Source organism: Mustela nigripes, chromosome 12, assembly GCF_022355385.1.
Source record: "Mustela nigripes isolate SB6536 chromosome 12, MUSNIG.SB6536, whole genome shotgun sequence".
Taxonomy (NCBI): Eukaryota; Metazoa; Chordata; class Mammalia; order Carnivora; family Mustelidae; genus Mustela; species Mustela nigripes.
In genome coordinates, this window is record NC_081568.1 from 97,866,669 (window position 1) to 98,010,847 (window position 144,179).

At 42.5% G+C, this 144,179-nt stretch overlaps 1 protein-coding gene and 1 non-coding gene across 5 annotated transcripts; both read right to left on the reverse strand.

The window, feature by feature from the left end:
• Positions 1-18,405: 18,405 nt before the first annotated feature.
• Positions 18,406-18,512, reverse strand: LOC132028946 (U6 spliceosomal RNA). The gene has a single exon (XR_009407600.1). It is a non-coding gene; the product is annotated as a U6 spliceosomal RNA (small nuclear RNA).
• Positions 18,513-44,763: 26,251 nt separating this feature from the next.
• On the reverse strand, positions 44,764-111,284 carry ZNF366 (zinc finger protein 366). Of its 4 annotated transcripts, none has more exons than XM_059418039.1 (6): positions 111,160-111,284; positions 77,258-77,322; positions 64,423-65,768; positions 60,842-61,033; positions 51,732-51,906; positions 44,764-48,891 (listed from the first exon to the last, which is right to left on the reverse strand). In XM_059418039.1, the coding sequence occupies exons 2-6, from the start codon at positions 77,286-77,288 to the stop codon at positions 48,332-48,334; spliced, it is 2,304 nt and encodes a 767-aa protein (XP_059274022.1). In that variant the 5' UTR covers positions 77,289-77,322; positions 111,160-111,284; the 3' UTR covers positions 44,764-48,331. The 4 variants fall into 4 exon arrangements, with proteins under 4 accessions (XP_059274022.1, XP_059274021.1, XP_059274023.1 ...); XM_059418038.1 differs by lacking the exon at positions 111,160-111,284 and adding an exon at positions 90,710-91,178; XM_059418040.1 differs by lacking the exon at positions 77,258-77,322.
• Positions 111,285-144,179: the final 32,895 nt, after the last annotated feature.

Below are 144,179 nucleotides of genomic sequence, written 5' to 3' on the forward strand. Positions count from 1 at the left end.
CAGGAAAAGAGTTAATAGATTTAGACTACTATTGACAAATTGTCCAATGAAATAAAGTTGACAACGTTAACAAGAACGTTAATGCAATTTTTGCTAATGATGACTCACACTGATGATATGGTAGGAATTCATAAACTGGATCCATTAAAAAAAATCCAATGACAGTTGTTAAATATGGTAAGTCAGATTTTATTTAGGACCACCATGATAGATTTGGGGACCACTTTGATGGAATTCTGATGTCGGCGGGGAGAGAGATTGGATTCAACTTTGAATGCAGCATGGGCACATGGGAATTTATAGCTAAAGAATGAGGTGGGAATCAGTGCAGGGAAGATTACTAAGAGGAAACATCTGGAATCGGGATGTTTGGTTAAATTAACCTAACAGCATTCTTATTGAAGATAGGCTAGGGTGATGGGACATTGCCTAGGGGATGGCCAAGGACCATCAGATATTGAAGGTGGGAGGTTCTGATTAAACTGACTAGGCAGGGTTCTTGTTAAGGCTGGATTTTGATCAGATGGTTCTAGAATAAGGATAAGCAACCTGATCCAAGTTTGGTGAAGAAAGAATCTTTGTCAGTTCCCCAGGCTCTAGGGGCTCTGATGGGTCCCTGAATGAAGCATTCACATTGCAAGCTCTAATGGCCCATCCCCACATGGGGTTTTCAGTCACCTGGACAGGGAGACAGTAGACAAGGAATTAAAGAATATAATAAGTTTTAAAAGGGCACAAATAGGAAACTGTGAAGGAAAATAAGACAGGACCCCTTTGGTAAATCCATCAGGGGAGGCATCTTGAGGAGGTTTTGAGAAGAAGAAAGAGAAGGTGCTGGTCCTAGGAATAAGCAGAGCGATGAGCCCGCTGGATGAGCCCAGGCAGAAGAGAGAGGTGTGGGCACTGCTTTGGCATTGAGGCAGGATGGGCCTGGTATCGTTTCTGGAGCAACTGAGAGCCTGTGTGCTGGTGCGCAGGAGAGACAATGCCGAATGCTAAGGTGGAGAGGGAGCCAGGCCGAACATGTTTCGTTCGACATACACTGGTAAACCAGTGAAGGGCTTGTGGGAATTGGACCAGGTTGGGACTGGACCTGATTTGCATTTTATTTATTAATTTTCCCATATAAATAGAGGTTATAAGTTGTCCATCATAAAAACAAAAACAAAAACAAAAACAAAGAAACCTAAAAAAACAAACTACTAGGATCAGATGGTTTAACAGGCAGATTCTATCGTTCTTTTTTTTTTTTTTTTTTCATTCTTGGTTTTAATTTTTTAGTTTTTTTAAAGTTTTTATTCAGGGGCACCTGGGTGGCTCAGTGCGTTAAAGCCTCTGCCTTCAGCTCAGGTCATAATCTCGAGGGGTCCTGGGATCGAGCCCCGCATCGGGCTCCCTGCTCAGTGGGGAGCCTGCTTCCCCCTCTCTCTCTGCCTGCCTCTCTGCCTACTTGTATCTCTGTCTATCAAATAAATAAATAAAATCTTTTAAAAAATTTTTTATTCAATTTCCAGTTAGTTAACATACAATGTAATATGAGTTTCAGGTGTGCAATATAGTGATTCAACAATCCCGTCCGTACATCACCCAGTGCTCATCATGACAAGGGCACACCACCTCCATCACCTCTTTCCCCGACTCCCCTGCTCACCTCCCTTCTGGTAACCATCAGAGTGTTCTCTAGAGTTAAGTGTCCGTTTCTTGGTTTGCCTCTCTTTCTCTAGTTTTTTTCCCCCTTTGCTCCTTTGTTTTGTTTCTTAAATGCCACATATGAGTGAAATCATATGGTATTTGTCCTTCTCTGACTGACTCGTTTCATTGCATTTTAAAGTGATTGCTTTGCATCATGTGAAGAAAACCAGTTGTCATGGGTCCGGTTGGAGCCATTGTAACAGTGAGTGAGAGATGATGGGGCTTCTGTAAGGTTGATTGGGCCCTGAAAATGGACAAATTAATATATCTCAGAGTTAAATACATGCTTTTTTAAAAAATAATGAGAATTGAGGATTTTCTTTATTTTTTTTTAAAGATTTTTTTTATTTATTTGAGAAAGAGAACAAGAGAGAAAGAGCAATAGCTGGTTGAGGGGCCTCGGGAGAAGCAGATTCCTTACTGAACAGGGAGCCTGATGCGGGGCTCTATCCAGGGACTCTGGGATCATGACCTGAGCTGAAGGCAGTTGCCTAACAAATTGAGCCACCCCGGTGCCCCAAGAATTGAGTATTTTTTTTTAAATAAAGATTTTATTTATTTATTTATTTATTTATTTATTTATTCTTTTTTTAAGATTTTATTTATTTATTTGACAGACAGAGATCAGAGTAGGCAGAGAGGCAGGCAGGGGGTTGGGGGGTCGGGGGAGAAGCAGGCTCCCTGCTGAGCAGAGAGCCCGATGCGGGGCTCCATCCCAGGACCTGAGATCATGACTGGAGCTGAATGCAGAGGCTTTAACCCACTGAGCCACCCAGGCACCCCAAGAATTGAGTATTTTAATGTTGATGTTGCCCCTAAGAAAGGCACTAATGTTATGGGGGAAAAAAATGCCTAACTTCCACGTAAATGCATAGAACTGACACATAATTTTTATGTATTTTTTATTGAATTCTCATGCCTAGGCAGAAGAGAACACCTACACCAGCCATAACCATAGGAGCTTTGAAACAGTGACTGATTCTTCTGCCAGGCAAACTCCTGTTCTCTGTGATTAGCAGAGGCTGAGTCACGCAGGCAACAAGCCTGTTTATATACAGTTGTCCTAAAATAGGCTGGATGGTAGAAGGAGGGGAAAGGTGGAACTCATATTCCCAAGTCGTTCTTACTAATTTCCTTTTGGGTACATTGGGTGCACAGGGATCTATTATCAAAGATGTGTCAGCTTATCTTGGGCGACTGTAGTGAATGGATTCTGTGTGTACATGTGTGTATCTCACTACTTTAATAACCCATACATCACCATAGCTAACTACAAACAAAACAAGCCCACAGAAATTCCATCAGTGAAAAAGTTTTGAGTGACATGGTTTCATTTGGTGACATAAGTACCTCCCTCTGTCATAGCAAACTTTATATGCATCTTCATTGTCTGGCAGCCAATAAGACAGGTTTGACGTAAATAACTTGGTAAACTCACTCTATAGAAGCTATAGTCTATAAGGCAGAATCTGGGCCTGTACTCTGGGTGAAGAATTTATCACATAAAACAGCATTCTTTGATATGAACCTCGTAAGGGAAAGGGAAACCCAGTACTCTGCTTCACCTCAAGCTTTAACCCCATTTCCTTCCAGAGGCTACACGCTGGGGCTTGCTTGGCTGGTTGAAATGTTGGCAGAGGGGGTGAAGGGGGAGTGCTACCTGAGACCAGAACAAAAATCTGGGGTCGGCTCAGCTCAGCTCTCATTTTTCCACAGGGCAAAGCAGTCAATGTGTTTGTTTACTTACTTACTAACAAACACATGACGTTTTGTTAGAGGGGAATGAAAGGAAAATAAGTAATACATAAACTATAGTTTATACATACTTATATATTAATGACTGAACTGTAAGGTAATTTGTTTCACGAGATTTTAAACATATCAATAAGGCTCTAGTCCAGGATATAGAAGATGCTCCCCCCACCAAAATTATTCAAAATTGGTGTTAATTGTTGAGGAAATGCTAGTAAAAGTTTCACAATTTCAGGAGCATGGAAAAAATCAAAATTCTACCTTACAGCCCCTCCTCTCAAAGCAACCACTGTTACATGGGGTTCCCGTCCTTTCGGATTGTTTCCAAGCACACACAGATTTATGTGTAATAGGTAACATAGTACTAACACAAAGCAGAAAGCACAGATCTTTTTTTTTTTTTTCAAGCAGGGATTCTACTAAACATACATTCTGTGAACTGCCTTTTTACTCGCTAGATACTGTACATAAAGAGCTGCCTCGTGCTTTTTAATGGATGCTTATTAGTTTGCCAGTCTCCGATTGGTAAACATTTAGAAAGTTACATTCAGTTAAGAAGTGTTCTGTGTAATGGTAGGATTCTTTCTGTGTGAGGATGGAATGTATTTATGCTATGGGATGATTTTTATCTAAATGCTTATAAACCACCTATGGATATGAACTGAGAACCATTTGAATTTATGGAAAACAGGCCCTGAGGCTTTACAGAATTCATCCAAGGTTGGAGAGCACTGAGTGGTCTGCCTTCTCAGCCTGGGGTCTTTTTTTTTTTGAGCCAGCGAAGCCACTGTCCCGTGGGGGACTGGAAGGGCACCGAGAGGGGGAAGAAGCTTTCAGCAGAGAAAATAATACAAGGAAAGGAGGCAGGAAAGTGACACAACGGGCAAGGGAAGGAGGAAGGACAAAGGGAGTCGGTGACCTTGCCAGCAGCCCTCGAAGAGAAAAGAGAGACCACAGGAGGGACTAAGGAACTGTGTGGAGATCCTTGGAGCCATTTTTTTCAAAGGATATTCTGTTGCCAAAATAAAATTTAAGGGAGAAGCCAGAAAGCATTCACATAGGAAGGACATTGTGAAATTTTGATTAAGTCCTGGCAGATGACTCAAAGAACATTGCTGTGACTCAGATTGGAATAAAAAAGCATGATGCAAGCTTGAGGAGGGGAATGGTTTTCATGAGGTTATTTTGGGGCTCATGCATACCAGTGATGAAGGTTATAAAAACGATGTATGTTGCCTCTAGGCAAAATTGCAGTGGAGCTGCCAACCCTGTCTGGGTCCCCACTCCCTCATCCTCAACTTTCTCCTACCTTGGATGGCATCCTCCCCCTTCTGGTGCCCTGAGTCACTGTGGCAGCTCCCCAATTTCTATAGTGTGGAGGCGAGCTTAGGGGCAGCTATTTAAGAATGCTATAAAGCAAGACAAATAGCAAAGTTTCCAAAAGATGTGTTTATCCACAGTCTACATTATATGAAGAGCAAGTTAATTGGTCATCTCAAACAATATTTCTCTTGCTCTGTAGGAGGTGTTTTGGGGGATTGGAGAAAGTGAAATCCTGCCCAGGCCACACACTTAATCCTTTGTACTGATGGCCATGGTCCTCATGTTCTCTCTGCTTCCTCCTTTTCAAAATCTGCTCTGAGGACCGGTGAGGACGAACTCAGATAAGGCACTTCTGGATTGTAAGCTCAGCTGCTGCAAAGACTGGGTCTATCACATGAGTCAGGGAACAAGACTTAACCCAAAGAGTCCATCTATTTGGGGCGCATGTTAGTTGGTGGAGTATTCTGGAAGAGAAGCTGGTCCTCACAGCCTCCTGATGTTTGTCTACCTCTCCGTCTGCTCCCCAGACAAGGCCAAATGACAGTCCAGGGATTCAGCTGATGCTTTTAGGATAAGGAGAAACTACACTGTCATTGATCAAATAAGTAAAATATTGGGTAGCTTCTCAAGTATATTAAGATATATGAATGAAGATATCTTCATTGTGAGTGAAATGTGCTATTTTAAATACACTGAGCCCTTTTCCTAGGCTCAAGCCTGACAAGGACATGGCTCTGGTGAAGAGTTCTGCAGGGGCTGAATGTTACCCTCAGGGAGTTCATAAGAGGATGTTAAAGTGGAAGTTTTAACCTAGTGGTTGATGTTCCAGGGAATTTTATTCCTCACTGCCCTTCTTAAGGGGAGGAGGCAGATTAGCCAGAGACTGTAGGAAACAGAAACTACTCTAGATATTTTAATCAAAATGAGGTTCATTTCAAGAGATTTGGTGGTCTGAAAGTTTTAGAAGGGCTGGAGGAGCAGACATCAGGCTTGGCCGACAGAGGCTGACATTTAGGGCAGACCCACTGAATGTGCCCCAGGCAAGCTGTCACTCTGGCCACTCTCCAGAGATGCGGAGTCAGGAAGCTAACCCTAGAACTTGAAACCATGACGTCAGGCTCATACCACTGGAGCTGTGATCCAGAGAGAAGAAGACATCTGCCATGGACTGATGCAGCTGCTTCTTAGTGTCCGTGAAGCTAATGAGTGGACCCTGGATCATGGATGCCGAAAAGTACTATGTCTATCTCCGTGGCCTTCTTGGCAGGGAGAAGGTCCCTTCCCCCACCTGCCTGTTCCATTCTGCCTTCTAAGTCTTGTTCAAGTGCCTTTGGTTGACAGACACCGTAACTGCAGGCGAATCTGAACGTGATGATTTTCAATTTTTCAGTGTAGGAAAGTAGAGAAGACAAGAAATTGGAGTCGATGCTAGGGACCATTTCACCATATTTGCTATAGAAGGGAAGACTAGGGTGGCAGTGGCATCAGGGGCGTGACTCCCATTTCCTTTAGGTCCAGGGAGATGAGCTTCAGAGACACCACTTGGAGATCTAGCAATGTGTCCTTGACACTTTGCAGTTTAGGAGGGGGGAGGGGCAGGGAATTCTGACCCCTGTCTGGGGAACCTAAGATTGACAGATGCTCTGACTGCAGGGGCTGAGGTGATTAGAGCTACATTGTGACTGGCCTCTTCTCTCAGAGCTGGGGATTCGAAAGGAAGAAAGTAAAAGGAATCACGAAGGTTTCCAATAGACATACAATGGCCTCCACAGGTGGTATGGAATGACTCCAGTCTGTGCAAGTCGTTGTCTGAAGTGGAGGAGAGGCTGTAGCAGGAGGAGAGTGGAGATGGGCTTTGAATTCTTAGGAGTTAAGCAAAGAGCTGTAAGCATGGAGCAGGAGGAGATTGGAACAACCCTATTAAGAAGGACTCCCAAGAATTGACAGACTTTCGCCCTAAGGGAAGGAATCGGGTTTTATACTCTGCCAGCCCTGCAGGGTGTGCTGAAGGCTCAAATCAGCTTCAGACAAGTACAAATGGTCCTGCTGCCTTGAATCTCCTCTCTCCCTATATTCATGGGTCAGAAACTAAGTACAGGAAGGGGAGGAGGAGGAATTGCAAGATGGTGAAAGTGGAGAAATGGACTGAATTGCATCTCCTCATCTTCAATTCCAATGTTGAAGGCCGAAGCCCTAACCCCCAGCCTAGCTGAATTTAAGACAGGGCCATTAAGGAAGTAACTAAGGTTAAATGAAGCATAAGGATAGAGCCCTGATCCGATAGGATTAATGCCCTTATCAGAAGAGACACCAGAGAAATCTCTCTATCCATCTCATTAGGACACAGCTAGAAGGCAATTGTCTGCAAGCCAGGAAGTCAGTCCTCACAAGGAACTGAAATGGCCAGCTCTTTGATCTTGGACTTCTCCGCCTCCAGAATTATGAGAAATAGATTTCTGTTCTAGAAACTATCTAGTCAACAGTGTTTTGTTGGAGGTAGCCTGAACACACTAACACAGTGAGCAGCCAGCCAAGCCCTTTCTCCATCTAATTGTAACCTACAAGCTAGAGGAAGACTCTCAACTTTAAAATGAGTTTGGAGCTTCAGTAATTATATAGACCTGGGCTTTTTGCTTGTTTAATTGAAACCACAACTTGTTACATATTCCCAGAGTGAACAGAAAATCATGGGGTTGTATTAGATTTTTTTTAGGGACTAGAGAAGAAATAGCCTGAAGACTGAATTTAAGGAGACAGTGAGGACAGAAAAGAAAGCTGTTTGGTGAGTCCATCTTAAGAATTATTCTTGTTCAACATATTGATTATAAATTAGCCTCAAAATCAATACATAATGGTTCATAGTCAAGATAACCTACATATCCTTAAGGAGATGGAATGACTACTGGCCTCTTAGAAAGGACAGTACCTGGCTGAGTGTACCAGTCAGAGTTGGATCAGCTCACCATGGAAACAAAGACAAAGAGAGTGGGCGAGCAGGCTGAGGTGTTGAAACCTATCCAAGTCCAGCACAAGGGATGGGCCTGTTGGCCTAACTGCCTGAAATGCTTCCATTTCCATAGCAAACAGTCCCTCTAGTGGGTGAGAGGGCATCCATCTTTCTAAGTAGAGAGATGCTCCTTAGGGTTGATTAATTACCATTGTTGTGATTCCATCATCACCTTTGGGTAAATCAGCTCACTATGTAACAAGTTGAGAGGAGAGAAAATGCTAGGAGTTGAAGGGAGTGTTGGGGTAAGAAGGAAGAGAGATGGTACAGTGAGGGAAGCCCAAGATTATTTCAGTCTCACAGTTGTATTTCTCATTAAAAATGTACACAGTAGACACACTGGTACTGCTGATTATACTTGGGCTTCCCATGGCTGGGTCCAAGAGCAGGATGTACCGACTTGCTAACACAAGTTTTTGAATCTTCTGGATGACTTGATAATTCATGGTAAATTCATGGATTGTCACTCTGGTTTGTGTATATCAGTCCCAGTGAGTTTGGTTAATGTGAGTCTGTCCCTGCAGGAGGAGTTTTTTCTCAGTGTCTGCCAAATATCAATCAACTGGTCAAGCAATAGATTGATAAAATTTCTAGTTTTAAATCTGATACCCACGTACTAGTAAATTATCAAGATAAATACTTTATTGTGAATCTCTTGGCAGCTAGCTTGCTGTACTTCTGGAAATATGCATTGTCAACTGCTTTTCCATTTTCAAATGTACCAAAGGTTTACATAGACAGAGGGAGAACTCAAGCTTGTGAGCCCTCTAGGAATCCATGCGGATCATGGCATTTAAGCTGGATTTGTTTAATGAATCACAATATAATTTCCTCTACTGTTCATGACTGTTTTGTTGCTGAAAATGTTTTCCAAGCAGTCTTACAACTTCTTACTTTAATTTATTCAAGCATTTGGCATATGATAGGTAAACTGCCTCAGGTGTTCAGCACAGAGACCAGCTATAATCGAGGTGGAAATAACAATTGTGTAAATAGTCTGACAAGGAAATGTACTTTCTTCCCAGGTACTGAAAGCCAGATCAAGGAGAGTATATCCATTAGCCACCCCTAGTCTGGCTTCTTCAGCCACTCTGGCCCTTTTCCCAAGCAGGATAATTCTCATTACTAAAATAGAACAGCTCTAAAGCAAGCAGGCCACATGATGTTTAGATGGGGTGAGGACCCGTGGCAAACATTTCTGACCTTCTACCAATGTGAAACCAGAGTAGGTTAATGTCCTCTTTGCAGGAAGAAACCAAATCTAATGGGTCACAGAGAATCCAGATTTTGATGAGAAAAGTTGACCCTGATAAAAGCAAAAAATGTGGCCTCTTTCACCACTTGTCTGTAAATCGTGTAATTGACTCAACCAAATGAAACCGTTCTTTCAGGCTTAAGAGTCAGCATTTCAGAGAAGTCTGTTTGTTTAATGTTAGATTTTTGAAGATGTTGACTACATTCTCAAAATTTGGTATACCCCCTAAAGGAAATCAACACACTCTTTAAAGTCTAATTGTGGTTTAGACTGCTCAGTTGCCAAGCAAGGGACAATGTAATGTGTTTGGACCCCCTCTCCTATGTGATTTCTAGAATTTTACCAGAAATGAACAAATGCATAGCAAAGTAGGGTGGGTTTATAGGTTTAAAAGTCAATAAAGCTAAAGATAGAAATTAGCAAAGTGGAAATAAAGAACAATTCTCTAATTTACATACCATAAAATTTACCCATTGGGAGTGTTCAATTATTTTTCACCAAATGGCAGTTGTACAACCATTATCATACCCAGTTTTGGAACTTTTCTATTGCCTCAGAAAGTTCTCTTCTGCCCATTTGCAGTAAATCTTCACTCTAGCCCTAAGGCTAAGACACTAACCTAATTTCTGTCTTTATAGATTTCTTATAAATGGAATACAATATGTACTCTTTTGTACATTTAGCTTCTTTCAGTCCGCCTGATGTTTGGCTGTTAGGAACAACACTGTGATGAACATTCTGTACAAATCTCTGTAGATATTTGATTTTTCTATCTCTTGGACAGATGCTTCAGAGTAGGATTGCTAATTTTGTGGTAAGGTTATGTTTAACTTTTTAAGAAGCTACCAAACCATTTCCCAAAGTGGCTTTGCCACTTTACATGCCCATGAGCAAAGTATGAAGGTTATTTCTCTATGTCCCCTCCAACACTTCTTATTGTCTATCTTGATTTTAGCCATTCTGGTGAGCATGAAGAGGTAAGTCATTGTTCTTTTAATTTGCATTTCTCTAATGAGTAATGACATGAACACCTTTTCATATGTTTTTAAATGTTGCTATATTTTCTTTGGTGAAATATTCATTTAAATATTTTGTTTATATTTTATTGGGTTATTTATCTTATTATTGAGTTCTGAGAGTTCTTTATATATTTTGGATATAAGTCTTTTTTTTATAGATATGATTTGCAATTATTTTCTCCTAGTCTGTGACTTGTTTTTTGTTTTCTTGGTAGGGTCTTTTGAGGAACAAAAGTTTTTTAATTTTGATAAAGTCCAATGTACCAGTAGTTTTATTTTGTGGATCATCTTTTGGTGAGATTGGCTTTTTCTTCCTTTTCTTTCTTTCTTAGGGAGGGCATTCTACTATAAACTGCTTCATGGGAACATATATTCTCCTCTGTTCCCTTTGCTATATCCCTAAAGTTGTGCAAGAGTAGTCTACTGTAGGAAAATAACGATAGGGAAAAGTTCTCAGATTGTTACAATCTCTAAAAGATTGTATAAAGAATGGAGAAAAATGAGCCTGCATGAGATGAAGTGGGAATAGAACCTAAAACACAGCATGGAAGCTACAATTAGACAAATGATGCAGTAAACCCAACATTAAATTAATATTCACAATAGGGTGGAAAATAGGAGGGAAGAAGTGGCTACCATTTAACACTATTGCTTCTTTCTGGCAATTATAAAAGGAAAAGCAGAGGCCTCTGGGGGGACCTTGACTCAAGGTGGACCATGGGAGGAGCTGGTGATGGCTTCCTCTCCATCATTCTCTTATCTCTCTTCTGGTGATATAGATTGAGTGAGTTAGGAGAGTGTCAAAGAGAGGAGAGAGAGCAGCACACTCAGCCAATAATATACATAGAAAATAATGACGTGGAAATGTTGGAGTTGGAAAACTCAGTCTTATATCCTGGCTTTGCCCTCAGCTAGCTAAGTCACGTCAGGCCAAATACTTGATCTCAGAGTGTTAGTTTCTTCCCCTGTAAAATGGGAACAATAATTCCACATCACAGAGGGGTGTGAGGATTAAGGGTGTGTGTTGGGGGTGGGGGGGATACTTCTGAATGTGCCTATAGCACAGTAGGACCCCAGCAGACTCTACCACAAGGACCCAGAGAAGTTCTGGGGCAAGGTATACTTAGGTGTGGGAAGTGTGCTGGCATTAGGTCCTGGAAGGTCAGAGAAGAAAACAGCCATTCGAGGCAAAAGTCTACACTCCTGCTATCAACCTACTGAGACACTAAGAACAAGAATTCGGTGTCTTCAGCAATCTGATTCGAGGAGTGGAATATAGAAAAGGCTCGCTGGGAGAAAGAAGCCCTGTAGTTTTTGTTGTTTTTATCTCAAGTTATTAGAGGTATAGCAGATCTTAGACTCTAATTGAAAGATAAATGATACTGGAGAACAAATGGGAGGGGAAGAGATTAGTTGAAATCTAAGCACCGTCATTGAAAAAGAAAAAAAGCAGGAAGAAATTTTCTCATCAGTTAAATGAAAGGGTTGGTGTAGCTAACCTCTGAGACCATTTCTTGTTTATGATTCTATCATGAGGAAAAGCTTTGCAGAGAAGCAAGACTGTACTTACCAGAAGGAGAGTTTCCAGAGAGATTTTAAGGTGGTTGATAAGATAGAGTTGCCCAAAAAATTCCCTAAAGAGGGAAAGGATTTTGAGTAAAACAAGAAAGCAGAAATAAAGAATTTCTACCTTAAGACACATGCCAACGTTTAAAAATTACTATATAGAAAACACTGAGGCCAAATATAATTCCATATGTAGAATCTTTTTTGTATAAAAATTTAGGAAAAGTCGATATTTTGGAATGTGACTCTGGGGATGGGTAACTTTCAGATTGCAATGTTAGACATAGCAATTAAATTTGGAAAGGCCTGGAGATTTGCAAATGGGTTATGTGAATCAGGAAGACAATTGAACGACAGCTCATTTAAAGGGCCTAGACCTGCACCTGGGCTTGAAGGAATACCGTGGCCCACATATGTCACAATTAAATAGATCGACATTGAAAAGAGTATTTCCAGAGACTGGCAATTTGCCCCTAATTCTCTAGGTGGGCAAATCTGGTTGCCAGCACCCAGCCACTTAGACCCACCAGGCAGATTTATTTGTGTCATATATAATGGCTGTGACAGAGTTTTAAAATATATGCTTCAACATTTAAATATGATGTTCTATAAAAATATAACTACTAAAATAACCTAGTCCTCACACCTGTGCTGAAGAGTTCTCATTCTTCCCTCTGTGTCTTTTCTTCACTCTTCACCGCTCTGCTCTCTGTTTGGACTGCGTCACAGGGCCCTTTGCCTCCTAGGTCCCTGCAGGGACCCTGGCAAATACCATACCCCAGTGCTAGGTGTTGGGGAAGAAACCTGATTAAGTTTACCAACCTCAGGAGAATGGGGGTTTTGTGTGGGTGAGTATGCGTGTGTGCATGTGTGTATGTGTTTAACTACAATAGCAGCATATGCTGATTTTGAAAAGTTTCTGTATATATCAAACTACATAGAGGCAAAATTGAGAGGCATCTTTTCCTCTTAAATCAGAAGTTCCTAAAAGTACATCCAAATAACCTATGTAGTTCTATTTCATAATTTTCTACACTGACTCTATTCTTAGCCTTTATACTGTGGTACTCACAGAACTTGGTCTTATGCTCACAGCTGAAACACAAGTGAAGGGAATGCTGACTTTGAACAATACTGTCTCCTCTCTCATTATCTCTATTCTCCTCTTTTCAAGGAATAACCATTTAATTATGACAACCTTGCTAACCATAATCTTACGGTATTTTTTCCTTCTGAACAATGTAAAGGTATTTTTGAGTAAAAGAAATATTTTTTAAATTTCAAAAATAGTACATCACTGGGACGCCTGGGTGGCTCAGTCAGTTAATCATCTGCCTTCTGGGATCAAGTCCCACGTGCATCAGGCTTCCTGCTCAGCCGGGAACGTGCTTCTCCCTCTCCCTCTGCCCCTCCCCCCTCTTTGTGGTCTCTCACTCTCTGTGTGTCAAATAAATAAATAAAATCTTAAAAAAAAATAGTACATCATTATGAACACCTTAAGCAAAAACAAGTAAAAATGTAAATGTGTTCCGTTCCCCTCCTAATCCTTACCCCCAAACCACCTCCATTCCATACTCAGGGATGACCATTGCTTAAACATATTTTGAAAATGCCTGAATAAGCAGAACACATTATCTTAAGATGTTTTTAAGATATGAAAAAAAAAGTCAGAGAAAGAGAATTAGTTTGTATCTTGTTCATACACAAAATGGGCTCAAGGTGAGAACAAAGCCTACAAAGGGGGAAGCAAAAAGACTAAGAGACAAGGCTAAAACAAAACAAAACAAAACAAAAACCCACAACATTCTGGGAGAAAAGTGTACCCCTAGAGAGGAATTCAGTTTGTTGGAGGGAAATGAAGAAGAGATTCAGTTTTACCAAGTTTTAAGAATTGAAACTTCCAGGGAGAAGTAGAGATAGAGTGTGGTTCACAGAGCATGGGAAACAGCTCACTCAAGGGAATGTGGAGGGCTCCAGCCGAAGCATGACAGGGTCCCTCAGGGCTGTCACTAAGATGAACAGAGGAGACAACATCTGATTGCTAGACACTCAGTTTTAAGGCCTTGGGCACAACCCATTTGGCACAGAGGCAAAGGGATGATAGAATGGACAAAAAAGGGCTGGTAATAAGAAAATATTAAGCAGACAACAGTCTGATATTAACGGCCCCATTGGTATATTGACATTTTTAACAGAAAATTTATAATTAGAGAGTGTGGCTAAGAAACTAAAGAGTGAGATTTAGTACCAAGTAGGGTACAAGTGAAAATCTTTCTGTTTTTTGTTTATGGCTATGACTGCTTATAGAGCCCACTGCTGATTCACAACCAGACTTAGAATTTCTTTTTTCTCCCCAAAATAGTCACTATGTTTTTGGGAAATCACTGTGTTGAGATTAGACCCCTAAGGGCATTTTGCGTGAGAAAACGTTTGAAAATAAGATCCCGCACAAGCTTTCAGAGGGCTAATTGTGGGCTTGAGCCCATTTAGGAAAGAGAGAAAAATCCTCCCTAAGGGGAAGTGGGAAGAAAAATGAGGAACAAAACTGCAAGAAAGAGGTAGGCTAGAGATGTTTATGCTTGGTAACTTTGTATTATCGGTTTCTGAGTGTGGTATGAAAAAAAAATTAATAGACAATGATTGAACAGGAAGTTATAAAGTGGAGGGAAATGAATGAATTCTCCAACGTAGGGTTAAACTATGTTTGTTATTATTATTATTATTAAACACTTATTATTCATTGAGCTAGGTTTTTTAGCTATAGGTGTTATTAAGATAAGAGAGTTGTTGTCCAGGAAGACATAAGGCTTGCCTCATTACTTATTTTTTAAAACTGCCTTTGTAGCACTTTTCCCACTAGAGGATGTTGATCATTAGGTTCATATCTGGCTTTGCAAGCCAATTTCCCCTAATTATTGAGTAGATAGATGTCTAACTGTTGAGCCTCAAGACCAGAACGGAGGACTGTAGAGCAAGCATTTCTTCAAGGGAGCAGATCCCAGCCAGTGAGTAGCAGAGGGAGTGTTTAATAGCGTGGCAGTAAATAAAGGAGTAACACTAACTGTTTCTACCTCCAGTCCTCAATAGCTGTCCAAACCCAGAGCCTCAAAATGGCAGTCACTGATTTACCCCTTCGAAATCACATACTTAGCCACACGATTTTAAAAAAGAAAGAAAGTCCTAATTGCATTTAAGTAAGTTGAATATCAAGAACCCCGGATATGGGTAGAATTCCTTTGATCGTAAGGCACAACGTGGTCATGTGCTAATGGGAAAAAAAAAAAATCCACATGCTGAGATCCAGGGAAGCTGATCAGCTGGCCATGGGAAAGGTGAGAACCAAGTCAGCTTTGGACACTGGCTATGTTCTCCCCTCTCCTTTCCTGTTCTCCTCATCCTTTCCCTCCTCCTTCTTTCCCCCCTTTCCCTTCCCCTTCTCCCCTCTTCTTTTCTTGGCAACTTTATTCTTTCCTCTATCTACTCAGCTGACACAAAATTACTTCATCTGGATAGCCCGCCTTCTTTCCCTCAAACCTTCACTTTTGCATATGCTGCGTCTTCACCCTGGACGGTTGTCCCTTCTCTTTGCAGCTTGGTTGGATCCTGTCTGCCTCTTCAGAGTGTTCTCAGGTGCAGCCTTCTCCAAGTAGCTGCCTTTGATCCCCTGAGGCTGGGTAGATGCCCACCTTCCAGGTCCACCCATGCTAACTGTTCTGTCTTATGGCTTTCCACTCTGTATTGTATTTCCCTGACCACTTTGCCTTTCTTCCACTGCACTGAGAGCTCCTTGAAGGCAGAAACTGTCCTTTGTTCCCGTAGAGCTTTACCCTCTGGAAACCTCTGTGAATGGCATGCCCTGGGGTTATGCCGTGCCCCTCTGACCAGAAGCTCTGTAAGTACTCCTTGAATAGATGAATGGGTGGATAAATGTATCTGTTGCTCACACTTCAGGATTATACATCAATTGTTTGTATTCTCCCAGCACCTGGTCTTCCCACTGTTGTCTTCCTCATCATGGCATGCATCAGATTTACTTGTGTTTGGGGTTCAAGCCTAGTAATTTTATAGTGCAATTCAGGACAGGTCTAGAACTACGTAAAATTGTGCTGACACCAATAGAGAAAGACACTGACTCACCTCTTGGATTCCCTGACTCAGAATTCCAGCTGGAAAAAAAGAGCACACGTGTAGGGAGATGGCTCAAGACAAGCGGCTTTATCCACTTCTAGAAGCCAAGGTTTACTTTGGATATCAAATGACTGAACTGGTTGGTACTCCTCTCGAAACTTCCATTCCCAACCAGAGAAATTCATGGTGTGTAAAGAAAATAATGGTTTGTGATTTGTATTTTTGTGATTTTAAGATTATTCCCTGGAGGCACCTCTGTGTTCATTTTCTCACCAGGCTTATAAAAACTCTTGTTTTGCTTCTTTCGCTAGATTGTAGAAATCGGTTTTAATACTTCTGACTTGACTGCAGCAGTCTGCACTACACATTAGCCTTGTCTTTAATCCAAAAATTACAGTTTTAATTTTACAGTTCCTGGCTGCCCTGAGAGTCGTTACTGCCCATAATCAAGGCTCATACTCACCTGTAAAAAGAGGGTATAAAGTTGATTTGAACCCTAAAGTATTTCACAGTCTAGTATGAATAACACTATTCAAGCTCTTTTCCGTAAGCAGCAGATTGTATTGCTGATTTATAGGTGTCATAGTCCCAGTAGGGCTTATCGTGATTTCTTGGGATTTCAACATCAAGAAGAATCATGTTCTGTTTCTAATTAGAAGCAAAAAGAGATAAACTGCATTTTTTTTTTTAAATGAGAAAGTGGGATTTCCCTCCCAAAGCTCATGGGGAAATTTTTGGCTTACTTGATTTTGCTGCCACAACCACGGAGGTCAGAATGTCCTTAAGTATAAGAAACTGTTTCGAACTCTGTGCTTGAGTATTAATTTCTGTCACAGCTAGTTTCAGTGCCCTTGTGTCCATAGTTAGGTTTCACTCTCAAGCATCCTTTACTCAATATAAGTAAGTACCCAAAAAAATCTCCATAGTAGCCTGAGGGACATTCCTTACAGATAAGCATAAGAGGAGTTTCCAAGAAGCAAGTGATGTTCTGGGATGGGAAGGTCAAAGAGAGAAGCAGGTCAGTCTCAATTAAAAATAGCCACTTAAACAGTAAGACTCTAATAGGGGTAAGTGCAAGGAATTTTGCTTTTATGGAGCCATGTAGATGTCTACTAAATATTTTGTTTCATTAATTTCAACTCTACTTTTTGGTTTCTGGGACATTTTGGATTAGGAGAAGCTGAAAGGAGGTAGCTTACAAGTAAATGATTTCCTTCTGCTGTATAAATAACCGAACTGGTGGTGTGTTGGCTGATGGCCATACCCGTTCATGAAGCTCCAAGCCAAGATTTGTTCTTTCCTGGGTTGAGATTTTTCCAGATTTTTTAAGATTTTTTTTCCACATTTAGGAGCAATTGCATTCTTCCCTCATGAAGGCTTGAGCAATCAAAGGAGGAATGGAAAAGGAGGAAGCTTCTCTGTTAACAAGGTCACTAAATATTTCATTCCAGAAAGCCAACTGGCACTTGCTCAGCCATTCAGAGTTGAAAGGCCACAGAACACCTGGATCAGGTGTTTCCTTCCTTATCTTAAGGGTATAGTTGCCGCATACTTGGATAGTATCAAACATGAACTTACCAAGCAGCCTCCCAAATCTCCCTGCAAATCACACATCAGTAATCAGGTGAGGCCAAAAATACTTTTTCTAGGCAAAAACATCTGCCCCACTTTCCAGTCCCTGATGCCTACAATACCACCAGTAAAGATTTTTATTGCTATATTAAAGAACTGGGTTTATAAGCCAGAAGTTTGGGATTGTGTCTTTGGGTTATTGTGGCAGTCACTTAACCTCTTGGATCCCATTTCTCATCTAAGCAATTGGATTAATAATGCTGTCTTTTAGGCTGTGAAGATTAAATGAGATATTAGCTGTTGTCAAATTTTGGTGCATAAGGAAGTTATCTTGTGTTTTGGTTAAAAATGTAGATTTTGGTCTTCCTTCAGAAGATAATGTTCATTTACTTATTTTTATAAATGTAAAGACTTGTATAAGAGTTAGCAATTGTTCTTGTCATCCTGGGCATTCCTGGAATGGTTAACACTTTGAATGGTAATCAGCCTATTACACATCAGGAAAGGGAATGGAGTTAAAGAAATTGATATCCATTGAATATCCAATATGGTGTAGGCCTATTACCCACATTATTTACTTATATGAGATAGGGATTATGATTCCCCCTTTACAGATGAGGAATGGAGGCTGAGAGAGTGAAGATTCTGGTTCAGCCTCAAAGGGCAGGGTTTGTGGGCCTGCCTCCAAAGTCCAGGCTCATCCCACTATAGCAAAATTAATTCACTAATAGATAGATAGATAGATCTAGATAGATCACTAATAGATATGGATCATTTCTTCTAGGATTTTAGAAGAGGAAAGATACAAATAACAGGTCCTCAAAGTGTGACTTCCAGAACAATATGTTTAGCATCATCCTGTGAACTTGTTAGAAATGTGAATGCTTGGGCCCCATTTCACACTTCTGGATCAGAAACTGAGCCTGAGCATGGTTACACAACATGCCCAAGATTACACAAAACTCCAACTAGTCCTCTCCACTCTCTTTTTATGACCTTTGGATAAACTCTCCAATGAATACATTCACTCTTCTTGTAGGTTGAAGAAACTTGGGGGTCACAATTCTTATTGCATCCCAGTCCTGATGATCTTACCCTGGTTTTCCAGCAGCCATTCACGTGTCATCCTTGCGCAGGGGCCATGCTAATCTTCTCTGTATCGTTCCAATTTTAGTATATGTGCTGCCGAAGCGAGCACTCCAGCAGCCATTCACACATCCACCCGACATCATTGGTTCCTTGGGTGCTAGACATGTAAGCATGAAGGGGCTCCCACCTGATGTTATCATCGATGGGTGAAGAAAGAAACAAGCTAATATTTACTGTGCAGGATACTTTCAGAGAGACTAGGTATATCAAACTTTACCTGAGGATGTCAGGAAATGGTTATAATGGCTAACATTTATTGAGCACTTACCACATGCCAGGAACTGCTCTAATTTTTTTTTATACTTATTTAATCATCTCAACAATCCCCTGAGGGAGGGACTATTATTATACCATCTCACTGATGAGAAAACAGTCACAGAGAGGTTATATAACTGCCCCCCAAGGCCCACAGTCAGTGTAAGCTAAGCATTTCCATTATGTTTTTTCTAAAAATTCAGTTTTGTGGGACCTTGACATGCTTTAAAAAAAATAGTTAATTAAATTTTTTAAATGATTTTATTTATTTAATTATTTGAGAGAGACAGAGAGAGCAAGAGCGAAAGAGCAGGCACAAGCAAGCATGGGCAGAGGGAGAGGGAGAGGAAGGCTCCCTACTGAGCAGATAGCCTGACGTGGGGCTTGATCCCAGGACCCTGGGATCATCACCTAAGCAAAGGGCCAACACTTAATGGACTGAACCACTTAGGCACCCCTAACTTATTTATTTTAGAGAGAAAGAGAACATGAGTAGGGGAAGGAGCAGAGGAAGCAGGAGAGAGAATCCCAAGCAGATTCACCATGAAGCATGGAGTCTGATGCTATGTGGGGCTTGATCCCATGACCCCAACCTCATGACCAGAGCTGAAAGCAAGAATCAGATGCTTTACCAATTGAGACACCCTGGCACGCCAACTTTACATGAGTCTGAGGAGCTGTTTGTTACAGCTACTGTTTCAGTATGTGGTAGCTAGGGTATTGTCTACGGGGAAAGAACAAAGTATGAAGTACCCGAGGAAGCTGCTTTGATCTTTAACAGTGTGGTTGGCTCATCCTTGAATGCAATACTGGGCAGAAGAGAGTTAACTTTGTTTAGACATGTCATTTTCAAAACTGATAACTCACCTCATTTAGGTGCTGTTGTGCTTAGATTAACTTTTCACTCCCTGCCCCCCAGCCTTTCCACTGGGAGAAGCCCCATTTTGTCTTTAGTCAGCTGGTTTGCTCTCCAGTGTGTGAGAGTGGTCACATGGGGGACGAATGTAGATGACTCAAATTACCCATCACTGCCACTAGAAAAATATCCCAAACCAAGATCTACAGGCTCTGATTTCCTGGTGTCATTTATCTGAAATGCAGTATCATCTCATTGATCCTATAGAAATCTCCAGAGAGGGGCCTAAGTGTGCAAGATGAACAAGAATCCAAATTTAACATGGGTGAGGACTGTGAGAAAGAGGACCTGAGAGACATTTCAGAAATAGGTTGGTTTGGGGGACACCTGGGTGGCTCAGTTGGTTAAGCAGCTGCCTTTGGCTCAGGTCATGATCCCAGCGTCCTGGGTTCGAGTCCCACATCGGGCTCCTTGCTTGTCAGGAAGCCTGCTTCTCCAGACTCTGCCTCTGCCTGCTATTCTGTCTGCCTGTGCTCGCTCTCTCTGACAAGTAAATAAATAAAATTAAAAAAAAAAAAATAGGTTGGTTTGGAATGGAGTGTGATTAAGCAAAGAAGATAGGTATGGTCTATCCTAGGAGAAGGTTTGAGATCTGTTCTCACAGAGGAACTCAGGGTAGGAGCTGGAAAAGGGAGTCAGGAGAGTATCAGCTTCTTGGGGGCAGTTTTTACTCTCTTGTCTCTTCTCAGGGAACTGGCCTCTGTCATGTGGTTGGGCTCCGAGCCTCTGTGTTTGAACTGCATGACCCTATTCTTTGTTAGGCAAAGTTGATCAGTACAGGGGACCTCTAAGCAAAATGGAGCCAAAAAGATTTCTTTCTGAAGGATTTGGAAGTTTGAACTGAGAAGTACAGGTACCAGGAGTTCCTGGTGTTGAGTGAGAGGAATGGTTGGGAGCTGCCGCTAATGCTAATGACTGGATCTGCCTTGGGTCCTGCAGGCTGGTTGTTCAGCTCTTCCTGGGATTTCCTTATTTGTTTGTTACTTACTTACTGATGTTTAGATTGGATAGGCTTGATTTCTATAATTTGGGATCAGAAGGGCCTAATCTAAGACTTCCAGAAAGCTGGCAAACACCTCTCTAGGCTTCAATGCCATCTTCTCAATTCTGATAGAAGGAAACTAACTTCTTCTAAGTAAGACTGACAGGTTAATCAGCTAGAAATTCAGGCTCCACTGAAGTTTAAGACTACTTAAGAGTGGAAACCAAGGAAAGTGGACTCTCTCTGTCTCTCAGAAATTCGAATTATATCTCAGGGAACAAGATTAAGGACCAACTACGATTAACTCCAGTCAGGAGTTGCTGAGCAGCCCATCAGCTGATGATGGCTAAGGTTTCTAGAACATATTACTGGCTAGTAAGCCAGACTTACTGCATCAGACTATCTAGGACCCAGAAACGCGCATTTTAAATAAGTTCCCTCATCAATTTTTTTGTGATTTTTTTGGTTACTTATATTATTTGTGTGTGTGTGTGCATGTGTGTGTTGTGTGTGTGTGTATACGTATATGTATGTATATTGTTTTATATTATATATTTATGGCACTTAGTTCTTCTTAAACATTTATTCTTAGAATACTAAACAAATTACCACAAACTGGGTAGCTTAAAATGACAGAAATGTATTCTCTCACTGTTCTGAAGCCCCAAGTCCCAAATGCTTGTGTTGGCAGGCGCCCTCTGAAGGCTCTGGGAAAGAATCCTTCTTCGCCTCCTGTAGCTTCCAGTGGTGGCCAGTAATCCTTGGCGTTCCTGGCTTGCCGCTGTGGGAAGCATTTTTCTGAACATTTGTTCTCCTGAATTCTTGAACTTGCAGTCCAGCATTATGCAACTAAAAAAATCCAGCCAGAAATCCCACCGATTCTGCCTTCTGATCCCCCAGTTTAATAGTTGATCTCTCACTGGATGGCAATCATTCATAAGGCCTTTTCTTCTCAGCTTTGTATCCCCAAATCTAGCCCAGTGTGAGGCTTGTAGTAGGTGTTCTGTATGTGTGTGTGTGTGTGTGTGTGTGTGTGTGTGTGTGTGTGTACTTACCGGTAACAGAACGAGTACGTGAGTACTCTCTTGGAAATTAACCACATCAGCACCCTCAGCGTGACATAAACTCAAAAGTAAGACAGGGAGTCATTTTCTCACAGAATAGCATAATACAGTCACCACCCCTGGCAGTATTCTCAGAAATGGAGGAGGCTCCTCTCAGGCTCTGGAATATGCCAGAAGCACTAGAGTTTACTATTCCTCAAGTAGGGCAGCTTCTTCCCTAGGTCTGTGCCCAAACAGATTATCAAAGAAAGCATTATATGAACACATCCAAGACTCAGACTAAAAGACAATGCGGCCTTGAGTAAATAAACGCCTGCAGGATCTGTGGAAAGAGAGGAAGCCATTCATTCACATTCATTTACAGATAACTGAGGCAGAGACAGCACCGTGTCCCTGGCCCCTGGCCCTCCACTCACAATATTAGAGACTCAGGCAAATCAAAGGCAGAGCCTGCCTTTAAGTCCCGTCACTGGACTCTGCTTTGTATTTTATTTCCCCACATTACTGAAGTGATGACAGAAAGCCCCCACGGACCCTGTAAGGGATATGAGGCATTTTGCAACTTTGTTGAGCCCTTGAAATAATTTCCAGACATTTGTTTTCCAAAAAAGACAGACAAAGTCTGCCAAAGTCTGGGTGTCATGTCAGACAAGGTTGTGAGCTACCAAGGAAGGAGGAAGAAGGGTGCTTTCTTTTGTTAGGGTTAAACCAGGTACTGTGTAGGGGATTCAGGTGAACAAGGCTGGACAAAGGGAACTAGAATCAGGACACAGTGGTTGCAGAAGTGTAGGTGCCCCCGAAGAGGAGGAGAGGAAAGAGGACGAGACATCCTTGGCTCTCCTTGTCTGGAGTTTTCATGGCAGTGAGCTCATTTTCTTTTATGATCTAGCTGCTACTCAAAAGTAGTTTTTCCTTCCTTCCATTTTTAAGCTGAGATGTTCAACAGGAAACATCAGGGATCAAGGCCAAGACCAAAAAGTCCCCACACAGACTAGAAGTTCTGGAACATTTCTAGCGTTTACATTGCTTTGTGCTCCTCCTCCTGTCACTCTAGCCTCTCCGCAGTTGGCTGAGACTCCCAGAAGAAGGGCCTACAACTCCTTCCCCTTGCTCTGCCTTGCTCGATCACCATTTCATCCCTCCACCCCAAAGACATTGAACATTTCTGAGAACATAGAAATGGTCCTTTTTACAAAGGAAAAAAAAAAGTCTTAGCTCAGGCATGTCATTCTTTCTACAAATATTTATTGAGTACATATCCTGGCTCGGGTTTTGTTCATCTTGGTGCTGGTAGTGCAGCAGCAAACCAGACACATCCCTGCACTCATGGGGCTTATGACCTGCGGGGAGAGACCATTAAGAAGTGTGGACCAAGGAGGGCAGAATGAGGCAAGACACAAGGAGATGGAGGTGGGATGGAGCTGTGCTATTTTAAATAGGGCAGTCAGAAAAGACCTCTTTGATAAAGGACATTTGAGCAGAAACCAAAAGAAAGTGGGAAAAGGAGCCAGGGGTTGTATGGAGAAAGAACATCCTAGGCAGAGGAAATAGCAAATATCCAAAGGTGGGAGTGAAGGTGGCTTATTCAAGAAGCAACAAGAAGGTCAGGGTGCCTGGGACACGCTGAACACGAAAGGCTTTTGCCAGACATCTACCCAGAGATCGACGTTGCGGCTTGGATTGAGGCTGTAGGGGTAGACATGGTTGAGACATGGTCAGACCCGTGAGATATTGTGAAGGCAGAGCTCTCAAGATGTGCTAATGGATATGAGGGTAGAGGATGAATAGCTTGGAAGCAGTGGAAGGAAATCCAGAGTTTGTTGTAGATGTTTTCGTTTGAGATACCTTTTAGATATTCAAGTAGAAAAGGCAGCTGACTCTAAAGGTCAGTGATTTAGGGGAGATACTAATGTGGGTATCTGAGGTCAGGGAGATGAGGAGTCCTCAGCAGGGGACAGGGAGGAAGAGCCGTCAATGAAGGGGACAAGAGAGGAGAGGGAGGGGTCTGCTGGAGCCAAGTGAGAAGGAGTTGGAAGAGGCCAGAGAATGGAGCAGTTCGGATGTGACAGGTGACACCGATAGTGGTGGCCTTGGTGGAGTGTGGGGAGGCAACTCAAGAGAAAAGAGAGAGGGTGATGCAGAAAAAATAGGCAAAGACTTGCTATCAATGGAAACAGGAGATGAGACAGAAGCTTGAAGCAATATACGGCTAAAGGAGTGTTTGTTCATGATGAGAAGTAGAAGTATTCCTTTTTCTTTCATGTAGCGTTCCTTTAATTCTTAATTACACAAGGAAGACATGTTTACTGTAGCCCCATTAGAAAATATAGAAAGGAAAACAGGAAGAATGAGTGTATCCTACCATGAAGACTTACGACTTCTGTAAACATTTTGGTGTGTAACCTTCTGGACTTTTTTCCATGCTCTGCAAACTATTTAGTGACCTATTTTTTTAAACTTCATAATATAATCTGAATACCTTTTTATGTCAGTGTACATTAACATCATCTTTATTGTCTGCATAACATTATGTTTAATTGAATATACCTAGATTTTCTTAGACAATCTCTTACTAAGTATCTAAATTGTTTTCTTCCTTTAACTACTGGAAATAATTTGTACCTACATCTTTATGTTCCTGTCCAATAATTTCCTGAGAACTGCTAGGTCTACAAGCATCTTTAAAAGATATTTAATATATGGTAGATAATTCTAATGTCCCAACTGTAATGTCCTATATTTTCCAACAGTATAAACAGTAGTGCGATAACATGTTCTCCAAGGCCACTGTAGAATTGAAAATTCAAAACTCCCCAAATTTTTAAATTCAGAAACTAAAGTGAAACTAAAAGTCACAAAGTTTTAATAGTAGGAACCTTGAGGAAAGGAGAAACTTTGATGTATTGGCATAAGGCTTTGAGAATAAAACTTTTATACAAATGAAGATTAAAAAAAATGTGTTCAGATCAGATATTTGAAGATTCTGAGAAAATAAAACTTTGAGCAAAGTTTTGTTAAAAATTATCAAATAAACTCTTATTCTGTGTCTTATCATCATAAAATTCAGTCCTGGATTTATAGGAAACTTCTTTGAGCTGCTAACGGCTATGCTTCTGGTTATATAATCTTATTGCTTATTTGTTTATTTTTGCAGGAAATTTTATTGACTTGTGCTTTTATTAAAAGAAATTGGTTTTTAGTTTTTTCAGCTTGTAACTTTTCCTGTAACTTTTACCTTGTAACTTTTTTTTAAATTTTTTTTTCAATTTATTTATTTTCAGAAAAACAGTATTCATTATTTTTTCACCACACCCAGTGCTCCATGCAACCCGTGCCCTCTATAATACCCACCACCTGGTACCCCAACCTCCCACACCCCCGCCACTTCAAACCCCTCAGATTGTTTTTCAGAGTCCATAGTCTCTCATGATTCACCTCCCCTTCCAATCTACCCCAACTCCCTTCTCCTCTCTAACACCCCTTGTCCTCCATGATATTTGTTATGCTCCACAAAGCTCTCACCTTGTAACTTTTAAGCCACTGAGTATGACTTCAGATGATGGACCTTGTTTTAATAAACCGAGTCAGAATAAAACTTGTTCTGATTCTCCTAGAAATAAGAAATCCTTCCCCCTTTTGTATCACTTAGAAGATTCTAATGTCTGTCATTTCTTTTGGCTTGGACCTGGACCGTGGCTTCTTATAGATGTGTCTCCAAATGTGTGTGTGCATGGTGGGGTGGGGGAGACAAGAAAATCATCTGGTTGTCATTTTCTACTGGTTACCTTCAACGTCACTGTGGCTTTTCTTGCATACCTCTCTTGTGGACTGGCCCCCTGTTTGCTGGGGAGGCCACTTTAGAGGTTTCAGCAGATCTCAGCCCTCACTAGAGATCTGGACAAAAGGTCCCAGCTCTGTTCTGAAAACCAACAGAGTCATTTGGCATCTAGCCTCTGCAGGCATCACATAGGTCCTACAGGTCGAACTCTGCCCCATGATAACCCACAGCCCTACTTCTCTCCTAGTATTCTGGAAACTAAGGAACTCAATAAGAAATAATCTCCTCTTTTATCTGTGTAACATAAAAGGCTTTCTCCATGCTGGATGATACTCAGGCCTTTGACAATAAGGTCTCTTTGGGGCTGTCTTCCTAGTATCTAAAGATTTCCTTCTGTGTGTGTGTGTGTGTGTGTGTGTGTGTGTGTGTGTGTGTAGCATCACTAAGACATGTAAGAAGAGTGTTAACTCCTCTTTGAAAGTACGAATAAAGACCTAAATGCCTAGCCTTTATTTATGTGGAGAAGGGGATAAAAATCCTCTTTTGTTTCTTTCCAAAAGTCTAAAGTAAGGAGGAAAAAACAAACAAAAAGGCAGCAATTAATATAACAATAACTTCTCTTGTTACATATTAATTCATTCCAGATTCAAAATTAGGTCACATCTGGATTCCAAAGCTGAGATAAATATGAACCAAGAGAAAACAGTGGGGGGTGGGGGTGGGAGCATGTATGCTAATAGCAACTACATTCATGGGAAGGGGGAAGCAGAGGCCTATTGCATGTCTAAATGCTCAATAGTCTAGACTCCTAGATACTAAAGAGTAGAAGGAATCATTGAGACTCTAACTTCCCTTTGAATTAAGACATCTGTTTCAGGGTTTCTCTTGCAAATAATGACCTTGCCTCAGACTACATACGTGTGGTGGGAAAGAGCCTGGTTCTTTTGGAGATGGCTCCTTCTATCGCTGGACAATTCTAACAGTTTTTAAACTTCTTCGTTATCTTAAATAAAAAATGTTCTAGGATATCTTGGTGGCTCAGTTGGTTAAGTGTCTGCCTTCGGCTCAGGTCATCATCCCAGAGTCCAGTGTTCCAGTCCCGCATCAGGCTCCCTGCTCAGTAGGGAGCCTGCTTCTCCTTTTCCCTCTGCTGCTCCCTCTGCTTGTGCTCTCTCTCTCTCTGTCAAATAAATAAATAAAATCTTAAAAAAAAAAAAACCACTCTATATTTCTTCCTTTAACCATAGGTCTTTTTGTTTCTTTGTTGTTTTTTGTTTGTTTTTGTTTTTTGAGGGGGTAATATTAAATATTAAATATTTAAATATTTAAATATAATTTAAAGTCAGTTATCATACTCTCCCATCTGGTTCTCTGAGTTCCCCCAGTGTCCACAGCTGGAACTTCTTGTCCCTCATTGCAGGTCAGTCAGGGTGATACACACACATACACATACTACACAAGCATGTATTCCATTTAATACTGGGAACTACCCTATGGGGTAGGTACTATTTTTATCCCCATTTTATAGATGAAGGAATCGAGATCACATGGCTAGCTACTGGCAGAGTTGGGATTTAAATCGAAGCATTCTGGCTCTAGAGTTCACATACTTCATCACTAAGCCAAGTGGTTCCCAAACTTGAGCATGTGTTAGAATCACAGAGGGTCTATTCAAACACAGATTGCTAGATGTTTCTAATTGTTTCAATAAGCCTGGACTCATCCCAAGAATTTGCATTTGTAACTGGTTCCTAGGTTATGTTGGGGCTGGTAGTATGAACCACATTTTGAGAACCACTAGTTGGTGCTAATTAAATCCTTCTCTTGATCCCCACTTTTGAGTTCAGTCTTTTGTTGCCTGCCTGGCATCCCAACTCCTCAGGAACTGGACAACTCTTTCTCAGTCCCAGAGTATGACTAGGCTCCCACTCTGCTCTGAGATAACCCTGATGCTACTTGTTTTCCTGAATCTCTGCCTATTGTCATCTGCAAGGTGTTCCTGTGCTCTTTCTTCTTACACTTTCAGATGCTAGAAATCTCCCCAGTCACAGCCATTTCACAACAGGTTTATCTCATCTGTTTATTCTGCTCTATCCTGTCTGAGTACTGGCCAGGCTGTAGCTGTGAGAGCTATCATCCCTTAAATCGTCTCTGACCTAAAACAATTAATGGAGGTCACATGTTCACAGGTACCATGTCTTCAAACCTGTCACTGTTCAGATGAACCTCTTCCAACCTCTCTCTAGGCCATCTACACTCGCTTGGTGTATGGAGCTCAGAAATAGACGCAGCACTCCGTATGGAATCTGACCCCAATTCACTGCAACCATCACTTCCTTTCTTCCAGACTTTTATATCCTGTTAACACTGCCCATGGTTGCATCAGTTTACCCTTTTAGCACATATTGAATTTTGACCCAAGGCTTCTAAATATTTTTCAAATAAACCATTCTCACACCTATCTTTCCTCCCTTTTATGCTTCTGTAAAATCATTTTCATCTTGACAGAGAACTCTACAGTTACTTATGTTAACTTGTACCTAGTGTGTTTTTATATTTTTCCAGCCAATGGATTTTTTCTTTTTGAAATTAGTCTTTTTATTATTTCTTTCTTATTTTGATGGGAATGCTTCTTCATTAAAAAAAAGTCATAAAATATAGATAAACAAAAAAATATTAAAAATTTTATTATGCCACCCACCCAAAGCTAATCATTATGAATACCTTGGTGCGTATCTTCCTACAACCTTGATGAACATCCTTCTAAAATGTCCACATATTTCTGTACATAAATGATCCAGGGATTATTCTAAGGCTCAATATAAATCCAATATATTTTATATTCCTTCTAGCTCTGCCAGCCACAAAGTGGCTTCTGTGTTTTGTTAATAAAATACTGTATGGGATGGGCAAGAACCGCATCCTGAAGCATAGCCCAAGATCCTACCCTCCAGAAGGCTACTGATTGATTCATCATTCAACATTCATTGGCTAGCAGCTTTCAACCAGTTAGAAGTCCACATGTTAGTACCTTCGTCCAGTTTTCCATCTTATTCTGATAGATTGCATGAGAGGCTTCACCTGTTTAAGTTGTGATGATCATTGTGCCACCTGCAAGTGTGATCCCAGTCTTGTAATTCTGAAGTAACCAGGCTTCACATTAGGTTGACCATTTGTAGTTTCCAAAACCCAGATTATACTACTCTACTTCCTTTCAGAAATACAGTCATTTGTCCACTTCCAATTTTCAGGTATCTTTTCCATTCTTTTCAATTTTCCAAAAATTACTGGCAGCAATTCTATAATTTCTTTGGTTGGGTCTCTCAACACCTTGGGATAGAATTCAGCCAGGTCTGAAGAATGAAGTCCTTAACAGAGGCTTCCTGTTCCCTTACTATCTTGGCTCCTATCTTGGACTTCAATGATCTCTTAACCATGTTTGTTCCACACTTTCAGCTTTGAAATCTTTCACTTTCATAGAGAAGATGGAAGCAAGAGTTGTGAGGAACTTCTCCACTCCCCCCCCCCAACCCCCAGTCACTGTCATCTTTTAGCCTTAGAACATCAGACTCAGTACATTGTTCTGGCTGCTTTGCTCTGGTCATATCCAACAAAAGACCATTTTGATGGCTCTCGATTTTTTTCCATGTGCTTTGATTCATTTTTTTCTCAGCTCAAGCCTTCAAGCTATTAATTTTAGTTCTTTTATACCAACCTTTCTTTTGCCTCTTAGCAATATACTGTTCACTGACCCTGTGTGTGTATGATCTTTCACAATCTGATTTCATTGAAGTGGCCCATTATGCACTCATCTGCTTCCTTACATTCCTTTCTCTTCTCTTTTACACAAAGATCATTTTTGAAAATCCTATTTTCAGATTTATTTTTGTGAAGAGTCGTAAGCCACTTACCCTTAGATAGGCTCTGAGCTGTATCGACATACCCACCTTTTCTTTGAGTTTTTGAGATATCAGATAGATACCTCACTATCCCCCCTGTTCTACTCTGGATTTTCACAAAGATGATATGGAATGTCATATTCAATAAGGAGTATATGGATGTCATATTCAGCACAGTTATTAGGTTATTGGCAGTAGAAACAGACAATGGCTAAATTATACAGAAATGGAATTTATTGAGAGAGTTGAAGCTCAAGACTGATGAGTAGTTTTGGGACCAGCCTTTGAAATAGTTACAACCAAGGCAGCTCCAAAGGTTCATTTAGCAGGAATTATTCTCTCCTTTTGTCAAGCTACTTAAGACCAAAATTCCTAAGAGAGACAGTGCATCTGACTGACGTGTGGGACACCTATCCCTTGGGTAGGGGAGGCGGGGAACACTTCTTAACAGGCCCAGTAAGACTGCCCTCAATGTGGGTATATAACCACTCCACAAGGAACTGGGGTGCAATCTCCTGTAGTGGGATGAATGGAACTCTGAAGAACAACAAATGTCCACTAGCTACTGTTGCCAAAGGTTGACCTCACTTCTACTTTACCAGTAAGTTCTACATTTTTTTTCTTGGAACTCAGCATTGGTCAGTATTGCTTTATTGATCCATCTACCTCTGAAAAAATGTGTTGTTAGCAAGGGGTAGTAGGAATTTATGAGATGTTCTGCTTTTATCAGGAGACTTCCCATAGCTATCTAAATAGTGGAAGTCCCAGGAATATCAGTAATGTCCATGCCAATTTTGACAAAACCTCTAAGATTCTATTTCCCTTGTGCACCCAAATATTTTAGAGAGAAATATTCACAAACAAATCCATTTATCTTCTATTAAGATATTGAATGACTCTAACAATCTGTTTTGAGCTTATCAGACATTGGGAATCATAAATATTGTTCCTGAATCTTTCCCATTATTTCTTCCTGAAAATTATGAGCCATCCCCTCAATAACATTAATAACAACTCGGTGACAGTGTTGAATCTGGACTTCCTGATACTCTATTTCATCTTTCTTATTCATGCTTAGTAAGTACCATTTATAATCTTTGATATTATAGTTTTTCTTGAACTTTCTCTCCCTTCTCATCATTTCAGGAATGTCATTTATTGTCATCCTATTAAATGCATTCCTTCAAGCCTCCATAAGTGGTCCTCAACTTTTGCCAGGAACTTATGCCAGCCATGACCATCTTCCTTTAAAGATAGAATCTGCAACAAGAAGGGATAAAAAATTATTGTGATGTCTACTTCTTTAACTTCCTATCTAGAATCAGAGAATTGAAGATTTCTTCCAATTTTACCATTTGCTCCCCCATTGATTTTGGCTCAGGTCATGATCTCAGAGTCTTGAGACTGAGCCCCACATCAGGCTCCATGCTGAGTGTGAAGCCTGCTTAAGATTCTCTCTCTCCTTCTTCCTCAGCCCCTCCCCTCCAACTCATGTGTGTGCTCTTTCTCTCTATAAAAAAAAAAAAAAAGTAGTAGTAGTAGTAGTAGTTTACATTGGAACCTGTCATTGGGGTACCCTCTTAGTTTCAGTGACATACTAATCTGGAAATTTGAAACTTGCCCATGACTCTGTTTCCTTGCCTTTCAACTGTCTTTAATGAATTCATGAGATCTGACAATGGCCAAGCAAGCAGCCATGGAGAGTGCTCTGGCTCTGGCGCTTACCAGACAAAGTAGTTTCCTGGGATATTTACATGTGAGGGAAGCTGAGGGTAAAATAACATATGAGAGAATGCTAAGAGTCAAACAGGGAAGCCAAGTTCATGGCCCACAGATTCAAGAACAACACAAGAAAAGAAGAGAAGAGGCCAGAAGAAGGAAAGACCAATTTTGCCCTGAGTAGGGCTCGGAGACTGGAGCACTCTCTTTCATATGACCGACTCTCCAGGGTGTGGGTAGGGCAGCCTGGACTGAAGGCACTGGACATACTGAATAAGAGCCACTGGTTTTAAAGACACATCCTTCATTCTCTTAACCTAACAGCAAAGGAAAAATCTAGAGACCTCCTTCTAGAATGTTCCCCTCAGTGAGTAGAAGCTGAAACGTGAAAGGGATGGTTTATCTTACAGTGTACCTAAGCAAGGAGCCACTCCTGAATGTCTTTGTAGGATGAGGATGATCTTGGGGATGAAAACGTTGTTGGTAGAAGGGGCTAGGAGGAAGCTAGATTCAGTTAGATTGTGCATTTATTTTGGGGCACCTCTAAGGTTGATGGAGATAGGAGCTGGTGGCTACGGAAAGCCCAGAGTCCTCAAACCACTTCTTGGCACTATTTCCTTTCACAATCAAATTAGTTTAGTTCACTGATATTGTGAAAGATGCAGAGAACTATGAACAAGATGTTTTGAGGAGGCTGTGATGGTGTGGAGGACAAGACACACAAAGATACTGCCTGATGCCAACAAGTTATAACCAGTAATGCAAAGGAATGCAGTTCATATTTCCAGGCAGTATTCACATTTTCATTCATGCAAACAGGGAAATAATGAAAAGAAAGGTGAAAGAAAAAGATAAAATAAGAATAAGATTGTTTAATCCCATCAAGAAAAAGGGAGCAAAAGAATTCATCACTAAGTTTAAAAGGGATACTTGGGTAATAATGATCATATATTCCATGCCCAGGGTAGACATAATAAAAGAAAATAGACTGCAGCAAGAGGGGACATTGATCTAGCTAATAGAATTTCCTCCCCAGGAGTTGTCTGGAACAGAAGAAATGCCCTTGTTCTGGTAGGGTTTAGTGGTTGCCCCCAACCCTCAGCACTGTTCTCCCTACCTCAGGCATGGTAAGTGCAGCCAGTCTGCCCAACCAGAAGCACCCTGCCCCAGACTCTGCCTGACGTGTTGACTGCAACTGACATAAGGACCACAAACCCATGACAGACCATCAGCCAGGACCAGCAGATCAGCTCCTTCTGGATTCTTGACCTACAGGATAATCACGCTTACTGTTGTTTTAAGCTGCTAAGTTTTTCGGTGATTCATTAGAGTAAATAACCAATTTAACCCCCTGTGGAACAGAAGGGGCAGAGCTAGGTTTTGGGCAGAGAGAACAGTTTGAGTTGTGATCATCTCAGCTGACCTATGAGAGTTTCTGAAGTTCTCATGATCCTTTACAGGGATACTTTAAAAAAAAAAGAAAAAAAGTATTGCAATTTTATGTTTTCTGCCTATTGGGGATCATTTCCTATCATTTCATACATAACTTCCTTATTCTTTTCCACAAGTACATAGTATTCCACTGTGTGGAGAGAGATAACATAATTTATTGAGGCAATCTCTTTTTGGTGGACATTTAGATAGCCTTGCTATTTCAAAACATCCTTAAAGATACCTACGTATACATCCTCTTTGTACACACTCACAAAGGAAAGCACAGAGCTAACCCCTGGAGTTGGGACCGCTGATACACGGGCTTTTCACTCATTGTTCAGCACTGATGTATAGGAGTTGCCAGGCACTTCATGCTTCATCTACCTACATCTGGTTCTTGCCTAAGTGCTGGAACCTTTCTTTTCTGTGAATTGCCTGGAGATCCTGCTGCACTCATCACACAAAGGGCACTTTATGTGAACACGGAGAAAATTCCTGAAAACCTTATGGGTGAGTTCTATCAAGACATTAACAGAGAACTATTTCAACAAGTCCACCACTGTATCTTGCACAGAATTTTAGGTTAATGCTACGTTCTTAAGCCCTTATTGTGATAAGACCCTGGAAGAGAGTCAAAAGAAGTTAAAGACTTGGTCTTTACTCTTCAGAAGTAAATATTCAGCTGAAATATTCCCAGAGGAGCTGAATCCAATCAGCCAGTCTTTCTTCCTCATTGATACAGGTCCAGTTACCAGGGGGAGAAACTGCCCTGAGGTCACTGAAGGTGTGAAGACACTCGGTACTAGTCCTTCCCTCCCTCCCACCACTGCCCTGCCTCCCTTCCTTTTCTCCCCCTCCCTCCCACCCTACTTTTTGTGATAAAATTATGCTATTAAAAACAGAAGGTACTGGCTGAATGACTTGGATTTCCCATTATCTTCATGTAATTCTTTAATCCAGAGTGGGTGTTTTCATTTATTTTATGAAAATGCGCATGTGTATTTCTGCATGTCTAGTATTTCAATGGCTTTCAAACTATTTTGACCATGGCCAACAGTAACAAAACCATTTACCTTACAATTTATCCAATTATCCACCTCTCTGTATATGTCTTTTTTTTTTTTAAAGATTTTATTTATTGGGGCCCCTGGGTGGCTTAGTGGGTTAAAGCCTCTGCCTTCAGCTTGGGTCGTGATCCCAGGGTCCTGGTATAGAGCCCTGCATCAGGCTCTCTGCTCAGCAGGGAGCCTGTTTCCCTCTCTCTCTGCCTGCCTCTCTGCCTATCTCTGTCTGTGAAATAAATAAAAAAATATATTAAAAAAAAGATTTTATTTATTTATTTGACAGACAGAGATCACAAGCAGGCAGAGAGGCAGGCAAAGAGAGAGGAGGAAGCAGGCTCCCCGCCCCGCTGAGTAGAGAGCCTGGTATGGGGCTCAATACCAGGTCCCTGGGATCATAGACCTCAGTCAAAGGCAGAGGGTTTAACCCACTGAGCCACCCAGGCGCCCCTGTATATGTCTTTTTAAGATAGTACCACCCAAAGCATATATAGTAGCCTTATATGCATAGTACTCTAGAATAAGTATTTCCTATTCTAGTCTTTTTTTTTTTGTAAAAATGTTGGTCTTAACCCACTCGATTTCATGAACCATTAATGGGTCGTGACCTGTAGTTTGAAAACCACAGCTGTCTGTGCCACACCACAGGCCTGGGGTAAACTTCAGGTGTTTGCCTTGTATAATAAAAACCTTAAAAGCCAGTGCTGTCCACTTGCTAAATTGTTCTTCCTTTAAAAGTTAAAAGTTATCCTCACTAAATGTACTGGAAGCCGCATAAATCTGAGACTTTCTCAGAAGTTGGCATTAATGTGCTGTAATTTGGTGCCAGCGCTGGGAATATCAGTAAGTGCACCTGGCTCTGTCATTCTGCTTGATTGTCTGTCACAGTTGGGGAGGTACTTTCCCTCCAGATGCCCTTTGATGCAGCTAGCAGGAAGAGAATGCAAATGCTAGTCTGCTCTGGCCAAGAATCCATCTCCCTGTTGCTGATTGGATTACATGGCAGAGAAGCCTGTGTGTCTGTCACTGGGAAGAGTGATGTGTTGTACGGGGAAACCAAGAGGATCGAGTGCAATGAGGAGGCAAGGAAAGGAGTCCAGGTATGGGAGAATTCTCCCTAACCTTATGCCATTCTGCCCAAAGTGGTATTAATGATACCACATTTGTGTTCAAGTCCGTCCAGGAGGATGGGAGAGAGACCAAAAGGGTCGGTAAGCCACCTGTGCATCAAGCCCTTCTCTAGGCACATTTTCATGCGGTCACTGTATAAAGGAGTTAACATGTACTTTGGGCTTGTTTTACTTGAGGCATTTATATGCATTATCCCATTTAAATCTCACAGTTCGCTGAGGTGGGTGTTATGTGGCTCTCAATTTTGCAGAGAAAACTGAAGCTTAGCGGGGGAGAATAATTTCCTCTAGTTTACATTGCCAGGATAAGAGGGAGCCAGGACCTGAGCCCAGATCTGCCTGAGCCCAGAGCTTGTGTGTGTCACCACTGCCCTCCATCATCTCTCTTTGGCAGATAGGAAACTGGCTCAGAAAGGCTGTGTCCAAAGTCACACAGCTAACAGGTAGCAGAGCTGGGATTCACGGAGAGTCCGTACAGACATAATGTCCTTTCCCTGGAACCTCTCAACACTGCTATATCCCAAGACCACGGTGTCCTGCAATAATTTAAGGGGAAATGTGGTTCTTCCAGGAATGTCAGCTTGAATAGGCTAGGACGAAACAATCCCAGGGCTGCTACTGAGAAACAGGGACTCTGGTGTGATCCCCACAAGCTTGCTAGGAGTGGAGGGTAAGGAGAGGGATGTCTCAGATCAATCATCCTGTATCTTCAAACAAAAACAGTAACACTGCAAGATCATGGACATTTCTGAGCTCCCTAAGGATCAGACCTAAATGTCTGAGGGCGTTGAAAATTGTTAACCCAGTAGAAAGACTAGACTCTTAAAATTCCTTCTTAAACATGCATCTTATGAGAGGCCAAGAGAAATGTTATATACTTCATTGCTTAGATAAATAGAAACAAATTTCTGGAGGGCAGGAACCATGCTGCATGGTACTTAGAATACTTAGCCCTCAAGTTCTTCTCCCTTTTTACCTACTAAGTTCCAGAAAAGGAATTTCCAGTGCCAGGGAAGATATTTACAAGTTGGAGGGAGGGGAAAGGGCAAACCCTGCTAATACCACTGTAGGCATTTAAGAAATAGTTGTAATAGGTGTTAATGTTAGTTAATTAACATAAGTAGAATTCTAGAATCATTCTCTCAACAGGAATGTAATTATTCTGCTTATAATTTGGACATTTTTTTCTACAACTGATATATTTTTGTTTATTAAGGTACTCATATCAATAGCCATTATATATAAAGGCCTCACAAGTTTGTTTCTTTTTTAAAAGATTTTATTTATTTATTTGAGAGAGAGTACCAGCCGGGGTAGAGGCAGAGGGAGCGGGAGAAGCAGACTCCCCATTGAGCAGGAAGCCCAATCCTGGGCTCCATCCCAGGACCCTAGGATCATGACCTGAGCCAAAGGCAGACACTTAACCGACTGAGTCACCAAGGGGCCCCCCTCGCAAGTTTATTTAGGATAGTGACTGTGTCTGTAATGTTCATTCTGGTCTCTCTAGAGCCTCTCAGCCCACTGCCTGTCACATAGCAGGTGCTCAATAAACATTTCATTGGATGAGTGGAGCTTTTGATATCCTCCCTCCTTTTTTAGTTGAAATGGGAAAATAATGGTTGGCAAATATTGCAGACATGTTTTTAGCTTAAGAGTAAATGTCAAGGTTTTGGTGAATGAATTCTGAGGCTAAATAGAGGCTTTCATCCCTAAACAACTCATATTAGTACAAAATTTGCCACATTGGTTCCTTCTTTCCAGACACACAAATATCACATAGACGTTTTTTTCCGTTTTGGGGTTGTTTTGGGAAGCTTGCACAGTTTAAAATTGGTGACCTCTGTCAGCAAAATAGACTGTTACCGGCGACTTGAGTCCTGGTGAATGCCTGTTCTCCTCCTGCACCCTCTGCTCCCTGATCGTGAGTCTCTGTCCTCCCGCCCCCCACCCCCTCACGTGGATGATGCGCTTCTCCGGACTGTTTAGAGACAAGTCCCAGGGAAGATGGCCCTCAATCTTTTTGGTGCAAGTGTTACAAGGGCCACCCAAGGGTACAGTCAGCTTGCTTTAGCTGTGAGGGGAACCTGACTATTCAGGGTCAAGGGAAAATAGCATCAGAGGCCCAAAAAGTAAATAGACTGGTAAAACACAGTAAAACAACTAAAGACTTCTTTTCAAAATTCAGGCAGAGTCCTTGCCCTTTGAAGAATAGGAGGTACAAAACAATGGCAAGACAACAGGAATAAAAATCACATAAATTACTGGGCTGTTCCGTTTCTATTTACAAGGGAAAAACTCCAGTTCATCCTTTATTTTCTGTTTATATTCATTAGAAAAACACAAGGAGATGATAAAATTATGTAAAAAAAAAAAACAAAAAAACCCTAACTATGGATCTCAGCACTAACAGCTGAACAGATGAAGGAATTTAAATGTGTTAATCTAAAAATTAAGATCACAATGAGATACCACTTCAGACCCATTAGCATGGCGGTTACGCGAAAAATGGAAAATTTCACGTCTTGAAGAGGATGTAGAGAAATTGGAACCATTGTGCATTGCTGGTGGGAATGTAAAATGATACAGCTACCAGGGAAAACAGCCCGGTGGTTCCTCAAAAAGTTGCACATAGAGTTACCACATGACCCAGCGATTCCACTTTTAGGTATATACTCCAAAGAACTAAAAATAGGGACTCAAACAGATCTTTCTCCACTACTATTCCCGACAGCCTTGTTCACAATAGCCAAAAGGTAGAAGCAATATGACTGACTGTTCATGATAGAACAGGTGAATGGATAAATGGAAATGTGCTCTATGCATTCCATGGAATATTATGCAGGCTTAAAAAGGAAAGCAATTTTGACATCGAGTAAACTAAGCCAGACACAAAGGAGAACTATTATATAATTCCACTTAGATTATTTACAAGGAAAGAACTCCCGTTTCATCCTTTATTTTCTTTTTATATTCATGAAAAAACACAAGATTTTAAAACAAAATATGGATCTCAGCATTAACAGCTGAGCAGATGAAGGAATATAGAGTAGCCACATTCATAGGGCCAGAAAGGAAAATACAGGTTACCAGGGGATGGGGGAGGGAGAGCAGGGAGTAGTAGGTCCAGAGTTTCTGTTTGGGACAATGCAACAGCTCTGGAAATGGAGAGTGGTGACAGTTATATGACATTATAAATGTATCTAAGGCCACTGCAGGGCACACATTTAAAATGGTTTAAATGGTCATGTTTATGTTATGTATATTTTATCACAATAAAAAAGAATATATTATAAAACCTGTGAATATACTAATTACATTGTAATATATAATTATTACATTAGATACATTAATTACATTAATTATGGTGTTGTAAAAACATACCACCATCTGCCACTACCTCCCTAAGAAGAGGGGTTACATAGCCCAGGGGCAGGGTTGTCTTGAATAGCCTTCCTCCACAGGAATGGGAGGAGATGGGAGCTGCTACTGCGTTTCCAAGTCTCCTCAGTAGCTCTTCCACAACACAGGGAGGTGGGGGAAGGAGTTTCTGCATTCACCAGCTGCCCCACTCAGCTCCTCCTTATGGAGCAGGGGTCTGGGGTGGGGAAACCGGCACCCCAGCCTGGCCCCTCATCCAGAGGTCTGCACAGAGCTAAGGACATGGGACTTGCCATTTGGCTTTCAACCTCACTGAGCTGATCTCCCACCACACTGGAGCTGGGTAGATGGGATGGGTGCAGCCATGTCTTTTACTCTCCCTATTGAGTTTCCTTAGGTGTGGTTGAATAAATAATACTTAAATTATTGTAAGCCCTTTCTGGCCCCTCTCCGGAGATTTTTGTATGATTGTCTCTGCTACTTTTAATAGTTTAATAGATGTCTCTCTGGGGTTGAGGTTTCAGTGAGATCCTCACAGGACCATTCTGGAAGCTCCTCCTTCTCTGTAGAGTTTAACCTTCATGGAAAGATGTATATTTCTGAACAGCATCATTTTGTGTAGGTCCCTTTGCAGGATCTTTCTTGTCACCTCATGTATCGATCTCATACCCTTCTTATAGTATCCCAAGAAGAAGCAGAGATAGCAGTCACATCCAATCTCTGGTTGGCCTAAAAACTTGGAGAGGATGTGGTGGTGGGCAAGCCCTTTGCTCAGGGAGTTAACAGTCCAAATAAGGCAAATGATTTGATTAGATAAACCTGAGATCAAAAGTGAAGTGTCGCCTCTGGAAGGTAAGGGGATTAGCATCCTGGAGGCCTGCAGAGCTTTCAGAAAGAAGTAAGATGAGCCCTTTGAGATCCACAAAATCATCTGTGTCTCCATAGGGGCTTAGAGTGACTTCTGAGGGGATTAGACCCTTTCGGTGGTGCCTACTTCCTAGAGATGCAGCATTATTCTCAATGATGTTTATGAAAAGTCCCCTGACAGGCTGGCATTGTAATGATCTCTTTCTAAGTCTCTGCCTAACCTTGCTTTGATTTTTGCTTTTTCTTCCTTTAAAGACTCTACTATCACTGGGGATTTCATATTCCTTTTATTTTCAGCTGGTTTTTCAGAAGAGGCAGTTGACTCAATGCTCTGGGTCTATAGTCTTGCAAAACCATGGCTGAGGATTTTAAACATTAGCCTGATTTGAGAAGCAAAGCTATTTTCTTCACTCGGCTTGTGACAGGTTGGAGGGGAAGCTGTCCTTCAACAAAGGCGAATGACACAGCTATCATTGCAAGTCCAGAATGATTAATAGATTTTACCTCAGCCATCCCCTCTTCTGACAGAAGTTGGAGAACAGTTTCGTTATTACTACTTTCTGGAAGAAGAAACAAAATTATTTGCCAGTTTGCTTGAAATGATGAATTGCTGAATTTAGAGAAGTATCTTTATAATCCTTTTAGATGTCTCTTAGTGCATCTCTTCAGTTTCCTTCCAAAGATCAGTTGTTTATTAAGATGTACCCAGTTTGCAATTCCTATTGCAAACATCGGTTTAAAATGATTCTTCAGGTGGGATGCCAGAAACTTTAATGACCCCCTTCGCAATGCTTCTCTGTATTCTCAGGCTTGTCCTTCCAAGCTCCCTCCTGTCCCCCCTTCTCTACCCAAGGGCATTCTGAATAACAAAGATTTCTGGCTGGACAATGTTTGGGTCAAGTTCAGAGAGTGTTCTTGTGTTTCTTTCATCATCTAATGAGGATGGGGGGCAGGGTGTGCTGTGGTCAGGAGAAGCACGTCATAGGGAGGAAGGGCAAACTGAGATCTTTGGATTCAAAGACTGGGGCTCCTTCACTTTCTCTTACATAAAAATTGTATTCATCCCACACTTCCTACTGCAAATCACTCTGGTACGACGTGACAATGTGGCAGATACACAAGGACTTTTCCCACATCGCACTACAAACGCAGCCCCCCTCTCTGGGGAGCCTAAGAGAAACTTTTGGGCTTCCACTTCCCTTCCATTTGTTTGAAGGATCAAGAGAACACAGTTCCATTTTCAACAAAAATTAAAAAGGAAAATCATGAAAAGAACCAGCCTCCTCTTTTTTTTTTCTCTCTTAATATATTGTTGCATCCAGGGAAGAGGAAGCAGTGAGCACCACTGATACTGGGTCCCCTGGGACCCTATAAGGGTCACTCCCCAGCTCTCAAATGAACGTGTCTTCCTCCACTTGCACAGCAAGTTTGTAATGGGCTTGGAAGTTACTTTTGGCTCAGCTCTGCTGTGCAAAACTATGAAATGCCGCAGCATTTCATGATTCAGGCTGTGTTCACACCTGGGTTTTCACAAGGAAGACAGTTTTCAGTTTGAAGGCTTTGTGGAGATTTGAAAAAACCATTAGCCATGCTCCTGCCAACCTCCATAGTCCTTGCTAGGAACTGTGCATTCCTTAAGGATAGGAACCAATTCCTTCCACATGTTTTTATGTTTTACTTTTTCTTCAGGTGTTGACTGTGGTGCTGTGGGCCAATTCAGTTGGGGACTTAAAATATGACAACATCTCATTTGTCCTGCATTGTTGCTGAAGACTATGTGCGCTGGATAAAAATTTCCTGATGACGGTACTCTTGCCCTTTGAAGAGCTTCAAAGGAAAATGTTATTTGGAGGGCATCTAGTTAATAAACAGGCAAGTTCATTGTTATTAACATGCCTTATTTTACTGGCTGCATCAGAGATGTCCTCAGGGCCTACAGAGACCAAAAGGACTTTTTGCAGCCTCACTTACCGTCTTGGAGTTCTAGCGTCTTTCCTTAGTTCTCGGATTTCTGACCGTGTGCTCATTTGTCCTCACTTCCACCATTCCTTCCCAGGCTCTGCGTCTGAAAAGCTTCACTGATTTCTTTGGTCCTGACTATTTATTTCATCAGAACTGTAACCCAGAGCAAACCCCAAGAAACCAGATGGGCTTAATTCTACCTACATTACTTGGTAAGTATGCTGTCCTGCCAACTGAGTGAAGAGAATGGGTTTTAGGATAGCTCTGAGACTCTGATTCATCCTTTCTATCATTATGTGAGGAGATGGACTTTGTAGTAAGTGGCATTTTATTTTGTATTTAGAAAAATATACATTTTTGTTATTATGACAATTAGTCTTCAATAGAACAAATCAATTCGACCCCCAAAAGAGCTTTTGAACCATTCACTTATAACTCTTCCTTGCTACCTCCTTAATCAAGGCCGATGTTACCTCTCACAGGCTATTAAAACTGCTTCTTAGTCGTCTCCCAACATCATCCTGGCTTCCTTCTAATCTGTCCTCCACACTACAGCCAGAATGAGCTTTAGAACATGTGAATCTCATCATTTCAGCCCCCTTGCTCAGTGCCTTTGCATGCCAGCCTCTCCTTACATCACTCTCTTGTTCCTGCTGTGTGCGACCACAGTGTCTTCTCTCCTTGGCCATGTTCCCTATACCATTGCCCTTTGCACATGCTGTCTGCTCTGTCTGGAATGCCCTTCCCCTGGCTTTCCCCATGGATGGCTCCTTATATTCTTTTTATTTTTTTTTCAAATATTTTATTTATTTGACAGAGAGACAGAGATCACAAGTAGGCAGAGAGGCAGGCAGAGAGAGAGGGAGAAGTAGGCTCCCCGCTGAGCAGAGAGCCCCATGTGGGACTTGATCCCAGGACCCTGAGATCATGACCTGAGCCAAAGGCAGGGGCTTAACCCACTGAGCCACCCAGGCACCCCAGCCTCCTTATATTCTAAAGTTCCCAAATTAAATGTCACTTTTTCAGACCACTCTAATTAAAGTAGGTATTCACTATTATTTAGGGTAGATGGACATAAGCAAATGAACAGAAGAATGAAAATCTGCATCACATGTTAACATTCACCAGGTAGCATGCACTATGGAGGAGACATTAAAAAACCAGACAGACAATGACATTGCTAGTTGAATTCAACCCTTATCAACAACCACCCCAGTGCTAAAATAAACAACCCCCCCCACCACATATGAATGAAGTAGCCACAGTGATAGATATGGAGGCTACACATGCACCTAACAACATAAAGTACATTTACCAAGTCTGATCTAACCCTTATCACTACTGAATATCCAACATGCCAGCCACAAAAACTGATGCTGATCTTCCAATATGGCACCATTGTTCAGGAAGATCAATTTATCAATTAGTGAGACATTAACTGTATTGAGGCCTTTCCATCTTGAAGAGTCAGTGTTTTTTTTCATCATAGGAACAGACCCATACTTCCAAAGGAAGAGACAGGAATCTGCCCCCCACCACCACCCCGGTCAATACTGATAGTAACACACTATTAGATTTCTCATTCCTGTAACTCTGGGTTCTGCAGGGTTAGAAATTCTCATCCTCAAAAAGGAATACCCTTTCACCTGTGGATTTAGCAAGGGTAACTTTGCATTAGAAGCTACAGCTGCCGTCTAGGCATTTTTTGTTCCTTGTTTCCGGGGACCAGCAAACAAGGAATGGAGTCACCATTCTGGCAGAGGTAATCAACCCAATCATCAGGAGGGAGAAGGCTGTGATTACAAAATGCGTCATGGAGGAATACATATGGAACCCAGGTCACCCAATTGGGTTTCTTTTGGTACTTCCTTTCCTACTTGTGACTACAAATGAACAAGAACAGCAACCTCATTCTGAAAAGGCCGTATGTCTTCATCCAATTGGACTGCTATAACACAATATCACAGACTAGGTAGTTTAAGCAATAAACACTTATTTCTCAGAGTTCTGGAGGTTGGGAATTGTAAGATCAAAGTGTTGACAGGTTCTGTATCTGGTTAAGGATCAGCTTTGTGGTTTGTCTTCATGCCATGTCTTCAAGTGGTAGAGAAAGAGAGAACTCTTGGTTTCCTCCTCTTCTTGTAAGGGCACTAATCCCATCAGGAGCAGTTTCCAAGTTTATGACTTCTTCTAAATCTAATGATTTCCCAAAGGCTTACCTCCAAATACCATCATACCAGCGATCAGGGCTTCAACATATAAATTGGGGGTGGGAGGACACAAACTTGTAATCTATAGCAACTTGGTGGTCAAGGCTCAGACCCCTTGGGAATGAGACTCTGGGTCACACTAATTAAAAAGCCACTGAAACTAGTGGAGGTGGTATCTGATGGTGACAATGATCCAGACAGGTAATGGAGGAAGAAGGAGTATCAGCTGTGTCTCCTAGACTAATGACAACAGTGAGGGCTAAAGTTTATCCTACTCATCTTCCTCTTCTAAGTTTTCCTTCAGAAAGAGAGGCCCACTCGTATCCCTGAGGAGATATTCCATGAATGCACATGGATGAGTGTACTGGAGTAATGCCAGGGGTAGACTGTAGTAGACACAGGGATGGGGCAAGCAGTGTGTCTCCAAGGAAGGGCTTGTATGGAGCTGTCAGTCAGTAGATAGCCTCTAGCCACTGGCTCCTTCAGGGTCTGTCCCTGCTACAGAGTCACACTGTCTGAGGCTGTGCCCTTTCCAGGGTAGCCCATACCTCATAACTGAGCAAGAAGGCTGTGCAAAGCCCTGAGCATCTCTACCCAACATGGCACAACTCTGATGGCCAATCATGGCTGTGAGCCATCTGCTCTGTTGAGTGAGCCTTTGTCAGGCCTGTATCACAGCTCGTCCTCTCTCTTTACTCAGCCTTCTCTCCTCCCCTTTGTTTTCACCAGGGCTAATCCCTGGTAAACATCTTGCACCCAGATTTGTCTCATCATCTACTTCCAAAGAAACCAACCCGGTACATGCTTTGGAGGCAATTTGTTTGAAGCAACTTCTTTCACTCTGCTGAACCTCCATTTCTTCATCAGTAAAATGGAAATAACAACATTTGTCTCTTAGGGTTGTGTGAGGTTTGAATAAAATCAAGTGTGTGATCACCTGGCACCATGCATGGCATAGAACAGTGTATGATGTTTAAAAGTGAAGCACTCTCAGAATTGGGGACTTTCCTTGCCAACACAGCTTTGTGGGCTGAGAAGAAGAGCTGAGTGTTCTGTCTTCTGGCCACTTTGCTGGAGACAGTTAATGGTGAATTCTTACACAGCATGCACCATGAGCCAGGCACTTTTCAGGTGTCTTGCACAATTGACTCAGTTAACCTACAAACAACTTGGTGAGTAAGGTTCCTAATCCCATTTTACAGGTGAAGAAACAGGCACAGAGAGGTTCACAAACTGGTCAAAGATTGCAAGTAGGAGAGCTGGACTTTGGACCCAGGAAGCTGACACCAGAATTGGTGCTCATGTCCAGTATGGTACATGGCCTCTTGGTTCAACTTTATCCTACAAAGAACTTAACACAGAGGAAGGCCATCTTGTTGCTCACTTCCTACTTCCTCATAACACCCTTCCAGAACTAGTTTTTCTGAATGGGAAAGAAAAAGAGGATGAAGAAGGTGTCATCCCTCCTGCGGATTATCTGAGGCTCATGAATCCTTTCTGAAGCCTTGAGACAGGGAGACTCCAAAATCTGTATATCCCTGGGGTTGAAGCTCCAAAAGGAACCACCCTGGCAAAAGGGATAAGGGCAGGAGTGAGACACTGATAATCGTAGCTTCCTTGCAAAATTTCAGGTATGTGCAAATAATTGACTCAGCCTTTTCAACATGTCTTTATTTGCTTAAATTAACAAAATATAGGTTACATGCTATTTTCAGGTAAACTGCTTTTTCACTGAAGCAGAAAGCGATATTCACAACTTGGGGTACTACATACTTGGAATTTTAGTATTTAAATAGCAAGCCAGAGTTCTGTACAAAATCAACATTTGGTGTAATGTTGTCCAAATATGTGAAGGATTTTTAAATGTTAGCTCTGTTACATTTTGTTCTAGCAAAGCAAAGATCAAGATTCAAAATGCAATGTTAATATTTTATTAAATGCCTTTCGGGCTTAATAAATACAGTATGCACATTGGACTTTCTCACGCAGCTACTCATATACAAATATTCCAGTTCCCCTTGTGGGGTTATGAATGATCAGCCTCAGTCTAATGGCCAATGGGGAGTCAAAATTTTTTTTTTTAAAGAAAGAATGGAAGGAATTAGAAGGCAAAAACAGGGAGGTAATCATAGGCCTGAAGAAAAAGGATAAAAGAAAAATACGCCACTTGGCTAGTCAGTTGGCTGTTTCAGAGTGACAGCGGTCAAAATCCTGGAGAGTGTTCGGTAGTGACCTATTTTCAGAGTGTCACAAGAAGGTGAATGTTATGCTGCTCTAGCCCTTAGAGAGCTGATAGCCTTGGATGGTTTTACCCTGAATTCTCTCGGGGTGATCCCCATGTGCTGTCCTTCAGGTTTGCATTATTATTCATTAGCCCAGTAGGCAAGGTTGGCCAACCCTTCCCTTCGCTCTGCACTTGTGCATGGGTGTTCATAGAATTCAGCACCCCAACTGGGATACTTTTGAGAGCTGAGGTGATGCTCTTAGTAATTATCCTGGGGCAGAGTTATAAACCAGGGTCGGTCCAGGCAAATCAGGATTTTGGCCACTCAATATTATACAAAACCAAGATTTAGCCTTAATTCTTACAAAGTCAGTGTATATTTACCATCGGGCTAGATCTAATTAAGTCTCTCATACCCAGAGTCAAGAACTAAAAACAGGCTTTATAATATACTTCCTCACACTTTTTAAATTACTTTTCTTAGACATCTTTTTTCTCCCTCAAAATGAAATTTTACTTGGAAGGCTAACATGAGAAACAGATGAAATGTGAGCCACTTTGAGTGCAATGGGTATGGGCGCTGAGAGTTTCTCCTTCTCCCCTAGCAGCTTTGGAGGGGCCTAAGAGAGACCTCTGGCTCCTCGATCCACAGTTTGGAAACCACCATTCTAGACCATACTCTCTCCATCTCAACATAAACTTGATCCTCGAACATTCTCACATGATTCATTTGGTTGGAGAAGACTAGAGTTTGGTAATCTAGATTTCCTGGTTCTGGCAAGGCATACCCAGAGCACCATGGAAGTCTGTCTTCAATTACTATAGGCTACTGAGAGAATGAACTTGTGACAGGACCCTGAGAGTTGGAGGCCTCACAGATGTTGCCAGCCTCCTGCATGATTTTACCAGAGGCACTAATGAGCTATATTAATAATGAACAGAAGGCAAGCCATGCCTCTGAGGACTTGGTACATTTTCCCGGCACAGAATTAGGTTTGTACCCACAGAAACCCACACTATTCCCTTCAGCATCCCTTTGTGGGAGCCTGATCTCAGGAGATGAGTGGGTAGGAAACCCAAACAGCTTTGGCACTTTGCGGTGGTGGTGAGGTTGAAAAGAAAGAGTTTTAGGCAAGGGGGCAAGGGAAATGTGTCAGGGATTGACAAAGCGCTCAGTGAGGGCAGGGGTGGGGGGTGGGGATGATTAGAAGTGGATGAGGCTCAGGGGGAACCTTGGCCAAGAGAAAAAGCTGGCATCCAGCCATCAGAGATGGGCCGGGTCTTCTCAAGGAATGTACTGGAACTTTAGGAGGAGAGAAAGCAACACAAGAAACAGTACCTAGCTCTATCAGTAAGAGTTGAAACTACTAACCAAGAGGCAGTTTTTACTTAGACACAGTACCAGAGGGTTACTGCTTATGGTCAGTCTGCGATGTCCCTTGACCCCTGCTTTACTTGGCAGCCGTGCCTAAGGAAAGCCTACAGCTGGGTTCGACCCACCCAGGACAGTCATCGCCACCTACTAGAATCATGATTCAAGCATCTAGGGAGAGATAACGAGTCACTGTAGGCTGGCTATGTATTTTTAAACATATTAGGTGACCATAAACATCACAGGCATCATCTTCTAATAAAAAGAGTGTGTGTTTCTACAGAGTGTGTATGTGTGTGTGTGTGTGTGCGCGCGCACGTGCACGTACGCGCATGCACACATACGTGTGTCTGTGTCCTTGTGAGGCTCTTCCAGATCAGGTAAGAAGCCCTAAGCTAGCAGTATGATTTCAAGGTCTCCTGCTCTGTATTTTAATGAGTCTGAAGCCAGAAATACATATTTATGGAGTCCAAAGGAGGGGTCTTGGGAACCACCCTATTAGCCCAGTCAGTCTTTCTCCATCTTCCTGCACAGAAGAATCATTTGGGGAAGACTTTTAGAAAAGACCATAGCTGGGGATCCAGTCTAGGCCAAACTAAATCAGAATCTCAGAGGTTGAGGCCTCAGCATTGATATATATATTTGAAGTTCCCCTAGATGATTCTAACGTGCTGGCAGCATTGAGAACACAATCCAGCATCTCCCTTAGCAGTAATGAGCTGATGGCTATTCTGACAGTCTAAATAAGCAGCAGTTAGATGGCCAGGCTTCCTCCCCACACCCCTAGTTCAGTGCTGAGGAGAAATCCACTGCTCCTAAGGCGACAACTTCTGCAGTTACTTTATGGGGCCTAGGGCCTCAGAGCAAGATCTCCAGGAGGGAGCTCTACTCAGGACACAAGAGGTTAGCCTGCAGGTGCTGACCACTTTGGGGGCCCCTGAAAATATGCTCCAAATGCCACATCTAATGAGCTGATGCCAAATGAGGCAGACCCAGGCAGGAATCTAAGTACTGCTGGTTTTCCATTAGCTAAAGTTTGTATTTTCTTGAACTTTCTCTCTTATATCTGCACCAATTACTTGAGAATATCCTCTTCAATACCTCACTCTCCTTGTCGTCTCTGGTATGTTGGCTTATTTAATAAAGGTGATTTTCATATATACAACTACTAACATTTTTATCTATCTAGAAAAAGATTATTACTTCCACACATTCAACTAAATCATCATTAATAAGGTAACATATCAAGCACCATATTTTTGCAACTAAAAGGAAATTTACCATGTATTGCATATTAGTCAAAGGAAAAGAGAATTTCTGAAAAGCACCTCAGCATCAGCTTGCAATTAGGTATCTAGAATATGGACAGTCTATTATAGAGGAGTTGTATAAAATAGCACTGAAGAGGACCCTGCATGGCTGTTAGAAACCAAGGGCCCAGGGAAAGACCTGAGAAGCATTTACATGACTGAGGATAAACCCCCAAGTCATGTAGTCTTGAGCCATTTGTAAAGATTTGCACCATTCGCTGGTCTCCAGCAAATGACAGCTCATGCAGAAAGTTATATTTGAGCTGCCTAGTTCTCATTTTCCAAATGCAATTTTAAAACTGTCCACTTAGATACCTAAAAGCACTGCTTGTTTTTCCATTTTCCTCTCCAGTAATTCTTTTAAACTCTCATCTCGGTGTTTGAAGTACAAGTAATCAGAAAAGGAGGGCCCCCGCCGGGCACTCTGCAGAGCCCTGAGGCGGAGACACTCTTCTCTCCCAGCCAATTCTCTCTCCTGGCTGCCCTCTGCCCCGAGGCTGTCCTTGCTCCTCTCCTGGTGCTCTCCTTTTGGCTTGTCCTCCTCAGCCTCGGCCTCCTCCTCTTCCTCCTCCTCCTCGCAGGTGTCCTTGAGTGCCCTGGGAGCCTGCTCGGGCTGCACGGGTAGATTGTGGGGAGTGCAGGGCTGCCTGCTCTGGGGGGCCAGACCTGGGCTGTTTCCTCCCACCTCACAGCTGGTGTCCTCCTCCTCTTCCTCATGGCAGGAGCTGCCCCGGGCGCTCTCCCCATCTGACTGGAACACTGGCCCCTTCAGCCCACGCTTCTGGGAAAGGTCAAAGGGCTCCTCCTGCTCCAGACTCCTGAGTACTCCTGCCGTCTGGGCCAGGGCAATTCTCCCCCTTCCAAAACCTGTAATAAAAAGTAATATTCAGGCCCCAGGAAAAGCTGTGAAAATAGGTCATTGGATGGTACCCAGGGCCATTTAGTATAGTTTGATTTTACATTTTAAAAACAAATTCCCAGGGGCGCCTGGGAGGCTCTGTCGGTTAAGCATCCCATTCTTGATTTCAGCTCAGGTCATGAGTTCAAGCCGCACACTGGGCTCCATACTGGGTGTGGAGCCTACTTAAAAAAATTAAACTAGATTAAAATAAAATAAAAATAAATAAAAGTAAATTCCCAGTAAGACTGTGGACAGATGGGCCTTGTTACAGATGTAGTTTACATCAGTATAATTCCTTTAAGGTAAATTGGGCGACACGTGCCAAAAGCTTAAAATAAGCATAGCTTGACTTAGCAATTATACCATTGAGGACTGAAACTATGAAAATAGTCAGACAGGTGCACAAAATGCATAAGGATGTTCATCACCACATTTGCTGGAAGGATTTATGTCAAAATCTCAAACATTAGGTGATTCTGACATATTTTTCTTTTCACTTCTAATACATTTCTCATTATTTTCCATGAGCATATATTTTGCCATGAGAAAAAGATAAAATTGTAAGAAAGATATTATCATCTTGAAAAATATATATATACCATTTGGGGCCAAGGAGGCCACTCCATAACCAGGCCCCTGAGCAGAAATAGGATAGAGAGGGCACAGAGAGATCCAAAGCCCCTGTGTCCAACCACGAGTATCCCTGCTGTTGGGCACAGCCCTGTGAAAGGCTCTCACTCTGAGTTTCATTTTGAGGGCCCTGCAGGGAGGGATTTTTCAGGAGCCAACAAACACATGGTAAGGCTCCGCCTGGTTTGATCTTGAAGGTCTCTGCTCCTGATAAGCCAGCAGCCAGGCCCTGAGGAGGAGGTGGGGACAATCAGGCGTCCAGGGTGGGGGCACAGAAAGGAGACAGAAGTCCAACTCAGCCTGCCTTATGATATTGTCAGGCAATGGAGATGTCTATAGCTTTGATCATATAAGGGGCACAGGGAGGATCTTTTTAATCTGACTCATGATTTTTGAGCCATTTCAAACACTAGAGTGAAAAAGTGCTAACACCTTTTGTAGATGAAAACATTAAAATTGTTGAAAGTCTGTTAACTTTCAAAGCATCTCTCTGATATATAGTGATGCTCTTTATTTTTCCAAAAGAATGACAGAGTCGTTAGGTGCCTTTTAGGATTTAAGACCCCAATTGGGGTAAGATACAGTGACCAAGTTAGGCTCTCAAATGGAGGACTGTCTCCTGATTGCTTTCTGTCCCCAGCCCCAGTGATTGAACAAACTTCACCTTCTGGAAAAATCCAGGCCTATGTTGGAAATTGGCTCAGACAGCTAGAGATGCAAAGAATAATTCAGGAGAAAACCAGTTTGGAGAAAGAAAACAGCTTTTGTTTTTTAACCAGAATTTTTTCAGGGTTTTTTGCATAAACTCTAGCCTTTGTTTTGCGATGGCCACAGCTCCCTGTCAGCCAGGAGCAGGGTGAGCTCAGTGGGTGCCATGAAAACCAGAAAAACTATAATCGTTCTGTTTCATGCTGTGGGTATATATGAATATCATATTTATGAATACGTGTGCCTATTTGACCACCTCTGAGAAGGGGAAGGAGAAACAGCTAACATGAATGGATCACCCCACGTGTTCACCTAGTGTAGGGAGCACCGGCTTCATTCAGAAATTTGGCAGTTGGAATCCCAGTTCTGCCTTCAGACTTTGGTGTTGGACATCGAACGCTTTATAGTGCCTCTTGGTCTTGGTCTCTTCATATAAAACGGGACTAACACAGGCTAGTCTGTGAAATTGTGGGCACAAACAGTCTGTGCTGTCATCACAGCTGTATCAGAAAACAGCAGGTCAGGTCATAGGATTTCATAGGTTACATCACTGTGTGTCTGCTCTCCCGTACATGGACCTTCCAGGGAGCAAAGATGGTCTCACTTCCCCAGTCTCTTCATCAGCACGTAGTGTGCTGTTTGGAATAGAAGTGCATTTCTTGCCTGTCTGTTGAAGGACCTGTTGATTAAGGAACTAGAGAGCAACCTGCTGAATTTAGCAGATCGGGAACATAGACTCTTCAAGGCTAAAGGCCTGGGAGTGAGAAAATGAAAGAGGTAAGACTGTTTTATCAGTTCAGTGAGGCCTCAGTGTGGGAGGCGGTGGTGCTTGCTCTGCATATGGGCCAGTTAGCCCCACCAAGCAGGAAAACTGTCCCTGGGTGCCTCTGGTTGTGAACGCAGGAGACCTAGCCTGCTACACACACATTTCTGCCAACGAGGAGCTTACAGACCTGTTTCTTAGAAAGGAAAGAAAAATCACATGTTCTTTAACTGCAGAGTGATGAAAAGGACCCACTAAAGGCTTTAGGGTTGTAAAGGTCTGTGTTCAAATGTTGACTCTGCCCCTTTTGAGTTGAGCAGCTTTGCGAAAATCATGAAGCCTCCCAACTGTAAAATGGGGGTAATAGAAGTTCCTCTCACCCTGAGTTGTTGAAAGATTGAAGGAGCCAAGACACCTGATGTGGTGTCAAGAGCCAAAACTAATAACAGTACTGACTGGCATCATTCTGATATTCCAATCTCTCCTCTATAATTCACTTCTACATATTACCTTCAGATAGTGGCACTGTATTTGTTATAGTCATATTGTAAGCCTCTTCCTTCTCTGCTGTGTCTTGAAAATTATGATCCCTTTTCAACAATAGGAATAGCCCCCCAAAATAAAGCCCCCCTAAAACCAAATTCAGCTCCCTTTTGTTATCCACTGGTCTCAGCAGCCTTGGGTGCTTCCTGGAGGAGAGATTACCTTGAGAATGGAGGCCCCGCTCCATGACCCCATGCTTGACTTTCATGTGGCGTGTCAGGTTCCCCTTTAGGGTGAATTTGCTCGGACAGTAAAGACACTTGAAGGGTTTGCTGTCGGAATGCAGGTGCATGTGACCCATGAGGTTGTGCATCCGGTTGAATTCCTTTCCACACAGCTGTCAGAAACAATGATGAGGGGAAGACAGGTCAGTTGTGGCAGTAGACCCTGCCAGATAATCCCATACCCGGGCCTGAGTAAGGATGAACGTGCTTTGACTTTGTGGGGGATCCTGGCATTTGAAGTGACCTCCAAGTGAAAGGTCCCCAGTGACATCAGGGAGGGCGTGGATGGTGCCTAGGCTCAGAGGGGAAGCCGGTAGGGACGGACTCCTGAGATTGTGTCCCTATTACATTAAACATAAGGCAAAACTCGCAAACCTATTATAGCTTCATTTTGATGTAAGCTGTAGAAAAGTAGAAGGCCTGATCTGAAAAGCAAATCTCCAAGTATGCTTCACTTTAAGAGTAAGTATATGATTGCTTGTTTAATGCTTATGGAGCATTATAGCATGGAAGATACTGTCCCAAGTCCACTGTAGAGTATCACATCTAATTCCCACATCAGTCCCCTGAGTTGGGTACTGTTATCACTCCCATTTTGCAGACAGACAAACTGAGGGATGAAGGCACTTTGGCCAAGGCACACAGCTAATGGGTGCTGGAGCTGGGAACATGAACTAAGGCCACTAGCCACCAGAGGCCATATGGTCAAACACCACACCGTCCTGTGTCCCCTCAACATAACTTTTTTGTTAGACTGTATCGTGCAATGTCTTTCTAATTTTTTAATTGGCTTCTTGTGGGGACGGGTGTCAAAATTAGAAGAAACAAATAGAGACCTAAAGGAAGGAATGCGTCTTGTCTGTGCGGAGAGATTTGAAATACTGAAAATATTATCTCAGCTATACAAAAAGTAAATGTGTTTTATTTGTTCCTTTCTTTTTGTCCTTTTGTCATTTCTTTTTCCAGCAAAGTGCAGATATGTGTTGGGTTAGAACGGTGGTTCTCCAACTTCTTTTGTAAGAAGGGTTTGGAGAATCCGGCCCTTCCTTGGCTGTGCTGAGAAAAAGAGAAAGAAGGTTTTCTGTCTGTGCTAAGGCCAGAGTTAAGGGAGCAATGTTTCCCTTCCCTCTCCAACCTCGGAGGCCCATGTTGTGAGGGCACTGAGATGAGGGGAGAGATGGCTTGGAGAGAGGTCTTGGGGTACAGTGTCCCCTGAGCTGACCCCAGTTTTCCTTTCTCATGGAGAGATATTTTCAGGGACAGTATTGTGGATTCTGAATGGCCTAGGAAGTAAGAGTTAAGCTGGCCCTGCAAAATGGGTAGACCTAACAGTGACCTTGGGAGGCCAACCGAAAAGAATGCTGGGTGGTAAGAGACAGCCAGCTGGGATGACAACTCTGTCGCAGACAATCCTCGCATAGATAATAACTAATTGGTTCTGTATTTGTAAATGATTCATATTTGGGGGTTTTAAGTACTTTTTTCCCTTTTAACATCCTTACTGGCAAGAATGAATTTGACATACTGGTGTCCCACGCTCGGTATTCAGTGCATCTGCACACCACATTCATGGGGAAAAGGTGACCCAAGAGGGAAACAGCTGGGAGTGTTGGTCTCATTTTAATGTCCCGGGGAGAAGCCCTACATGTGGGATGGACACTTGCTTTCTTTTATTCTTAGTAGAGACGATCTGGTAAGATGAATCAATCTGTGACTCAGCTTGGCACGTGTGTGGAAGTTCTGGTACAGTACTGTTTATTAGCTTAGCTTAGTTTATCTAGTTCTCCCTCCTGGCTAGGGAGGAAAGCAAGCTTTAAGTCTAGAGATTCTGTATTAGGAATTTCCACTCATGAATCTTTTTAGAAAAAAGTTTATCTCCCTTGGTTTGTGGGATGGTTCCTGATTATTTGGGGTGAGGTTGCAGCAAAAGATCTGAAAACAGCACAAGCCCTGGGTGGTTAAGCATAAGACACATAGGAGGAAATGAGCAGGAGGCTGCAAGATTAGACTACTCTACTAGTCCAAGCTTGAATGGGTCTCATGCTAGTTTAATCCAGACAAAATTGAAGAGATGGGTGCCTTCTGGACTTGGCTCCTATAAAGGGGAGATTCTGCATTTAGTTACTATCTCTAGTTGCTAAGGTATTAGAAGCTGGACTTGTCTGAAAGGGTTTTTATAAAGGAGATGGAATTTTAGCCTAACCTTGAGGAATGTATAGGGTGCTGTTTGTTTTTGTGTTCATACAGAATAAAATCTCTTCATTATTTTCAGGGACTTTATTCAGCCTTAAACTACAGGCAACACAGTGATCACCGTTGTGATAATGACCAACTATTTGTTGTTGCCACAGCTACTGTGACTTGAAGGTCAGAGGAATAATGCAGTTCATCTACTCTGAGGTCCCACTTCCCTTCCCATTCCCCAACCCAACCCACTCCCACCCCAACACACAGAGGTATGCACACACCAGAATGGCTACTGATAAGTAATTTCCACATTCTTTCTTAGCTTTAAACAAGCCATGTTTTATGATCCTTTAACATAGCACAATGTGTTTCTACCATAATGCTTTTCTGACTCAATTCATTCACTCCTAAACATCGTGGGACATTTTTAGTGGTACAACAGTATATCAGGACATTAAAGTGATATTGTCCCCTGAACTCAAAGCATATGGTTTTGGGGAAGATCCACAGTGGGGGATGGGATGACTGGTCAGCTTTATTATCTGAGAGTGACTGGTAGAGGAGACTTATTTCTGTGCTGTTGGTAAAGTTAACCATTTACATACAGAGTTACCCTTCATGGTTTATGGTAGTCTTTCAGGCCCACCAATGGAAAGCTTTTGCAGGGTTGAAGGAGGGTGTCTCAACTCATAAAGATGTCTGGGACACTAAAGGAGCTCTAGGCTATTTTCTGAAATGCAAGGGGTACCTTCCTTTTCTTTGTGGTCAGCCTCAGGATCAAGCACAGAGTTATCCACACAATAACACTTAATAAATACCTAAGTATTTAGTTGCAGGAAGAAGCAAACAAGTCAGGAAAGTATCACTACCCCATGCAAAAATTCCAAAAAGCAGCCATCACCAAATCTCTTCCTTTCTCCCACTAAAATGCGTATAAGCCCTATACACACTAGTTCACAAACCAGAATCCCTAGTGGGAGAAGGATAGATAGGGATGAGTACTCAGGACCTGAGATACTAGACACTATTCACACCTCTGTGGTAGAAACCCTTAGCTTCTTCCTTTCAACTTCTGACCCTTCCACAAAACCCTTTGGTCCTTGTCCAGAATATCTGGCCTCTTTTTCTTTCTCAGAAGACCATCCTCACATGACAATAGATGATTGTAGAAGGTACTTTATGTCTGTGAAATTCAGAGTCCCCTTATTCCCTGTTAGTGAAAAGAGGCCAGAGAAAATGAACTGGGTGAATTGAAGATGGCACCCTTGGGTGGGGTTTGAGATGTGAGCTCCAAGAAGAGTCATTACAGTAGAGAAGGGGAAGTAGACGGGAAGAAAGAAGAAGAGTCGGGGAGGATCACCAAAATGCTAGTTTCTTCTCCTGGGAAATGCAGTCAGTCTATGTCTAGGCCCCTTATAATCATGAGATATGTGGCTAAGAGCTTACCCACGTCAAGACTTGCTGAATCATCTCCTGCCAAGGTCTGTGGGGGATTAAATTAGGGCGGCTGTCAGGAAGCTCCTGGAATGGTGAAGTCTCAGATTTCATGGTGCAGGTGGTCATTTCAATGGGTCTGTCCCTCCTGAACCCTCAGTTGCTCTAATGAAGGGTATTCATGTGCCTCTGATCTCAAATCTCAGCTTTTTCATCAAAGACCCACTTTTATGCTTACTTTTTAAATGGAGGGGGACCTCAACATTTAATAGAAAATTGGAACAAATGTTTTGAACTGTCCTTTAAAAGTGGGTTGCATGAATCATTAGGTTCGGAAATAGCAGAGCAGAGAGGTGATAGTGAGACCACAGAAGGAGAGAGAACTTGCTCCATTTTCTCTTCTGTAAAATGTCAATGACCATAATGGTTTCTTATGAAGATTGTTGTAAGGATCAAATGAGATAATTCATGTAAAGGGCTTGCTAAACAGTAAATATTAGCATCATTAACATGTACATAGTAGCCTCTCACATTCTGGAAATCGAGAGATCTTTAGAGAGAAGAGTGTTTTTTGTTGGTTGTTTTTTTTTTTTTTTAAGATTTTATTTATTTGACAGACAGAGATTACAAGTGGGCAGAGAGGCAGGCAGAGAGAGGAGGAAGCAGGCTCCCCGCTGAGCAGAGAGCCTGATGTGGGGCTCGATCCCAGGACCCTGGGATCATGACCTGAGCGGAAGGCGGAGGCTTTAGCCACCCAGGTGCCCCAAGAAGAGTGTTTTTTAAACTAATTATTTGGAGGAAATATTAACAGGAGGATGAAGTAAGGAGTCCTTTGAGTAAATAGTCGCCAGGTCACTTGAGGCATACAGAAATGGAAGGAGCTATGTCTGACACTGCACTGAGAAATGTGGTTGGAAAGAGAAGATTCATCCTGAATTGCAGCCTTTGGGAGAGCCCTTTCTGTGGCTCCCCAATCCTCAGCCCTTTTAATAACTGGCTGATGCCCAGCTCACTTATTCAGATTTTGGCCTCCTCATACCCCTTCCCTCCCTGTCCAGGGCCTGGAGGCACCTCAGGCCACTTCCCGTGAGCTGCAGTGACAATGTGGACAGCCAGCGACACCAAGAAGCCGGCTGCGTGCAGAGACGAGGTGATGGCAGCAGGCTGCCCTGGGCCAAAGGCCCACAGAGCCAAGAAGAGGCACACCACTTCGTGCCAACCAGCTACTCTGAGCCTGAGGACTGAGATGCACCAGGAAGCCTGTGTTTTCCTATTCTAAGAGAAAAGGTCAAAGAGCCGAAGCCTGCAGCCGAGGAGAATGGCCTCTGCTCAGCTGCCCTTCCCTTACATTCTTCTCTCTCTCTCTCTTTTAATAAGAAGGGTGTTCCTTTCCTCAAAGGGAGAGAGAGGGAGGGAGGGAGAGAGAGACTGTAAACTGTCCAAAAGGACCGTGAGAAAACAGGAAGCTTTGAAAAGTACAAGAGAAAGCAAGATGAAATCTATTTGCAGGCGGGCCCCTGGGGACATGTGAGGCATTGTGAAGCAGGCAGTTCATACAGCTATATCCTTCCTTCTGCTGAGGAGGGCTGTGCTGCCAAAAGGCTGCTATCTGGTCACTGCCTTAACCCTCTCCATGCCAGTCTGAGAGCCCTGACCCAAAGTTCTGGGCCCCTAAATGCCCCCCACTGGTTTGTCCCCCACAGGGCCTCCAAGAGCTGGAACGGGAAGCAGAGCCATGGTGGCAAAGGCAGTGGGGACCCTTTCCAAGGAGACCTCCTCCTCTTCTATCAACTCTGCCCTCCACCTTCAGGCCTCTGCCTCAGATGAGGCTGCAGATGACCTGGTGACTCATAACTTAGGCAGCTCCCGGCTTCACCCATCTCAGAGGAGAATTTGTCCCGGAAACTCTGGATGGCTGCTTTTCCTGGACAGGTTTCCCAAAGACGGCAGCTGGTTCTTTGCTATTATGGAGTGTGGCTGCTACAAGGATAGCATCCCGATCAACCCCTGCGTGCTTACGCAGAATCTGGGAAGCATATTTGTGAAACATGGCTCAAGTCTACAGGCGCAGGTCTTTGGAACTACTCCAGCTGGCTCCAAGAAGCAGGGAGTCCAAAAGTGAAGCCAATAGCAAAAGAGCCCAGAAGGGCAGTAATTTTTTTTTTTTTTTAAGGAAAAAAAAAAAGAAATATAGAATGGAAAATCTTTCCTCTCCTCTGATTTTCCATCCCATTGTTAATGCTTAATCCCACAGTGAGCGAATGTTTCGCTTGCTGTGGACAGCTGTGTCCACTGAGCATGGGGCCAGAGAGAGCCAGGCCAGGTTACAACAGGGGCTGGACTTCTAGGTTAGCCAGGATTTTTAGTGGTGAGAAACCCAAGAGAGTAGAATCTGTTACTTAAACAATCTCCCCTTTTTACAAGGTTTTGGGTCAAAGAGACAAAGCTAATTCTTGGAGCATGATTGGAGCAAGGTCTGCCTCTTTTTCCAGCCATGCCAATCATGAAAAGGGACTATCTCCTCCTTGTTACCCATGAGAAACATTGGGTTTCGTTTTCTGGGTCTCTTCTCCAACATCACTATGCAGTCAGCCAGCCACCCATCTCTGACTGGCTGTGAATTTTGTAGTGATGAGCACATGGCCCTCCAGCACGTGGCAGACACCATCTTGAGATGACCCAGTCCTCCAGTGGGATCTGGAGCTAGTTTACAAACACACAGAGCCCTGTCACATACTCTAGAAACTCAGACATGTGCTGAAATTCCTTTGAAATGAAGAAAGGTGATGACACAAAGAGGATACCAACCAGGGGAGCACTTGGCAGGAACATGGGACAGGGAGATGGGGAAAGGGAGATGCTTCTGACACTTTCCTGGAGGTAGAAGGCTCTTCAGTGAGGTGACTGACACCTGTTCTTGTTTCAGAGATGTCTAAGAATGGAGAAGAGCCAACTGATTGACAAAATACCCTTCAACAACAACTTATTTTTTCTACAGATAGATACACTCTCCTAGGCAGCCTCCTGACCCATAGTTTGGTCTCCTGGGAAAACCAGGATGGTTTCTGCAGATGACTCATCTCATTCCCACAACAGGCCCATCTGCCACTGAAGAATATAAACTGTACATCATCTCAGAGCTGGTATTTCATCCTGCAGGACTCTTTTGTGGAAGCTGGTGGTATAAGTATGCATCCAGAGCCTAATGCACGCTCAAGGAGAGGTCACACTGAGTTTCTAAACCATGGAGTGGAACTTCAGGTGCCTGTTGAGCCCTGTATGGTGCACCATCACTGGGGTGGATGGAGGATGAGGGGAGGCATAAAGCATTGAGCAGGACTAGCTCACTGATCATTGGGCCCAGTTTGCACTACCATGTGCAATCTTCTGTACACTGGTACCAGAGAGAACCTTCTAAACCCTCAGATACCACCTGGTTCAAGAAATCCTCCAGGCCCCTCTGAGGCCCTTGAGGTAGGCACACAGAACTGCCTCTGCATCCGCAGGTCAAACCCAGCCTGTAAGCCCTTTTCCTGTTGCTGCTGTGCTCCCTGACATATCCCTGGTCTCAGAGAGATTTTTCCACCTGGTTTAACCACTACTGCTGGACCTGAATTGATGAGGTAGAAGTGGGAGTTGGTTGGACTAAACACGTATGGAAGGGACAGCAAGCATGACTCCCTTCATGTTTTAACAAGGTACATGTTTGGCCACCGGTTGATAAGATAGAAAACCCAGTTCGTGCTTAAAACCCAAGAGTAAACTCAGTGTAACGCATGCGGAGTGACCGACAGCCTGTTTGCACCCCCACTGTAGGAGACAGCAAACCCCTAGCAGGCAGGAACAGCTCCGTTAAAAGCAAGGGCTCAAGTGGGAAGTGGGAGGGAAATCAAGGTATCTAATGAGCGCAAAGAGGTGGGTGGAATCCCCAGGCTCATGCTGTCAGGGCTGGCTCCATGGACATGTGACCAATGCAGTCACACAGGCCCCAACTCAGAAGAGTCCTGAGTTTACCACCTTGAAATTCTTCATAATGTTTGAACAAGGGCCCTCACATTTTCATTTTGCCCCAGGCACTATGAATTATGTAGCCCCGTCTGCAGGCAGCTTCCTCCCCCTTGAGCTCAGATCACTCAAGATGGACATAAATTGACTTTCAAACCACTGGGAACTTGAAGGAAAAGAGGGGAAACACAAGTGGGTGGCAGGAAAGGGCTGGAGGGAGAAACCTCCCTCCCCCACCTCCAGAGAATGCTCATACAGGTCTAGGGAAGCTCTGGTTCCTGACCCCTCTCACCCTGTCCAGGAGCGGCCAACACAGGAAAGCCGTTTGCTTCGCAGGGGGTTCCTTCAAGGGGGGGGGGGCAGGGGACATGCTACAGAGGGATTAAAGCAGGAACAGCCCTTTGGATGGATGGAGCATATCATGGGGACCCCATCAGACATACAGTGGCTAAGAAGAAAAACTTCATTTCAAACAGAGAGGCTCCAACTGAAGTTGTGATTCCCCTTTCCTTCCCCCTCCGCTCTCTCTTCACCATGGGGATGACACGTGTCTGTACATTCCTTGAATTAAACTACCCAATCCTCAGCAAAATTCCTTCTCACTCTGGAGGTGGAGAAGGGGAAGAGTGAGGGGATGGGAAGAGTGGGGAAGAGTCTGGAAAACCCAAGCATTTCTAAGTAATACCAGTCATTGTCTTGAGTTTTACAAATCTCCAGCTCCCATGTGATAAAATAAAAATCCAACAAGTTAACGTGATACAGACATTTTAATGAAGGTGCTCAGTCCTTGCCCTCCATGGTCTTAGGAACAAATGGGAAACACTTTAGATGACTACTCTCACCTTGACCCAAACAAGTATTTCTAAGGTCATCAGAGGGGCTAACCTCAGAATCTCATTCATCTTGCCTGGGAGACCTGCCCTCAAATTACACGGCTCAGTCCAAGTGACAGGAGGGCAAGAGAGGAGCTATGAGAAGGGAGGGGCAGTGCTAGAAGCCTCTCTGACTCCTTTCTCTATTCTACTCATTGGCTTGTAAGAAGAGGACTATACCCAACTGTTCCTTTCTGGAATGGGAACTCTCTGCATCACCTTCGCCCTCTAACAACCTCATTCCCCAAATGGGCCTTCCGTCCTCAGATCTCCCTTACTAGCTCCCTCCTCCCCCTGCACAGTCTGATTCCACAGTGAGACAAACAGGGCAGGCTTCTCAGGGACCAGCTAAGGCCTGGTGTGAGCATAGGTGGTGCAAGGAGGAGCAGAGCAGCAGATGGGCCTGGGGCTGGCCACAGACCTACTCTGAGCCTGGGTGACCCCACTGATGAAGCAAGTAGAACGTTTCCCAGAGATTCTCCCCCCAGGGCATTAGCATAACCTTCTGAGTCCTCCCCCTCCCGTATCCCTCCTGGGGCCCACTGCCCACCTTGCATTTGAAAGGCTTTACATCAGAGTGGACGATCATGTGTGCCTTGAGGGTCTGTTTCTGCACAAAACTCTTGTAGCAGAGGTGACACTGGTAGGCGCGAATGTTGGTGTGGATCAGCACGTGTCTCTTCATGTTGGCCAACAGAGTGAACTCCCGCCCGCAAATTCCACATTTGTGCTCCTTCACGCCCTGGAGGGAAGCAAGATTCCAAACATGCTGTGGTTAGCAGGTAACTCGCTTTCTTTCGTCACAATCTTTGCCTTCATTTTTCTCTTTGCCACACAAGTCCATGAAAAGCTTGGTGACAGATGCAGAGTCCCAAATGGTGTGGCATTAGCCTTGTGAATTGCTGTTTTCTTGAAAAGTGTTGCTTACGTACTCTTTTTTTGTTTTCTGAAAACCAGGAACTAAGCCAGAACTTTAGAGGAAAAGAAAGCTACAACTCTTGTTCCTGCTGGGACAGGGGTTAATTCTACAGTAACAGTTCTGGGCATTCATAGGATTTTGGTAAGAGCACTATGGAATGATATGTGAAATGAGTCTATAATCCATCTTTCCTGATAATGGAAAAATAAAATCTCCTCAAGTGATAACGTCATTTCTCATATGAAAACCAATGTTTCCTTGCCTTCTCATTAATGGACTTGAAAACCCCAGAAGAACAATTCATATGCACACTTGAATAAATTACAATTGGATAATCACCTCTTGAAATAGTCTCCTGGGCTCCTACAGGTCATAGTGACCTCTACGTGATTTGGCTATGGAGCCTCAGCTCAGCTAGCTTCTGTCCTATAGAGAAATTTAGCAGAGGACAGCTTTCTGAATTAGAAAACAGGACAGAAGGAGACTTTCTACTTTCCTTGCTGTTTATGGAGAAGTGTTTGAATACTTAAGCATCAATGCCCTCAGTTGAAAGCACTCCCAGGGACTCATAGCTTATATTATCTATTCCTGACTCACAGTGCTTTCCTGATAAGACATTTGCAAGCCATCTTAACACAAAAGGAAAACTTAGAGAATGATGGCGTTAAAACCAAGGTTGTTACAGGATTATAACAAGTTATTTAGCTAATAACTGTACCTTATAAAACACATATTATCTGGTATCCTTAGTGACCTGGGGAGAGAGGATTTCCAAGTTTAGCTCTGAGGCTCTTTGCCTATATGTCCATTTCTTTAATGTGGGCCATGATAAGAAAATAGCCCTCAGTTCTGGTGAGCCCATGGCATGCAAGGGTGAGTCCAGGTCTCTGCCCAGTCATGTATTGGCTGTGTAACTTCAGACAAGTTTCGTGGCCTTTCCTGGTGATGGCTTTCCCTCATCTCAAGATGTGGTGGTGGGTCATGAGAATCAGGGACTCTTACCAGCTGGAATACTCTTGAGTCTAGATGAGTAGGTGATGAGTAGGTGAGTATGAATCTATGGTAAGGAAGAGACCTAAATTTTAATGGCCTCCTAAGAAGATGAATTTTAACAATGTGTTGCGTATTCAAGCCATGAGTTTAAAATCTTAAAATTAATAAAAATTATGTTCTTGATGGGTTTTAAACATTTCTTCAGCATCTTTCTTCTCAAGATTCTATTATCCTGCAACCAAGGAGAAGAATCTACTTATCACTGGTTTTGGAATTCTCTAAAGAGAATTCAGTGTCCCAAGTAAAATTCACAGGTAGGCTGGCCTACAACTCCAGTGAATGGAAGGCTGGACACAACTTGGGGAACAAAGGAAGTGACTGTGTCACTAAGAGGATCAGTGATAGCACAGGAAGAGAGCCTGTGGGAGTTGTCAGAAGTGAGGGAGGGAAATGAGGAGAAGGGGGACACTTGACAGAGCGTTCAAGAGCTGGACTCCCGGATTCTGGGTGACTGTTCCATGCTTCAGTGCCTTCATCTGCAAGTCTGGAGCAAAGATACCCACAGGTAGGGGTGCCTGGGTGGCTCAGTGGGTTAAAGCCTCTGCCTTCCCCTCAGGTCATGATCCCAGGGTCCTGGAATCGAGCCCCACATCAGGCTCTCTGCTCAGCAGGGAACCTGCTTCCCCCCACCCTCTGCCTACCTCTCTGCCTACTTGTGATCTCTGTCAAATAAATAAAATAAAATCTTAAAAAAAAAAAAAAAAGATACCCACTGGTAGCTCTTAGAGTTGTTGACCAGGATCAAATGAGAAATAAAGCACCTGTGCCACAGCAAGTGTTCAATAAATACTACCTCTCATTGTTTGCTGACACTGTGGATTAAAATGTGTTTAGCTTCCTAATTCAAATGAGACATTTCAGATACCAGGCTGTTTTGTCCATTTTTACTTCATTTTCTACTATCTTACAGATTTTTTTTGTGTTCCAAAATGCATCTTTGGCTCCTTTTCATATATGTAGGAGCCCCTGAAATCAGCATATGGTCCTCTTTGTGGCTGAATCTCAGCACAGTTTCTTTGTTGATGGCTCCTGCATTAGGCAGGTGCCTCCTGTCCGGAAGGTGCCTTTGATAGGGCAGAAGCTGTTGGTATACTACCCACAAGGCAGCCACCCATTTCACTTCTGCTGCAGAGCCAAAACATGCCCATGTTGTGTCCTAGCCTGCAAATGAAACTCATTATGGCAGAGTAGAGATACTATCTTGGCTGGGCAAAGTCCTCCACTGACCTTTCTGAATTAAAGAGTGCTTTAGAAACGCTGGCTTACTAGAAGTCTCTTCTGCCAATAAACCACTTGAGGTCAAAAGTGTGAGGGTAGAGGTCAGTGGGGCAAAGTTCCTCTCTGGGAAGCTCGAAGCCAACCCAAGTCAGCTTAGCAGGGTAAGATTTCTGGGACACAACTGGGGCCTGGCCTTAGTTCATCCTGCCTGACTCCAGAGCTCTGCTTGCAGTCTAGGCTGAGCTTAGATCCCTAGGCCTGTATTTCCCCCTTAAAGACCTGAGCCCAGGGACGATGAAACCAAAGCAAACAGAAGGATGCTATCTCATGTCTCCCACAAAAGACACCACAGGGCACTGCAGGCAACCAGCTGGGGACTCTGCTACGGGAAGCACAGGCCTTGCTGGACCCAGAGCCATATGCATATATGAAGCAGTTCTCACAGCGAAGGGAGAAACAACCCAAAATGCAGCCACTGCTCCAGCAGCAAAGGACCAAGAGAAGTATTTAGAAGAAGGCTCTGATGAGTATATCCCAGGCACAGAGCTGGTTTTGGGTAAATAAGCCTAAGAACACACTCGTGCTAGTGCCCTGGATGAGGTTTCCAGACACCTAATTTTAGGGTTTGGAGGAGGCTAAGAAGCAACAGCACAAGGACCTGTTCTTTCCTTCCGCCTTCCTCACCCTCCTTTCCAAACTGGCCACATTATTTATTTCGAGGCCCATCTTAGACTCTAGAAGGCTGGATGGGAAAGGACTTGCTTGCTGGTGTCTCAACCAAGGGGAGGAAAAGGTGAGGACTCAGGGAAGCAGCCCCTTGCCCCTCCAGTACTAAGCGGAGGGCAGCGAGGGGCCCCTGGCCCCCTCCACCCCTCCCCTACCCGGGGCTCTGAGCTGGCTCCCCAAGTGCCCGCCCCCGGGGCCCGCGGAGCCCACAGTACCTTGTGGGTGAGCGAGTGCTGCTTGAGGTGGTGGGGCTGCACGAACTCCATGCCGCACTCGGAGCAGATATAGGGCCGGATGTCCTTGTGCTTCATCATGTGGTTCTGCAGCTGGCTCGGGTACTGGAAGGTCTTGTCACACTCAGAGCAGCTGTACTGGATGGGGCCGCGGTGCGTGGTGAGGTGCCTCTTGAGCTGGGCCAACGTAGGGAAGTCGAGGCCGCACTCGACGCAGATGTTGTCGCGCCCGCTGGCGTGCTTGGCCTCGTGGGCCTTGAGCTCGCTGGGGTAGGCGAAGCCGCGGCCGCACACGCGGCAGTTGTGCGGCTTCACTTCGCTGTGCTGCATCATGTGGCGCTTCAGGTGGCTGGTCTGCGTGAAGGCCTTGTGGCACACCTGGCACTTGTGGGGCCGTGTGCCCTGGTGGGTGAGCATGTGGGTGTGCAGGTGGCTGAGCTGCTTGAAGAGCTTCCCGCAGCGCGTGCACGCGTGCGGCTTGATCCCGCTGTGGCCCAGGATGTGGGTGACCAGGTTGTACTTGGAGGTGTAGGACTTCTCGCAGGTGGGGCACTGCCAGCGCTTCTGCGCCCCGCCCACGTCCACGTAGTAGCTGTCGTCGATGCGCACGTTCACGTCCACTCGCTCCACTTTCTGCTTGGTCTCCTCGCTCTCCGGAGGTTCGGCTTTGCGCGGCAGCAGCGCTTCCGGGGGCTGCTTGGGCAGGAAGGTGTGCCGGCCGAAGGGGAAGGGGGAGGCCGAGGGCATGAAGAAGGGGAACATGAGCCCCGGGGGCACCTTGGGGTAGTAGGGGTAGGGTGTGGGCAGGAACGGGGCAGGGGCCGGCTGGGGCCACACGGCGCTGGGCTTCACGGGCTCCTGCTTGACGGGCTTGCCCCCCAAGTGTTCCAGGGTGCGGTAGAATTGGAAGCCCACGTTGCACAGGTCGATCATTTGCGAGTCATACTTGGGGCGCGGGGGTTGCGGAAAGAGCAGAGGGAGGCTCGGAGGGCCTTGGTTTTTGCTCTCCTCAGAGTGGAGGGAGAGAGGGGCTTCTTCCGCGGGGTGGTTGTACGGCATCTTAGTGGGCATGCTCTTCCGTTTCCGGGACCCTCCTCCTTCAAAGACCCCCGGGAATCCGTCTAGGTGTCCCGGAGGAGGCTCATACCGAAATTGGGAAAAAGGCCCCCGGAGAGCTTCTGGGAAGGGGTGCCTTTGGGGAGCTTTCCCTCGGGAAACCACTGGCTGCAGGCAGTGGGGAAAGGAGGGGGCTCTCTTCACACCCAAACTGAAGTGCACATCCTCATCTTTGATCATCTTCATTTCCTTCTGCATCCTTGGCAATTTTCCTTTAAAGAGAAAGAAACTTACTGTTTAAAAAAAGAGTCCCTTTTTTCCCCTGAAGGGTTCTGGCTATGTATCAGTACTAATTTATGAAGAGTGATGCTTGTTTACTACTGACCCTCACTTATCCTAGGGCTGTTTGAAGTATGATTTTTTTTCCCCCCTTACAGACCCATTTCCTGGATAGCCCGGGCCCCCTGGATTGGGACCCTAGAGGTTCAGTCTAAATCCACAGCCACAGAATCCTAGCTGGGGTTTGGCGGGGAGGGTGTGAGAGTACACTGAACTGGGAAGAAACCTGAGAGTTCAACCAGCCATGGTGCCCACTTAAGATGAAGTTACACACACACACACACAAAATGAGGGTAGCAAGACCCAGACAGATGAAGTGGCATGCTGAAGCCCACAGCTGGTCAGGGCAGGAGTCGGAACTGGGACCCATTCTGATAGCCTGGATGGAACTGTCATCTGTTAGTGGTGACTTATATTTGTCTTTGGGGTTGTTTGTGTTCTGAAGGAACCAATTTCCCCTACCCCTCTCTGTCTTGGGGGTCTTGGCTTCTGGAGGGTGGGGAGTACTCAGGTCCACACAGGTGAAGAGATTTGCCTGCTTAACTGGGCTCTCAGATTTTCTGAGTTACCCACTCCAAGCAAGGTGTGCTGCCGGGGTATATCAAGTGGATGAGGTCAGTGGGATCCAGAGAAGCCTATAAGCCCATGTCACAGAGTCCCCTTGGCAACTTTTGCATTTTCATCTTCCACCTGGAGCAACCTCAGGTGCAAATTTCCAAGATTGGGGCATCTCTAAAACTGTGCTTGCCTCTCCTCCTTTCACACAGGTGTCCGGGTAAAGGCTGACTTTCAGTGATTCCTGAGGTGCGTGACATTTCGTTGCTGAGCCGGTTACTGACTGCATCCTGGTGACTGCATCAGGTATGTGGGGGAGAGCCTGTGAGCTGGAGTGTAAACCAAGGACTCTGCTTCCTTTCACGTGTCTCCTTGCCATTTTTCTACACTCCGCATGTGGATAGTGGTAGAAAGAACCAAGTGGTCCTGACTCCACGTTTCCAGGGAGGCCCTTTGTACTGAAGTCCTCTGAGTTTGAATAGAATACCTAGGGCCCTGGCCCTGTGAGAATGGCTACATGCTGAGCAATGTAGGGTGAGGGTCCCAGGGGTGAGGGAACCAACAGCTTCTACTGATTTTCTTCAGTCCTTGATGGACCAAATGTAGATTAACAAGGACCTAGATAGTCCCCAAATTGCACATGTGTCTTCATGGGAGGATTGGAAACTGAAGCACAATTAAAACAAAATGGGTCTTTTTACATTGGATTACCAATTCCATATACAGATGAACCAACTGAGAGAAAAAATAGGTATTTGTATTATATGAATATTTGGGCATTACTTAAAACTGTTACATAAAATCATCAGAAAATGAAAAAATAATGGCATTAATCTTTGCTTTGTATTTATGTGGTGGTTTGTCTTCTTTCCATGGGTTTGGAAGTTAGTAATTAAGAGCAAGAGTTTGCTTATTTAGCACTGACCAGAATTTATTAGCTTTTTGTGTGTGTATTTTCTTGTTAAGCAGGTATTAGATAATGCATGGCTAATGAGGTCTGGTATCTCTATACCAGTGTTATATCTTCTACTAGAAAGCTACTTACATGGAAATGGATGTTACCCCTAATTTTGAAATAGAAGGTGTTTTGGTATATACATATTATTTTTGCCTTTGTTTAGTATCTTTGTTTTTAGTTGTGATATAGTCTACTAATTGAGTCACTTTACTGTATTAGAAGTGACATTTTTAATACAATACTAATTTCAAAAGCATACTTGTTTTCAGTGTTTGCATTTTATCACCATCACCCTAGTAAGGCAAAAAAACATTGTTGAACAGAGATATTGTGTTTTTAAACATCAACAGAGTTGTTGTCCCCAAAGGCAGAGATTTTCTGTATATGCATTTTAGTTTCCTCCCTATTTTAATATGATTACAATTTTCTCCTGTTTCTGACTTGTGTGTATACATAACCTATCCCTAAAACAGTAGTGTGCCTATTCTGGAATAAAATCATTAATTCAGGAGCTTTAAAAAGGCATTGAGATCCATCCACAGGCATTTTCCCAGAACTTTAAAACAGCAGTCCCCTCTGCATAAAGATCTTAAGGGATACTAGCAGTCCCTACAGAGGTCAAGGAGAACTGGATCTGCTTCCTCTCAGCCCTCTTGAGAGAGAAATCAGCCATAGCTGCTGCTAGTTATTAATATCCCTGTCTTCTGGGCACAGGGTGCTAAGGAGAAGCCCTAAGGGGTAAAAAGAAAACCACAAAAAGCAAACTCATTGGGGGTGGGGAATGTTGAAGGGAAGAACAGGGAAAGGATGTTTTCTCCAGGAGGTAATTTATCTTGAAATCAGTTGACTTACAACTCTGGCCTCTACAAAAATATTAACAAACTCCTAGAAATCCTCAGTGTGGACCACCCACAGACTCCCCTCTATTTCTAAAAATAAGTCCACAGGCATCCATGGCAGATAGGGATTCCCATTCAGGTGGCAAGAATGGATTCCCATTCAGGCGGCAAGAGAGATCTGAGTGACACAGTCATCTTGGTCAAAGGCAGACGACTGGGGAACTGCAGGCCCTCCCCTGGCCAGTAACCCATGGCTTCCCCCAGAAAACTGGCCTGTCGTAAGACCATTCCCCATTAGGATGAGCAAGACCATATGTAAAAAAGAAGAACTGAAATTGTAAAATAGCCACCTGTGGAATAGTTTGGAGCTTTGCTTTGGAGGCTGAGGATCTAGATTTGAATTCTTTGTGTTAGCAGCTATGAGGAACTGAGCAAGTTAACTTTGGGGCTTGGTTTCCTTGGGAGTTGGGATATCCCCACTAGGTTGTTGGAAACTTAAAATAGAGCATGTATGTGAAAGTGTGTTAAACACTAGATGGCATGGTACTCTCGAGGGGTAAGAAAGAGTAGACAGGAGGGGAGGTTTGCTGTTGTGATCGGTAGACTGATGCTGACTGACAGCATCTCTCTTTTCCATGCTGAAGCTCTTGGTCAGCCTCTGGGTCTCTGCTTTGCAGGTCAGAACATAGACTGGACTCATTAACCCTGAGTTGATCTTGTCACAGCCGTAGATGTGAACCACACTACAACAGGCCAGTGGGTGAGGTCAGGACACGGGTATTCATTCAGTGTGGGGATTAAACTTCTGGTTTGAGACTACTCCCCCATCCCTTCTCTCTGACTGTCTTTCCTATTATGGTGATGGCAACTTACTGTTAAATGATTTGTTCAATAAATACTTATACATGTATACATTGTACATCTCTTAAGAGAAATGAAAGTCTCTTTCATTTGCAGATGTAATCTTGCAGTTTTCTGTAAATTGAACTTTTTTTCAAAATAAAAAGTGAAATTATGCATTGTACATCTCTTAAGGGATAAAAAAAAAAAAAGAGAACAGATGGGTTTGGTGAGTGGGGACCAAAGGGATATGGTGGCTTGTAAGGTCTTCAGCCAATCTGTGGGAAGCTGAAGGATTGCCCCTAGTCTAATATCAGAGGTCACCTTCCCAGAGACAGGAGGATCTGTTTGTCAAACCCCAAGTCTCAGATACTTAGGACAGTGCTGAGCCAACAGTGGCCAACTGACTCTCACAATTCCTGCTAGGAACTGGGTCTGTTTTGTTCACCCGGCAAGTGCCGGACGCCAAGGAAATGCTCAAGAAATTGCTGTGGGTTGAGAGAAGGGAGGAAAGCTCTTGTTTTTAGTCTCCATATGGAACTTTTCAATGTATAATTTTATCTTTATTTAGCCTGCAGATGACTTTTTGAGCCATCCCTAATCAGAGCATGAACACACTCATAAGCTCTCAGATAATTATTGTGGGAGGAACTTGAAATATACATCTTGTGTGTGCTATTTCTTACCCTCCTCAGTTTCCAAGGGCTGCCTTCCCTGACCTGATCCTCAAATCAGGGTAAGCCCTACATCCTGGCTATTTCCAGGATGCAAAGTATATGGAAGCTAATGCTGGGGAGCCATCCTCAAAGTGCTTTATAAGGGTCTGCAACCCAGTTGGAAAACAGATGCCCAAAAAGGCCAACAGGCAAGAGTGACTAGAAAGACAGACCTTTGGGGGTGCCTGGGTGGCTCAGTCAGTTATGCATCTGCCTCTTAATCTCAGCTCAGGCCTTGATCTCAGGGGTGTGAGTCAAGCCCTGTAAGGAGCCTACTTTAAAAAGGTTGGGGGAGGCGTGGATCAAGAATGTGAAACCTAGACCAAGACTAAGTAGTCACCCTGTGCTCTTCCATCTAAAGAAGATATTTGGAAGGGTAGTAGCAGTCCACATTTTGTGCTGTGAAGTGAGTGTGGAGGTTTAGAATAATCACAAATTTTCATTGCTACTGTCCAAGAATGTCTCTGACTTTCTTCCTTGTATACTCAAATCACCAAGGCAAATGGACTATAAATCAGGAAGCGAATAATTTCAGGAGGAAAATACTGGGTTGATCTGTGTTAGAAGAATCTGGAACTTAAGATGTCTTTGTTCATGGGTATTATCCACAAGAGTTAGGGATGAGGAAATGGGGAATGAAAAGATTTTAAAAACAAAAATAAAATCTCCTTCTGAACCATAAGGACCAATTAGAAATGCAAGGCCTACGATGAAACCACATTTAGTTTGGGAAAAAAAAAATTCTTCTAATAATGCCCTTTAATCAGGAATTCACCTACTGCACTAAAATATAAATATTCCCCAGATAAAATTACTGGTATTTTGTGGTTCTCACTCGAATCTAAGGTCATTCCAGTAAATGGTATCAGAAGAGTCATGGTGAGTCAGCATGCCAGAGGCAGATCTGCTTACCTTAACTCCATAACACTGATTTTTGTTCATCTTGAAATTTATGAAAAAATATTCTCTCACATTCTTTACTCCTTGGAGCTTTCCACATTTCATTGGAAAATGTTACATCTTGCTTTTGGAGGCACTGGCTTCCTTTTTGATTTGAGAGAGTGGCACTTTCTTATGTGGTCTACTTGGAGCGCTGCTCTCAACAAAGATGGATGCAGGGAGGAGGTGGGCATTGAGGAGACATTTAAGATAAAGCACCAGTGCTAAGAGAAGCAAAGGGTAGGGTGTTGAGGGGGAAGGAATCAGGAAGGCAGGATGAGAGATATATGGATTCTGTTCATGCAAGAAAGTTTTGTAACATTCCTCCAAAGTGAGATGTTATTGGATCACCTGGTTCTTTGTGATTTTGATAACAAAAGAACTTCAAACCTTAGAATTAAACATTGTAATGATGGAACACTATTGTCTTAAGATATATGTAGTTGTATTGCTGAGTTCTTCATCTGTGTATATTTGGCAAATAAGAATTCAGTCTTGTATTCCTGTAATTGGCAGGAATAGAAGGGTCTCTATGCAGCTGGCAAATAAGGCAATATGTTCCAAAGAAAGGAATTGTCTGCCTTGTCACACCCTGGATTAGTGGTATACCTAAAAAGAGGTAACCAGCTACCTCTGCTAACTACCTGCTAGCAAGATCCCAGGTAGGGTCCTTCTGGATGGCCTTGTGGCCCTTATTTAATTTATAAACCCAAATTTATAAACCCAAAATTAATTTATAAACCCAATTAATAAATTAATTAAACCCAATTAATAAAACATAATTAACTTATAAACCCAAAAGGAGGTAACCAGCTACCTACTTGCTAGCTACCTGCTAGCAAGATCCCAGGTAGGGCCCTTTTGGATGGCCTTGTGCCCCTTATTTAATTTATAAACCCAAATTCCTCCCATTTTGTTGTAAAGTAATCTGTCAGCCTACAGCCTGGTGGTCAGAAGATATTAATTGGTCATGAGACCTATTTACATGTAAAACAGTTAATTGAACTCACATAATTTATTTTCTTAGGTTTCTAGAAATCACCAGGACATTACATGGTTAAAGTCGTTTAGTTTTTCATTGTTTAGATTGTCCATGCTGAGTATGCATATATACCATATATATTGACATGTACACCAAAAAGGTCTTATTAAAACAGTGACAAATTTAGCTATTAACGTGCATAAATTAAGTAGATGTGGAAAAAAATAAATAAAGAGATGTGGGTCTCATTTAGGAAAGTGCTAATGCCTAGGTCAAGTTTCTGGAAAGCAGGAGTGAATATAACGACTTGGGCCCTGGAACAGCTGCTAGGGTGTTGGGGTTATCTCTGCCCTCGTGACCCATTTAAAGGAAGGAAATGAATTGGAGATGTGACTTAGCAGTTTTCTTTCCCAACCCTCAGAGCTAACATATTTCTTGTGGATGGAGCTGTAACTGGAATGTTAAAATTTTTTCCTCCTTTCTTTTGGGGGAATTATCCTTAGAATATATGTCAACGTTTTTTTGTTTGTTTTTTGGTTTTATGTTTGTAGATGAAGTACATTTGATACAGCCCCTTCTAGCTAAGCAAATATAAACATGCATATTATAAAGCTTAGTTTTGTCTATCTCTGGGAATGACAACATATTGTTAGGTAGGCCTTAGAATAGGTAGCTAATGCCAGAAAATATGACCCTCTGGCAAGCAAGGGTGGTAAGAATTAACCCATAATAAATGAGGCTAGCCATCTGTGGAAGGAACCTATCTTAACAGCATAACTCAAGGCTGTATTTTTGGGAGAGGGGTGTGAAGAACTGTTTTGTATCTTAATTCTGGTGGTGGTTACACAACTCTATTTGTCAGAGCTCCTAGAACTCAAATGAATTTTACAGTATGTAAATTAAAAATAAGTTTAAAAATATAAAAGAAACATACCCCAAAATGCTACTCTGCACATTAGTATAAAAAAAGTAACGGAGGATATTTGGAAAATACTAGTCAGGGCTAGCAGACTTCACCCTCTAATCAAGTCTTATCTTTGGAATGTATCCAATAATATGCATATGATTTATGAAGAGGGGAACTCAGTTACAAGTATTTGGTGATCTTAAATATTGATCTTTCCAAAGAGGAGACTTTGAATGTGGCAGATATATCAGCTTGTTTGTTTGTTTGTTTTGTTCTGTATGTTTTCTGAACATACCGAAATGTATATGTTATGGAGGCAGGCATGGTGCTTTAAATTACACTTCAAGGTCTAATTTTTGGCCCCAATTGCATATTCAGTAAATAATTACTTCTCCAACATTTTTGAAATGTTTGTCTACCATCAGTGGACAGGATCATTCTGGTCATTAGGGAAGATATTTCTCCCCCTTGTAAATCAATAGATTGGTATTGACATGCAGGTCCAAAGATAACTCTTGTGAATGAATCATTTCCTCTAAGAGTGATTAATGGAGTGATTTTATGAAATGGAACACATGAATGTCCAAACCCACAGACCCAATCCTGAGTCACGGCAGCCCCATCAGATGCTGCTATCCCATAAAGTCTACCTGAGCAGTCATCTGCCATCTGTCTTTTATACCTTACACTGGATATGAGCCAGACTGTCCCAAGATTGTACAGGACAGGAGGCAGAGAGAACCTCACCTACTGGAGGCTTTATGGAGATGGACAGGTGAAACTCTCCTTTCTATCAAAGCTGGAAGAAAATGCATCACTTCTCTGACGTTTATCACATTTGTCTGTCTGACTCATTGAATACTAGTTCCTGTGTTGCTAGTCACCTTCCCTGTGGGTAGGTATCTTATATTTCTAACAATCTAGTTAGAAAGTCAGAAACTTGCCTGGTGTGTTAACTGTTGTTGGGATCCAGTAAATGTGTAGAAATTGATTTAATAAGTCCCACGTTTTAGCTTGTTCTTGTTCCCTGGTCCCTATTCTTACCTGAAAGAAAGAATAACTGGTTGACCTGCCCTGTCCCAGTTCATCCTAGGCCAACTTCACATCAATACACTGCCAAGAACAACTCTGGTGAGGAAGGTGGTTTAGCTAAGGTATAGCAATGGCTAGGGTTTTGCTTTTCAGAAAGCATGGCCCTCTTTGCTTGCTGTGGGTACAGGATCCTTAGCCAGCGTAGGCCGTATTCCTTTGACCCAAAAGGTGGAATTCCAGTCCTGTTATACTGAAATAATTTGAGTGAATGTGGGAAGGCTCTGGAAACGCCCAGTGATCAAATGCCACCGAGCCTCTAAGGGAATGTGTCACCCTAGAGCAGAACATGCCCACGTTCTAGCAAACAATATCCCAACAAGGCAGGCCACCACAATTTCTCTCAGTCACTCCATAATTGTGAGTTCCCCCATGATCTGCTGGGCAAATGTCCATTAGTTTTGTGGAAATGCCCACCCTAATGGATCTTCAGTCTAACACTCTCCCCGCTGCACTATCTCGGCTGCCTGCCCACCCTAATGGGCAAAAGGATCTGTGACCTCACCCTTTCTTTTTATTTTTATGTAGAGAAAAATTCCTGCTCTATTTCTATCTTCTGACACATGATCACTTTTTATCCTGGATACCAGTTTTCACCTCATACTTTTTAGTTTAAGGTCTTCTGTTTCCTGTTGATTTTTCTACTGATTCTGCTCACTAAAAGCATTCTTGGAAAATACATAAATGTATTTATTTCCTCATGTACTTGTACCCCCAGCCTGTCTCTGGAAGGAAATACAAGAATCTAGTAAGACTGGTTGCCTCTGAGGAGGTAGACTATATGGCTAGTGGAGGAAGGCTTGGGAGTCCAGCACTCAAGTTACCCATTCAGGATGGACTGTTGCCGTCATAGTCTATAGACATGGAAAAGTGCCCTGTGGGTGTCGAGTTCTCTGGGTGGAAAGGAAACTTTTAATTGTGTACCCTTTCAACTTATACTTTAGCAAACTGTGACTGACTTAGCTGCTCAAATACTTGCACTAAAAAAGAAAAATTCACATTGGCTTTCAAACAGCAAACATTTGAGTGGTTAAGAACTCTCTGGAAGCATTTCTTTGGACTTCTCAAGTTTTCTGCCCAAGGTCTTTTGATGCCCCTGGCAAAGTTAATCCTAGTTTAGACTTTGGGCTTGCAGCTTTGGGACCCAGGGAAGTTAAGTGTAAGCAACCGCAAAGAGTCAGACATGGAGAAACCTCCCCAAAGGCATTCACTCGGGAAATTTCTTCAAGTGCTTTTGCTGTGCCTGCACTGTGTGGGAGCCAGAGGATAATGTCTAATTTGCCAAAAGCTAACTTCAAGGAATTCATGGTCTGGGAGAAGAAACTGACAAACAGATGTGGAGAAAAAAATTCTAGGAGCTACAGTAGAGAATTCTTGAACTGGCAGGTTGATTTGCTGGATATGAGGGAACGAGAAGCAGAATGGCATTTCTTTGACATAAAATAATTTCTTTCAAGATATTCCTTTATTTTTTTATCATTAAAACTTCCATTAGAATAACAAAAAAACAGATGGAAGAGTATCTGTGAATGTGAGAGAAATGAAATTGCCCTTTCCCCCAACTAGTGCTCTAGTCTCCACTAGCAATGTATCCTGTAGAACAGAGGAAGACTTTGGTGACTTGAAAATTGGGCTGACCTTTGATGAACTTCATTAAGAAAACCGGGAGTATATAAGACAAAAATACATTCAACCTTGGAAGTTCAGATTAAATGAGTTTGATATGAAGATTCACAGTAATTACAGAATCACACAAGGCAAATATGACTAATCCAGTTTCTTCAAGCTACCCATCCCTGAGTTTATCCTGGCTCCTTCCCCAGTGCTGAGAAGGAACTTTGGGATGCTAAGGATGAGACCCTTGGATTATCAGGTCCTCTTCCAGGGCACTAAGGTAATTAGGGTGCTTAAAATCTTCTTCCAGGGCAAAAGTCCAAGCCTATTTATGACACTGTACAATCATAAAATGGCAAAGCGCAAGCCTGCTCCAGCCCTCAGACAGAATTAGTCCCTCCTTCCTCTCAGCTCCCACAGTCGGTGCCCACACCCGTCACACCGATTCCTCCCTGAGCACTGCAACAACCTGCTTGCCCACGTCACTGGGATCCCCTTGAGGGCTGGACTGATGCCTAAACTTCTCTGAGTCTTCACGGCCTTGTAAAATGACTGGTACTTACCAACAGTTTTAAGTGAGACATTTTCAAATTGCAGTAACTTTCTCGTCATAAAATAATCTTACTCTGTTCATTAGCACTAACTAGTAGATAAAACTACAAAAAAAGTCTGTGGAGTTCTTTCCTTGTGCTCTTTTCTTTCTACTTCCCATCTAACAAATAGACAATGCTTTTCTGTTGTTGTTTAGGATTAGTCATCAAAAGGAACATAATTGGGGCGCCTGGGTGGCTCAGTGGGTTAAGCCGCTGCCTTCGGCTCAGGTCATGATCTCAGGGTCTTGGGATCGAGTCCCGAATCTGGCTCTCTGCTCAGCGGGGAGCCTGCTTCCCTCTCTCTCTCCCTGCCTGCCTCTCCATCTACTTGTGATTTCTCTCTGTTGAATAAATAAATAAAATCTTTAAAAAAAAAAAAAAGGAACATAATTTATTTTCAGATGTGGTTCATCTTGCTAATTAAGTGTTGTGCTTAGAGAATTGCCCTGAAAAGCAATGCTCACATTCCCAAGAAGGAGCACATTCATATCGGAATCCATAACTTCGAATCTAACTGGTCTCTTTTCCATACCTCAAGTGCTTATGACATTAAAATGTGATAATACTCCAAGATTCATAATCACCTCCACGTGTCTCATTCTAGCATTCTTCTTTGACAGTTTCTCCCTTTAATATGTTCTCTCCCATAAATCCCCAATACTAACTTTATGTAAAAGATAAGGAAGAAAAGGAAGGAGGGAGGGCACCAAGAAGTCAGCTTGCCAACACCTTTCACATTGGCCATGCATTGTTGGGTGGTTGCTAGAAAATCTTGTTCACTGTTTCTTAGAAATGGCTGTTAGCCTCTCTCTTTGTTTCCATTCCCAGAGCAAGGACTGTAGTCTGGTTGCCCACTTCACTCCTAGGTTTCCTTCAACAGTTTCCATCCACTCTTCCAGACCATTTTTCTCCTTTTTTAAAGATTTTTTTTTAAAGATTTCTTGAATACCAGAGTCAAATTAATCTCCTAAAAATTTGGCCCTTTTTCTTTTTTTTTAAACTCTTAAATACAATTTGTATTTTTTTTTTATTATGCTAGTCACCATACAGTACATCCTTAGTTTCTGATGCAGTGTCCCATGATTCATTGTTTGCGTATAACACCCAGTGCTCCATGCAGTACGTGCCCCCCTTAATACCCATCACTGGGCCAACCCATCCTCTATCCCCTTCCTCTCTAAGACCCTCAGTTTGTTTTCTGGAGTCTGTAATCTCTCATGGTTCATCTCCCGGTCTGACTTCCTTCCCTTCGTTTTTCCTTTCCTTCTCCTAATGTCCTCCATGCTGCCGGATACCCAACTTTGGCATCAACATGGACGGGACTGGACGAGATGATGCTGAGTGAAATAAGTCAAGCAGAGAAAGTCAGTTATCATATGGTTTCACTTACTTGTGGAACATAAGGAATAGCTTGAGGACATCAGGAAAACTCGTCTCTTTTTCTAAGACAGCTCTCTGTTAAGGAACCAACAACAATAGTGTATAGATATTGCTATACATAGTTTGTAGAGCTTGCTAATTGCTGCTCCTATATCCATTCCTCCTTCTACCTTTAGGATTTGAACCTAGATTTTGCTTGTGGTGACTATGTGCCCAGCCGAAGTGCTAGCCTTTTCAGCATCCCTTGAGGTAGGGGTTGTCTGGTGCCACAGTTCTGGCCAATGAGATGTAAGCAGCGGGGGGCTAGGGATTTCTGAGAAAGCTCTTGCATTCCTAACACAGAAACCACCTGCTTTATCTTTTCCTTTTTTAATTCTTTCTTTCTGGAATGTGGATATGAGGTTGGAAGTGCAGCAGTCATATCACAACCATGAAACAAAGTTAATGACAACGTATAGTAGAGGGGAAGAGAGCAGTTGCCAGTATGAAACTTCAGTGATCCTCTTGGTGCTGGTCTTCTGGTTTTTTGGCAAAACAAATCCTTTACTTCATTAGGAAAATGTATGCAGTGTTCTGTGTCTACAACTAAACAAAATCCTTACCTGTTACACAGGGCAATGTAAACTTTACTCCCTGACATTCAAAGCAAATGTGAACTCCTCTCCCTGACTTTCAGGTCCTTTAAAACAGATCCAACTGATTTCTTCTTCTCACGAAAACCCTCTCAGCACCAAGGAGCAAACTGATTTCTATCTCCCGGCTTTTGTTTAGACTGGTCAGCCTCCCAGGAATATTCTTTCCATTGATCAATCCCATAGTTCCAGGCTTCCTCCCAGAAACTTTTCCACCCTAACCCTTATGCCCAGTTTTCTTTTCCTCCTTTCTTTCTCTTTCTTTCTTTTTTTTCTTTTTTAAGTTTTAAAAATTAATTTGAGAGAGAGTGCCTGTGAGAGGAGGGGTGTGGGGCAAGGGGAGGAGAGAGAGAATCTCAGGCAGACTCCAGTGAGCGTGGAACCCACTCAGACTCTATCTCAGGACCCTGAGATCATAACCTGAGCCAAAAACAAGAATCAGATGCTTAACCCTCTGAGCCACCCAGGTGGCCCTTCCTTCTTTCAAATCTTATTGTATCACCCCACTGAACCCTGGGTTAAATACAGTGTTTGTTTGGGATTTTGGGGGGGTGTTTTGTTTTTTGGTTTTTTTTTTGTTTGTTTGTTTCTTTTTTTTCTTTACTTCACTCTGGTTCCTTCACACATAGGTTTTGTTTTCCCATAAGCTCCTTTCAGCCTGAGATTCATACCCGTCTGTCTCCCATTGTGCCTTGCATGGTACTAATTGCCATGAAGTTACTTGGTAGAGAACTGTTGCCTGGTTAAGATTCTTACTATGCACTGCTATAGCTGCTTTTTGAAATACATTTGTTTGTGGCTTTATGAGGACATGTGAATTTAGGTTGTATTTCCATCTAGGAAGAGATACCTGCATTCCCATGTTTACAGCAGCATTATTCACAATAGCCAAGAGGTGGAAACAACCCAAATGTCTGTCAATGGATGAATAAATCAAGAAAAGTGTATGTACTGGAATAGTATTCAGCCTTAAAAAGGAAGGAATCCTGGCATTTGTGACAGTATGAATGGAGCTGGAGGGCATTCTACTAAGTGAAATAAACTAGACAGAGAAAGATAAATATTGCATGGCATCCCTTATATGTGGAATCTAAAAAAAAGTCGAATCCCCTAGAAACAGAATGTTGAGAAGTAGGTGCCAGAGGCATGGGTGTGGGGGAAATGGAGGCTGGTAAAAGGGTATATAATTTCAGTTATATGATGAAAAATCTGAGGATCAAATGTAAAACATGGTGACTCTAGTTGATAACACCATACTATATACTTGAAATTTGTTAAAAGGGTAGAACTTAAAAGTCCTCTCCCCTCCAACAAAAACGTGGTAAATATGTGGGGTGATGCATGTGTTACTTAACTAGTTGGAGGGGATCCTTTCACAATGTATAGGCGTATCGAGTCATCACGTTGTTTAAAGATCTTACAATTTTATTTGCCAGTTATACCTCAGAAAAGCTGGGGGGAAAATGAGGAATTCTCTTCAAAGATACGTCCTCCAAATACCTTAAAACATCAGCGGAAGTGTGTCTTATTGAATAGCAATCTCTAGTCAAGAAATTGCAATGACTTTTTTATTTCATATATTAATCTTTTTAAAAAAATTTAATTAGCAAAACAAAAATGATGGGGAACATGAAATAATCATCTCTTTTGGGAAAGACCTTGGAGAAAATGCCCACAGGACCCATTTATAAGTGTCTTCGAGTTGCTTTGGGGCACTCTGAGGAGTCTCAGTGTTGCTTGGTAGAAACTCCACAAGGCAGTCTTGATAGAAAAGGACAGAGTCCAAGCTTATGAGCAGTGATGCCCAGGCTTGCAGGACTCAAAGGATACCTTGGGGACCTCAGGGGCTCAGGAGTTATTGCCAGGTTACCTCCACAAATTGACCTCTGATGTATATGTTGCCCACCTCAGGCAAGGCAACATGGGGGTGAGGAGAGAAGGGATTCTCCTGCAAAGAAGTATATGACACAGTGCCTTTCCTCCAGGAGCTTGCCACCTAGCTGAGGAAACGAGCTGGAGATTGTAGGATCACAGACTGTCTGAGTTGGGGGGTACCTAAAAGGTCTAAAATGTCAGCCACGTTATAAGTCTCTTAACCGTTCATAAAGGTGTTTAGACAGAGCTGATACTGTCTAGCTTAGTAGTGAACTGAATGAGATAATATATCTTGTAGAGTGCCAGCACATAGTAAATGTCATTCAGTCTGTTTTTAATATTATCATTATTACAAGTCAGCAAATTATGTTCGGTAAGGATGCTGGTGATAAGATACCACCCAATTAATAGTGGGTGAAAGGGAAAGAGGGAGGGGGCATGCTGGCATACTGAGGAGAAGGCACGCCCTGTGGGGCTGCTTCTGGTTACAGTGATTGATCTGGGCTGTCCAGTGAGGGTCTCGCATGGTGCATCAGTCTATGGAAACTTGCCTCAGGAGATACAGGGACACTAACTGTCACTTCCTGAACAAGAAGTAGGCGTCTAACCACAACCCTGTCACTACCCCGAGAGCTAACAGAGCTTACCACAAGCAAAGCAGCAGAGTAGGACCCCACAGGGATGATGCCCTGACCATTTTAAAGTTGCATCATCTCCCATCCTCCAACTCTTGCACGGTGCCATGCTTTATTTTCCTAGTGGCAGTCAGAAGAAGTCTTTGCCATTCATTTATTTGTTCTCTGTCTTACTCCACTAGACCATAGGCTCCGTGAGACCAGGTCTTTGCCTGTTCTATTCACAGTTGTACCCACCGAGAAGAGTACCCTGCACATAGTTGGTTAGTATATGGGAATCACTTGAGAACTTTTAAATGCACAGAACCCACCCACCCCCATGCTTGAACACAATGTCATGCCTAGACCCCTCTCCAGATCTAACTTATATCAGGATCTGGGGGTGGGAACCAGGCATTAGTCTATTTTAAGAGCTTTATAGGGGATTCTCACAGCTATCCAAGATTAAGAACTACTGCAGGGAGGCATGCCATAAAGCTGTGTTATCTATCAATGTCAGAAACTCTATGATAAGGGAAAGGTGATGGGGCCTAGGGTGGCAGAAGAAGGATTCTGATGGAAGAAGCTCTGTGACATGCAGTCATCCTTCCCTATCTTCCACACAATCAGGCTACTAGGGGTGGGATACAGGGGTGATGAGATTCTTCTCTGTGACAAGGCTGAATTGATGAGGCACAGCTCAGGCAATAGCCATTGTGGGGTCCAAGTAATCCACAAAGGGAAGCATCCTGGGTGGGTCATGCTGTACCTGGTGCTCGTGGGTTACCACCCATGGATCATTTGAGGGCATGTGAGTCTCAAACTAGAGAACATTCCCCACCTTTTTTCTCCTCCCAAGCCCCAACCTACCCCAACCTGCTTAGCCACCTGCTGGGAAGCTGGGCTGCAGATCTGGTCCCTCATAGGGATGGCTCGTCTTGGCTCTTCTAACCTGCAAAACTTGACAATGCGGAAGAGAGTACAAGAAGGTTTTCTCCCTGCATGACTGATACTTGTGAAAGGTTGAGCTGTGGGATTTTTTCTTTCTCACTTCTCTCTTGGAAATCACCTCCATATGCTCATTGGACTGTAGGATAAGACTTCTTCTTTACATTGAGAAAGCATTTCCCATTATATTTAGGAAGCAAAGTGAGTTGCTGTTTTTTCAGCTTCCTTAGTGGCTTTTAATGCCATTTGTCAAGCTTGATTGTCTTTGATAAAAGAAAATCTTTTCATTTTCAGTGAGTGACTAAAGGCAAGGTCTTCCCTGTACATTGGTTGATTATTCACATCTTTTAGAATATCTTGCTCGTGTTTGTAGAAAGAAATAGCTGATACTACTGACATTAAATTCCATCAAAAGGCCTCATCCAGGTCCCCCCTCCCCCATATAGGATATGCAGACTATCAGAAAATATTCAATGACACTAATCCAAATGTCTATATTAAGTGTGAAGGAAAGGTAGAGTGTGCATTTAATATCCCAGAAGCTGAGCTATTGGCACTGAAATGGCTGCTTTTAAGAAAGCTACTGCGGCAAGAAGAGGTGACTATTTTAGGTGCTGTTGATATATGCAGTGGGCCTAGGGGCTTTGCAACTGAAGTTGAACAAACAGGTTTTTGTCCCTGGGTCAGGATGCTTTACTCAAGGGACTTTGCTAACAATCAGTGGTATTATTAGTAAAATAGTAACTATCATTAACCAAGGACTCAGCACATGCAAGGCTTTGACATGGATTATCTCGTTCAATCACTATTATTACTATCCCTATTTTACAGAAGAGGAATTTAAGGCACAATAAGTGTAAATTATTTAAGGTCACATAGCCTGAAAGTAGCAGCTCTTAGCCAGGAATTGATAAACTTTTACTTCGAGGGTCAAAGAGCAAATAATCTTGGCTTTGTGAAGCCTACAGTCTCTGTTGCAACTATTCAGCCCTGTCCTTGTAATGAAAGCAGCCATCATAGCCACATCAACAAACGGGAGTGGGGCCAGTGTTCCAATAAGACTTTGTATACAAAAACAGGTGATGGGCTAAACTTGGCCTGGGGGCTGCAGTTTGCCAACTCCTACTCTTAACCATGACACTGAGCTCTCTCTTGGGGGCTGTTGCTGAACTCTTGTTCTAACAACCCTCTTTCAAGATCCTTTACATTTACATATGCGCTATTGCAAACGCTAATCAAGCCAACTTATACAATGACCTACTGGGCAAATAATTGAGCTTTTTGATGAACCATAATCCTCAATGCCAGAAGCAGTGAAAGTGTTAAGATAGGGGAGGACTTTTAGCTGAGCAGGGTTATAAACCACACGTGGACTCTTCAGAGGAAAGCCCCCAAGTGCATCTTAGCTCTCAGGAGACTGGAAGCTGGCACAGTAGAGGAGACGTTAGGTTCTTGTGGCACCCACTCTCTGCCAGGCACAGTGCAGGGGCTCTTCATGCTCTGCCTTTCCTGAGAGGGTCTTTATATATTACTCCTTCCATGCAAGTTTCAAGGTGGCCCTCAAAACCACACAGCCCCAACAAGACAGAAGACTGAAGGAGATGGAGCATTATGTAACTTCATCCTCACATCAATCCTGCCAGACCATTATTCTGTTCCAGAGATGAGAACTAGAAGCGCAGAGGGAAGCCACTTGCCTGAGGCCAAAGAGCAAATAACTGGCTGAGTTGGCATTTCCTCCTAGATGTGCCCCCTCTCTTTGCCTGTACACCCGCTGGCCACGCTGCTCATTTATAGCAGACCACATACCTCACCTTGCTTCAGAACTCAATCACACACTCACATAAGTTTGGAAAGTCAGTTATATTTGGTATTCTATTTACTTCTAGTCTGTAGAAGAGGAAGAGGAAACCTCGGCGTGCCCTACCTGCTTCACATACTTGTTGCCATAAGCCAATAAGGTCGAGCATCTAAAGGATACTTGCAAAGGGCGGAACGCTCGTTGGATGTGCAGCAGTGGCATCTGTCAGGGACCTGGTCATAGCCATGGTGAGGCCGGTCCCTTCACCTCCTCACCACATTGCTGGCCACTGAAAGTATTCCCCTGCACCCAGGGGACCCTGGCCACGGAATCATTCAGATTGCTCAAGTCTGGGAAGGAATTAGCCCCTAAAAAAATCCCCTGAAATCAACCCAAAGCTCAGGAACTAGGAAAAGGTTACAGAAGTAGTCATCCAGTTTCTGGTCACATAAGTGATTCTTTGGAGCACACATGACACATGAGTGTCATTGCTGTCCCTCCTCACCCTGCATTCACCCTACTTCTACTCCTTTATTTTCGCAATGACTTTTTTCTCCTCAGGATGAGGGTAAATCCAACCATATCTTCCAGACTGATCCCCTGCCCAGTTGTTTCAAGAACATGGTAGGGAAGGATTGTACCAGCTTCATTCAAAGCCTGAAGCTCCAGCTCACAGGGAAGAGGGCTTTCATGTGCCTTATAACTGTAACCTTTTAAAGCCCTTGGTAAAAAAACAAAAAACAAAAACAAAAACAAAAAAACAAAAAACAAAAAACAAAACCAGACCAACCTAGAAAAGTTTGAATAGTTTAATTATATAAGGAAAAAAAAATCCAGTATGTCAAAAATCACATAAAATTGGTGCACCTGGATGACTCAGGTCATGATTCTAGAATCCTGGGATCAAGCCCTGCATCAGGCTCCCTGCTCAGCGGGGAGCCTGCTTCTCCCTCTCCCCACCCTACCACCCGTACTCTCTCTCAAATAAATAAAATCTTATTTAAAAAATTAAAAATGCAATAGCAGACTGGAAAAATAATTGCAGCATATGACAGAGAAACAGTATCATTTGATATCTAAGAGCCTCCACAGATCAGTCAGAAATATGACTACTTAAAGTAGAAAATTGGGCAAAAGCCATCAAAAGGGAATGCACATGAACAGTTCAAAAGACAGATCTAAAAAAAAATTTTTTTTGGGCTACTTTCAAGTAACACTAGACCTCCAATTCTCATGGAATTGCCAGTAATGGAATTGTTTTGACAAAACATACAGGATCATATCTGCCATTCATAAGTTGTGTGTATGTGTGCACAGGTGTGTAATCTCTGTGTAAGCCACACCTGCCTGAGGCAGTTGAGATGACAGAATAGAGAATAGTACCAGAGACAAGGATTGGACTGAGTTTCAGATTTAAAATTTATGAAAACACCATATATAAATACAACTAAGATTTCAAGACTGAGAATTTGGACAAAGGGAGAAAGAAAAAGGTGTATATTTAGGGAGGAAGATGGAAGCAGCCTCACAACTCCTGTTTTGCAACGATATCTGGAATGAAGTGTACAAGGCCCTAGTCTCATCTAAGGCTGCAGTCACACAGGAAGAAAATCCATTCATTAAACTGAATCATCCTAATGTAAATGGCATTTCATGAGGAGTGACAACAACCAAAGTATGAAGGACATTTTCCAAATCACTGTAAAATTGTGAAGAAATAGCTGAATCTAAACTGAGCAAGAACTGTGCAACAAATTGATGAGGTGGTGAAGAAAAAGCCAGTTAAGATACTGGCAGGCTTACTCTGAGAGTCTGAATGCTACAAGACTGAATCTGGAAGATTCTGGCTAAAGACTATTTCCTTGGAAGGGTTAGCCAAAGAAAGAATCCTTTGATGGGCTTTGCCATAGGTTGTTGTCTGGTTTTTTGGAGCTTTCTGACTTTGAGTGGTTAGGAGTAACTTTGGTTTTAGTTAATCAGTCTGTCTCTGTCTCTCTCCCCTTCTCCCTCACTCTCCATTACCAGCAACAGGCAGGCTGATTCTGTTAGATTATTAACCTTCTCTGGCTTTCTAATGAAAAGGGTACATTTGATAGATAGCATCATTTAATGGAGTATTTGGGAAATAATTCCTTCAAGTTTTCATCTCCATTCATGCTGATTGAAGAAATGCAAGAAATGCTGGAGCTAACTTAACATGGAACTCTTTGGCTGAGTGAATATGTAGTGAGTAAATAACAAAACAACTTTCTGCTTACCATCTGGTAAGAGATAACTCATGTGAATTCCATTTAATAACACAATAGGAGTAAATTCGATCTAGAGTTTAGGGAATTGCCTATAATTTCTGAAACCTTTGTTTTGTTTTGTTTTTTTTAGAATAAAAGACTATTTTGTAGGGATCGATGGAAAATTCAGTGTGACTGGAGACTGCCTCTGCCTGAGAACTTTTTTTTTCTTTTTCTTTTTCTTTTTTTTAAGAGAGGGAGGGGGAGAGAGAATATCTGAAGCTAGGGTCTATGCCCAGCACAGAGCCTGACAGGGGTGGTCCATGTCACTACCCTGAGATCATGATGAGCTAAAATCAAGAGCCAGATGCTCAAACAACTGAGCCACCCAGGTACCCCTCTGCCTGGGGGCTTTTGAGGGAGAATCAAGCAAGCCACCTTCAGGAGTGTTAGTTGGTAGGTCCTATTCTAAAGAAGAAGTATAGGAAATTTTTTATTTCCTACATCTCTCTTTTTTTTTTTTAAGATTTTATTTATTTGACAGAGAGAGATCACAAGTGGGCAGAGAGGCAGAGAGAGAGAGAGAGAGAGAGAGGAAGCAGGCTCCCTGCAGAGCAGAGAGTCCGATGTGGGACTCGATCCCAGTACCCTGAGATCATGACCCGAGTCAAAGGCAGAGGCTCAACCCACTGAGCCACCCAGGTGCCCCGGTAGGTCCTATTCTAGAAGAAATGAGCCCTGGGCCAATTCACATCTTGTGAACTTCATGAGAAGAAAGAATATATGGGATATTTACATATGTGGACAGTCTCAGTCTGACAGGTGAGTCAGCTCTCTGGGTGCTGTCTCACTTGCGGGCAAATGACAGGCATAATTTAAGGCCCACAGAACATTGTTGATAGCAGAAGAATAAGAAGAAAGTCATGGGAGCAGTTGAGTTAAGCTCACTATTGACCAAGATGAATTAAGAGACAAAATGTGTTAACACCACAATTAGATGAAGGTGAGTAACTCTACACGATATATTTTTAATGATCTTTATATAATATGAATTCATTACCATCATAAAATTTAATACTGACATGCTTAAAGAAGAACAGGAAACTGTTACTATTTTGATTTGTTTCTTGAAAGTCTTTTATATGAATGAATGTTTTCTTTTCCAACACTATTTACTGTACATCTCTATGCAGTATACAAATAACACTGCAGTAGATAACTTTATACATAAATCCTGTTTGACTACCATTTCCTTAGATTAGCGTCTCTAGAAATAGAATTACCGAGTCAAAGGATATGAATTTTCAGGCTTCAGTACATATTGCTAAATTGATTTCCAGAAAGTTCACTTAAATTTATACAAAAACTACTCATTTCCTTCAAAGCATCTTTTCACCTGCTGTAGATCCTTTCATTTTCTACCTGAAATTAAATAAAATGCTAAACTTGACCCAACATTTTTATAATAGAAATGAAAAATAATTCCAGGTTTATTGAGAGAATTATTTTGTGATATTGTGGTAACTTATACCAAGATGGTTCTCAAGTTGCAAAAAAACAAAAACAACCTTTCATACCCGTTATTACATTTAGTTCCCACAAAAACCCCATGAGATGAAGAGAATTCATCTATGTAGAATGTTTCAATCATGGGAGAAGATTTCAGGCATCATCTTGTTCAGATTATATTAATGTTTCCATGTGATAGAGGCAAAGGGAGAATATGAGTCTTAAAGTTCTAGAGCCCAAGTGTCTATAATCTCAGTTCATATATGACTTCCTACTGGATGACCTTGACTATCTACTGGCTCCTGTAAGCCTTTGTCATTCCCAACTTCCTCCCTTCCTGTACTTTTTTGTCAATCTGTTGGGAAGTATACCACTCAGTCTCTCCCTGTATTAGGGATTTGGGAGTAACCGGAAATCTAGACTCAGACTCCTAAGCAGAGAGAGAGAGCAATCTGGAAATGAGCATTTATCTGTGATGTGTATGATGACTTAAAAAAGAAGCGTATGGATGAAAATGAGCCAGTGGAGTTGAGGTAGTCAGGTCTGAACTTGGAGTAAACTTGATGAACCAAATTGGTCAAGGGAAGCTTCATAAAAACAAGTCTAGGGCTCCAGGCTTGACATATTTCACCACCAGATTGTTCTGACCGTGAGGACTGCGGAATGCCAGAGTGTGCTTACCCAGGGGGAATCATGTCCATGAATAAGTCCTACCTGCTCATGTGACTTAGGCAGCAGTGAATTCTGTCAACAGATAGGACAAAGCTTCAGTGAAAACTGTCAAGTCTTCTTTTACCCCAAAGACTTGGATACTCTTTGCAGATTATCATCTGGTTAATGCACTACAGGACTGTAATAAATTGCTTAGAAGTTAAAACACCATTCTGCTGATGTTTGGCTCTCCAGCAGTCTACCATGGCCTCTGGTCAACAGTTGCCTTATTTTATTTAGAAACATCTCAGTAGTATTTCCATTTTGGGGGGTGTGAAATTTTAATTCAAAGAAACCATTTCTTAAAATGCTTGACATTTAAGAAAATCTGGCACAGTACTGCTCCACTGAAGCCAAGTATCCCATGTGTGGAGAGTAGCATGGCTGAGCATCTTACGGGTGCCAAATTTTCCTTAAAATTAACATTTGTGCCATATGTTGGTACCCTAAACTCAATACTCCTTTGGCTGATGAAAATGCAAAAGGAAAACATTCTCAGACTGAGTCCTGTTCTCTTCCTTTGTATATCATTTTATGTAGACATTAGCAGTGATATTCCTTTGGGCGTGAAAATGAGCACCTGCTCTGTGGTTCTTGGTGAGAGGTCAAGCACCCAAAGGCTTGGAGGCAGGAAGATCCAAGCTTAGCAGTCAAGGGTGCCTGAAGGCAGCATATCTGCAAGGTAGTCCTATGTTCTCAGTTTATTTTTCAGCTCCTCACACTGTCTTGGGCAAGAACTTGGAAGTAGACTCTAGCTTCCTCATCTCCCATCACGATGTTCAAGAGGGCTGAGTGGACAGGAGGTAGCCAGAAATCTTGCGTGGAATTTAGAGAGAGTGTTACACCAGAACTTTACAAAATGCCCAGGCATTTTTGTAACAAGTGACCCATACTCATACATCCCCCTTTGTGGGTCTTAGGTGTTATGTCTTCTGGCCTCTGAGGCTCCATGTCCTCTGAGTTCCTTCCTCTGCTCCTACCTATCCCTGTCACATGCAGCCTCCATGAAGCCAGGAAGAGGTGATAGTCTTTATGCCCATGGGCCAAGCATCTGTACCATTCTGGGTTTGCAATGTCCTTTGTCTATATGATTTATCACTATGCTCCCTGAGCCCCTATGTGGCTGAGGCAGAGTCTGGAGCTCTCCTTGACACAGAAGACACAGGCTTTGCTTATCAATGTTGATCCTAAATCTGTACCAAAGTGTAGGATGAACCGGTGAAGTCTTGTTACCACCAAAAATATCAGAGATTTAAACTACGATGAGGATTCGGGGCCCTTAAACATATGGCTTTATTCCATTGCAGTATTAAATAAGAATCATGTATTCTCGGTGCTTAGGTAAGCTTTTGCATCTGTACTATGAGGCATACACAGTATTTAAGGGGAATGTTTGAAAATCTTACCTCAAGTAGGACCTCAGAAAGTCTGGAAATTTTTAGGAAAAGAAAAAGTACACTATAAAAGTAGAGAGTATAGTACAATGAATCCCATGTGAATCTCACACCAAATTTCAGTTACAACAAATCTTATTTCATCTAAACCCCACCTTCTCCCCTGCCTCCTAATTAAGATGATTTTGAAGTAGATCCATGACAACATATTATTTCCTCTATAAATATATTTTAGGAGGTGTCTCTTAAACATAAGGATTTTTTCTTAAAATACAGCCACAGTGCTATATATAATATCTAAAACATCATAAGTTTCCTTAATCATTAAATATCCAGTTAGTATTCATATTTCCTAAGAAAATCCAACTTTTTTTTGCCTTAGAATGAAAACTATTATTGGAGTTTTGTCTGCTTACTATTGAACTAGCTCATTTCCCACCTTCAGCTATCATAGAAGAATTTAGAAGTTTGGAAGTAAAGATTTCTGTGGGAAATGAGAATTAGAATAAAGAGGAGGAAAAACTATTTGGACTTCCTTCACAGGGAGTCAGTGATTGTTAAGACCAGAAAGGCTGATACATACTATCCAGTCCCACTGTGGTTCCTTTCTGTACACTGAGGCATGGAAAAGAAAACCAGCTTCCTTGAATTCATATAGTTAGTTAATTGCAAATTATTTGATTTTGAAATTGAAGAAGCTCTACTTAAAATATTACTTGCCTTTAAAAAAAATATTTTATTTATTTATATGACACACACACATGCACATACACATACACAACACCCAAGTAGGGAGAGAGGCAAGCAGACGGCAGAGGGAGAGTCAGGCTCCTCGCTGAGCAAGGAGCCCATCGTGGGGCTCGATCCCAGGACCCTGGGATTCTGACCAGAGCTGAAGGCAGACGCTTAACCGACTGAGCCACCCAGGTTCCCCTACTTGCCTTTTTAAATTACTGTAGAAGGACTTATATTTTCAGTGTTTTGTATGTGGTTTTAAGATCTGTGTGGCCTCTTCGGTGGTTTAGAGCTATGTGGTCCAGTTCAGTACTCACCAGCCATGTGTGATGTGGCTTTTGAGCACATGAAATATGGCTAATACAAATATAGACATGCTATATGTGTAGAAGCACACTGGATTTTAAAAATTTAGTTAAAAAAAAAAAAAAGTACCTCACTAGTGATTATTCTGTTGGTTACCTGTCTCAGTATTTTTTTTTTTTTAATTTACTGGGTTAAATAAAATAGGTTATTTAAATTAATTTCATCTGGGTTTTTTCTCTTTAAATATAGCTACTCATAAATACAAGATCACATTTGGGGCTTGTATCATATTATGTTTCTTTTGGACAATGCTGGCTTAGAGACCTTGTTGTTGGTGCAGGACTATATTAATTCATTATACAAGCAGGCCAGGACAGGGCTAGGGACAATCATCTGTCTCATCCTCTCTTTCTGGTAAGCCTAGACACTAAATCATCCTACGGTAAACACTTTTTAAAAAAATATTTAAAGAAAAATAGATTTTCCAGCTTGCCTTAGGGCTTGGTCTAATATAAGTAGGTGACTTCTACAAATAGGAGAGTCTTACCCCCACTGGTACAGGTATTTGAAACAAAGAACTGGGAACATGCCTCTTGGCCCAACCAAACCCTGGTCTACTTTCTAAATAGCTCTCAGATCTTGATCTTTCTTCTCATCAGGACCTCCCAGCTCTCTCCCAGGTCCACAGGAGCACCAAGCACTGACTCACCTGAGCTGCTGCATTTGTCTCGTACTTGGCCTTCCGCATCACTCTCACTCCACTCAGCAAGCACGTAGCACCATCATTCCCCTACTTGAAGGCTTCCAGCTATTTCCCATTGATTTCAGGCTGAGGATCAAAATCTGAACATGGCCCACAAGCCCAACAGTCTGACCCTGTCCATTTCTCCAGCTTCATTTTGCTCACGTTCCCCAAGCTCTCTGCATTTTACTCACTTTGACCTTCTCTCAGTTCCTCATCCATACTGTGCTCCCCCTCCCTCCAGAACCACTGTGCATTCCATTCCCATGGCCTGGGACACTCTTCCCCTCCCTCTGCCATCTTTGTCTGGTTGGCACGTGTCTATTCAGATCCCAGTAAAGCGTTCTTTCTTTAGCGCTTCCTGACCAGGGCAGATAAACCTTTTTTTTTTTTTTAAGATGTTATTTATTCCTTTGACAGAGAGAGACAGCGGGAGAGGGAACACAAGCAGGGGGAGTGTTAGAGGGAGAAGCAGGTTGCCTGTGGAGCAGGCAGCCCAATGCAGGGCTTGATCAGAGGACCCCAGGATCATGTTCTGAGCGGAAGGCAGATGCCTAATAACTGAGCCACCCAGATGACCCCAGATAAACTAATTTTGACACCTAGTGTACATTAGAGTGGTCATTTTACATTTACATGTGTGTGATTATTCACTTAACATCTGACCCTCTTTGTAAACTGTTTGCTCTGTAAGGGCAGTCACCCCGTTCACATTTACTGCTATATCCCAACACAATGCTTATAGCACATAAATAGGCCCTCAATTAACGTGAAGGAAAAAAAAAACAAAAGGCAAGGGGGTTGAACCAAGAATTCTGCCTCTTCTTCCTTTACTGGAAGGGAAGAAGGCACACCATCCATAACCATTCCTTCACAGCTCACTGACAAAGTCCTGGACAGACCTCCTGAGTGCCCAAGTATATGGATTACCAAATACTGTGGGTTCTGTTTTCAATGTCCATGCAGATTCCAGCCGTTTCTCACCACCTGGACTGCCCCTACCATGGCCCTTGCCAAACAGCCTTCTTCCAGGAACTTTGGCTTAAATATAATTTAAAGATTTAAAAATAAATCTTGGTTAAGATTTATTTATTTATTTTTAGAGAGAAAGGGCAGGGGAAGGGGCAGAAAGAGAGAGAAATCCCAGGGACCTGGGATTGAGTCCCACATCCAGCTCCCTGCTCAGCAGGGAATCTGCTTCTCTCCTTCCCCTCAGCCTCTCCCCCTTGCTACTGCTCTCCCTCTCTCTCTTTCAAATAAGTAAATAAAATCTTAAAAAAAAAAAAAAAAAAGAAAGAAAGAAAGAGGAAGAGGAGGGATGGGGATAAGGGAGAAGAGGACCTTGAAACAAACGGTCTCTGGGAACAAAGAGAAGCCAGCACAGGCAAGGCAGCAAGTTACAAATATGGCTTTTAAAAAAGCACATGGGGAGAACTGAAAACTAATTTATTAAGTCAGTTGCTAAAGAATAACATTTGTATGGATTATATTTCCTTATCCATTAAAAAAAAAGCGAAGTGCCTTGTCTGAAGCACAGCTAGCGAGAGTCTTAGCAATTATTTAACCTTGCTGGTTTCTGAGCCATAAAACATGAACTCAAGTGCTGCTCAGCCTAACAGCATATGCAGTTTGCAGAACTCTTTGAAGACTGAAGTTGAAGTATTCCGTATTATTAAATAAAATGCCTATTTGGGAAGGGAACTCTCCATTAGCGTTGTGTGTGCCTAAACGAGTAGTCAACACCTGGTAGAGTTGGAAGTCAAAAGTTTTTTGACATAAGGGACCCTGGCACTGGTCACTTAAAATAGAAAATAAAAGAACAAAGAAGCAAGCCCAGGTGGTGACAAATGGCAGGCAGCAGTAAGGCATTGGCTTGGTTCAGAGAGAGATTCCTGAGCTAAAGAAGGCCTCATTTACTGGAATGGAAAAATATAGGGCCAGGAAATTGCTCAGAGGTCTTCTGTCTCTTCCTGTGCACATGGAGACACACCGTGCTACTGTTTTGGATCCGAATCTCAGTTTTGGAAATAGCCTGAGTTGTGTCCTTGGAAAATGAGAGGGTTGTGTGGTGTATTTGTATGTGATGAAGGAGGGGGAGGAGCAGAGGATGTTGGGAGGAGACATTTAGATGCTCTCTGGAACCAGACCTTTTCCTTGGGCCTCACAGACAGTTACCAGAACGATGCTGGGAAAGTGGGCAGATGATCCTGCCTGAGGGAACCTCCAAGATTCCTGAATCAGCTCCCAAGGTAGGGCCAAGTCAGCCTGCTGACAACAAAGGCCCCTGCTGCACGTTCTCACTAGCTGGCTGATTTCAAGGCTGCCTATTTCTCAGCATGGGTGGGTTCTTGGTTTTTCATTCAGCAAACATGCATCAACCGATTCCAGCAGACAGTTTTAGGCACTGGGGGTATTTCAGGAAACAAAAGACGAACATCTCTGTGCTTATGGAGCTTGTGTTCTAGTGGATGGAAATGGACACTGAATAAAATCTGTAAGTTGTGTTAAAAGGTATGGAGAATTTCAAAGCAGGAAAAGAGAGTGAACGGGGAGTACAAGGGCTGGGGGGTGGGGACACAGGGTTAGGATAGCCTCAGTGAAAAGGTGGTACCGCACAAAAACTCGAATGAAGCAAAAGAGAGATCCATGTAGATATCTGGGGAAGAGCTCTCCAGGCAGAAAGAGAAGCAAGTGCGAGGTCCGGAGGTGGGAGACTGCTTTCTGTGTGTGGGAAACAGCCAGACGCCAGGGGGCTTGGAGTAGAGTAAGCAATGGAGGGTGTGGTAGGGTATGTGGGGAGGGGGATAACTGCCTCATGGATAACCTTGGAAACCCCTGGCTTTTGCTCTTCTTCTTCTTTTTAAAAATTCATTTATTTATTTGAAAGAGAGAGAACCCAGAGGGGAGGGAGAAGGAGAAGCAGATTTTCCACTGAGCAGGGAGCCCGATATGGGACTCAATCTCAGGACTCTGGGATCCTGACCTGAACTGAAGGCAGACACTTAACCGACTGAGCTACCCAGGCAACCCCCTCCACTTCCTCTTTGTTTTCACCTTTATCCTCTCCTGGTTTTGGGGGGTACTCTAGTTGCCAAGGGAAACCCCACATATCCTCAACCTAAGAGTAATCCTTATCCCTATGGGGGGGGGGGGCATTTTCAGGTGATAGGCATATTGTTATTTGTGGATAGGGAAGGCTTGAGGTCAGATTCCTAGGGAGTGGTGAAAGTCAAGAATAAGTATTTTTCTGGCATATCAATTTTATGCAGTGGTGAGTGATTTAAAACATTTTACATGCAGACAAATGTGGGTATGTTAGGGAGCAGAATGCAAACATACACGCACGTACCCAGGACTGGTTAAAATCTGAAACTGCACCTGTGGCACACCACTTAGGATTTCTTTTCCCTTCCATTAGGGGTACTTAGATTAGAAAATTCTGAGAAGAACTAACATAGCCTTTCTGCTGGGCTCCAGGGAGTTGAAATATTGGGAATGATTTTCTAAGGGCTGGTAGAATTAGTCTTATTATTTTGTTTCTTTGAATAAGATTTTTTTTTTCTAGAGATTATCTTGAAAATAATAGAGGGAATCTGGGACATCCTTTCCCTTGGACCTTGAACATCCACCAGGCCAACAGCCTTACCAGACTAAGGGCACAGTGACCATTTTCTCATATACAGCAAATAAAAGCAATAAGCAAGGAAAGCTGTTGTACTTGAAACTCTGATTAAAAACAAAAATCTGGCATGTGTTCAGAGATGAAACTTCTATTACATAATGATTTCATGCCAAGCGTGTTAAAGACTTTACAGAGAGTAGAAATTGGTACAATAAAGAAAATAAATGTGCTGAGTCACATTAACTTTGACTCTAACCTATTCATACCCAGGTGCCTGTGCACACCTCCTTCTTAAGCCCCAAGGACACTTTATTTGAAGAGAAGATATGATGCCACGTATGTGACAATGTGCTCACAGAACGTACCTGCCATAGGAGAGTAGAGAGCCCAGGAGACCAAGTCACAAGACCTGGCTTGGAGTTCCAACTCCACTACCCACTCACTCTCATAAGCATCCATTTTCTCAGCTATAATAACACGTTATCCACCAAATGTTTCTAGCTTTCCTTCTGCACATATAGTTGGATTGCATTCCTCTGTTCCCTTTATAGGTAGGCATGGCCTTGAGACTTGCTTTCGCCAATAAAATGTGAGCATATGTGACATGTGTCATTTCCTTGTGGAATCTTTGCAAAGTAGTTCATGGTTTTGCATAATCTTCTATCCCCCTGCCATAGCAACCTGAAATATTTCCAATAATAGCTATTCTGTTAGCCTTAAGCCTAAAGTTAAGATGACCTGGAATGAAGCTACAGTTGGAGCCATGTAGCGGAAGCAAGATAAAAATCTTTCTTTTTCTTCTTTCCTTTTTCCTTCTTTCTTTCTTTCTTTTTTTATAGCCATGGAAATTTGAAAGTTGTTTGTCTTTAAAGTCTAAGTGAGTATGCCCTGACTAATATACTCCTTCATGGATCTAGAAAAAGATTCGAACGTGATACGTGATAGGTAGTACGCTTGGCACAGAGCTGGTGCTAAGTAAACGCTAGTTCTTTCCGCCTTCACCACATTTTTCTGCTTTGTGATCCTTCTCAGCCCTTCCTTATCAGTCCTGAGCTATGCTACTCTGTAGAGTGATTTTCCATTAAGAAAGAACGAAAATGAACTTAAGACTAAACCATTCCCTAAAGTGAGAGAGACCAAGTGGATTAGAGTGGGGAATTCCCAGCATGGGAAGAGAACCTCCTGTCTGAAATGTATAAAGGAGAAGGGAGCTAAGGGTCTTACCAAAGAAATCAGCCAGAAAGTAGAAGCTGTGAACTCTGGAAATATCCAACCACAGATATGCTCTGCCCCTGCAGCACTGTGCTGTGATTCTGGAGCCAGAATCAGGGCACACATGTGTCCTGGGATTCCAGTTCTGACTCCCCTTTACCAGGTTATCTGTTCCGGAGTGAGGTAGAGTCCTTGAGCTACATGGTACCAGCTTTCTGGGCGTGTCAGCGAGAATGATGAAACTGGTCAGACCTCAAGCTTTAGCGTTTTCCTCATTGGCCTCTTAAGGGGCCTCTCCCTCCCTGTAACCCATCCAGACTGTAGCTTCATGGGTCTGAGAAGGCAAGCCAGCCAGGGCCACTGCTGCTGGCTGGGCCAAAGCCAGATCACTTTGAGTTAATCACGTCACAATGCGTTCATTGAGGCCATCGACCTAATACCTTTTTTGGGTGTTTAAATCCACTGGAAAAGAAAAAAGGTTTCTACCTAAAATTACTCTAGAAAACCATGTCCTTGACCTTTACTAAAATGGTAAATAGTAACTGATCAAGTTAGAAGGCATTTATAAGGACTGTGTGCCTCCAAATAGTTGAAAATATGGAAAGTAAGGGAAGGAGAGAGGATTAGAATATAGATGAGACAGAGCTATAAAAGGCCTCCAGAAATTAGAATTAGAGTCAAGCTGGACAACTATCTTTCAGAGCCTCCAGTGGGAGAAGAGAGATGCAGAAAATAGGACAGGTGACAAAGGAAAACAAAGATTTGTATTAAGCGTCTATGGAGGGACAGGTACTGAGCTGGGTATGGAGGGACAGTGGCAAGAAGATAGCCAAAGCCCTGACCTTCTCAAAGGGAATAGACATTATTGCTATTTTGGGTGGGTTCATTGCCGAACTTTACCATCCCGGCCCATCCCAAACACGAGAGGCCATGGGTGGTCCCTACTAGTTCTGATAACCAAAAGGTGTCCTATCTCCTTTCAAATGTCCCAATGGGGGGACTGGACTGCCTCCAGCTGAGAACTCCTGAACTTGAGTAATGGTTGTTGCTCCAGGGGACAGAACCAAGCACTCAAAGATGCATAAGGGATCCCAGTGAGGGTGGGTGGATCAGTCAGTTAAGTGTCCAACTCTTGATTTCAGCTCAGGACATGATTTCAGGGTTGTGAAATAGAGCCACACTGTGGGCTCCGCACTGGGCTTACTGGGATTACTAACTAAGATTCTCTCTCTTCCTCTGCCCCTCCCCACCCCCTCTAAAAAAAGAAAAGGAAAAAGAGAGAGAGAGAGAGCTATGTCAGCCAGCACTGAAACTCAGAGCAACCCATCTTTTAAAGTCTAGCAACAGGTGTTTTACCTCTACCTTCAGTCAACACTTCCCTTTGCCAACACCAAAACAAAAACAAAAACCCTCTTTCTGTTAGGCTCCAAGATTATTTATGTAAAGAAGCATAGATGTCCATGGGACAATCTGGAAGTGAAATTTTAAGCTAGATAAACACTGAGCCTGCTATGAAAGTTCATTCTAACTTCCTTTGACCCTCTTGTAACTGTGGTCCTCAGCATTTTGGTTTGTGGTAAGAAGGCATTGCTTCTCTCCTATCTAGAAGGTCTACTAGTCTTGTTTCCTCTTACAGTCTTTCAAGAGGAATATAGCCTGCACTTGGGTTCCAAGGTTGGCTCTTTCTGCCCGATCCCTTCCACACATGTCTTGGGGCATCTAAATTCGAGAGACTTGTGAAGTCTGAGGAACCAGGCTGGCTGGCTGGAGCTCCCTGAAGCAAAAATCCCTCAATAGGTCATCTGCGCAAAAGCCGCTGTCCTGGGATGAAGGAAATATAGATGAGGAATCACGTATCTAGAATTGCCCTCTCTTCCAGTTTCACATTTTCAGTTACTCATTGTTCATTCCAAAAATGTCTAAGTCCCAACTATGTGTCAAAAACAGTGGCAAGTGGTGCCTAACACAACCATAATATTTGCTGAGTGTTTGCTGTGTGTCAAGAATGCATGAAAGACGTCACATGCGTTAGCTCATGTGACTCTCCCAGCATGGTGTGAGGCAGGTACTGTTCTTTTCTCCATTTTACCAATGAGGAAACTAGGACACAAACAGGTTAAGCAAATTGCCCAAGGTCACACAGATAGAAAGGAAAGGAACCAGGACTTTTTTTTTTTTAATATTATTTATTTATTTGTCAGAGAGAGAATGTGAGCGAGCACAAGCAGGGGTAGTGGCAGGCAGAGGGAGAAGCAGGCTCCCCACAGAGCAGGGAGCCCAATGCGGGACTCGATCCCAGGACCCTGGGATCATGACCTGAGCTGAAGGCAACTGCTTAACCGACTGAACCACCAGGCGTCCCAGGGTTTGATTTTGTTTTATTTTTAAGACAGCTGTTAGATGAAGAACTTAAACAGTAATGACACATACTTCCAAACACTTTCTAGACTTATTTCAAATACACGAATTGGTTCTAGGTAGTAGTTTAAGAATGGAAAACTCATTGCCACCAGAGACCTAAATTATTCCAAGTACCTCCCTGCATTTTATTGGCGAATCCCGGTTTTGGTCTCCTGCAGTGATTCCCAGGCATCTCAGCATGAGGATTCTCATTGCAAATCATAAAAATAAACTCATTTTCCAAATCCCTAATAAGTTAGGAAAAAAATGAAATAACCCAAAGCTCTTCGAGTTCAGTAACCTCTTCAAATTAATTTATATTTTATTAATTATCCTAATATAATTAGATTGGAAAAGCAGAGTTATATACACACTCACAACATTGTTTAGTCTGCATGCAAATATTAAGCCTTGACATCTAATACAGATTCCTTGCCTCCTTCAGTCCCCAGACACCCTGGAGAGCCACAGAGCTGTAGCACTCCAGCCAGGTGTTCCTCTTCCCTGAGCCTCAGTTTTCCCATCTCTAAGTGGGAATAATAAGAGCATTCCCAGAGGATCTGAGAGAACTAATGTGAGGCCAGCAGGAATTTGGAGGGCTCTTGTTCTGGAAGAGACCAAAATGCTTAAAAACAGTCCCTAACCAATATGGTTCCGATGTAGTTAAGCAGAACAGATGCACATGAGCTGGGCAACCCCCTTAAGTAAATTATGCCTTCTGGAGCCTAGTTCTAGAATGTGACATGGTAATGTATGAGGCAGGGAGTGTACACAAAAGGGGTTCACGATCACCTTATAAACAGGAGACCTTTAGTTCACTTGAAAGCTATCAGTTTGTTGTGAGGTTCTGGCCACTATCTGTGGCTGAGACAAAGTTACAGGGACCCCACGTTGTCTGGGTTTAGATACCGCCCTTGCTGTGCGGCACTGAGACTGAAGTTGGGGACCATGAGCCTCTGTACATCACGGTGATGGAAGACGTTTGGTTTGATTTGCTTGGAAGCCGCAACTCACATTTACTGAATGGCTACCATGGCGAGGAGGTTATGTGATGGCCCTGATATTAATATTTGATGATCTTCTGGTCCAAGTGTAATTAAGGCACTTTTATCATGCATATGGAAACTTGCTCTCTAACTTATGAGGCTCGACCTCGCAGCCTGATGTCAGTCTCTTTGCAGCTTGCCTTTATCACATGGATATAATCGACTCCAGGGATGTAACCTTAGATGTTTCCCTCAGTGATACTGGCTTGGGGGCAGCAGAAATGGCTCCAGTATCTCCATTTGGGTTCTTGGATTTAAAAAAAAACAAGCCATTCCATCACCCCCGGACTCCCAGCTCATGACATTAGTGAGTACATGCAGCTTGATTACCTTCCCTCCACTGCCAGGAAAGTGGGTCCCATGAGCAGGGGAATTCAGATTAATAATTAGAAGGGCTAATATTTATTGAATATTACCATTAGGCAGGCACTGTACTAAGCAATTACATGAATTATCACTGTTACTCTCCACAGTAAATCTTAAGAGGGGGGAGCTGTTTTGTATCTGCCATACAGATGAAGAAATTGGAACTATCCATGTGTTTATTACCACACTGCTGGCAAGCAAGAGGGCTGGGACTTGATTTCAAGCAGTCGCCCTCCAACATGAGTTGTGAGCATTCCTCTGTATTGACTTGTCACTTCTTCCCCACATATGTGCTTGCTGGGATGCCTTGTCACCCTGGTTAATAACCATATTTTCCATGTTGCCAAGACTATGGGGACCTGATACACTGAGACGCACCTGAGCAAGAAAGAACAAAGCCTTGGGTCGTGGCTTTCTGTGTGATAGTCCGTGACATGCTGGCAGTGGGAAGACAGTGGGAATGTAGACAGATGTGAGATGATCATCCTTAAAGAAATTCTCCAAGTACAGAACTTGAAAAGTCAGAAGCATCCTCAGAGAGCAGCTGGTCCAATCCCTTCATCTTACAGATAAGGAACTAGAGGCTCAGACAGTTGCCTACAGTCATGGAGCTGGTGTGGGACTCACAGCTCCCCCCTCTCTCTCCCTCTTCCTCTCTCTTCTCATTTGTTTTGATTGATTACAAAAGGATATTCAGTGAAAATGTTTCCTTTACACTCCTTCCCCCACCCCAGCCATCACACTCGCCTGCCCAAAGGCAAATTCTTTTTTAAAAATTATAATTAATTAATTAGTTAACTGATTTATTTAAGGTTAATTAAGATATACTGTATCATTAGTTTCAGCGGTAAAGGTCAGTGATTCATCAGTTGCCTTTAACACCTAGTGCTCATTACTTCAAGTGCCCTCCTTCATGCCCATCCCCAGTTACCCCATTCTTCTACCCTGCCCCCCTCCCCTCCAGCAACCCTCAGTCTCTTTCCTAGAGTTCAGAGCCTCTCCCTCTCTGTTTTCCTCTTATTTTATTTTTCCTTCCCTTCCCCTATATTCATCTGTTTTGTTCCCAAGGGCAAATTGTATTAGCAGGAGGATTGTATCTTTTTAGAGATATTCTCTGCATACCAAAAATATACTTTTGTTTTTTTTTTTACATAAAAGTGGTAGCATTATGTATACTGGCAGGTGTACAGGTTAGAGGTTGCTCCATTATTACAATGTATAGAACTTCCTCACATTTTCTTTCGCAAATTTGACAGTTTTATTGAGGTATAATTTACATAATATAAAATGCATACATTTCTAAGTGTCAGTGTGATGAGTTTTAGAAAATTTATATAGTTGTACAATCATTACCAAACCCCACTTTTGGAATAATTTCATTACTTCCAGAAAGTTCCATGATGTTCATTTGCAGTCACTTCCAGCTTCCACTTCTAGCCCCTGTCAGCCACTCAGCTACTTTCTCCTCTTTCTAGATTTTTGGGTTTTTCAAAATTTCAAATAAATGAAATCATTCAATGTTTGTTCTACATCTGGCTCCTTAAATTCTATTGCGTCTGGTTTCTTTTCCTTAGCAAGCAGTTTTTGACATTCACCACGTCATTGCACAAAGCAGTAGTCCCTTTTTATGGCTGGGAGGTACCCCACTACATCTACCACCTTTTGTTTCTCTACTCACCAACTGATTGACCTTTGAATTGTTTCCAGTTTGGGTCAAATGAATAAGGATGCTGTGAACATTTGTGTGTGAGTCTTTTATATGGACATGTGATTTCTTTATTAGTGGGTAGTTGCCCAGAAGTAGAATTGCTGGGTTGCATGGTAAGTATAGATTTAACTATTTGAGAAACTGCCAAACTGTTTCCCCAACTAGCAGTACCCTGTCACATTCCCACCTGTCTTAACCCACAGTGGATAAGAGTCTACTTTCTGCACATCCTCAAGAACATTTGGTATTTTTAGTCTTTTTGGTTCGAGACATTTTACTGGATATGTAATTATAGCTCATTATGGTTCTAATTTGCATTTTCTTTATTGCTATTACATATCTTTTCATGTGTTTATTTGCTCTTTATGTATCTTCTGGGGTTAAGTATCTATTCAAAATATTCACCCAGCTTTTAATTGGGTTGTTTGTCCTATTCTTGAGTTAAGTGTTCTTTATATATTCTGGAAACAAGGGCTTTATCAGCTCTATTTTCTTCTCACTTGTTTTATTTTTCTAATGGTGTCTTTTTTTAAAAAATAGCAAAAGTTTGTGATTTTGACAAAGTCCAATTTATCAATTTTTTCATGTATTGTTTGTGCATTTTATGTCATAACTAAGAAATCACTGACTAACCATGGTTACAAAGATTTTCTCCTACATTTCCTTTAAAAATTTTTTATAATCTTAACTCTTACATTTAAGTCTATGATCTACTCTTAGTTAATGTATGTGTGTGGTTTGAAGTAAGAGCCTAAGGTCAGGCTTTCTTTTGCATATAGATATGCAGTTTTTCCAGTGCCATTTGTTTCAAAGATTGTCTTTCCTTCATTGCATTACCTTTACACCTTTGTCACAGTTGAGTGTATACCTAGAATCCATTCCTGGACTTTATTCTATTCATTCATTTTTAGGGCCGCATAATACTCCATTCTAGAGCCATACTGGGCTTAATTTAATCAGTCCCTTATTAATGCACAGTTATGCTTCTTAAACTCCTTTCTCCCTATTTCAAATAATGCTGTGGCAAATATGTTGCATTGTAGGAATGTCTTTTTGCATCTTATATGTATATTGTAGAGTTAATTCCAAGAGAAGTCAGTTTTACATTTTGATAGACATTACCAAATTGCTCCCTACAGTAAGTTTTGCTAGCTCACTATTGCATCAGATGCATGACAATACTCTCCAAATCCCCAGAAACAAATATGCTGATAAATGTTTCATCTTTTGTTTCATCAAGCAGGTAAAAAATAGTATCTCCTAGTTTTAATTTATATATTCTTATTAGGAAGTAGGATAAGTATCTTTCGTAAATTTTAGAGCCGACTATATTTCATTTTCTGTGAAATGTAGTTCATGTCATTTGCCCCTTTCTTGTGATATTAAGTTCCTTGTGATACACATTGTAAGTTTCCCCCAGTTTTGTGTTTGTCTTTCGATCTTATTAACTGAGTTTTAGCCCTATAGAAGCCCTTTATTTTAAGTGATAAAATGTATAATAAATGTTAAAGCTTCTTGGTAAAACCAGATATTCCCTACTCTGAGATTCAAAAAATGAATCTCTCATTTTTTCTTATTTTTAATGTTCCAATTTTTGATTCAGCATTCCCCTCTGATAACATAATGCTGTTTTTGTCATATACTAAATTTCCATATGCATTTGGGCATACTGATCTGCCATCTATTCATGTGTTAATAAGCATACTCAGTCCTCTATTCTCTGACTACTTCTGTCCTGTGTTCCTTGTATCTTCAAAATGACAATTAGTGAATGAAAACTTTTAAGAATTGTTTGTATTAACACTTGGTCCTTTCTCAACTTCTCTCCTGCTGTTACTAGCTAACAAAATTCAAACTCTTTCTAATACTCCTATTAGGAAAATATAATTGGGATAGTAGGTCTGTTTGGAAGTCTAGGGGATTAATAATGAGATAACTACATTTTTGAGTCAAATAAATAAATTGGTACTAATCTGTGGTTTCCTTCTAGAACAATGATTTGGGATAGGCTATGTGTCTCTCTGTGTGTATGTTTATACACATGTGTGTAATCCTCTGTACCATAAGCAGAAGAAGTAGCACTTTGTTAAGTAAACCAAACCCCCCATCTCCCCACCCCAAAATCCATAGTGGTCGAGAAAACAAGTCTGTCACTTTATGTTCTAATCATTCTGCAATGGGATGTGCTCATGGTTCAAGGTCCTTCCCAGCTTCATGGATTAATATGTAATGCCAAAATTCCTCCCCTAGAAGGATCAGAAGGAACACAAAGGAGCCAATGTAAGCCATTGTAAAGAGTGGGGGGTCTGCGCCCTTAGAGGTTGTAAAGACACACTAGATAGGATTTCCTTCTTCAAAATGACACAGTACTAGGCTATACCATGTCCCCAAACTGGGCTTTCCACTCCTCTCCAGCATGGCTACTCAAACCTGGGGCCTGGGCTATAGTCAGGAGATAAGAACTCTCCCCCCTGGGGACCTAGACAGAGCCAGAGATGGGTCATTGTGCTGAGTTTGGACTGGGTGGCAGGAACACTGCGGACGAAGTCGGAGGAAACACTGACTTGCTTACTGCATTACTAGATGTCTCCTGAGCATCAGAAAAGATGGTGCTCCAAATAGTCCCTCCTTACCCACCTCTCTGAAAAAAACCTGGTAGAAGGAGAGATTCTGCACATACCTAGGAGTAACTGTGTGGAACTTTTTGAATGTTGCTCACCCTAAAAGTTCAAGGTCTAGTATTTCAGGAAGCCCGTCTTGATAGATTAAGCATTGTTCTCATTAACACCTTAAAATTGTTCTCATTAGCACCTGGATATATATATTTAGTATATCATATGTATTTCTATATTTTTATTATATGTATATATTTAGTAAAAAAAATATATACACACACACACACACACACACACATATATGATAATGCTGGAAGATCTCTTTCTTTCTTTCTTGACTGAAAAAATCCTCCAGTGGAGGGGGCATTTACTGGGGGTGGGAGGATCCACTGTGCTGTGGGGAAGAAAGCTGCCTGAACTAGAAAAACAGCCAGAAACAAAGTGGTGGTGTACTGCGGTGGGTGTTCCATAAAACAGAGCTGAAAACGTGAAGTTCTCCGTCTCCCTGCACTTCCTGTGGAAGAAGGCCAGAGGGCCTTGATTAAGGGGGAGAAGCCACCATCTCCATCCAGGCAGAGGCCTGGACGAAGCAAACCAGAGGCTATTCCGGTCCTCTCCCTCACTCTCTTCCGGCCCTGCTTCCTTTCCCCACCCCTCCAACAATACCCCCTCTTGATTTCTGTTCCAAGACAGAACGGTGAGTCCCCATGAAAAGGAAACTTGAAGGATTCTTTCCATGAAGTTTTCTAACTGGGCAGAGTGAGGTGTGTGTGTTGGCATCTGCTCCTTGGCAGGGATGCTGGAGACCCCAGAGGCCCCCATCCTTTTCCCTGAGGCAGACTCAAGGCAGGTAGCAGGGTTTCTTGTCCCCATTCTCCAGCAGTCAATGGAAGAAGCTGGTAGAACACCTCTTCTTCCTGGAAGCACTCTGAGCTTACTCTCTCTGGTATGGTTTCTTTAAAAAAAATTTTTTTCAAGCTGCTGAAAAGCTGCCTTTCTTTGGGGGCTGATGTCACCCCAACTACTCCTCATGGGACTTCCTTATCCTGAGCTAGTAGCTTATGGAATAGGCAGACCGTTGGCCCCCTTCCCAGCTTCATTAGATTTGGGGAAGGCCTAGAAATCTGTGCCAGGTGATTCTGATGTTTGGTGCTCAGAACCCACTTGAAAAACAATACCCCAGACCTATCTCTTTGAGATTATCAGGGTCCCTTGATGTGGAGCTGACCTGCTTGGTGTGACCATAAAAATCATGCCTAATGTAGCCGAGAGTTGCATAGACTCAAGACTTGTCCAATAACCACTGTAATCACTCTCCAGGAAGGAGTTCTGTTGTCTCAATAAAGTCAAGGTTAACAAATGGCTTTTGTAACTCTTTTGAACAGGGACCTACATTCTGAAATCACTCCATATACAATAGGCCAAACCCCTAATGTAGTGCTGCTCAAACTTGAATGTGTATCTTAATCCCATGGAGGTCATGTTAAGATACTGATTCAGATTCAAGAGGTCTGGGATGGAGCTGGGGGTTGTGCTTTAACAGACTCCCAGGCGATGCCATGCTATTGATGAGGAGCATGACCTTCAGGGAAACTTAATTTTTTAAAAATATTATTAGCTGCAGATAACTTTTTCTCCTTGATGAGAAACCCGACACAAGCAATGTCAATTTAGTGACCTTGAGTAAATCACTTACTTTCTCTAATTTATCTGTTAAACAAGGTGGTTGTCTTTCCTCATTTCTGAATTGAGAGCAACAAAGCACTAACTTCTTAGAATGGGAAGGTGAGGTGAAATGATGTATATACAGTTCTTAGCAGGCTCCAAACTTGGAAATGACTCCTCTCTAAATGTTGCCGTTGGTGGTAGGGGGTGACGGTGGTGCTCATTCTGCCATTTTAACCTGTGGCCATCATAGAATGAGGTCTAAGTGAGGCCGTAACATTACAGAAAAATAGCATGGGTCAAAATTGCCTTTGTGTGCTCTGGTCCTTGGCTTTATCAGTGTGAACAGAAAGAGATTTTTCAGTTCCTACTGCAAATGACAGAAACCTTAGACCTCATGAGCCCCTTGTTGTTGTTATACTTATATTTACACTTTAAATTGGCCAAAAAAGTACAGATATGTCTCTATCCTGTGTTGGTCCATTTGATCATCTCTACTGCCTGCTTATATAAAGGAAAGGGTATTGTGCACCCCAAGGAGATCACATTTCCCTTCCTGAATTCACCCCTTCATGTTTGTGTAAACTCAGCCCGAGTGACATCCCTTTACTTGAATTTACAACCCTGCCTATAAAAAAAACAGAGAGCCCTGAGCATTTCCTACAAGGCTAATTCTGGCCCCCAGCTCTTCCAGCCAAGGAAAAACAAACCATCTCTCTCTCTCTTTCTTTCTCCAAAAACAATTTGCTAACCCATCATCTGCCCAGAAAACAAATGGAAAATAAAATGCGACCGACAGTCTTCTTTGTGGATCTGAGAAATGTTGATCTCCCACGAGCGAGTAGGTGGGGTCCTTGCTGAGATGACACCTTAATACACATAAGTATAGCAGCGCCACATACATAATGGTGGAACAAGCCATAATTGCAGTCAGTTGAGGCCGGGAAGAAATATGTCAGGCTGGCAGTTTGCCATCGCCTAGACCCTAAAAAAGTTTGGTGAACTTTTTTTACTTACTAGCCACTGCATTTGGCTTTATGTAAACATAGCATATTTCACTCTATAGCCCATTTAAGTATTAAGTTATCTATTCAACAAATATTTATTGTGCAGCTGTTAGATGCCGTGTGTTTTTCTAGGCCCTGAGCACATCGCAGTGAACAGGTGAGGTCCCTATACTCATGATGTCTATTTTCTGGTGAACTCCTATCTTACACGTATCTCCTGATGAAGACATGTTCTTATTCCTTTATCTGAATGTCTTTGTTTTTCCCCCAAAGTATTTGTTATTGAATGGTCAAAAGTGAGCAGCCATTATTAGGCTAGCTGCTTCTAAGAGTGCTGTTGTGTCTCTCCTGTCTCTCTGTTCCTATCAGATGGAGACCTGCATCCCTTGCTACTCCACTTTATTAGGTATAAACTTAGAAAAAAATTGAGTGATGTAGGTAGAAACAAAATCAAGAAAATCAGAACAATTTCTTCTTTAAGTTGCAGGTTTTCCTTATAATTAAAGCAGATTTAACATGGCTTGCATGTGCTGGTTTTTCAAACACCAGTATCATTCTTTTGCCTTTCCATGTCACCACTAACTTAGGGACGAGGATCTGATGTCTGAAATAAGCTCGGCAAGCACACACTTTCAAAACGCAAAAACAAATCAAAAAGTCTATGAGATTGAAACTAAGAATAATTTTTAAAACTTGAATAGAAAAATTTAGTGTCTGTTTTTCTTGACTAAATATACAATGCATGCTCACTGTAAGAGGAAAATATTATAGAAATGCATAAATCAAAAAATGCTATGCATGCAATATTATAGTATTTATACACCTAAGCAATTGCTCTCTTTGTGATTTATATATGGTTATAGAACTCTGATTAGTCTCAACAGATTGTTTGGCTAGCATATTTCTTACTTTATAAGACTAACAGCTTCTAGAATTACAATTGATCAATTGAAAACTAATTTCTGGAAAAAATATGTGATGCCAAATAGGAATCCCACTTAAAAGGAATTCCACTTAAAAGATACATTTTTATTTAATGTCAGTGCAATCCTGAAGAAAACAGAACAAGACACTTACCATTTGTTTAGAAAATCATAGGATGTTGGTATCATATCTCACAGATCACCCACTGCAGTGGGCAGGGAAGAAGAGTGTAAACAAGCACCCCGGTAAATTCTGATGCACACTGAACCCACACAGACCACCCTGAGAATCACCGATTTTGTTTGATTCCATCATTTTGGAGACAAGAAAACTGAGGTCCAAGCAAGTAAAGAAACCTTCCAGGTCCCACATACAGGGAATGGTGGAGGTCAGACGAGAACAGAACCCAAGTGCTGTGACTCCTAGTTTGCTCCTTGTTCCATTACTGAAGTCACATTTGAAGGTACCTTTTGCGCAGTATGTAGAACACCCCAACCTCAGGTGGCTCTCCAAAGATTAAGTTGTTCAAACAAGTCTTTACTGTATCAGAAATCCAACAAAAGAATCTTAAAGTTTCGCGTTATAAGTGACAGATTTCTGGTCGTTGCTGTGGTTGTACGTTTTCTTTGGGAAAGTAGAGAGGGAGGTTTAACCAAGACCTAAGCTCAAGTATCTTTATTACTTGGCAAATTAATCAGCATGTATGTATTAAAGTTTAAAGTGAGAGAAAAACAGCAGTTGGATGAACCACACCCCCCACCCACCTCCAGCCACCGACGCACACTAGGGTGATAATGGTGTTCTTATTATCCACGTGAAGTTAAGTAGCTCTTTACGAAAATGTTTAGGGAGAGAGATCACCAAGGGTGCCGCCCTCAGTAGGGAGACAACATGTCATTTCAAGTCCTTTCTCTGTGGCTGAGTCATGGTACTGCCACGATGGTCTCCAAAAAAACGTGTCTCCAGCCCTCCATGGCCAGGGAAAAGGTCACCAACCACACAGAGATCAACGGTTTAGGGAAGTAGGTGAAAAGGAGAATAGAACATCTACAGTATAATTGCAGTCTCTTCTAACACTCATCTAAGCTGAAAACTTTTATTCCAGGGCAACCTTTCCCCTGCATCAAGCTCTGCTGAACAAAGCCGGCATTTTAATGGGGTTAAATCTGGTGTTTCTGCCATGAGCGGAAATGAACATCAAAACATTCAGCTCTGTCTTCCTTTATCTTACAAGAATTTGGGGTTCAAGATACCTTCACTAAATGTGGGCCCAACTCTAAAGCTGCGAAGAGGAATTTTGTTCTGATAGATCCTTGTCACAGTATTGACCAAAGATAATGACGACAGATTATGGAAGAAGTGTTCTATTCACCACATCTTCAAAAATACAGTACCCTTAAGTAATATATGAAAATTTAAAAAATTACAGGTGGTATTGATTGACCCGCTACTTGCCCGCTCCTTGCCATGCGTTGTCCATAATTGCCACGGTTGATTGCATTACATACATAATCTTATTTAATCCTCACAAGTCTATTACATGGATGCAAGTTTATACTTAAGGAAACTGAGGCTTAGGGGGGTGAACAACCTGTCCTAAGTCCGGTCCATAGTCAGCAAGTGACAAAGCTGGAATTCAAACCCAAATTTGTAGGACAACAAAGTCCGTGCTTTTGAGGCTCTAATTTGATTCACATTGCAGCACGAAAACCTACAGGACACATCCTAACATAATTTAACACTTATTTGACAAATTTGTAATTAGATGCACAGTTTTGACCCAAATAAATTAACAAAATCTTCTTTGCATCAAATTCTGAATCATTCTGAGCAGGAGTTCCCCTGATGATATCACAAAAGAGCCTCCGATGACCCCAAAGAAGAATCACACAGTGGAAGTTTCCATAAGCACCAACTCCCTGGAGTTGAGTGGAGACAGATTGGTAGCAACTAGACTAAATGGCTTTTCTCTTTATGTAGATGAAATTTTCCCCCAACATCAAACTAATATTCTCATTGCACTGGATTAACAACTTAAATGGAAATAATCCATATTTTTTCTTCTAAAGAAGAGAACATATCCCGAGCTCCTTAACCTCAGGCCACAGTGAAGATGCATGCTAGAAGTGTGGCTGTTTTCTGCGCCTTTGGCATCATACCCACATTTTACCTTGCTTGTCTTCAGACAGGGTGACCCTGCCATCATTTTTTGTCATACTGTATTGCATCTGATGCTTTTATTCAATAACCAAACTGCAGAACATTCTATGTTGTTCTAATTAAGCACAAAATTAAGTATGTTATCAAGAAAAAATGAAACCGAAAGAAGCGAGTCGAGATCACAACACAGAGTCTTCTCCTGGGGTCACAGTTGCTGACAAAAGGTGCAAAATGCCCAAGTCGGTATGTCCTGGCTAGCCTTTGACCCCAAAGATCTATGAAATGGGGTGGTGGCTGGAAGCCCCTTTCAAGTGTTATTAGAATAATTTTGCATCCCGAAGCAGGCAAACGCTAATCAAGCTTGTTTTACATTGCTCATTTTACAGTGCTCATAAGGAAAGCCTCTTGAAAAAAGGAGAAGAAAAAAGAAATCTCACTAATGGAACAAAACGTCCATTACAGCTTGGTGGCAGCACATTTTCTGAGTCTCATTAAGATGATGGCTCAGTTCTGAGTAAAGATTAATTACTGGGCTGTAGTTCATGTGCAGTCTGGCCAAATTAATCTGTAAATGAGAGACTGGTTGTTTTTAGTGTACTCTTCACTTTCTAGGTTCTTTCCCTAAGTTTTATAGAAATGAATATTCCAAAAACTGCATGATCTTTGTCTTTCATCCACTCAACACCTCTCTGAATTAAATGGCTAATATTAGTAATTATACAAAGTCTTTCCGAGTGACCTTGCTGGCCTATTTTTGACAGTGTGCTCTTGACTCCCTCATGGCTTGCCATGATGAGTTCTTGGTAACATTATCCTTTCTGACAAGTTTAAGTGAAGCAAGTTAGACTTTTCAAAACTAGCTGTCTGCATAAGCTTGACCAGTTTGCTCTGTTCTATCTGGTGCTTGGAAAACCAGGAGCTGGGTGAGTATTTTTCGATCGCGTCTGTAGCTTAGTTTTTTGCTCCTCCTGTCAGAAAAGATCAATCTTAATCCTATTCTAGCCACATGTTGTTTTCCAAAACTAAAGCTATATGCCCCCCAAATCTTTGCCTTCTTTCCTGTGGCAGGTGATATCTTCCATTGACAGGGGTAATACATTTACGCTCAGTCCACATGTGGGAACTGAACACATAAGCATGTGGTACAATTCAAAGTGACATTCGTTTCTTTTTCCTCCAGCCTCAGTGATGCAGAATAACAGTTATAACTTAACATTCTTTTGGGGGGAAGAGTGTTCTTGAATGGAAAGAAAAGAACAAGAGAAGGCCACCCTCAATCCAGACAACAAGTAACAAAAGCCCTAGCGCAAACCACAGCTTAGCAGACCCCCTCAAAAGTTTCCCAGGACATAGCACTGAGGAACACTGAACCCTCCAGTAAGACACATCACACACTCCAGTGGCTCCAAGCTAGCCCAGCCACGCTATCTGTACCCAAAATCAGGTCTAAAACACTGTCCTCCTTAGCCCCAGTGCAATTTTATTTCCAGTTCTGCCGGCCTCAGCTCTGCAAAGCATCTGTATCCTCTTAAAAAATATATATATATAAGCTTAAATTCTGGGCCATCCATCAGTCATACCTTTTGATTAAGGATTATACCCAGCAAGGCATTTTCTGTTGGAGGTGCCCACAGCAGTATCCATCCCAAGGACATTGAAATGGAAGTAGAAATGATTGCATGGGTAACTTACCAGCTCCTGAGTCTGAATGGCTGCAGCAGCCCCCGTGCTTTACCTGATCCCTTGCTCTCTCTGTCTCTCTCCCTCTCTCTCTCCCTCTTTCTCTTGTGTACAGATTGCAGGGAACTTAAAGAACTCGCAGGGACAATGTTTCAAATGACTTAAGAAAGAGAACAGGAACAATACTTCGTTCTCTTTTTCTCAGATGAGTACCTTCGGGAAGAAGGAAGGAAGGGAGGGGAGAGGGAGGAAGTCAACAACCCTTTGCTTTCCTGAAAAAAAATAAGGAAACAGAAGATAGACATCTCATTTTCTCTTAAACAAAATGTTGGAAGGGGCAAAAAAAAAAAAAAAAAAATCTTTGAAAAAAAGGAATTCCTCAAATATACCCCCCCTACCTCACCCCGCCCCCTCAACCCCGAGAGGTTTAAAGAGATGAAAAGCCTTACTGGCCTGTCCTGTCCAAACAAATGGTGTTCCAGAAAGGCAGGCTCTCCTGAGCTTGTAGCCTCTGCTATCTGGTTTGCAGAACTGACACAGCCAAAAGGGAACAAATCATTTCACGTTGCCTCTGAGCAAAGGCACTGTTGGTCGGTTGTGTTACCCGAGGCGAATCTGCAGCCGGTGAGGCTGGGCAGGGTGCTGGTCAGTCAGGACATCTGGCTCTTCTTGGGCTCTTTAAAACACCACATTGCTACCATTTTGTAGCCCAACTGCAGATCCTTAGACATCTTCCAGGAACAGAGCAGATTCATGTACTAGTTCCTGAGAGCTCTCTGCAGCCAACACCAAGGCAAGCTTCCATGTTTGTTGATATGTTCAAAAAGAAAACAAAACAAAACCAAAAAGCCACCCACCCATACTGCCACTGGACATAGTTAGCTCATGTTGGACTTTGTCACCTCTGGAAAAACTGAAAGGCAATTTCTCATTTGTTTTCAAAACACAGTGAAGCAGCCTAGGTCTTGGATAAGCCGGCCAGTTGTTGAAAAGGGAAGGGGAGGCTGACTAGAAGGAGTGAGGACATGGAGGGAATATCCTTTAACAAGCAAGAGGTGCGTGGTAGTTCAGTGGGTCAGCGTGAGCTCCGGTTAGAGGAGGGGCGCTCTGATTGTGTTGTGTATCTTGTACCTTTCATTCATCTGGTTAAGACCATTTTCACCGCAAACGGGAACCGGCAGTTATGTGGACCTTCGTGGCAGCAGAAGAAAAACCAGCTTCAAAGAACTTCCTCATTTCACTCAGTTGTGAAAAAATAGGGTGGAGAGTCACACCTGATCACAAGGACCAATTAAGGTGAATTCAGGGAAAGGGGGATTGCGATTCAGTGTCTCCGACTTTTATTGGGTTCAGTGGTGAATAGGGTTACTCTTTTACAATTTTCTTCCCCCATTAATTTATCTGTGTATCTATCCATCCATCCTTCCATCTATCTGCATATGTGTGTTACTCAGTAGGTTTATTCGAACCAGAACTATCTTCTACCTTGTATTGCCCATGGCACCCCTCCTGGCACAACACAGGGATTTCTGGCCTGGGTCCCCCAGCCCCATCCGCACAGGAGAAAACTCATACCCAGAGAAGAGTCTGTCCCACTTGCCCGAGGTCACGCACATCAGGGGCAAAACCCAAAACGCTCCTCTGTCTCCTGAGTCAGCTCCAGGGCCCTGGGCCCCCTGCTGGCCTTCCTCTGCACCCTGCCTTTGCAGAAAGGGGAAAGAAAATCACAGAGAGAGTCTGAGAAGGCAGAAGAGAAGCGTGAGAGCATGGAGCGGAGAAGGGATAGGTGCGGGGATTTTTTACAGGACTGGCAGCCTTGGGGGCAGACGCTGGAGCGCTTGTGAGCGTCAGGAAGCCCCGTGCTGGGATGTGCACGGAAGTAGGTGGGGGTGAGGTGAGGGTGAGTGGGGAGAAGTAGGCAGAGGCTGGGCTGGGTTTCTGTGGCATCGCTCAGCAGAGGCAGTGAGGGCACTTGGAGGAACAAGGAGGAACAAGGCTGCAGAGCCCTGGCAGGAGTGAAGATGTGTCTGATCACCTGAAGAGCCAGGGACAGCAACAGGCCCCTTTTCCTTATTGTTCTTCCTCCTGTGGTCTCAGGCAAGGCCAGGGCTGAGCCCCAGGAGCCCAGTCAGAGGCCAGAGGATTTCCCTTTCAAGTCTGCAGAATGTGGGAACTGTCACGTTGAGGCCTGTTGTTTTCTGCAGGCCAGCTGACCCGCCCAGAGACAGGCTGGCCTGGCCGGGGCCATGTGCCATCCCAGCCGCGCGGCCTTGCTGTAACGGAGCGGTGTCCGGTCCAGACCCGCCACATCACCTCTGGAAAACCTGGAAGGCCGTGTCTTGTGTTTTCAAAATGTCTGAATATGCCTGCCGCAGTTTCCGAAAAAGAATTCTCAGTCTTGCCCGTGCCAAGCCCATCCACGCACAGGCCTCGTTGTAACCCAGCCTGGGAGGCTCACATTTCGGAAAGGCTTCTCCCTCCTTCCCTGCCCTGCCAGGCACATCAAGAGTCCTCCTGTGGTACTTGGAACATCTCCCACCATGTGTCTAGAAGCTGAAACTCCCGAGTCTCCCCCGTATCAGGTCTCACAGGAGAAATTTCTAACCAGGCAGCTCAAGCTGGTGAAGCTTCCTGCCCCGCTGTCTCACAGCTTCTTGGGGTTTTGACTGAAAGTGAAGGGAATGGATACGCGAACCCCAGACAACTGAGGGAACACATGTGTAGAAATGGAATATGGCTCGGTCACACACCTCTCAGGTAAGCCCCACATGGCACTGGTTACTGTGGAGAATGTTTGAGTAGAAAGAGGACTGCAAGACCCTGTGACGGGATCAGAGGACAAGAAGAAAAACCAAGATGTAAAATTCAGTGAGGCCAAGGCAGTGACCCAGGACTCAGAACCAGCACAACAGAAACACGAGCTCTACGCAAAATGGCTTCACAATTGGCAAGCATCCTCTTTCGTACGTCTCCAAGCTTCTGGTTATCCGGAACTCTGAGACTATCTATTGACCCCAGGACTAACTTGACCCCAATCATGGAAGGTGAGGAAATGAAGGGTGGACTGAAATATAGCATATGGTCAGAACAGTGCACAAAAAATAAGTACATGTTACTAAACTTTCACAGAATGAACATATCTGAGTAACAGAAATGGAAGGAAATCTCCCCCCCCTCCCCGACCCCTGCCCTTTGGTGTTCCAGCCACTACCTTCCTTCAGGGATCACATGGTCCTGACATCTCACGCTGGTATAGATGGGAATTACCTGGTTTTGAATTTGCATAACAGATGATATCAGATTGTAGTTCTGTTTTGGGTTCCCCTCCCCCAATATTTGTGACTTTCACCCCTATTTTAGAGTGCAGGTGTGGCTCATTCGTTCATATTTTTAGAGAGTATTTTATTTTGTGACAGTACCGCAGTTAATACATCCACTCTACTGCAGATGGACATTGGGTTGTTTCTAGTTTGGTACCATTACAAGTGGGCTGCCAGGAATTCCTGTCCTTGCCAGGTGTCTTTTAAAATGTCCGATACATGAATCACCTCCCTCTAGGACAATTGTCCATACGCGATTCACATCGTTTTTGCTTGATTTTGTTTTGTTTTCTTTTGTTGTTTGTTTGGTTTTGGTTTTTGGCATTTGCTCCCTCTCACATGAGATGCATGGCATAGTTTTTTTATGGGTTTTTTTTTTTTTGGTTTTTGTTTTTAAATTCAAATGAATTCAGTTTAAGGAGTGATGCCCTTGGAGATAACTGGCAGAGTTCCTGAGCAGCTCTGGAAGGGCTTGCGGAGCTGGAGCTCTGACTTCCTCCTGCAGCCTGAAGATGCTGCTCTGAGTCAGGCTCCATTGACTCACCCTCTCCCTTCCACATTCCCCATCTCGGCTTTTTACGGACATGCTAAGTTTCATCCTATCAGTGCATAGAAGAGAGGGCTTAGTCCTGGGCCTGAAACTGCCTTCACGCTTCCTTTTATCTTTGATTCATTCTCTTCATCTTGCCAAGCCCCAACATCCTCCAAATCTCAAGTCTCAAAACATGAGACCATTCATTCCTTTCGTTCTTTTTAGTTTTTTTTTCTGCATATAAAAATGATACGAAGGATTTATTTAAACAAGTTATTGACGTTAAAGTCTTTTTTATGCTTCTAGTTTCTTCATTTGACAAAGCGGAGATAATAACACAATACCTAGTTTTCATAGTATTAGGAGCAAAGAAGAGGAATAGTTAATATCTTTCACATACTCACCAAGCACCAGGCCCCGTTCTAATAAACACACTACATGCCATAACGCAGCTATCACACTGCCCTATGAAGTAGGTGCCCTTACTGTCTTTTCCCTTGTCTTTTTTGATAGATGAGGAAACAGGCATGGAGAAGTTCTCCCCCAACATCACATGATGAGTAAGATTTCAAACCCAGGGAATTCAGACCTTGAACCCCAATTCTAACTTGCCCTGCCCTCTAACCAAACACTTCTTATCACATCGTGAATGGCCCTTCAGACTGGAGAGTAACATGCTTTATGACATAAAAGGTAAAAATGCATGGCACAGAGGCTCTTTATGCAATCATTTGGTGAGTGTGTCTTATAGACCAGAAAACCCTGTGCTAGATGTGGTTCATGTGCTTCTGGATTTCACAGCCTGGCAGAGGAGAGACCCAGAAAAAAACTGAACGGGTTGTACCTGAATGTGTAAATAATTACAGTTGTGGTCAGTCCTCTGAAGAAGAAGTAGAGGAGTTAAGAGCGCTTGAAGTCTGGTACTAAATCTGGACAAATGGTCAGGGAAGGTCCTCATAAGAAAATGACATGTAGGGGCGCCTGGGTGGCTCAGTGGGTTAAGCCTCTGTTTTTGGCTCAGGTCATGATCCCAGGGTCCTGGGATCGAGCCCCACATCAGGCTCTCTGCTCAGCAGGGAGTCTGCTTCCCCCTCTCTTTCTGCTTGCCTTCGCCTACTTGTGGTATCTGTAATATAAATAAAATCTTAAAAAGAAAAGAAAAGAAAATGACATGTAAACTGAGACCTGAAGATTGAGCAGGTGTGTGCCAGACAGAGATGGGGCGGCAGCTTACACAGGGGGCAGCCCGATAGATCTGAGTTTGGATTTGGGACCTGATGCTAAGATGGATGAGAAATCATTGGCGATTTTACAGAGAGGAATGACATCATCAGACTTGTATTTCAGAAAGCCTATTGTGGTCCCTGTGCAAGGGATGGATTTTAGAAGGGCAAGAGTGGGAGAAAATGATCAGTTGTGAAGTCTCATCTAAATGTGACCGTGCCATCAAGAGCCTATCCAGAGATGTCGTTGGGCTTGGCAATGCCCGGAGAGGTCATGGGATGATAAGATGTGAGAGCTATGCTGATATATTGTATGACAAGAGGATGTTGGAAAATGAATATTGACAGTACCTGGCACACAGACAGCTGACTTATGAAAGATTCATACTCCTGAAGGGCAACACATTCTACCATGTCCCCACCCTTATCCTCAATTTCTGGGAACCTCCAAAGCTGAGTACCTACCTGCCTTGCTCCAGCCCAGCCTCCTGGTCTGCTTGTCTTGCTGTCACTGGCCTAAGAGGAATCCCCATGCCTCAATTTCTTAACATTCACCCAAAAAAGGTCCTTCTCCTCTAGCATATACCCAGTGCTGTCACTGAAAACTTGTGGCTTCAGACGGGGCCCAGAGGGAATGAGTTTGAGGGATGGAGTAGAAGAACTCAGTGTCCGAACTGCTAGGGTTGGGGAAAATGTGTTCTAGGTATTCCATGTTAGAATCCGGGCTGACATTTTCTAAGGAAGTCTGTTATAGGTGACAGATTGGTAGCATTAGGATTTATTTCCAGCGTATAATGGGTCTTACGGTCTGGCCTGTGGACTAAACACCAAGGAACATGTGCTGTCTATGGGAAAGTGCATTCTGAGCTCCAGAAGTCTGATGCAAGCAAATGGGCATTGTTAATTTAAGGAATGGCAGTAGTTGTGTTAAAAGAAACTGTGGGTTCATTATTTTGCTAGAGATAGGCACGCCTTCTCCTCCAGTATTCATTTCCACAATTCCGTAAAGCTCATCCTTTCAGCTTTCCTCCAGAGGGAACACAGAGGCCTTTTTCTCCACATACAGGTTCTCTCCAGGCATCCTAAAATTGTACGTGGCTGTGGCACTCAAGGGACAAGAAATAGCTCTCTTTATATTTATAAATTGAGTTAAATATGATAAAGCTGGCTTAACAATTCTATATCAATTTTCATGGCTCTCAGGCCCTTCTTTAGGTTGTAACTTCCACAGTCCTAGGAAAAGCACTGAAACTTGATATATGTTGGCTGATTCATTCCCCTCAGTGGTGGCTGATTGTGCTTGGGGCTCTAGGTCCTCAGGACCAAATTCTGTGCAGGAACAGCAACCAAATACTCCAAGACCGTATTGACTAATGCCCAGATCTCTGGTTACCCTTGTCATCTCTACAGCCCTACATTACCCTTGTCATCTCTACAGCCCTGCATAGGTAAGATCCAAGGGTTGCTGCTATTCTATGAAAACCTACACCCTGACTCATTTCCTGATCTTCTGGGACCCAGCTCATACTGGTGGTCAGGCTTTTCTCTCCCTCAATGCCATTGCCATACTTTTCAGCCTCCTTGGACCTAGACCAGTGATAAACCCAAATATTAAATGAACCACAGATCAGTGCCTCCTGCATAATACAAGAGGGTGTGGTAAGGAGCATGGCAAATTGAAGGGTCCATGTCCCATCTAAAGTGTTTTGTGACCATGTGAGAACATAGGCCTAATGGGACTGGATCATCTTATTTTAAAAAATAAAAAAATCTAAATTTTGATGTGGAATCTCTTAGTTTTAAGATTTTAGAACTGAAAACATTGTTTTTAAAAGATAGTAAGGGATTATTAATTTGAGGGGGTGATAATGTAATGGTGGTTTTGTTTTTAAAGTTTATAGGGAAGTATTAGCAGATGAAACTGCTGATTTGTTTTAAGATTCTACAAAAAAAAAATTTTATATGAGAAAGGAACCTAAATTTGATGGTCTTTTTTTTTTTAGACTTTTTTTTTTTTTTTTAAAGATTTTATTTATTTATTTGACAGAGAGAGGTTACAAGTAGGCAGAGAGGCAGGCAGAGAGAGAGAGAGAGGAGGAAGCAGGCTCCCTGCTGAGCAGAGAGCCCGATGCAGGACTCGATCCCAGGACCCTGAGATCATGACCTGAGCCGAAGGCAGCGGCTTAACCCACTGAGCCACCCAGGCGCCCCTTGATGGTCTTAAAATACGTCTATGATATGCCTCTTTTTAAGAGAAGATGGAGCCCAATTTTCCACCCTTGGAGATCTAATCACTTGGACTTAGTGATTTGTTTCTAAAAACAGAATAAGGCAGATGTACTGGGGAAGGACTTAGAAGACCCATCATAAAAGGCATTAAGGTTTCCTCTCCATTCACTCTCTTAGAGTGCTCTCTCTGGGAAAAGCAGTCTAGCTGCTGTGTTGTAAGGACACTTAAGTAACCTGTGAAAAGGGGCACACAAAGAGAAACTGAGGCCTCCTCTAACAACCCCATGCATGCCCCATTCTGACAGTGACTCATCCAGCCCAGTCAAGCCTTCTGATGTCCCATTCTGATGGCAGACTCATGAGAGCTCCTGAGCCAAATCACCTGGCTAAGTTCTTCCTGATGCCCAGCCCATAGAATCTGTGAAATAATTAATATTTGTGCTTTTGAAGCCACTAGGTTTGGGGGAAATTTGTTACACCCTGAAAGGTAATAAATACATTAACACCGGAAGGGCCATTAGTTTACTTTTGGCCTTAAATTTTCAAACCCCAAATCCCAGGTGGGAATATTTGCTGATGGCAATCACGAAACTCAACAAGGCTATTAGCTGCCACATCCATGTCCACCCCATCACCAAACAAAGGGGGTTGGCTTTAAAGTATTCATACTTTTCTGCATTCTGCCTGGAATACTGGAGAGTGACCCCTGAGGTGGATATAACGGACTGTAAGTGTTCAGCTGGCTATCTGTACCATTGATTTGTTTCTTTATTTCTCTCCTACATTTGTCAGTGAGCGGAGATGATGCTGTCTGGGGAAAATCTTTTTTTAGGTGTGTTTCTTATTTTTTAAAATAGATTTCAAATTGCCAGGAGTTGGAAGATCAGCAGCTAATTTGTTAGGTAATGGCAAAATCTGCGCTTAAGGCTCTGAGTGTTTGATGAATATCAGTTAAGGCTTTGAAAGCTAGATATGGAAAATATTTTATTGGGGGGGAATATTTTATTAAAAAAAAAAAAGAATTAACAGAACCAGTTTACCAAAACCAGAATCTCATTAGAGACGAGTACAAACAACAGATTATAAATTTGGGGGGAACCCAAACTTTCTGAGTTCTTTGTTGTATCTCTAGCGTCTAGAAGTTACCTGGAACATAGAAATCGCTCCATATACATTTGTTGAATGAATGAATGAGATCAAAGAGAAAGGCTCCATTGAAGGGGCCATTAGGCATTCTCCTCCACCCTTCCTTCCCCCATCCCCTCTCAAATGTCATCGTCCCCAACACAGGAGGAAGCTAAGATTTCTTGAGAAAATCTTAGGTCCAGGAGCATTTCGGTGGCTCAGTTGGTTAAGTGTCTGCCTGAGGCTCAGGTTATGATCCCAGGGTGCTAGGATTGAGTTCTGCATCAGGATCTCTGCTCAGCAGGGAATCTGCTTCTTCCTCACCTTCTACTCCTCCCTACCCTGCCCCCCAACACTTAGTGCCTTTGTTCTCTCTTGGTCTCTCTCTTAAATAAGTAAAATCTTCTAAAAAAATGTAGTATTTATAAATAAATAAATAAGGTAAATAAATAAATAAATGCAAGGACCAGGAAGAACCCCTTTGGGATTAGATATGAGGAGATCTGGTTCCCCATCCTTCCACTTACTGGCCACAAGGCCTGGCAGTAGGCTTCACTGCTCTTCTTTGGTTCTGATTTCTTCACTCATTCTCTTTTTTAAAGATTTTATTTATTTCAAAGAGAGTACACAAGCGGGGGGAGGGAGAGGGAGAGAGAATTTCTCAAGCTACATCGACCTGGTGCTGAGCCTACTGAGTGAGAAGCCCGACACAGGCTCTGTAACAGGACCCAAAATCCTGACCCAAGTGGAAACCAAGAGTCCAATGCTCAACCAACTGAGCCACCCAGGAGCCCTGGTCCTGATTTGTTCTTCTGCAAAATGAGATAGAAGCTTCCAGGCTTAATTCCAGAAGTGTCATGGGTTTTTCCAGGCTTCCCCTTCTTTTAACACTCACCCCAAAGGAGGCAAGTCACCACTTGTGAGGCGCTTTGGAGCTGACAAACCAGAGGCCTCAGAGTGATGTGAGCAGAGGTGCACAGCTAGCAGATGACTTGATACGACTGACATTCAAAGCAGCTGTCAGTTAATAGAAGGCAGCCTGCACAAAGGAGCCAGCCAAAAATAATGAGGGAGGTGAAAAGAAAAGGAAAGAGAAGAGAAGAGAAGAGAAGAGAGGAGAGAATGAACATGCAAGGCAAGGCTTGGGGTCACTTGTGTTTCCTCTGGTCTCACCTCCTCCCTGTCCTCCTCCACCCAGTCCTCAAACAACCCCCTTCTGCCTCCTCCAAAAGAAAAGTTAAAAGCTTTCTTTTGGAAAAGGGTAGTTTGCTTAGACTGCTGCTGTTTACCTTTGGTAGGACAGCCATTGGTGGTGAGTTCAAACACAGGAAAATGCCTCTGCTCACAGGAAGGGCTGCAGACAGGCCTGGAAGACTTGCTGCGATGCTGGGAGTTTGCACCTTTTCCATCGGTGTGCAGCCGTGGGACCCGACACTGGGCACTTACCTCCACATCAGGCAACCAAACTGTACCGATTGCTTGGACTGCTCTACTCCTCCCTTCCCTGAGGAATATTGATCCTAAAGCATAAAGATAGTGAGGGAATCATGGGTGGGTGGAGAAGGAAGGGGGAACAAAAAGAGGAAAAGAGGTTTATATCACAAATAAGCTATAACCTCATTTCTAGTCTAGCGTGGAAAATATAATTACAAGCAACAAACTTTGGGTTTACATTTGGGAGTTTTATGTATTTGTTTTCAGTCATTAAAATCATCCTCCATGAACTAAAGACACCACATCTGCCAAAAAGAGTTAAGAACCCTTCCCTGGAAAACTGATCTGTCTACAGCTACCTCTAGAACTCTGTGATGTATTCATGAAAGGGAAGGGAAAGAATGATCTGCCTTCTTATTTTTTAAAACACTTGTTCATGAGACCTACCCACCCTGAGAAGGGTTAGATTACAGTGTGAGGGAAGAAAATCACACCAAGGAAACAAATGCAGGCAAATAATCAAAACCTTCTGGGACTTCCCCATGTCCCCCAAATTTCTTTCCTCTAATTCTACTTCAGAAATTCCCCTGGCTCCACGAAGCACTAGACTTTCTGGTCAGGCCATTCGCAAGCTTACCATGAGGATCTCACTTCTCTCTTTCCCTGATTTTAGAATTATTTGTGTCAAAATCTCTCTGCCTTCAATGAGCCTGTATCATCCTATTTCCCAGGGGAGACTTGCCCAACCAAAAGGGAAATAAAGAGCTGTTAATATCCTCTCCAGCTGGCCACCTCTGTTTTATCTGACACTCCTTGTCAGTGAACTCCTGGCATAACTGTTCTGCTACGTAGTGAAAAGCAGCAATGTTTCCAGTGTAAAATTTTCCCAGTACTCCAAGCTCACTAAACTTTGGTTGCCATATTTTACTTGATGCGGAATGAGTTTGTAGAAGTCCTTTGGTCTTTTTTCTTCAAGTTTTTCTCATCAAATTTTATTTTTAGCAGTTTGACACTCATGCCTATGCTTGTATGTGTGTTTAAATCTATTTTGTGTGGGTTTTCTCTCCTTTCCAAATCTGTAAATTTAAATATTTCTCCTAATTGTGATGTTTTTCATTTATTCTTTTTTCAAATAGTCTTTGCTGCCCCCTCTTTTCTCCTTCAGTGACTCCAATTGCACATATATTAGACCTTTTGATATTGTCCACAGGTCTCTGGGGATTTGCTCTTTTTTTTTTTTTTTAATCTCTCTTCTCTCTGTTCTTCGCTTCTACCATTGTTTGAACTATTTTAAAGTACACTGATTTTTGTTCTGTTCTATTTTACTGTTAAGCCCAACCAGTAGATTCTTTTTGATGTTGTAATTTTCAGTTCTAGAATTTTCATTTGGTTCTTTTTTTCAAAAATATCACTTTTTAGACTTTCTTCCTGATCTATTACTATGCTTATATGTGAAAAAGCTATATGAAGAATGGTGGGATAGTTTTCTTAGTCCTATTTTATAACCCAGGAACGTAGAAGTTAAACATATATCAAGATTGGAGAGGCAGCCATAAATAGAGCCAAGGTATATAATATATAGTATATAAAATGGTGGAGGAAGATGGATAAAAGAACAATGGAAATTGAGAAGTGTGGGAATGAGGTAGAGTTTATAGTTCCAAGCAGGATGTCTGGGGAAGGCCTCAGTGAGAAGGTGAGAACAGAGAAAACATCTGAAAGAGGCAAGGGAAGGGGTAGAGGCTTTTATTCAGTGGGAAAAGCAAGTGTTCTTAGTAGGATATATTATGTATGTATGTTATATATGATCCCTGGATCTTCCATTATGTTTTTACAAGTTTGTGGGCCATCAGTTTGTCATACTAACATCCAAAGGCTAGAAGTAGTCATGACTTAAAAATGTCTTATGATCTATTTTTTATCATACCAGATAAGGTTCTTTGAAAGGATGGATTTGATGAGTGCTCAATAACAATATTGGTTCTGTTAGATAAATTACATTCTTGGCATATGCAAAGTACTTTCTAGGGACTAACAAATTGATAAACATAAAGTAGAAATAAAGGACTATGAAAAATTTCCTTTCCTCTGATGACTAAATTCTAACATCTAGTCCCAGTAACTGATGACTGGGAAATTTGGACCAAGCCTCCACTAAAAAAAACCTAAAGAATTTTGAGATGAAATATGAAAAACATCTTAAAGGCCTCAAAATGTCAACAAGGTAGTGAGGAGTTTAAAAGCCAAAATCCAGAAGAGGAGAACTCATGGAATAGGACTGATTTTCAAATCTTTGATTTTGCCTTCTGGGCTTTTGCCAATCCTAAAGAACTAGCTGTAAAACTGAACTGTACTTCTGATAAATTCCTGGTGTGGGGGATAATAGGAAAGACCTGCAATCCACCAGAGGTGGGGATTCTAGTCAATCACCTTCTCTTTAAACTGAGATCCCAAAGAGTTGCAGCTTCCGGTAAGGTGAATCATGAATAAACCAATCCCTGCACACAGTTTCATTCTCCCTTTCTGTCAGGTGGATGGTCCAGGGAACCTTGAACATTGAACTTGGTTTGAGCTGGAGCTAGACTGATAGCACCCCAGGTGTCTGGCAAAGACAAATGAAAATCCTTTTTGAAGATGTTATCATGCTAAGTCTCAGATTATTCTTGCAGATAATTTTTAAAATACAGGGCCCAGCACACTTTCAAAAATCATGTCATTATGGGGAAATAAAACACAATGAGCAGGAAACAGAAGAAACGACAACTCAAATAGGCCCATAAGCATTGGCAATAATGTCTGTTGGAATTATTAACCATAAAATATAAAACAACCTTCCTTTGTTTAAAGAAGAGAGAGCTAAAGTCTTGTTGGAAGACCCCATGTTTGAAGAAGAGGGAGAGCGAAAAGTACTATCTTAAGATATAATAGCTGAGAATATTTAGAGCTAATGAAAGACATCTTTCCATAGATTCAAGAAGTCTAAAAGAGTCTGCCCAGTATATTAATGCAGCATTCCCATGCACATTATAGTAAAACCATAGGAAGCCAAAAAAAACCCTGAACTCTCTATATACCATATATTTAAAGCGGCCATAGGGGAAAGGATATATTGTCTTCAAAGACAAAGTTAAATTGACAGCTGACTTCTAAGATCGATAATGGACGTCGGAAGACAGTAAAATGATATTGTCAACATGCTGAAAGAAAATAAGTGTCTACTTAGAATTCTGTTCCCAGTAAATGTATATGTGTGTGTATGTGTGTGTATATGTATGTATGTATATGTATATGTATATGTATGTATATGTATCTATGTATATGTATATCTTCATTCAAAGATGAATGAAGACTTATTTCAAATGAGAGAGTTTGGGAAATTCTAAAAGATGTATATCAGGATAAAGTAAAATGATCCAGATGGCAAGTCTGAGATGCAAGAAAAAAACATCAACAACAACAACAATAGAAGTGTCTTGTGGAATTTAAAAATTAGATAAAATTTAAAACACTGTCAATATTAGCAAAGTTTGGATGTGGGTTTAAGTGTTCTTATGTTTCCAAATTGTATAAGCCAATAATAAAGATCAGTGTTAATATTAGATTTGAGTAAGTTTAACAATGCAAGGTTAAAGATATAATAAATGGCAAAAAAAAAAAATAAAGTTTTTAAACTAACCTCTGAAAGAAGAAATAATTAATGTAAATCTTCCAAAATGGTAAAGGGGAAAAAACAGTAATAAACAATCTTAGTCCATCCAAAAGTAGTCAGAAAACAAAAGAAGAAGAATTATTGAAGAGGTAGGATATGTTGAAATTGTGAAATTAAAATGCTAATATGTCAGTAATTACATCAAATGAAATGGACCAAGGTTACTGTTTCTTGACAAATACACATGGGAGGACTGTGAGGAATGGGAGAGTGCACTGGGCTCAGGGTAGAAGGCCTGAATTCAGGTGCTAGTTTAGTCATCAGCTAATTATAGAATTCTGAGCAATTCTCTGGATTGAGTCCCCTCAGGAAGTGAGAATATTAGTTTGGATAAAGAATGAGCTTCATTCAGTTCTTATAGACATAGACACTGCTCTCATGACCTCTTTTCTTAGGTCCCAGGTCTTAAGACAGCCTCTTTTTGCTAAGGGCTTGTCACTTTCCTGGAAGGAAGCGACGCCCTCTGCTGAGATAAAATTGAATTCTCTTAAGCCTCTGTCAGCTACTGGGCAAGATATTTGAGGTGGCATATGGGTGGGAATGGCATATGTTTGGGGTAGAGAGGTCTTAGTTAAAGGTGAAATGAGTGCCCCTTTAAATGACTGTTCACTCCCTTGCCAAAATCTACAATGATCATTTACTTGAGTGAGCAAATGAAAAATGCAACTCACGGGTCTCTAAAGGAGAGGGGGCTGAACTTCAAAGCTATTCATATTTATCCTTACCATAAGAAATATAGATTTATCAACACTTAATAAATCTAATGACACATGCCCTCCCTTAGTCCATATGCAAGATGGTTACAGTTCAACAGGGCTGGAGTTACCCTGAGAGAAAGCTGGGTGAAGTGGGTGACTCTTCCAACATCATTCCTTCATTGGCTTGCAGTGTAATGCAACCTAATGTAGCCTGTATGTTGCCAGCTAATAATCTCGACATTTGGCTTAAGAGGATTCCTGCCAAAAAGAATTACAAGTTGAGTAAAATATTAATAGTGTGAACTGAAGCAAAGAACAAGAAAACAGCACAGCTGAAATTTTTCCTATTTCTTCAACCATATTACAAAGTTAAAATAATGATAATGTAATCAGATCTTCAAAGAAGCCTGATAGAAATACTAAACACTATCAAGAAAGCTTTTGGAAATACAGATTTATACCCTATGTCATTAGTGAAAATCTCAAGTAATAGCAACTGACATCAGCTCATGGTAGAATGGACCATCATAATTAGCAGAAAACCTTGAAGTATGTTTTACTCCATTTTTTCCATCTTTTAAAAATTTCTTTTGTATATGTTTTATAATGAATGAATATTTCTTGTGTGTGTAATTAGTAAACAAATAATTAGACAAACAGACATTTAGAGTTGTATGTTCAAATAGTGGGGCAGGAGTGGAGGGAGAGGAGACAGGAGGGGGGATTATATAGACAAAGGAATGGAGGCCTCAGGCCTAGATAAAAACCAGACCCCTGGGATTGATCCTTTTTTTATGAATCAATATTTATTTTATATGATACATGAATTTAAATATATGTGTATTAAATTAACAAATAGAAATTGGCTTTTTAAATTAACATACAATGTATTATTTGTCCCAGGGGTACAGGTCTGTGAATCGTCAGGCTTACACACTTCACAGCACTCACCATAGCACATACCATCCCCAATGTCCATCACCCAGCCACCCTATCCCTACCCACCCCCCAGCAACCCTCAGTTTGTTTCCTCAGACTAAGAGTCTCTTATGATTTGTCTCCCTCCCTGGTCCCATCTTGTTTCATTTTTTCCTCTCTAACCCCCACAACTCCCTGCCCTGACTCTCAAATTCCTCATATCAGAGAGATCACATGATAATTGTCTTCCCCTGATTGACTTATTTCACTTAGCGTAATACCCTTTAGTTCCATCCACGTCATTGCAAATAGCAAGATTTCAGGGGATTTTTTGATGGCTGCACAGTATTCCATTGTATACATATACCACATCTTCTTTATCCATTCATCTGTTGATGGACAACTTGGCTCTTTCCATTGTTTAGCTATTGTGGACATTGCTGCTATTAACATTGGGGTGTGTGTGCCCCTTCGGATCACTACATTTGTATCTTTAGGGTAAATACCCAGTAGTGTGATTGCTGGGTCATAGGGTAGCTCCATTTTCAACTTTTTGAGGAACCTCCATGCTGTTTTCCAGAGTGGCTGTACCCTGGGATTGATCTTAAGAGAGACATGAATCCTTGGGCTCTCTGGGAGCTGAGTGGCCTTGGGTTCCTGGACTACAAGGGCTGAGCCCTGTGGTGTGGTAGCTCTGAAGGCAGACGGAGGCTCCAGTTCCAGTCTGGAGATCTCTTAGGTGGGACATTTGTAGCCATCGCTGGGATTTCAGCCCCAGCACCCAGGTTGGAATTATTGTCCCAGCACCCTGTCTCACTCAGAGAACCTGGTCCACCATGATACACACAGTTCATTTGGTCCCCATTTCCAAAGGACCTCTGACAGGACCTAGTTTCCACAGGCCCCACGACTCCAACTTTCCAAACATTTGCTGTTTCTGATTTTAAGAAGAGATTTTTTTTTCCCTCTGGTTTCTGAATAGGTATGATTTTCTGGTTTATGATAAGAAATATGTATATTTGGTTTTACATTGTTTCTGACACAATTTCTAAAGCCCTTGGAATTTCCTCTGTGATGAGAGGTGAAAAGGTGTCCTTTGTTGATGAGGTGACTTTGGGACAGTACCTGAGGATGGGAGCTGGTCACCAAAGGAGCTAACCATATGATCAGAGCCTTAGAACTTTCAGTCCCACTCCTACCCCCAGAAAGGAGAGAGGGGCTGGAGGCTGAATCAGTAGCCAAAGAACAATGATTTAATCAACCATGCATCTGGAATAAAGCCTCCATGAAAACCCAGAAGACTTGCAGGTTGGTGAACTCGAGATACAGGGAGAAGGATGCACCCAGAGAGGGCATGGTAGCCCTGCCCTCTTTCTCCACACCTTACCCCGCGCTGCTTTTCCATCTGGCTGTTCCTGAGTTGTATCCTTTGATCTCAACTGGTAATCTAGTGAGTACACTAGTTTCCTGAGTTCTGTGAACTACTCGAAGAAATTAACAAAACCTGAGGTGGTGGGAGTCGCGGGAATGTCTGATCTATAGTAGCTTGGTCAGAAGTATAGGGGACAAGGTGGATTTACTTGCGACTGGTGTCTGAAATGGAACGGGATTGGGGGAGGGGCGGTCTTGTGGGACTCAGTCCTTACCCTGTGGAAACTGATGTTATCTATTTTCAGGTAAATTGTGTCAGAGCTGAGTTGAACTATAGGGCACCCAGCTAGCTGTTGTCCCAAGAGTTGCTTGGTGGTGTATGGATACACCCCCCAATACACACACACACACACACACACACACACACATTGGAACTGGGTCTGAAACTCTTCAGTATGATATCTATTTTTTAATGTTTTATATTCCATTTGTCTCACCATTTCTCTGTGTTTGTATTAGAGTAGAGAAAGACTCTTGTGATTACTTTACTGTCTCATCTCACAATCTTTGGACATTCATTTGAAAGATGGGCCAGCTGAAGCCCAGACAGGTTAGAAGAACTTTGCAGATCCCAGAGCAAGGTATTATGAAAGCCAAGTGCCTTGGTTAGCAGTCCTCTCTCCACTGCACCACGTTGAGCTATGGGATTTTATTTGCTTTGTCTTTTTATGTAAAATGATTGATTAGGCTTCAGTAGCCTGGGGATAGAAACATAACAACATCTCATTTGTATTTAGGACTAAAGCAGCTCAGTTGGGAGTGTGGAACGTGTAGTGGCCCTGTGCCCTCTCCCTGAATTGTCCAAGAACTTCGGGGGTTATTTGGTCCGCAAGAGCCATTTCTGCAGTTGTGGTGCTGGTTCTTCTATCTCTCCAGATTACTTCAGGCTGTTCAGTCTCCAATTATGTCACCAGTGAGTGACTCAGCATGGACTTTGTGACCCAGTTCTGGCCAGTTAATCCTGAGAGCAAGGGGAGAGGTGGGAGAGGAGAGACTTCTGGGAAAGAATTTTCACTCTTAATAAGAAAAATAGGTCAGGAATCCTCCTCTTTGTTTCTTCCGGACATTGAAAATGTCTGAATGTGACTTTCAGGACTTCTACCTATATATAGAGAGAGAGAGAGAGAACTTGAGCTGAGCCAGATGAGAGTAGAATGGAGATATGAGAAGGAATGAATCCTGATGATGTCAATAACCATCATTAAAAACCTAGCATTTCTCTGCCTCTTTGTTATCTCTACAAGATAATACATTTCTTTATTATTTATTTCACTTTAAGCTGAGGTTTCTGTTTCCTGAACACTGAAGCATTCCAACTGATAAAACCTGTTTTCTAAATGGCTCCAGCAGTGAGAATGGGGTCATCTAGAGTAGCGTTGTCCAATAAAAATACAATGTAAGCCACAAATGTGGGCTACATATGCCATTTAACAATTTTTAGTTGCTACATTAAAATGAAATTAATTTTAATAATGTATTTTTAACCTACTTTATGCAAGGTATTATCATTTTGACATGTAGGTAACATAAAAATTAAGATATTTTATAATATCTCAACACAAAATATAACACAAAACTGTAAGAAAAATTTTTTAAATTGGACTTCCTCAAAATTAAAACTTTACGTTCTCTGGAAAATATCATTAAGAAAATGAAAAGACAAGTCACTGTCTGGGAGAAAGTTTTCATGATACATATATTTGATGAAGGACCAGAATATATAAAAAAAAAACTCCTACAACTCAATAAGAAGACAAGTAATCAATTAAAAGTAGGCAGATAAGAACAGTCACTTCAGAAAAAAAGACTTATGAATGACGAAGAAGCACTTGAGAAGAGTCTCCTCATCACTGATCATCAGAAAAAGCAAATTAAAATCACAATGAGATATAACTACAAAGCCTTTAGAATGGCTAAAGGGAAGAAGACTGAAGATACTATGTATTGGTAAGATTATGAGGCAACCAAACTTCTGACCCATTGTTGGTGAGCACATTTTATTATATGGAAATTGTATCCCAGTGAAGCTTTTAAAAAAGAGGTAAGCCAATGATGTTTCAGAGTAATGGCAAATGATTTAAAGCAAAAGAAAAAGAAAAAAATTTCAAAGGAGTGGTTACTGCTAATATTTCAAAAGGCACTATCTAAACCTTCGCTGTATTTATTTATTCATTTAATCTTGGAAAAGAGCCTATGAGGTAGGTAATTAAACGCATAATTATATGTCCATTTTCAAGATGAGCAAACTGAAGCTTACAGAGAGTTAGTAGTCAGTGCAGGGCTAATGGCAGTATCTAAACTCTTAAGCATTTAGTAAAAGTAACTAAAATTAAAACGAGATGAAAGGTGATAAAAGACGACGGCAAAGCTGAGGTTTGAGGAGTGGCAGCAGTGGCTTCCAAGTATGGGTGACAATTCTGGTTTGGGCTCTACAGCTGCTGTGTATCCTCTTCACATATTTTCACTTACAAAAGGGAATAAAATATCTCCTAAAAGATTTATGGTCAAGACCAAATAAATTAACATATGTAAAGTACCTGGCACACAGCATACACGAAGATATATTCATTTTTTTCCTTCTTCCTAATGGAAAGCAATGTATTTCATATTCTGATAGAAAGTTAACCCCCAGGTTATATTACAGTCTTGAGTCCAGAACAAACTTGAGATTCCCCTTCGGTCTTGATTTTGAGTATTCTATAGATGTCCTCATTTACATTCATACCCCACTCCCAAACAAAACCCCATCTCCATATAAACTGTTCCAAACATGAGAACTGTAGATTCTGATTAAACCTTGATGTTTGAGAGTAATCAAAACTTGCTCACATCATTTCAGGGTCTAGGTACAAATATAGGAAGAATCTGGGTTTGGTTAATCAGAAGACCCGCCCTTTGAGCACAGAGGTGACTAGAAGTTACAAGGAACCAAGTAGAAAGCAGGTTAAGTGGATTCTGCAAAAATTTAAACTGAACCCAGTGCTCTTCCCCTAATGCACTTCTAGTTCTGGTTCTGCCAGGTGTAGCTCTGTAAATCTCTGATTTGCTCTGTCTGTCCCATCCCTCTAGATCTGGTTGTCATGTCCTTTGTATGCCTTGAGATAAGGACAAAGGCCATTTCCCCTCTAAGAGGATCCAGCAATTAGGTGAACATATACGAAGGCAAAAGAAAACCAGCCTTTAGTTCATGTCTCCATTTCTCCAGATTTTAAAAAACAAAATGGGGTGTGGAATTACACCTGATAGCAGGAAACCGCTAAAATGAGTCAGGAGTAGGAGACATTCTGATCCAGTCCCTAAGGGTGTGTGTGTGTGTGTGTGTGTGTGTGTGTGTGTGTGTGACAGAGAGAGAAAGAGACAGAGAGATAGAGTGAGAGAATGAGAAGGCAAAGAGACTGTTACTCAGTAGGTTTATTCGAGCCAGAACTATCTTCTACCTTGTATTGCCCATGGCACCCCTCCTGGCACAACACAGGGATTTCTGACCTGGGTCCCCCAGCCCCATCCGCACAGGAGAAAACTCATACCCAGAGAAGAGTCTGTCCCACTTGCCCGAGGTCACGCACATCAGGGGCAAAACCCAAAACGCTCCTCTGTCTCCTGAGTCAGCTCCAGGGCCCTGGGCCCCCTGCTGGCCTTCCTCTGCACCCTGCCTTTGCAGAAAGGGGAAAGAAAATCACAGAGAGAGTCTGAGAAGGCAGAAGAGAAGCGTGAGAGCATGGAGCGGAGAAGGGATAGGTGCGGGGATTTTTTACAGGACTGGCAGCCTTGGGGGCAGACGCTGGAGCGCTTGTGAGCGTCAGGAAGCCCCGTGCTGGGATGTGCACGGAAGTAGGTGGGGGTGAGGTGAGGGTGAGTGGGGAGAAGTAGGCAGAGGCTGGGCTGGGTTTCTGTGGCATCGCTCAGCAGAGGCAGTGAGGGCACTTGGAGGAACAAGGAGGAACAAGGCTGCAGAGCCCTGGCAGGAGTGAAGATGTGTCTGATCACCTGAAGAGCCAGGGACAGCAACAGGCCCCTTTTCCTTATTGTTCTTCCTCCTGTGGTCTCAGGCAAGGCCAGGGCTGAGCCCCAGGAGCCCAGTCAGAGGCCAGAGGATTTCCCTTTCAAGTCTGCAGAATGTGGGAACTGTCACGTTGAGGCCTGTTGTTTTCTGCAGGCCAGCTGACCCGCCCAGAGACAGGCTGGCCTGGCCGGGGCCATGTGCCATCCCAGCCGCGCGGCCTTGCTGTAACGGAGCGGTGTCCGGTCCAGACCCGCCACATCACCTCTGGAAAACCTGGAAGGCCGTGTCTTGTGTTTTCAAAATGTCTGAATATGCCTGCCGCAGTTTCCGAAAAAGAATTCTCAGTCTTGCCCGTGCCAAGCCCATCCACGCACAGGCCTCGTTGTAACCCAGCCTGGGAGGCTCACATTTCGGAAAGGCTTCTCCCTCCTTCCCTGCCCTGCCAGGCACATCAAGAGTCCTCCTGTGGTACTTGGAACATCTCCCACCATGTGTCTAGAAGCTGAAACTCCCGAGTCTCCCCCGTATCAGGTCTCACAGGAGAAATTTCTAACCAGGCAGCTCAAGCTGGTGAAGCTTCCTGCCCCGCTGTCTCACAGCTTCTTGGGGTTTTGACTGAAAGTGAAGGGAATGGATACGCGAACCCCAGACAACTGAGGGAACACATGTGTAGAAATGGAATGCAACCATGCCTCTGAACCAGCAGATTTATTCCAAATTTTATGGGATTCATAGCTTAAATCAGAGCCAGAGGCTTGAAAGCTCTTGTGTTGGTATGAGAAGGAAAAGGGCCCTGGTTTGCTACTGACAGAGTAGAAGCCACAACAGTGGAACTCTGAATGCGCACCCCAGTGTCCTAAACTATGCAAAACAGCCCCCCACCAACCAAGCATCCCTATTCCTATTTCATGTTTTAGGTCTAGTTATCCAAACCAGCAAGGCCGTCATTCAGCCCAGGACTAAAGTTAGACTCCTGTTGTTTTTTGGTTTTTTTTTGTTTCAAAATTGTATTTAAGTGTAACATATGTCCACACAACTGCACACATTACTACAATCAGCTTTATATACACCCAGGTCCTGAGACAGAGCATGATCAACCCCCAGAACCCCTTCATGTCCCCCTAGTCTCTGCCTCCCTACTCAGGTATAACCATGACCCTGACTGATTCTAACTATGACAGTCTGTTTTGCCTATTTCTGAACTTGCTTAAAAAATAGAATTATATGGTACATACTCTTTTATGTCATTTTTGTTACTCAAACTTAGGTTTGTGAGAACCACCATGTAACATATAGTTGTGAGTTGTTGACTTTTGCACTTGTTCTTGGAATGTCTTCTGTTGTTTAAACATGCAGAATTCATATATTTCTTCTACTGAAGAGGGTATTCGGGTGGTTTGGTTTGTGACCATGTGCATAGCATTGCTGTGAACATTCTATCACATACCATATCATATTTTATTGTTTTTTTTTAAAGATTTCTATATATTTGAGAGAGAGGGAGAGGGAAAGGGTGAGAAGCAGACTCCTCACTGATGTGGAGCCCAATACAGGGCTCAGTCCCAGGAACCCAGGATCATGACCTGAGCTGAACATGACACCTAACTGACTGAGCCACCCAGGTACCCCGACCATATCATACTTTAAAATTTTGATGCAGGACTGCCCATCGTTGCTATGATCCTTATTACCAGGAAGATGGTTCACTCCTAAGATTCACAACATTTTTTTGAGTTATGCTACCCTACTTTTATTTCATTAGGCACCCACTTCCTCCCAAAATGATATATGGCATAGATGTTTCTTAAATAGAATTAACCTGGTTTAAGGATATGGCAGTGTCATCAGCATGTTCTCACTTCTGTGTGCCCTTAGCAACTTGTCCTGCACAAAGTAAATAATTACAACATTTATTCAATTGCAGCAAATTGTTTGGACCAACCTCCGCCATGCACGCCCTCCACAATTTCCATCTCTCTTCATCTTCTCAAAGCAAAATACCATCACTCTCTTAATAGCAGTTGTATTCTTTCTTTTGTTCTGCTGCCCCGGGGGAAAGTTTTTTGGGAAAACACATCCATAATCACACATTTCTAAGCTGGCATCTAAAAGTTTTATCAATTTAAAGAAATTAAAAAAAAATGGAATCTCTGCCATATTTTAAATTGTGTAATACTTTAAAATTTTTTTTAACTTTGAAACTACAAGGTTAGCTCATACAGTTTATAGAAAATGTCCCCCATGTTCCATGTTTCACAAAGCTGTCCTCTTGAAAATCAATTAGCAAAATGAGACTTACTTTCATTCAGATGTGGCTTTTCGTTTTTTTTCTTTTTAACATTTCAAATAAGCCTGTTAATACTTATTCCTTGGCAAACATTACATCTAAATTTAAATTCTTAGCTACATGGATGGGTGGATGGACGAATGAATGGACTCTCACTATGACCTATTCCCCTAAGTGAAGCTCTTTGATATTTCCTCCCAGCACTTTCTTTGCTTTGCTTTCATGTGACTCTCAGAAGGGATGCATTTTTGGATTGTTTGTTTGGTGTCCAGAAGTCTTTTACAATCCAGAGTAGTAGTACTCCACAGTAAGATCTAGCACGGGTGAGAGGTCTGTTTTTCTATCTTGTTAAGGTGAGAGCAGAGAAAGGAGATAGGGAAAGCTATGCTCCGAACCATTTGCTGCTCCACACTTTCTTTCTAAAACCATATGGAGGAGAAAGTGGTATTTTAAAGATGTTAGGTCACTTTATTTTCTCATGCTATTAAATAGACCAACCTATGACACTTAGTTTCACATTTATTCAGGCACAAAAGGCCCATGGAATGCAGAAATTAGACAAAGGATAGGTTTTCCAGTCTATCAAGAAAACGGACTATAAGAGGTTTCCTGCTAGGATCTTTGCTTACCTGGTATTTGGAATGTTTATAATTCTCCCTCTGAATTACTCTACTTTGCTTGTTTATACTGTGTCCAAGTGTTTTCGAGATAGTATTAGAATCAACACTATCATCAGTTCTTAATTATCTAACAGTATTCTGTTCATTACTTGAGGTCAATTTTTAATTTGGGTTGACTTACTCTTGAAATTTAGCACAACAAACATCTTGGCTCATTTGCCCCCCACAGCTCCACTAGTCTTTGAGCTCATGGAATGCAAGCTAATTTAAAAATAAGCAGGGGACTCCAAAGGCAAGATTTTGCTGCCAATTAATAATAATAATAATGCATTAAGAACCAACTGGTATTACTCTGACATCTGGTTCCCCCTATTTTCCACAACATCTGCAAACCTGAAAACATTCTCCAAAGCCTCTGGGAGTGACCACTCTGGAAAGATTCAAACCTCGAAGGTTACAGAAGACACAAAACAACCAGTTCTTCCCACAGACAATGGAACATGCCCAGGAGAGCAGAGCAGGACCTCTAAAGTCATAAATGTCCGCCATGGAGAATTAGGTGCAAGAAAAACAGAAGAAGTAGAGAGAAGTTATGAAAAATGAGAAGTGGCAAAAAAAAAAAAAAAAAAAAGAGAGAGAGAGAGAGAGAGAGAAGCCAGAGTGAAGCCTAGACATGAAGATGATTCAGGAAGAAACAGAGCCCCCACCAGAGAGGAGAAGGGACTTACAGAAACCCAAAAGACAATCAAGGAAAAGTAGCTGCAGCCTAAAGAGCAGAGCAGACTTGAAGCCTTCAGCATTGGTTCTTGCTTCCCCAAACACCTCAGTCTTCTCAGGGCCTCTGCACAGTATTCAGTAGAATCCCTGTTGTACTTCCATTTTGGGAGCTTTAAGGTACGAAGACCCAACTCAGGGCCCTAGGGGAAAAAGAAGTTTCTGAAAAAATCCATGTTATCAGAACACAATTTAGAACTGGAAAACCATCAGGAAGTAAGATGGCTTAAGCAATTAGCTCTTCCCTCCTCTTTCTGGATCACAGGATCCCCACAGACCCTGCTTCTCTCTGCATACTGACTGCTTAGCCTTCCCTCAGTGAGCCCTTTATCTGCTTCATCATAATTACTGCTTCCTCCTAGACTTGCTTATGTATAAGCCATTAGGGAGATTTCAGTTCCAACTTTTATGTCTTTTAGCTTACCAAGGATCAGCCATGTTTGTTCCCATGTCAGTTTATACCAGGAGTGCCTTAATTATAATTCTATAATTTAATTAATTCATAGGTAAACTCCATGCATATGAATAGAAAAAAATTAGTGTTTCTACAAAAACTAATTTGAATGCCTTGAAAAGAGTCATAAATTTGAATTTCATATATACAAAAACCTCACAATCAAAATAGGTGTGATAAAGACAGGTCTAAAAGACCAGGGAAAAATTACCTAAAAAAATCTAGAAGTATTCTGCACTCAGCTTGCTTAAAAATTGTCTTGAAGTTTTGATTCCCTTGTAAGAAATCAAAACTGGAAGTGGTATAGGGCTCTCTATGAGTGTGATTGATTCCAGAAAGACAATACAGGACTTCAGTGAGCCAGTTACAATCAAATCCAAGGTCTTAGTCTTACATGAAAAGATGGCAAATGAATGTACTCTTGCTTTATATATTAATCTACATATATCTATAAAATTAAAATAAATCTTTAGTGGAATCATTTTTAAAAATTTTTTCTTCAGTTGCTACCCACCATCAGAACAGTCAGATTGAGTAGGAGGATTTCTGCTGCAATTTTCATCGATTCTGGCCCTCACCATTCAGTGACTTGCTTTAGCATGAAGTACCTAATAGGCACTAATGAACCCTTGTTCCTGAACAAGCTCAAAGAAGGTAAACAGGCCAAGCAGTAATAGCCTAAATCCTGCCCCCAAATTATCTCTCTGGCCCAATATTCCTCAAGCAGTGAGCCAACTGTAAGCAATAATGAACTCAACCCCATTCCAGGAAATAAAATAATGTGGTATCTTGTTTTAAATTCACTGTTAAAGGATTTGGCATACTTTTAAAAAACATCCCCCCAAAAAACAAGGAACCTACCCTAAACACTCCACTATCTCTGGAGGTGGGGTGAGCATGAAAATGGGGTGAGCAATGCAAAATAGAGATCATGCTTTTTTTTTTTTTTAAATCCCACCAGCCAGGGCAGTGGGTAAAAGCACAGCTCGGCAACTACCTAATACTAAATCTGTTAACTCTTTTGTAAAATAGGTTGTCATAAAAACTAAATGAGCTAATGCACGAATGGCAAGATAAGGTTTTCTTTTCCACTCCTCTCGCTTTTTCTTCTTCTACCCACTCATCCACAATGGATCAGGGGAAGGTGATAAACATAGGAAAAAATGAAACACCTAATACGGCCTAGAGTCGTATGCAGAGTGGTTTACAATAAGAAGAATGAGAAGTATTATTATGTATGCTGAATGCTGAAAATTATGAAGGGCCTAAAACCTTAGCATCTTGATATAAGGCCCACAGTAGGAGCACCTTGAAACTCTTCTCCATGCAATCATACATCCATTCAGTGAGTGCCAGGAATTAGTTTGGACACAACAATGAATAGAATCAAGTTCTCTCATGGAGCTTATGTGGCATTCTAGTTGAAGAAAAATCAGAGATTACTAAGAGATTACCTTTGAAACCAATGCATAATGTCTGTTACAAAGCAAGCACTCAGTAAACACTAGCAATTTAATTATTATCTGCCCACCTAAAAAACCTAATTTAGGATTATTAAAAAGTGCTTCTTGACATCACACTAATTATATGTTTTTCCTGCCCTAAAGATGGACCTACCGTCTCACACTAGCTTTCTCATAAACCAACCTCAGAACCACTGTGTCTATCACAGCACAGAACTCCTTACATTTTATTGTCTTTCCCCTCCCCTATCTTCCTACCTCTTTTCAGAGATCACAACTCTTTCCCCAGCTCTTTAGAGGTTAGGCATGGAAGATAGGGAAGTCAGAGCTATAATGTCCTATTTAAAAATGAGCAGTTGGTATTTTGATAGAGATTGCCTAGATTGCTTTGAGTAGTATGAACATTTTACATCTTCCAGTCCATGAGCATGGTATATCTTTACATTTGTTTGTATGATCTTTGGTTGCTTTCATCATTTTCTTATAGTTTTCAGAGTATGGGTCTTTTATCTCTTTGGTTCAACTTATTCCTGTGTTTTCTCTTTTTTGGTGACAGTGTAAATGGAATTGTTTTCTTAATTTCCATTCCCTCCAAACCCACTCTGTTGATGGTTTTTATCACCAACAGATGTTGTATTTTGTTAAGTGCTTTTTCTGTATCTATTGATGATCATCTGTTTTTTTATCTTTCCTCTTGTTAATGTATTGTATCACACTGATTGATTTGCAAATATTGAACTACCCCTGCTTCCCTAAAATAAATCCCACTTGACTGTGGTGAATCTTTTTTTTTTAATGTATTGTTGTATGTAGTTTGCTAATATTTTGTTGAGGATTTCGGCATCTATGTTCATCATGGATATTGGCCTATAGTTGTTTTTTTTCTTTCTTTCTTTCTTTTTCTTCTTCTTCTTTTTTTTCTTTGTAGTGTCTTTGTCTGGTTTTGCTATCAGGATCATGCTGGCTGCATAGAATGAATTTGAAAGTTTTCCTTGATCTTGAATTTTTTGGAATAGTTTGAGAAAAATAGGTATTAACCCTTCTTTAAATGTTTGGTGGAATTCGTCTGTGAAGCCATTCTAGATTTTGTTTGTTGGTAGTTTATTGATTACTGATTCACTTTCATTACTAATCATAAGTCAAGAAATGGAAGCTCAAGTGTCCATCCATAAAGAGTTGATAAAGATGTGAGATACATATATATATGTGTGTGTATATATATATATATATATATATATATATATATATATCTAGAAGATATTGTGCAGAGTGAGATAAGTTAGAGAAAGATAAATACCATGTGATTTCACTTATATGTGGATTCTAAGAAACAAAACAAATGAACAAATAAGAAAACCAAGCACTTTTTTTTTTCTTTAATCTCTACACCCATTGTGGGGCTTGAATTCATGACCGTGAGATCAAGAGTTGCATGTTCTACTGACTGAGCCAGCCCAGCACCCCAAAAATTACACTCTTGAGTACAGAGAACAAACTGATGGTTGCCAGAGTAGAAGTAGTTGGAGGGATGGGTGAAATTAATGAAGGGGACTGAGAGGTACACACTTCTAGTTATAAATTAAGATGTTTAAATATGAATAATTTATGGTTCCCCTCCTCTCCTATCCTAGAAGTAAAAGCCTTTCTGAAAGGTTGCCCAACTCTGCGCAAACCTGTGAACACAAAGAAGTACTCCGAAGAGCCTGTCCTGGGACAGAGGCACTAATCTGTACATGGCCTACTTTCTACCTAGCAGATTTCCATGGTGTGGTCCTTGGGGGTGCTGCCCAGGCCACTGCCCATGAAACTGGAACCTACGACACTCTGATCCCTCTTACCCACTTACCAGCATGATCGTATCACCTTCAGACGCGTGGTTCCCTTATTTATTAGATTCTTTATTTTCTCTATCCTCCATGAGAATGCATATTCTTACGAGGGCAAGTGTGTTAGGTTTGTTCATTAAAACAATGCCTGGCACTTGTCAGTCACTCAGAAATTATTTGTAGAATGAACGAATGAATGAAAACCTCGGAGGAAAAAGCTTTCTTTCAATCCTAGAAGAGCCTTGGGCCCTTAGAGAGGATTCTGAAATGCAAAACCCAGCAAAACTTGGCCAACTGACTAAGACTGTTTTCTTGTGCAAACTGGAAAGCAAGGGGAGCAGAGGTGGAGTCTCCAGACCTTCTGCCCTGTGAGGAGGCCACGGTACCAAAGCAGGGGAAGGATGGCCCCTTCAGCTTGCTGGATTATTGGCTGTGTTTCCGGGTCGTCTTGTTCCCATTCTTTTGACAGCTCTTTTCCTGGATTTTGTATTGTGAACCTGTTCTTTCAAAATCATGGCTACCGTGAATAAATAAATTGAATAGGGATGAATGCATCTTCCCCCTCAGCCCACCCCTTGCAGCATGAATAGCAGTTAGCTGGGTCTAGTAGACAGGAAACACAAAAATATAATGAAACTGGGATTTGAAAGCGCCACCTTCAACTGCAAGATCTGCTTCTTAAGCAGATGGACAGCAGTGCCCAGACGAGCCCAGCTGTGTGTGCAGGGCTGCATTCGCGGCCATCCATGCACTCAGGACCAGGCAGGGCAGGCATGGAAAGAGAGCAGGCAGCGTGGGGGACATGGGAGGGGAGTGCTGACTCTCTACTTGCCACATACCCCTCCCAGCCTTCGTTAACTGGAAAAGCCTGCATGTTCTGGGCCTTCCGCTCAGGCTAAAGCAATAGCAATGTGATCAAGGTCAGGGGTCGGGGGGGGAGGAGGAGAGGACTGTGGGAGCTGAATGTGTGGAGCCCAGAGCAAGGGAAGACAAAGCCGTGGTGGACTGGGGCTGAGCTTGTACTCCCTGCGAGAATAGGGGGTCACCCTGTAGAGCCATCTTTGCTCCAGGACCCAGGGCTTTCAGCTGGGGTGGGGGGTCGGGGGGTAGGAGGGCAGGGCTCTCCCCCTTCCTCAGGCCAGGAGAGACACCACCTGCTTTCTTTTCCTCTTCTCCCAGAGCTGGCCTTGGGGTTCTCCTGGTAGCCCTTCCACATCCTCTGAAGCCTTTTCTGACCACCTAGAATCCTTGGGATCCCCCACCCCTTAATTGCTGCAGCATTTTCAACAGTTTGCACGACTTTTCATCTCAGTAATATGTGTCCCCATTTATACCATAAAACACATAAAGAGCCATATGCTTTTTTTTTTTTCTCTCAAGCTTTCTTTTTTATAAAGTGCTTCTGTATTTTCTGTCATGTTCAACCAAAAACAGTGACCCTCGCTGGCTACTAAGTGGGTGACTTTAGGAAAATCCTTCTGGACTGGTGTTCTCATGTGCGAAATGAGATTTCTAAGCCCCCCCCCCCCCCCCCCCCAGTTTTTAAACTCAGGGACTTTCCAAAGAGAACTAGAGTTGGTTTACTGGATAGAGCTCATCTGGCCACAGTGGTTTTGGGTCTAACTGCATGTTTCTGGAGGTCATGGATGGGTAGCATCTATGAGCAGTCATCAGGAAGAGTGACCCCTGGTTTATTCCCTCGTGGACACTCACTACCTGCTGAGCTCTTCTAGAACCAGGTCCCCAGGTCATAACATGTAACCTCTCTCATACTGGGTGGGTGTAGGAGAAATCCTTCTCCTTAAGTTCACTGAAAAGCAAGAAATTTTTCAGAAAGACTTCTTGCTAGGAAAATATAAAGTACAAAAACACAAGACAATAGACACATCCATACAGAGCCTACATTTGTTGAATAACTTTAACAACAAGTAGATGTTGATTAGCACATTTTAGGTAACCTTGAGTCCCAGGTCATTTTTCTCAGCTGAACCATGAAGGAGAAGGAAGCCCAGTCAAAGATACTCAAACTTTAGGATACCTGGGTGGCTCAGTGGGTTAAGCTTCCAACTCTCGGTTTTGGCTCAAGGCATGGTCTCAGGGTCATAAGATCGAGCCTCAAGTCAGGCTCCATGCTCAGGGGGAATCTGCTTGAAATGCTCTCTCTCCCTTTCCCTCTGCCTTCCCCCCACCATGCATTATGGGCAAGTGCGCACATGTGCGTGTACTCTCTCTCTCCAATAATAAATACATGAATCTTAAAAAAAAAAAAAAAAAAGATACTCAGACTTCCACTGTGCAGCATATGAGGGTCCTTTCCAGGGTCTGTACAGAGGAAAGGACATGGGCTCAGAGATCATTTACATGGCAATTTGACTTCAGTCTTCCCCTTTAATGGCTGGCTGATCTTGGACAAGCTTGTTCTCTGATTCTCACTGTCAGGTCTGCATAATACTTTCTGTCTTATTGAGTTGAATGAGTATTAAATAAGAAAGTATGTATATGGTTCAGATTATTCATTGTAAGCATGCACTTACCCCGCGGGCTTCATAAACACAGCAGCCATTTATGATTAAGGGATTCTGAGGGACAACAATCTCCAGGAAGGCTGGGGAATAGGGTTTAGAGGCAATGAAGCCAGGAAGGCTTCCCTGATTACACCTCCAAGTTCTCCCAGATCCTCCTGCTTCGGCAGCCAGCAAGACCCCATTGACTATACCACTGTTCCCAGGCCAGAAGGTCCTCATTATGCCTTCTGCCACTGCTGCTTCTGAGAGCAAGACTTCTCAGAAGGCCACTTTCACTGCAGCATTGCACTTGCAAACAGAAGCCCTGCACAACCTGACAGATAGTTCTGTTATCATCTCTGAAAGTCTCACTCTAGCCCCGGCAGAGCCCACCCTCTCTGACCCACTTTCCTCCACCTTGTTTGATTTATTTGACACAGTTATCTGCCTGTTTTTTAGGCTAATCCTACCCTTGGGTGAAATTCAGCTTTTCAGTTCTTCAAGAATAGAACAGCATGACCATGGAAGGAAACACCAGCTTTCCCTGCAACCTCACCACTTCACCCCCTCACAGCCCCAAGTTAGTGACTTATCCCTTCCTATCATAAAGCCCGGACTATCTTTATATCTGATCCATCCCAGTGTCTAGTCTGAGTTAAGGTCAGTTACCAGCTGAGCTGCCACTTGGATGTTCTTTGATTCGACATCCAGATGCTTCCAAGGTCTAAACCCGGGGTTCTCAGCCCCTGGGTACACATTAGAATGAAAGGGGAATGGGGTGACTGGTCCTTGGAGAGTCTGATTCATTTGGTCTTGAGTGAGCCCAGCTGTTTGCATTTTTCACAGTTCCCCAGTTTGCTTTATTGGGGGAAGTGCCTTGTAAAATCCCCTCAAAGTTTTACTAACAAAACTGAAAGCTATAATCAAGGGGTAAAGATTGAAAATATTAATTATCAAATAAGGTTTCAAGAGGGAAATATACTCCCAATCTCTAATAACTATTGGCAAATATTGATTTTTGATTTAACAATTTGACCACAGGGGAGACAAATTAGGCTTTTGGGGCTATTTCAGCTTCTGATTTGAAGGTCATGCAAATTCCTCTTAGCTCATCAATAGCTCCTGATACTGAATTTAAACAAAAAGTGGGCTGGAGGAGAGAAAGAGGTCTTTAAGGAATGTGACACATGCCTGGTTGTCAAGTCTCTCTAAGATGAGTGAAGAATGGCACATTCTAAATTCTGTTCATCTCACATGTTTGATTCATTAAATAACATGAGTCATCTGATGACCGAGTGACTGAGGTCAAAATATTGACAACTGTGAGAATGTCAGAGGGTTTATTACTTTTCCCTGATGCCACACATCTCTTTTCAAGTTCCCCATCTAGTCACCATTCTGAGCTGTCAGTTACAGTGATAAGAAAGGAGCAGGAGAGAATTAATATGCCTTCAGTAAAGGAATAGGGAAAATGCTATCAAGTGATGGAACCGTATGGCAGTAACATCACAACATGACTCACATTATGTAGCTGACTCACGAGCTTTGTGAGGGTGTAGTGTGGATAACTATAAGATCACTGACATTCTATTGCTCCCACCATTGTGGAAAAAGCCGGGAAGACTACCCCCAAGCTGCCATTTGGTGTACAATCAGGCGGAAGCACAAGGGCTAAGGAAGGAACGGAAGGAACCCACCAGTGATGGACACTTGTCATTCCCTTTTGGCCAATTATTCTGCATCCCTGTCCTGTGTTTGGGCGTCACTCGCCTCCCACTGGAGAACCTTGAAGTGTCAGATGCTCTTTTTGGCTGCTGCCCTTGCAGCTGGGACGCAGACATAGGTTCCTGATGCCAGCTTCATTGATCTGGAGGTAATCTCCAGACAGGATGAGAAGCCCAGTGAGCAGAAGGGGTGCATGATGGTGCTGGGCAGAGATTCAAGCAGATGGGTCCAGCCCCAGCTGCATTGCGGGTGCAGGCCACAGCACGGAGGAGGCCATGGCAGCATGGAGGTGCAGAGCCAAGCCTACACTCTGATGGCCAGCTTGCTGACCTCTCAGGTATTTGATGAGCTACCTAATATCTGCTGAATAAAATTTTTTTCCCTCCTTTAATGACCTTGCACGATTGCAAGAGTCCTAATAGATGCTCTCCCTATGCCTTGACCATCTATAGTCTACTTTCTATTGAAGAGCTAGAATGTTCCTGAGAAAACATCAATTGTGGCATATGATCTCTTAGCTCAGAACCCTCCTGTGGTATCCCTTCTCATTCAGCCTAAAAGTCAAAGATGTCCAATGGGTTAAGAAGTCAGTGGTGGCCTCTCTGACCGTATCGCCATCACCATCCCTCCTTACCCAACCTGTCATGGCCACTCACACATTCCTGCTCCCAGGGCTGTTTACTTGCTGAAATTCTCCCTGGAAAGTTCTTCCCCAGAAACCCACATGATCTACTCCCTCACCTCCCTTTAACCACTG

Excerpts from the sequence above, each read along its gene's own strand:
- ZNF366 (XM_059418039.1), bottom strand. The coding sequence starts at position 77,288 with ATGTCCTCAAGCTATTCCTTATGTTCCACAA. Across the intron at positions 65,769-77,257 it reads CTATTCCTTATGTTCCACAA|GAAAATTGCCAAGGATGCAG; the intron begins GTAAGTGAAACC and ends TTCTCTTTAAAG. Across the intron at positions 61,034-64,422 it reads AGCACTCGCTCACCCACAAG|GGCGTGAAGGAGCACAAATG; the intron begins GTACTGTGGGCT and ends GCTTCCCTCCAG.